Raw genomic sequence first — 141,431 nt, 5'->3', positions numbered from 1 at the left:
TCACAGACTTAGGAATAGAGGTGCAGGAGGATTCAGAATTCACCTTTTATCGGCTACACATCAGTTACCTGGACACCTGACAGCAAGAGGAAGAAGAGGAAATGGACACGCAGCCCACGGGGGTTTGGGATTAAATCAGGGGTTCTGCATAGATGCTTCCTTCGGCCAGCGGCAGCTGCCTGCTGGGGGGGAGGTGGGCTCGGGGTGAGGGGTCTAGCTGGACTGGTGCAGAGAAAGAGTGAGCTCGCTGCAGTGTGAGGGACACAGAAGAGGAAAGGGTGTCCGATTGTTCTGGGCGTTCACGGTGAGGTGCCGGATCCAGGGCTGCTGGTGGAAGCACAACAGGGAAGCAGGCGGCAGACGGATAGAATTGGAACAGGCGGAAATAGATTTTTAAACCCAATTTCCATTTTTCCATTTGTCTGGCTTTGTTAAGAGGAAGTTTTCTGAGTTGAGGCCCCCCTCCCACTGAGCGGGGAGCCTGACATGAGGCTCGATGCCACAACCCCAAGATCATGACCTGAGCCGAAATCAAGAGTCCAAGGCCCAACCGACTAAGCCACCCAGGCACCCGGAAGCCCTTTTAAAAAGTCATTTAGTCACTGTGAGCACTTGGTAAGTGTTAACAGCACCAAAACTATTCGTGATAATTATTGGCCATAATCATTGACAATTTATAGCAAGAGGCAGCAAATTATGGCCCACAACCCGCTTTTAGGCAGCCTGCGAGCTAAGAATATTTTTTACATTTTTAAATGTAAAATGGGGGGAGAAAAGGAGACCATTATTTAGTGACATGTGAAAGTTACATGAAATTCAAATTGTGTCTGCAACACATGTCCAAAATAAAGTTTTATTGGAACACAGCCATGCTCCCCCATTTACAGATGGCCTGTGGCTGCTTTCTTCTTCCCATGGCAGACTGAGGAGCTGGGACAGAGGCTTGCAAACCGCACACGTTTACCATCTGACCCTCCACGGAAGGTGTGCCAGCTTGTGACAGGACAAAGTATTCGTTTCTTCCTTAGGTCACTCCATGCCTGTTATCAAAATATCACGGATGGCCAGCTATGAAGACATGCATAAGTTTATCAAAGATATTTGGAAAAGAGAGAGAAATCAGAACCACACGAAATGGGTAGTTGTGAAATAAAAGTTAGGGGCACCTTCCCAAGATGGATTTGAATTTCACAGCCTGCAAAGACTCACGGTTCTTAGACGTGCTCTGGGATTTAGAGGGTGAGTTCATATGCACAGTGTGCGTGAACGAGCAACACTGCGCAGGAGAGGCAAAACCCCAATTAAAGTGGAAAGGTTTGGAAAATGCTACATGGACGCGACACCTGTACCCTCATGTTCACTGCGGCATTATTTACAGTAGTGAGAATATGGGAGCAACATTCATGCCCATCGTTAAAGGAATGGATAAAGGAGACGTGGTATATACATACATGGAATATTACTCAGCCATAAAAAAGGAAATCCTGCCATTTGCAACAACATGAATGGACCTGGAGAGCACGATGCCAAGTGAAATAAGTCAGTCTGAAAGAGACAAATACTGTATGATCTCATTTGTATGTGGAACTTGAAAAAAAAAGAAAGAAAGAAAAAACCCAATGTCATAGAAAAGGAGATCAGATTCGTGGTTCCCAGAAGCAGGGATGAAGGGGAAAGGGTCAAAAGGTACAAGCTTCCAGTGAGAAGACAGAACTAGGGTGTGAGGTACGCGTGGACCGTAGTCACCACGGCCGCGTGATGCACAGGGTTACGGGAAGCAGCTCTGAAGGGATGAGCTCTCCTGGGGATCTATTTCAGATGATGGATGCTCACTACATTGACAGTGGTGACCATTTCAAAACATCTGTAAGTCAAGTCATCGTACTGTATGTCCTTAATAAAACTGGAACCAAGTTTTTAGAATGGACAGGTTTCAGCTCACATCACAATAACGCTGCTGGGATTGTCCACTTGGCTGATCGCTAAGCAATGTTTTCTTGGGAGTGGGGTGAGGTCCAGAGTGACAACAGCTAGTGGCCGATGATGGACATTATAACGGGCATCCTCAAGATACAAGAAGCTAACGATCATGGCAGAGACGTGTGCCACGTGCGGGATGCAGCCCCCATGGGTGCCTGGTGCGCGCCGTCCCAGAGGGCTGAGTTGGAATTACTGACTCACGTTTCTGTTACGCTGCTGCTCATTTGTTTCTTGGATTTTTTTTTTTTTTTAGGGGTTGGTTTTTTGCTTTTTAGAATGTTTGCTATATCCAAGAAACCAAAGAATCAACGTGACGTAGTAAAACTTTGACTCCTTCGAGTTTAAGAGAACTTTGGCATCACTGGGCTGGGATTGTTTCTCTTTGGCACACGCTGCACCAAGGTGCAGAGAAACCCCCAGGTTCTCACCCACTGCCACCTTTCAGGTTCAAAAAATATAGTTTTAAAATATAGACCTGATTTCCATCCTTGACCACGAGTCAGGTTGCTTATATTCATAAGGCACAAAGAACCCAAGCAGCAAAATGATCATTAACGTGGAAATATATCGTTAGCCACAAGGGCCTGGATCAGAGCTATAAACCCTCAAGGACCTGTGAAACCATCTGAGATTTGAAAAAAGGAAGAAAAAAATGTGCATTTCAAAACTAATCTCTATTTAATTAACTGTTTACAAAATATAGCATTGGGTCAGCAACATAGAGTTGTTGGCTGGGCGTGTCATGGGGGCCACACCCTACTCTCGGTCCCTGCCTTTCCCCTCATTTTCACTTTAGGGAAAGAGAAAAAAATGACAAACATGAAGTTGGGTAAGACCAGAGCTATGAACAGAAATCCCACAGGGTAGGAGGACCCAGGGGTCAGGTGGAGGTGACCTCTGGCAGAGAACTGTGTGAGGAGGGGCCACCCCACATCCTGGGGAAGGGGGACAAATCACATTCGCAGTTCTAGATTTTCTAGTTACCACATTGTGAAACTAAAAGGAAGCAGGTGGGCTTAATTTTCATACCATAGTCTATTTAACTCATTATACCAAAATATTATTATTTGGACATGTAATTGACATCGACAATTTTAGTGAGATTTTTGCTGGGTGGACATGATTAAAGCTGATTGAAATAGACAACAGTGTAGCATTAATCTAGGTGAAGCGGGTTTATTGGCACTTTTGGCCAGTTAGGACTTCAGGAAGCCATTCATCTTTCTTTTGAGAATCTTTTCCTAATGTACAGGCCAGAAGGATTCCTGATTAGGATATTTGGGAATATCTCACATGAATTATTTTAGAACTGCTTTCTAAGGTAACTTGCAATTTCTAGGATGAACAAAGCCTGTTATAGCCCTCCCCGCAAAGAATTTGTGCTCATAAAATGTGTGCAAACTGGTAAGGAAGTCGGAAGCAGAAAATGGGATTCTGTAAAGCAACTAGGCCGTGCACCTCTAAGAACACACGCACGTCCCGTTCACTAGAGCAGGTTCGGAGGCAGTGCTGACAGACTTGCTCCTGGCTGCCACTAACTGCAGACCCAGAGGCCCCTGGTGAGCACTAAATGGCACGAAGTCGCACCCTTGCTGGAGGCCAGGTCGCCCGTCTCCCTGGGAATCCGCCCTGTGACAGAGGAACAATAGAAGGAGCTGTTTCCCAAATTTAGGAGAGGATTAAGAATGACCTGGATGCTTGCTGACAATACAGATTTGGAGCCCGAAGCAGGGAAATCTTGCTTGAGCAACCACTGTGGATCGAAGTGAAATTTCCAGTACCAAGGACGAAGAGCAGGAACCTGGGGTTCTAGGCCCTGCCCTCCCCGCCACATCCCTCTGCACCTCCAGCTACCAGCTGCCTCCCTGTCCATTTATAGCAAGGGGAACACGGGGACACCTGGGTCAGGGCAGATACTTCTGTTTCTTGGCTACAAGGGATCCTGAGCCTAGGTTTCAGAGTCCACCTGCTGCTGGCAAACAGAACTACTTTTCTCTTGGGGGGGGTGTCAGCGATTATGAAAGTGAGTGCCTGGGACGTTGTGAAATCCTTACACGGGAGAAGCCGCCCTGGCTTTTGGTCTCTGTGAGCTGATCACCCCCATAGCAGGCTCTCCGCCAGCCAGGACCTGCTGCACTTCTCTGCCTTGTGTTTTAAGATGTGGTGTGATTAGAATATGAGCAGACATGTCCTGAGGATGAAAACAAAACGGCAGAGAAGCCCCTGAGAAGATGCCTAACGCCATCAGCTGTGAGGAAAGTGCGAATCAAAACCATGCGGGATATCACTACAGACCTAACGGTGCGGCTGAAATAAAAAATATCGACAGCACCAAATGCTGGTGAAGATTCAGACACTGAATCACTCCTGCACCCTGGAGGGAGCGTACATTTGCGCAGTCACTCTGGAAAACAGTGCGGAAGGTTTTACAGAGCTAAACACACAGTCACTGTATGACCAAGCAAGGACACCTTGGACATCTATTCCGCGGAAACGGAGGCTTATGTTCACGCAAAAACCTATATGCGAGTGTTCAGAGAAGCTTTATTCGTAAATCTAGAAACACCCCAGATGCCCTTCTGTGGGTGACTGGTCACAGACTCTGGTATCTCCGTACCATGGAATTCTACTCAGCAAGCAAAACTGACCATGCAACAGATTACAAAGGAGTTCTACGGAGGGAAAAAGTCCAGTTCCAAAAGGTTACTGTTAAAAACCAGTTCACCTGAGTAAATTTTAAAGACTTTATTGGCTTTATTCAATGATTCGTGAACTGGGCAGCATCACATCTAGCAGACAGGACAGAGACCCATTTCACACATGGTACGAAACAGAAGACTTATACAGGCAGAAGGGGGCAGGACAAAGAAGTTACTAGCAACGAGTAGATTCTTTTAGGCAAGGCCACCTTCCTTTGGGGGAAGGCCAAGGGTCCATCAGGCAGATGACCTCACTAGTGCTGACCAGGTAATCCCAGACTGACTGGTTAAGATTACATCCTGGGAAAGGCTGAAACCATGATTAGGTTCGATGTGAAGTCTTGGTTTGGTGACATGAACTTATCCCAAGTGACTCCATTTTGGGCCTGTTCTCTCTTTCTCTCTTTTTTTAAAGTACTTATGGGGCTTGAACTCACAACCCTGAGATCAAGTTACCTGCTCTACTGACTGAGCCAGCCAGGCACCCCTATTTTCTCTTTTTAACCATACCATATGATTCCATTTTTATATCATTCTTGAAATGTCAAAATTATGGAGATGGGGAATAGACTAGTGAAGAGGAATGATTGCCCAGGTTAGGGATGGCGTGGGGAGGACAGGGGTCACCTGAGGGGGTCTTGTGGTGATGAAAATGCTGTGTCTTGACTGTGTTAGTGTCAATGTGCTGGTTGTGACATTGTCTTGTAGTTTTGGAAGATCTTACCCTCTGGGGAAATTGGGTGATGGGTGCTCAAGATGGGTCTGTATTATTTCCTACAACTACATGTCAATGTACAGTTTTCTTTAGATGAAAGTTTACTTTAATAAGATATGGTGTAACTGTAGATGTCTTATGCACCCCAGCCTGCCCACACACACAAGTATACTGTCCCCTTACTCTCATAGGCATTCGAATTTCTGAATTCTTCTAAACAGCAATTAAATGGCCCAAATTATTAATTCACCATTTGAAAGTTGTTATTAGCTGCTGTTTGTCAAAAGAGTCTATCATTTTTATCCATTTCATGTCACCGAATCATTCCCCCTTATCCATATCACTGAGGGCACACAGCCAAAAGTTCTGTATAATCTTTTTTAGTTCTATCTAAGCAACGTTTATGATTGGAAACAAGGATGCTGAGATGGTTTTGTTGAACCGCGTATGACAGAATGACTACGCAGGAGAAGTAGATGATGCCGGGGGCAATGAGACTCGGAAGACGGGAGACCATGGCCCACAAAGCATGACCATAAATGAGGTATTTCAAGTAGGCAAGTTTGCTTTCGTGACAGTGCCTACAATTTGCAAGCAAGTGCAACCAGGGAATCAAGGATTGAACAGTCAGAGGGCTCACACATGTGGGCGATGAAGAATAAGACCCCGGTCCACAAGCAAGGAGAACCACCACATAAATGTGATCTTCCACTTCATCTTTCCTAGAAACACAAAAAACCCAAGTCAAAAACGAATGCACAGCCAGCGCACTGAGCAAGCTGGCTCCACAGCTGAACAGGCCGTGGGTGCGCCCTGTGAGTAACAAATGAATAATGGAACGCTTGAAAGGCTAAGACATTTGTATAACCATGGAGCCTGCTGAGGAGGGAGCAGCTGTAATGAAAGCCACAGGGAAAACACAGAGCAGAGCATCCTGGGTAATCCTCTAATCACACTTTTTAACAAGAGAAAAGCCCTTTCAGGCCTGTACCTTTCATTCCCCTAGAAACTCATCACTGGATTTCCAAAGAACAAAATTAAATCCAATGAACAGTCTTTAGAATTTTTCTTTACTCATTTGGAAAGACAAATAAAGGGTAAATATTCCAGAAAAAAAAAAACATCAAGTTCTACAGTGTTCCATAAAGGACTCTTTTCTTTGTCCTGAGCTCAGAGCTTTCTGATCTAGAACCAAGTATGAATATCCTCTCCAAGGCAGACTGGGCCCAGTGGCCTCAGAACCCCACGGCTCTGGGATGGTCCCACCCATCGTTGCTCCATGGCCACCATTTCTACTCATCACTAGCTGGGTGGAGTCGCTCTGTTCACGGCTTTGGATAATGCTCTAATCACGTGCGATTTAGTACAAAACGCCGAACGAACTCCTGGTTTCTCGCATTCATTCCTGACATCCCACGGAAACAATTTTAATGGAAAGAGACAACACTGCAAACATACACCATCTTCTCTGTGAGTTACCCCAATACCTGTGCCATCTTTCTCCTTGTTCCAGTTATGGATTGCTACAAAGATCAGTATTATAAAACAACGTCCACTTTATTATGCCCTTTGGATTCTGCAGTCAGGAATTTTGGCAGCGGCTTCTTTCCTCACTCATCCGACACCTGGCCTGGGATGACCTGAAGGCTGGGCTCACCCAAGCCTGAGCTCTTGTACGCGTCTTCTCTGTGAGGCTTGAGCTTCCTCCCAGCATGGCTGCTTCAGGTCAGGTAGGCTTCTTACATGGGGGCCCTCCCATTCAGCGGTGTGGTCTATGTCCCCCACTTTCTATCTGGGCGGGCTTCTGTCTGCTTTGACCAACAGAATATAGTGGAGGGGACCCTTTGTGACATGAGGCCATCCTGCATCAGCCGGCTTCCACCTACCCTCTAACTGACCACAGATACAGGGACCAACCAGGCTGGCCCAGAGTGGACTGCCAGCCCAGATGACTCAGTAATCAGATGTGCAATAATCAGATGGTTGTGGTTTGAAGCCACCATTTGCTGGCAGAAGCTAGTGGGTATGCATGTATTTGGGTCAGTACTTTATGATGTCAATAGCCTCACCAGAGTTCTAGCTCCGTGAAGAAAGGCGCCAGGTGCACTCTGCTCACCATCTCGTCGCTGGGGTTTAAAACAGCACCTGACACAGGGAGACTCTCAGTAATGATTTATTGTTGAGTGAATTAAGTGAATAGTCATGAGTCTCCACTGGGCCTGTTCCCACTCTGTCATAATCATGTCTATATGCTGTGTATTGACCCAACTTTAGATGAAACCCAGAAAATTCATATATGGCCAGAGGACCAGACTCAATGACATTAACTTTGACAATATAAAATAAGTGCATGCTGGGTATTGGGAATGCCCTAAAACTGAACTGGGGAGCTCACACAGCTCTAGACTTATAAACATCGATGAGTTGTAGTCTGACAGTGGGGGACTGTTATGGTATGTAAACCATACCAACCATTAAAAATCGGGGAAAAATCTATCACTGAAAAAATAAATGCATATCTAGCTGGAAGAATGTAGGATGCATAACGTGAGGGAAAAGATAGAGGGAAGGGCAGGGTTTGGAGACCCACCCGTCTCAGCAATTACTCCCGTCTAAAGTTGACCCAACAAGAAATTCACGTTCAAGCATTCCATTTAAAGCTAAATCGTGAATCCACAGGAGAGCTGGCTACAGTAATGTATCCAGAGCAATCTGGAGGAAAGAGAGAGGACCACGACTTAGCCAAACCTTCATCTTTCCTAATGGAAAGTCATCATAAAACAAATCAAGGTTGAAAAATGGAGAAATTGGTTAAGTATATTACTTATTTATAATTTGGAATTTTGGAAATAGCCACCATGGAAACTCAAAATAGTAATAGTTAAATTCCTGCCTTTAGGAAATTTCCCACACGTGCCTGGATTAAATCACAGTTGGTATTTTTGCGGCAGAAAAGATGTTGAAAATGATGTATCGTATTCTTACTGCCCACGTGTGTCCATGTGTGTGTTTGATGTTTTAAGAGATTCATAACATCAAAAGGAAAACTAACCTCGATAAAAAAATTCCAAAGAATCCCCTCAAATATTTATAGTGATCAGTGACAGGAAATATTCTTTCTTTCATTTTTAAGAGAAATATTAAGATTTCATTACATGGGATGGTTTACGTTTAGCAAACTAGTTGATCCAGATTAAGTTACCCTGTTATATTTCAAGTATCTCTCTAAATTTCTGTGACTTTTATATTGCTGAATTTGCTGCTAAAGTTCTTGATCAAATTACATTTAAAGGGGGCACCTGGGGGGTTCAGTCGGTGAAGTGTCTGCCTTCCGCTCAGGTCATGATCCCAGTCTCCTGGGATCGAGTCCCACATCAGGCTTCTTGCTCAGCAGGGAGCCTGCTTCTCCCTCTGCCGCCACTCCCCCTGCTTGTGTGCTCGCTCGCTCTCGCGCTCTCTGACAAATAAATAAGTAAAATCTTAAGTACATTTAAAACTTTTAAATGTGACTTTAAAAATGGTCACTAATCAGGTCATACCTAAGTGTATCCAATAAAATGTAATATCCATGAGTGCTTTGATGATGAGCCAAAGGGCCTTCCTTTGGTGCACTGAATCATCTCATTTCTATTACCTTGAGTCCTTGGATATTTCTGAAATTAAGAAGAGAATGTCACTAAAATTGGCAAGAGTCTTCCAAGGTTTATTGGTCAGTGCATTATCGCTTTCGGCCAAAGCGACCGTCTCATGTGACATTGGCCAGGGTGTTGTTTGTTTCCGTGGGATCCGTCCTCAATTCCTGCCCTGGGGGAGCGGAGGCCGGCCTGCAGTTTCCAAATGGACTTTGAAGTCCCAGCAGAAGTAATTGTTTGGAAGAAAAAAAGACTTGAATCTCAAAACCATTCATCCTCAGCACCAAAATTTGAAACTTTGTCATAAACAATTTGTCACAAGCAAGTTTTCCCACTGGGAAGACAGTGGTTCTTTCCAGGAAGTAAGTTGTCGTAGAAAACACGGCACAGCTGCGGGCGCCCCAGCTTCAGCTGCCCCTACAGATGTGCTTACCCTTTCTCCGTGCAGGCAACAGTGAGAAGAAGGCCAGGAGTTAGGATACTGAATTTTCCATTTGTCTAGGAGCCTGAAAACGTATGGGCTGAATAGCAAATAGTTGGTCTCGGGGCAAATGAGAACCCGTGTTGCTGCACTCAGCCCGAATGTCTGTTGTCCTGGAAATATCACTGAGACCAGATGTGCTGGCAAAACGTCTGGCGAGACAGGATAGATTGTTTTGATTTAATTCTAAGTATGGGGAATCCCCAACGGTCCCTGTATGAAAGAACGCGGTCGTGTTATAAAATCTGAGGAAATGTGCAAAATGTGAATCGTGCCAAAGACCGCCGCCGTGCCCTGGAAGACCAGATACGCTGGAAATCTCTTTTGGGACAGAGACAGCCCTTCTGTAAGACAGTGGCCCCAGGTTGTGTAATTCGTTCCTCCCCTGGTCACACCTTAAACTCGAATTTCTGGGCCTTCTTTATCAATTTTATGTTAATTAGCTGGGAATTAATATTTCAAGTCCATTTGAGTGTATATAAATGCACTGTGATTGTATACACATGTGTGGGTGCAATAAATATGCCCCAATTAAAACAACAAACCTGCTGCTTCGTGCCCAGCATCTGAGAGAAGCAGAGCAGTGGAGCCCCAGACCCAGAAGCAAGCGCTCAGCTACCCCACAGCCGATCCATATTTTCCTCTTGGGTTCAAATCCCTCCTCTCCGTTGCTTGCCGCCTGGTGTTGGATGGGTTACATGGCCCCTCTGCCCTTCACAGTCCCCATGTGTAAAGAGGAATAACACCCCTCCTTGCAGGGGTGGAGAGGAGGAGCGAGCTACTGGTGCAGTACCGGGTTCACAGGACCCTCCCTGAGCAGAGCTGTGGTAATGGAAGCAGTGGCTCCGGGGGCCCAAAGCTCTCACCCCTGACACCAAATACCCTCCGTGCAGCACAAAGGAGTGAGGTCATCCAGAGTGTTTACCGATGTCCCGGAGAAGGTTCCAACACTGGGTTCTCATGGTGGGGTTCCACAGGCTCGCACCCCGTGTGGAACCTGGGCGCAAGCCTGCGGGTTTTCCTAGATGCTCCTTTTGAAAGATCCCCCTGTGTCTCTTGCTTCAATGGCCTTAATCATTTATTTTTTCATTATAAGGAGTGTGACGGTTAATTTTATGTGTCAACTCCACTGGGGTGTCTGGATATTTGGTTAAACATAATTCTGGGTGTTTTCTGCATGAGATTAACATCTAAATGGGTAGACTGAATGAGGCAGACGGCCTGCTCACTGTGGGTGGGCCTCATCCAGTCCATGGAGGCCTGAGTAGAGGACAAAGCCAAGGAAGGGAGGCTTCCCTGTCTGCCTGACCGTCTCTGAGCTGGGGCACAGCCTTCGGCTGCCTTCAGGGGCAGACTCAGATGGAACCCACACCCCAGCTCCCAGGTCTCCAGTGTGCCCACTGCAGGTCAGGGACTTCCCAGCCTCTAGTCACGTGAGCCAATTCCTTATAACAAACCTCTACTTGTATATTCTTTTTTTTTTTTTTTAAGATTTTATTTATTTATTTGACAGAGATAGAGACAGCCAGCGAGAGAGGGAACACAAGCAGGGGGAGTGGGAGAGGAAGAAGCAGGCTCATAGCGGAGGAGCCTGACGTGGGGCTCGATCCCAGAACGTTGGGATCACGCCCTGAGCCGAAGGCAGACGCTTAACCGCTGTGCCACCCAGGCGCCCCTACTTGTATATTCTATCAACCCTGTTTCTCTGGAGAACCCTGACTAATACAGAGCAGTAATCCATATTAATTTTAAATACTTAGGATACCAAAAAAGCTATGAAAAAAATCACCTATAATCTTGATTCTCAAAAATCACTAGGGACAATTGCGCAATGTCATGATATGCAGCTTCATAATCCACTTTCTTTCACATTGTGACATTTTTGAGAATATGCTTTTTAAAACATTATTGTTTTTCAAACAATAAATACTTCTTATTTTTTTTAAAAAGTGATACAGAAAAAAACCCAGGAATGTAAATATCATCCTGACTCTAATCAGCTCAAAGCAAAACAAGGTGGCACCCAGAGAATAACTTTCTACGCATGACTAAACATAGAAGAATAGGAAAAAAATTACAAACATGGGATTATAATATGTATGCAATTTTTAAGTAAAATTGTCAAATTTAATTTTCTGGAATTTAATAGAAGAAAATGGAGTAAGTCAATTTCAGGAGTTTCTGTACATCGAATAAATTTTCTTCGTAAGAGAAATTTATTTCCAAATGACACTCTGAAGACAGAAAACCGCGTATTGTTGCGGCTACAGGAAGCAGGAGTCAGGATTCTGTTTTGCGAATCTCAGGAAATAACTGGCTGCCCAAGTAGAAAGACATTTTTCAAAAGAGACCTGGTAGCTCATCAACTCTCAGTTTGTTCTCGGTTATTAAGAGTCTTTTACGGTTTGCTTCTTTCTCTTTTTTTAATCTTATTTTATTTATCCCTCTCTTGCCCTATGTTCATCTGTTTTGTTTCTTAAATTCCACATATGGGCGAGATCATAGGATAATTGTCTTTCTCTCACTGACTCATTTCACTTAGCGTAATACCCTGTACTTCCAACCATGTCATTGCAAATGGCAAGACTTCATTCTTTTTTATGGCTGAATTATATGTATGTATATATACAGACACTCACACACCACATCTTCTTTATCCATTCATCTGTAGATGGACTTCTGGGCTCTTTCCATAGTTTGGCTATGGTGGACATTGCTGCTATGAACACTGGGGTGCAGGTGCCCCTTTGAATCACTATGTTTGTATCCTTTGGATAAATACCTAGTAGTGCAATTGCTGGATCACAAGATAGCTCTATTTTGAACTTTTTGAGGAACCTCCCTACTGTTTTCCAGAGTGGCTGCACCAGTTTGCATTTCCACCAGCAGAGCAAGAGGGCTCCCCTTTCTCTACATCCTTGCCAACATCTGCTGTTTCTTGGGTTATTGATAATAGTCATTCTGACAGGTGTGAGGTGACATCTCATTGTGGTTTTGATTTGCTTTTCCCTGATGATGAGTGATGTTGAGCATCTTTTCATGGGTCTGTGGGCCATTTCTGTGTCTTCTTTGGAAAAGTGTCTCTCCGCGTCTTCTGCCCACTTCTTATCAGTTCCTTTATTTTGAGATATGAATACCACCTACATTGTGTGACTAGGAGAGCTACATGAGGTGATGTGGAGCCCCAACACATCGAGTGCCCGATGACCTTAAGGACTGGGTACGATGGGTTGAGTTTTGCCCCCCAAAGTCCTTATGTTGAAGCCCTGACTCTAGGACCTCAGAATGTGACCGTGCTTGGAGATGGAGTCTTTACCGAGGTGGTTGAGTTAAAATGAAGTGTCAGGCTGGGCCCTAATCTAGTGCGACTGGTGTCCTTATAAGCAGAGGAGATCAGAACATGGGCACACATAGAGGGGTGACCACGTGAGGACCCAGGGAAGACGACGTATCCATGCCCAGAACAGAGGTCAGGCATGTTAAATTAGCATCTGTCTCCTGGAGCCCTGGGTGCTGGACAGTGAGCATGGTTCCACAACAGGCCACAGAGAAATCGAAATAGAGAAGTTTATCACAGAACCTGGAGGAGGCGCTTGCCTAGGGAGGCCCTAGGGAGCTCAAGGCAGGTGCAGGCAGAGAGCAGAAGACCTGGGGCTCCTGCCTTTACCAGGGCTCTCCTGGTCTCCAGCTTGCCAAGTGCAGATCTTGGGATTGGTCAGCCTCCGTAGTTGGGTGAGTCAGCTCCTCTAATAAATCTCTTTCTATAAATAAACTCCATTGGTTCTGTTTCTCTGGACAACCCAGACTAACAAGCATTTTCTTTATACAACTGATCATTGTAAATTCTTTCTCAGCCCCTTTGAGATGTATGTAAATCTTTTTTAAAGCCTCTTGCCTGTGTTACAACACAGGAATGTCCTTCTCGAGGACCTGGGAGCCATCTCTCTGAAATGAAATGCCGCGGAAGGTAGCATGCAATCCCCCAGTCCCTGTGGGGGTGGGTGCCCCATCTCCTAGTTGGACAGCTACCGGCCGTCGCAAAGACAGGAGAAGTCCACGTTTCCTTTGGGCAAAGCCAATTAGCAAACACAGGCAGTCTTGGGTCCCTGTCAGCCAGCGCTTGAAGAATCCCGTCCTTTGTCTCAGAGGAGCTGCGTCCTCTCTCCGCTGTTGTGGTAGCTCTGCATTGAGTCGTCCCTACCTCTTTCACCTTCTCCAGAGCTGTTTTGGCTTTGGGAGTGCCCACACCTCTGCTCATACAGGCTACTCCGGCCTGTGGTCTGCTCCTCACCGGCCTGCACACGCTCAGACCCCGACTGCAGGGGAAGACCAAGAAGGCGGGCAGCGTGGGCCCCACACACGCAGTGGGTGTGCAGTGACACACCCAGGAGCCCCGTGCGTCAGGGCCCTGCCTCCTGGCTTCCCGCATCCCCCCAGGTCTGTCCTCAGACACAGAAACAGGTGCGGCCACATCCTGAGGCACATGGATTCAGTTGCTCCCCAAACCAAATTTCTATAGAAAGTAAGTCTCCGGGTGCCGGGGTGGCTCAGTCGTTAAGCGTCTGCCTTTGGCTCAGGGCGTGATCCCAGAGTTCTGGGATCGAGCCCCACATCGGGCTCCCTGCTCCGCTGGGAGGCTGCTTCTTCCTCTCCCACTCCCCCTGCTTGTGTTCCCTCTCTCGCTGGCTGTCTCTCTCTCTCTGTCAAATAAATAAATAAAATCTTAAAAAAAAAAAAAAAAGGAAAAAGAAAGTAAGTCTCTAAGGAAATGCAAGCATTTACTTGTTTCCATCAGGTCCACAATGAGATGACCTTATGGACAGGATGTGGGCCCACTTCTCGGACTTTTCCTGTTCGTGTATCTTTCTTCCTATGTCCTAAAACAGGAAAATTCTAACATGTACCTCAATTTCCCACTTACACAGCTAGCTTCTGCTAGAAAATGTCTGCTCGTAGAGGGAAAACAAAAACCCCAAACCTCTCCTGAATTTTAAGCACAGCCCTGAGCAGTGATCCTCAGCCTTTCGTGGTAACTGTGGAAGACGCAGGTGTGAGAAGCCTGATCTTGACCTGTAATGCTTCATCCTTCTCTCCCTTGTCATCCTTGGGAGGACTCAGGAGACAAGGGAAGGCCTCACCTGGGCTCCAGCCACAGCGAGGGGGGTGTGGGGGAGGGGCACAGGAATCCCACCAGAACTGCAGGGAAGCGACAGGCTGGTGTTCTCATTTTTGCTGTTTCGAAATTGCCTGTTGGGAGTTGGGCAGGCCTCTCTGGAAGCAGAGAAGAAGGCCGCTCTTGCCCTGTGTCTGGGCCTCTCAGTGCCCAGCAGGGGGCCTCGGCCCCTTGGCAACCCCCCAGGGAGAGGCCCAGCCCTGCAGTGAAGCTCCAGGAGCAGGCTCAAGGTCTGGAGCGTGCAGCTCTCATCCACTTGCTGAACTGTGTGCTTTTGTTCTTTCAAGTACTTCCTCTAATCGAGCTGCCTGGAGATGCGCTTGTCAAAGGAGCTAGAAATAGAAGCCTCTTAGAAACCCCGCTGGATTCCTGGTGAGAGAGGCCTGAGAGAGAGCAGACCACGTGCACACACCAGCAGGTGGGCCCGGTTCTCACGCTCTTCCCCCCCGTTGAGGCTTCTCTCTCAAGGACCCTGAAAGGACCACTTTAGAATCCTTGAGGGGATTCCCAGTAAACCTTTGGCTTTGGGCTCCCGTTGCTAAGCTGCGTGCCTTTTGTGGTAGCCAGACGTCAGCCATTTCTCGCTGTTCCAAGTGCTGAGTGGTGACCGCTTAGAAGTTGGGTCCAAAGAAAACATGGTAGAAGTTCCTGGAAAGATTTGCATCAATCATCATATGAAGGAGGGGCTGACCTCCCAGACACTAGAAGTGTGCTCCAGTTGTGTTCTGTACAAGAAGTGGCTTTCGTTAGGGTCTCCACGCTGTGGTACGGAACGATGCGACGCCCTCTAGGATGGAGGATCGGGCTGTTCGCGTAACACAAGCATGTGCAGAAGTGGTGGTTAGGGAGTCAGCGTGGCTAACACATCCTTCGGGGGTGAAGGGTAAGGAGCCTCGTCTGCGTTCGATAGCACTCTGTCCCTGGAGGCTGGGTTCGGGCCTTCACGATTCAGGAAGGTGAACACAGCGCACGGACCTGGAAGACCTCAGGAGTAGCCGTGGCGCTCCACACCGCCCACTCTTCCTCAGCAGCTTCCCACCCGTGGTCAGAACGACCTCACGCCCCGGCCTTGTTCCCCGGGTGCCTGCCTGATGTTCCCAGCCTCTCCAGCACTGCGGGGCACACAGCCCTCCACGGGCCTCCTCCCCTCCCAGCCCTCCTCCTCTGAATGTGCTACCACGGCTGGGCCACGCTTCATTATTCACTCTCCGTCAGGGCGCTGGTTAATTTCTTGTGTGGACTTGACTGGGCCGCAGTCCCCCATATTTGGTTGGACAGTATTCCAGATGTTTCTGTGAAGGTATTTGGTAAATGAGGTTAACGTTCAAATTAGCAGACTTTAAAGTAGAGGAACTTCTGTAATGTGGGTGGGACTCATCCAATCAGTTTCAGGTCTTAAGAAAAGACTAAAGCTCCCTGAGAAGAGGGAGATCTGCCTCCAGATGGCCTTCAGACTCAAGACTGCAACATTAAGGCTTCCCCGGGTCTCCAGCCCGCTAGCCCACCCTGCAGATTTTAGACCATTCTCCATAATCGTGTGAGCCAATTCCTCAAATAAATCTCTCCCACTTGCACTCTCCCTTCTTGCCTCCCTCCCTCTCTCTTGTTTTGTGTCGCACACTCACACACAGTGTTGGTTCTTTCTCTCTGGAGAAGCCTGTCTGATACGGCTTTCCATACTCACCTCATCTGAAGACAGCGGCCCACACAGAGGGCTTTGCCAATGTCCTTCGTGAGCATTTCTGCGGCCCGGGTCTCAGCATGTGTGGGCCCTGGACCGGCCTGAGGCCTGAACTCCAGGCAGGAGCAGGGAAGGCTCTATGTTGCCGGGGCCTGGGTGGGCGTTCCCAGCACAACCCCCAGTGCAGACACAGAGCACCTGTGGAGCGGAGGGGGCGTGAAGTATGTGCTGTTCCTTTTAACCGCATCCACACAGACGTAATGATTTTAAGGCATAATATTTGGAAGTTAATTCCCACATTACTATTTTGGGGAACTTGAGCAGGGGATCATGAGAACTGGAATTAGGGGCTAGCTCATGAATAATTGAAGTTCCTCTAATCAGTCATTAATACATTAATAATTATGACATGAATACCTCGTAAAAAACTGGAGTTACTCCCTGGTGTCAAGCCCTATCGGCGCCTTCCCTGCTTTCTGTCCTGTTTTGTCAACTTCACCCGCTGCCTGTTCTCCCACCTCCCGCAGCACCTGGACTTGGGCCTTCTTGGGCCGGCCCACTGACACAACATCTGTTACCACATCGGGGTTGTCCATGTGTTTGTCTAATGCTGAATCCCAGGGTGGAAATCAGCACACAGCAATTGTGTTGACCATGTAAGAAGGGGTCGTCAGAAACCCAAGTGAAGTCATTTCCCAGAGCACCACTGCGTGTCCATGTCATGATAGCGACATCTACCCCTGAAATCTCAGTGGCTCCCAGAATGATCTTTTATGAATACGATCCCAATCACCGTTTTGTTTTGTTAAGATTTTATTTATTTAAGAGAGAAAGAAAGTAAGAGTGGGGAGAAGAGGGAGAAGCAGGCTCCCCTCTGAGCAAGGAGCCTGATGTGGGGCTCCATCTCTGGACCCTGGGATCATGACCTGAGCTGAATGCAGATGCTTAACCGACTGAACCACCCAGGCACCCCAATCCCAATCAACGTTCAGGCCACACACGCAGCCACCAGCCTGAGTCGTCCAGACCACACGTCACTGTCCCAGTTCAAACCTGATAGAAACATGTGAACCGTCGTATCTTGACTGCAGCACGCCCTCTTCTTAAGCATGAAATTCACTTTTCTTGTTATACTGAGTCCTTGGCCGGATTCTGCTCAAGGAAAAGAAACGCAATGTTAAAAATCTTCCATCGACACTGAGCACCATGCTTTTCTGCCTGTAACTGGATGTGCCACCACCAAGAGCAGACATATTTGCCTCCATTTCTCTAACACGTTTGCCAAATATTATACGACCGTCACAGGCTCTCCGCTGACGAACACCCTGGATCACTAATTCAACAAGCCCTGGTTGGGAGTTACTCTCTGTCATAAACAATAGGGCACACCATCTGCTGTGCCCTTCGTATTAAAGGATTTGCCTTTAAACCATCAATAGCTCCATACAGCTCCGTGTCCAACCCAGAATCAAAGCAAGAGCTCGTTCCACAACAATTTTTGAGAATGGAGTTCTGTTTTCTTTTGCACTTAATGGCTACGACCTATTTGATGTGCACACGAGGAGGCATGAACCTGACGCACAAGGAGGACGAGCCTTTTGAGGGTCCTACGAATGCACTCATGAACTTGGGCGTGCTGTGTACTGGTCAGCGTGCACCCTCTAACCCCTTTCCAGTGAGCCACAAGCCATGAACAAATGCGTAGCAGGCTCATGCAATTTTTACTTGGGGGACATTTTAAAATAATCCCTGACAGAACTAAGAAGCCACAGATATAAAAAGTCAGAGGAAATGAGGGAAAGGACAAAGAGACAGGAAGGGAGGGGGGACAGGTACACAGGGTGCCAAATGGCACCCAGACTTGCCTTCAGCCGTCCGAATCACCTACCCATCTTGGAAACAAAGCTTTCGTGGTAACTGGGATGTCTCTGCCTTTCAGAACTCCACAAATACCCATTGCGGCCCTATTCCTGGCGGTCAGGACGGATCAGCGCAGCCCCGGGTGTCTGCCCGCACGCGTGGTCCAAGGTTCACATCGGCTCATCCGAGAGCTTCGTCCCTCTGATGACGAATGTCACTTCGACATAAAGGGGGTGAGTGTAGAATGCTTGGCAGCAGAATACGTTCCCATAGTCCATAAATGTGCAGTTTCATGGACTGTCTGATGCATTTTGACAAGAATGATCTGGGAGAGGGTTATGTGCCGGACGTTCTGCTCTTTTTGGAGAACCCTGGGGGCCTGGGGAAGGCTGCTCTTGTTCTGCCTCCGTGGGAGCAAACAGTGATGCTTTCAGGTAACAATGCAAATGTCAGAACAAATTTTAGTGCAGTCTGTAAGGGAGCATAAGGACAGAGAGGAGGAGCTGAGGGCAGTTCGGCTTGGCAGGATCACTGTCCTTCTCCCCAGTAATGTCTACATTTTGAATCCCTTGTGGTAGATACAAAATACGGCCGCATTCTGGGAGTCTGCGTGGCGTGGATAAGCTAGCATCCAAATTCATGAAAGGAAGCGTGTAGAACACAGAGTCACTGGTTATAAAAGGAGCAGAGAGAGACAAAAGTGAAGGGGAAATCTGATGAAAAAAGGTTGGGGTTCATCATGGAAAGAGCCAGAGCAGGGCTTCCGACCTAGACAAATCTCTACGCCAGTGGTTCCCAAGCTTTGACATGCACCAGGATCTTGTGGCCTGAGAGCTACCAGATAAAAGGCAGAACTCCAGTCAAATGTGCATTTCAGAGAAGCAGTGAATCATTTTTAGTATAAGTATGTCCCATGCAAAAAAAAAAAGGGGGGGGTATACTTATACTAAAATATGATTCACTATTTCTATAAATTCGAGTTACACTGTGTGTCCTGTATTGTATTTTCTCTATCTGGCAAGCTCACCTAGAGAGCCTGTTCAAACACTGGTTTCTGAGTTTGATGGATCTGGGTGGAGCCCAAGAATCTGCAATTCTAACCCATTTCCTGGTGGTGCTGAGGCTGCTAGTCCGGGGATGCACTTTGAGAATTGCTGCCCCCAAAGCCCTCCTGGTGTGATGACAGTTCTGCGTCTCTCTGGCGGCACGCCCGCAGGAGGGATGCTCTGGGGACGTCAGCTGTGCCTCCTCTGCCGCTTCATCTCCTGCCTCCGCCGGGAGCGCAGAGCCCTCCGTTGTCAGGCAGAAGCGCCATGTGCTCCTGTGAACTAAGGAGCAAGGCTCGTTTTCTCACGTGGGCCCGGCCCATCCATGCCCGCTCTGTCTGAAGTTCTCAGTTGGAAGCACAAGGCAGGCAGGGGGCTTGACGGAGCTGTAGCCCGTTAGACACGGTTCTGCATGCGGGGTGTGCGAGGGCATTCTCCCGCTGCCTACCAGCTGATCCCATACTCAGAAACACACTCTGCTTTTCTACAAAAGGCATTAGTGCCCCATCAACATAGGTGATGCAGTTCTTGCTGAGCATGTTAAATTTACCAGCATCTTGCTCGTGGGAAGAACGTCTACACCAGACTCCCATTACGCTCGTTAGCCAAGGCACCCCACACGTGTGCTTAGTGACTGGTGGACTCTGTCCCCTTCGGAGGCCGACACGCCTGGTATAGTTGCTGAGCCACAGACTCATTCCGGACAAAGGCTTCTCCAGCTTACTTGGGTCCGGAAGCCGTGTGTATTTGATGGCCGTGGCTGCCATAGCACTCTGCCCTCTGGCCCCCTAAATTCATAGGGTAGCGTTCTAACACCCAGGGCCTCAGAATGGGACTGTGTATGTACAGAGGGCCTTTACATTTGAAAGTAAAATGAGGTCATTAGGGTGACCCTCATCCAACGTGACTTGTGTCCTTATAAACAGAGATCAGGACACAGACACGCCCAGAGGGACGACCACGTGAGGACGAAGGGGGAGGACGGTGTTTACACGCCAGGAGAGAGGCCTCAGAAAGAACCAACCGTGCTGACATGCTGATCTCGGACTTCGGCTGTGAGTTCGCTGTGACCGCCGAGCTGACTGCCACGCCGTGGGAGCCCAGGTACTCCCTTACGAGGAAGAATGGGCAGCACATACACCCCAGATGTGACGATTAAACTGCGGGATTCCATTTAAAATTCACTTTGAATTAACCTGTGATTAAGGATCTCACGTTGCCCCTCCCAGCAGATTTTACCGTCTTATCCTTCAGTCCCTCTGTGCCCCCCAAACAAACAGAGACCACAGACACGCACACAGTGGAGCTGAGGGCCGGGCCTGGGGCGCTCCGTGTGTGCAGGCTAACTTACCCCCCGCTTCCTCAGGCTCTGACTGCGCCAAGAATCATCTTTAAAGATGATCTGCTTCCTTATTATTTTTCTTCTTCTTTGCAACATGCAAATCTTGGCCTTGATAAAAGGCAATATTCTTTGCTAATTTGAAGTACAATGAAACATATAAAAAAGAAAAAAGATTTCCGACAGACACTGTTAATCAAGTATTCAGAAATCTGCTTGTGCTGAAATAACCTGACATTTCTGCACGTCCTTTAGTCCCTCTAATACAGTTTGGGGCTTTCCCTCCACAAAGGTGCATTCTTGATAATTGCTTCCTCACATCCCTGGGAAAACTGCTAGAAATCATAGACCTAATTCATAGTGTAATTACATAGCTTGACCTGAAGATTTCAGCTCCTTGGACACAGAGCCACAGGGTTTGCACATAACCAGGTTGAGCACAAACTTTCTGAGCAGTTAGATCTTGCAGTCCCCCCACTTGATACATATCTTGTTCAATACACTGAGAAACACATCTATTAATAAAGTGAGGTCATTTTTTCTACAAAAAAATATTTTATTTATTCATGACTTCTGCTTTCCATCATCACACTGACTTGTACCACTCAAAATTACAATTTCACGACATTACTTTTCTCTAATATACACATAATTAGTTACATATTTGATTAGCTTCCCTTCACCCCCAATACTACTCACTTTCTCTGATTAACCATCCGAGTCATTCAAACCCTTACGGTTATCTTGCTGTCAGTGGGAAGCGCAGTTAAACAGGATTAGTTAACGTCACACCATGAGTTAGGTTGAAGGGTAGCAGGTGGTCGGGAAGTTAATTTCACAAATAAGTGGATCCTATTGACTCTGACAAACAAAATGTAAGAACAAAAACAGTCAAAGCAGAAGGAAGACCCTTTGTCCTTCTCAGCCCTATTTTGCATCTGCTGACTGCACTGGCGCAAAAACTCCTGTATGAAAAAGACTCGCGGTTCCTTCCTGCTTCATTCATTACCAGTCTGTGTCATTTAAAACGTTATTACTTTTGAGGTCTGAAATGCCACAGCTGAAGCTGGGTCACAACAATTTCAGGTAAAAGTCCTTCCACAAGGGGCGAGGAGATTCACAGGCTGTGGGGAGGGTCCCTAAGTGCCCAGGTGCCTATCACCCCCTCCCCCCACCAGGACACCAGCAGGGCGGGATGGCCTGTCCCTGGGGTGCTCCCGCTGCGCCACCTGGTGGGCCATGTCTGGAATAGGTGGGTGAGCACCCCCCCGGGGGTTGGGGGGCTTGTGAGAAACGCACAACCCCAGGCCCCAGGAGACCCCCTGGGTCAGACACTCGGGGGTGCAGCCCAGTGATCAGTTTAAACACAGCCCTCTGGGTGATTCTGATGACTCTTGATGTGCTAAACATGGGCCAAAATTGAACTCTAGGCACTATGAATACATATAAAGATAGTCACAAAATCCAAACTACCCATAAGGGAAAGTATGCTGGTCTTTTTAAAGGAAAAAAACATTTTGAACACAGGGCCGAAAGCAAATCTTGGGAGTGTGGGCCCTACACCGAGAAATGTAATGGGTGCCACACTGGTGTGGGCTGACATGAGGTCACAGGGGAACCCTAGTCCAGCGTGACTGGTGTCCTCATAAGAAGAGATGAGGCCACGGATGCACACAGAGAGACGCCGGGAGGAGGAGGCCATCTGTAAGCCCAGGAGAGAGGCCTCGGGAAACCAGCCCTGCCCACGCCCAGATCTCAGGCTTCCAGGCGCGGTCCTTTGTGTCTGTGGTCCTTTGCCATGGCAGCGGAGCAGACTAATACACACGCTCGTGAACAACCCTCAACAAATGAACTAGTGGCTTTAAATGCGAGTTCATTATTCCCTCCTCATATCTAGTGAGGCCGAAGTGTCTGTGCATAAACTGATGCATGCAGTTTGTTGGGGGCGGGGGCACCAGCTTCAAACAAGCGGTTTCTGCAAGTCTATCTGTCCATTCGCGCCTCTCAGTTCCAAAGGGATCTAGCAATAACTGGTGTCGGGTCCTTCAAGGGGAAGGAAGACAATTCACAGGAAGATGAAAGGAGTAAACGTTTGATAGACTCAGACAACATGGGACACGGAGGAACTTCAACAAGCAGACCTTGATGGGCGCCTCCCTGTCCAGCACGGCCAGTCCCCCTGCGGGGTCACCACCGGCCACAGCTCCCTCCCGGAGCAGGTTCTCTAGCCACATCCTCTACACACTTAGAGGGAGGCCAGGGTTCTTCCTGAGCCTTCTGTTTCTTAAAAATAAGCAGCCCAGAACACTCAATGCCGGAGAGACACATTTTGGAGTGGCAGTTTTGCTCCCCTGCATCTCCATCACATGACCGACAGGGGCCCCCTACTTGTCCCCAGGTGGCTGTCCCCCCACCCCTCACGTGGCTGTGTCTCTCCCCATATCACTACTGAAACTTTCTTTGAAGGTCAGGCACACAGAAGGCTCTTTCCAGGAAAGTGACCAGCAGAAGAGGAAAAATACTTAGACATGGGCGGTGCACATTCATCTGCACCCGGAGCAGAGGAGCCCACACACACCCGCCCCCACCCAAGCTTCCAGTCGGACGTTCACTGCCTCAGTCTTAAACTTGAACAAATGATCGAGGATCACCAAGTATTTGAAAGAAGGCTGTAACACGAAAGACAGAGACCAACATAAAGAGGGGGGAAAAGTGCAAAGAGGGGAGTCGTCGTGGGAAAGCTGTGTGGTCAGGCGTTGTCCGCTCCAGCTCTGGGAACTCTGTGCTTCGGGGTCACCAGACGGCACGCGGGGCCGGTCAGGGTTGGGTGCCTTCCTTGCATGTGTCCCGTGCATCCGAGAGCCTGTTCCCTGGAGTTTGGCAGCACTTTCCAGCGAGGCTGAAGATGATCCTTCTGGAGACTATCTTCCAACAGACGAAATCTCCAGGTTACAAGGGGTGATGCAGGTCACCGTCCCCCGGGAGCGCACCGTGGAAACATCGGTCGGCCAAACGGTGGTTATTTTTAATAGAAGCAGCGAGGCCTTGGGCCCAGCGAAGTGGATCCACCTCTATCGGCTGTGGGTCGGAGGAGGCAGGGGCCACGCGGGCCGGATGTCCTGGGACTATCTGGGAGCGTGAGAGTGCAGAAGTTCCAAAGACAGTGGATCCGAGATTCGGAAGGACCCACGGCAGTGCTTTCGGCCAAGGTGTGCAGAGGGTCTCGACAAGCGTTGCCAGTTGAGACTTCGTGATGCCGTCAGTGAGTGTGACTAACTCTGAGGACTGAGGACGGTGCGCACGGTGCCAAGTGTTGTAACACCCGCCACACAGCGCACATTTGTCGAAGCACCTGACCGGTATAATGGGTTCTCTGATCGCCGTGAAGTTTGAGAGGGGTCCTCAGGTAGGGGTTCTCTTTCTCACAGAATTTGAGCCACAGAAGAAGCAGTGGCCTGTCTGCAAGGGAAAGCTTCGGTCCAGTGACAAAACATACAGACCATGACTAAAATGTATTTCTATCCCTGAGATACGGAAGCGACATCAGATCCATTTGCCAAATGTGGAATGGCCCATCAGGCCGTCCGGGGTCTGGGAGCAGCGCAGTTCTCCCCGAACTATGCTTTGAACAGGCGGGACAAGCCAGATAGGCACTTTCTGTGGCCCTATTACCTCTCCCCCACCAATACTGGTTCCTGAATGCTATCGCTGTGTCAGGAAACTAATGGTTTAAAGCACGTACGGTGGTAAGTAGTGGGAATTTTGGAACTTCTGCTGGGCACCTTGTTATTTGGTCCAAACCAGAAGACTTCTTTCTTTTTATCAAACCAACAATTATTAGATTTCCAATACTGTTTTTCCTTTTCAGGGGCCAATTTTTGGGGCCTCCTGGTCAGTTTTTCCAAATGATCATTTGGGAGAACATCCCTTTGGACCATGATAGAGGTCTGGCTATTGGTTTCCTTGAGAATAGCTTTTTTTTGCCCCAGAAATATCAGTGAGGTGATTTCCTGTGGCCTCCAGAGAGTCACTTCCAGAATGCCCAGGAACTTTAATAATGGCCAGAGCAGCCAGCGAAAATATGGCGTGTAATAAATTTTGGATATAGCCATTTAAAATTTTATCTCCATTGGAGGTAAACCTCACTGTTTCCACAGTATTTCAAAGTCATGAGCTACTGGAAGGCATACCAGCTCTGGGTATGAATGCTTGTTGTTTTACCCTCAGCTAGGGTGTCAGGCTCAAGTCAGGGTGCTGATATCGATTCTAATGTCGAAAATATTGGTAGCAGGTAAAAATCCAAATTACCAGGAAAATATAACAATTTTAGAAGGCATGTGCCCAACAGTACATAAAAATCTCAAAAAGTATAAAGCAGAAACTCATAGAAATCCAAGGAGAAACTAAAAAATCTGTGATCATAGTAAGATGTTTCTCAGTGATTTACCAATTAAGTAACAAAAACTGGTAAATATTTGAACAACAAACCTGATCTCTATATAAACATATATAGAACGCTGCACCCTTAAATTAGAAAATGCACATTATTTCGCAAACATTTAAGGGAAAACATACAAACATGGGCCATATCCTGGACCATAAAGCTAGTTTCAACAAATTCCAAAGAATTCGTATCCATCTAGGCTACATTTTCTGACCATAACTCAATTAAAGTAGAAAACAGAAATAAAAAAAAGACAGCATTGGGGCGCCTGGGTGGCGCAGTCGTTGGGCGTCTGCCTTCGGCGTTCTGGAACCGAGCCCCACATCAGGCTCCTCCACTGGGAGCCTGCTTCTTCCTCTCCCACTCCCCCTGCTTGTGTTCCCTCTCTCGCTGGCTGTCTCTATCTCTGTCAAATAAATAAGTAAAATCTTTGAAAAAAAGAAAAAGACAGCGTTAAGAAAATAATGCCCACAGGCTTAGAAACTAATCAGTCAACGAGTCTAAGTAATTCGTGGATTAAAGAAGAAATCATACTAGAAGTTGGGAAGTACTAATGCTGACTCATCGTATGCTAGAGCGACAGGCTAAAAACTAAAAGCACCACATGAGTGTAAATATCCAACAAGAGAATGTATTTGCCCAAAAAGCAGAAAGCAGAAAATAATAAAAATAATAGTACAAATGGATTAAAAAGGAAACAAAATACACCTAAAGGAACCCAAAAAAAGTCTAAAATTGGTTATTTAAGGGAGAACCAGAGGATAAATACAACCAAGCAGCCGACCTCTGGCGGACCATGCAGCAGCGGAGGTAAGATACTGTGCTCTTACCACAGTTGGGGTCAAGGAGGAGGCGAAAGTGAAGTCACGGCAGACTCTTCACTCATCATACAGAGTGCTTACCGTGCAACGGGTACTGTTCTAGACGCTCTGCGAAGCCTGTACCACAGCAGCCCTATCATGACCCTCATATCTCAGACGAGGAAACTAAAGCACAGAAGGTCAGTGACTCACCGAAATTCAAACATCGTCCCAGCGTTACAGTTGTGATTGAACGCGGGACCCATCCGTCCATCCACACACATTCAGCCCCACGGTGTCAACATCATTGTAAGAAGAGCACGTGAGATCAGAGATACTGTGCTTGTCATCTTTAGGAAATCAAATGTGTCCTCAATAGGAAACCGGAAAACGGAAATCAACTTTGGAAGCTGGAAAAATCAAGAGTAATAAGTGATCGGGACGCCTGGGTGGCTCAGTCGGTTAAGCATCCGACTCTTGGTTTGAGCTCAGGTCATAATCTCCAGGCTCTCGCGATCAAGCCCCAGGTCATGCCCAGTAGAAGGGGCCTGCTGGGCACTACTTGCTGCCCTGAGGGAGCATAGATAAGGGAGACCCCCCCAGAAGTGAAATGCGTTCGGGGGACTGTGACATGTCTTCGGGGGGCCTGAACGGGGAAGGCTCCCTCGGTGTCGATGTTCCGCCCACGAACCCAAAGATGGTATTTCTTAGCAAACGTCTTTGCCCCTCTCTCTGGCCCAGACACTCGGAGCTCGGATGGACAGGTTGCACTCCTGGGTCTCTGCTCCTGCCTGACCACCCCCAATGTGGGCCAGGCCCGGACCAGGACCAGGAGCATTTCAGAAGTTTCAATGATTCATCTGAATGGTGCTGCTGGGCCTTCAAAGCATTTATAATTAGCTGGAGAGATTTAATAAAAAGGGCGAGGAAGGAGGTTGACCCTGGCTGATCATCTGCTCAGACTCTTTGCTGTAGGTAGAGGTTTAATTAGCTGAACGGTTCTCGCCCAGATGTTGGAAACAAGACTACGTGTCCTTAAACATTCACTTAGGACATTGTTTGAAATGGGTGCATAATAGTTCACGTTCTAGAAGATCCGTATAATTAGCCGTTCTACATTCCTTAAACTTGGCAAATTCCTCCCAAATTTTACTATTACAAACGAAGCTCTTATGCATATCCTTAAATATTACACTGTGTGATGAGTATTTTCATTTTCAAGCCAACATAATAGGTAAAAAAATGGCATGACTCTATTTTAAGTTGCCTTGCTCTTTAAATTTTAGAATGATGACTTTTAAAACATGTTTATTGCCATTTCATCGTACTTTCATTTTGGGAGGTGCTATTTTTTTTAAAGATTTTATTTATTTGCCAGAGCGCGAGCGAGCATGCTCGCAGGCGTGCACGTGCATGAAGAGGGGGAGGGGCAGAGGGAGAAGCAGACTCCCCGCTGAGCAGGGAACCTGATGCCAGCTGGATCCCAGGACCCTGGGATCAGGACCCGAGCCGAAGGCAGACGCTTAAACACCTGAGCCCCCCAGGTGTTCCTAGGGCGTGCTATTCATCATTATCTGAACTTACTAGTTTCTCTGCTATTATAAATGCTCATTTTGCCCCCAGTTTGTCATTTGCCTGGTGAGTTTTGTCTGCAGTAACTCTCTCTCCCCAGCTAATAGCAGAGCCACCTCTTTTCTCTTTTGTGTTTAGGTTTATGCTCGGAACCTTTGTCTTAGCCCCAGTGAGCTGCCCTGTAATTAAGGAAATTAGGTTGTAAGAGAAGAAATACTGTTCAGACCCTACACCTAGAAAGAGCTGCGGGCAGACCTGAATGCCAATCCCACCTCGGGCTCTTCCCCCTGCTGCTCAGACTTCCTCTGGCCAGCTGCCTGGTGGGTGGGCACGTGCAGCTGGGGACAGGGACCCAGGAATTGTAATCCAAGAAGACCTGGGGCCTCGGTGAGCCTGGCTCCCCGTTGTATATCCCAGAGCATTTTCTACCAAATACCAATGCTCTAAATCCTATGATGACAAATTTCTTGCTAATAGAACACAGAGAAATAGAACACAGGTCCTTTGGATTCTTTTGCAGCAACAGGAAGCTTGGAGATGCCAGAGTCTCACTTCAGAGAAAGAATATCGCTCACTGCGCATCTCAGCACAGGCGGGGCCTGGGCCCAGCATTACCCTGGGTGCTTAATAAATGGTTGGCACGTATCTTCTCTCTAGTCCCCACCATGACCTGGCACATAGTAAAGGCCACTAAGATTTGATCCATTCCAATGTGGACTCACACCTTGCAAGGTGTTTAAGATGCAAAGACGGGGAGTCAGAGAGAACCCCACCTTCAGGTCAGCAGTCAGCCAAGCCCCTCCCCTTGCTGCATCTGAACAGGACAGCCGCTAAGTCCCAGGTCACACAGCTCTGCTCCTGTCACTTCAGGCCCCAGCCCTGGGAAATCCAGAACAGACTTCATGACCAGATACATGGGGCAGGTCCCTAACAAGGACCGCGTCACACCAGGTAGCCTGGGGCTCTGCCTGCACACCCGTTCAGCGGGGACTGTCACCTGGGACAGGAGAATGGGAGGCAAGGAGCACTGGGCTTCGATCAAGACAGATGGCACCAACAGAGGGGAACAAGCAGGTGGACCAAGAGGGCACTGCACCATTATTCACAAAACTCCGGGCGGTTTGTGACCGTGTCCGCCTTCCTCTCGTTTCCCAGAACAGTAATGCAGCCGGGAAGTGAAGTGTGTGCTGGTGCTCGGCTCCTGGCATCCCGAGGACAACAGGGTGATGGGTCTTCGGCGTCCACTCTGACTTGCCCCTGGCCCTTGCTTGGAAGGTGAGTGAAGCTAATGTTTACTTCTCTGTAACCTCAAAGCTGTGATTCCGTGACCGAGAGGGGGTCTTCATGATTTCCCCAACTACAAAGGACCCCCACCAGTCCCCACCCACCCTCCCTCCCTCTCCCCCACTTCTTGGCACAGGTGGGTGTTGGGAGAGCCCAGGCTATGCTATGGTCTGGAGAGAAAGGTGTCATCTATCCTCCTGGCTTCTCCCCCTGCTCACACCCATCTCTTTCACGCCAAGGTTTACAGAAGCACACTTGGCTAGACATGGGGAGAGGCGGGGAGAACGGGGGAGGGACCCCGTGAAGGCCAGGCAGAAGGATGCAGCACTGAGCACACGGAGAAGAGGGACAGTCTGTTACACGTGCGTAGAAATAGCCAGAATCCGAGTCCTCATGCTTTATTGTCAGATCCACATTTACCAGGCAGCCCCCACCCTGACCCCAAGCCCCTTCTAAGAGTTTATAGGACATTGTTAAGTGCTCCACATTTACCGATTATTAGAAGGCCGGACAGATGGGTTCCTAAAAAAATCCCTTTTTCTCCCATCGAAGGAAACCCCCTTGGGTCCTCTGCCTGTTCCTCTGTCCTTCATGACAGACCCCACTCCCTGAGAGCTAGTCTGGGGCACCTCTCCACAGCAAAGGACACAAACCTTTGCACTCCTTTTTAATTGTGCGTAGTTTCAAGCGTACAGAGGAGCCGTAGCTGATTGACTCTATCTCTTATCCACTCAAGCTTGCTTAAGTCATTTCAACGTTTTGCCCTGGAAGAATCCTCATGGGCTGCCCCACAGCTGTGGGGGTGAGGGCTGGGGTGCTCCGGGGTCTCGGGGTCCCCAATCAGCATCCTGTCTCGGAGGGAGGTGGGGAAACTTCTCCCAATGCCCACAAGCTCATCCACGGGCGAGGGCTGCTGCCAGTGCTCCTGGGGTGGCGGGGACGGTGGGGGCTGCTCCCAGGCCCCCAGGTGCTGGGATTCCGCCTGTGGCTCCAGAGCCAGCGAAGGCTGCCAACCCCACCAGGGCTGCTGCTGAGAGGGAGGAGCCTGCTCCCACCCCTGCAGGGCACAGTCCCCGTAGGACAGCAGCTGTCCCAGGTCCCCCTGCTGAGCTCCACTGCAGCCAGCTTCCTGCTGGAAAAGGAGCTGTACGGGAGCCGGAAGTGGACACAGAGCTTCAGGGCTGAAGGTCAAGGGAGAGTAATAGAAATCTCCGGAAGGCTCACCCAGTGCACTGACTGGAGTCTCCAGGTCAGGCAAGGCAACAGTGTTCAGGACATCAGCATGCCCCAAAGGAAGGACTTGAGCAGAAGCACCCCCCGACTCCCCGGAGAAGTGGCCAGCATCGCTCAGGGCCCCCACGAAGTTTTGCTGACACGGGCAGTCTGGGGCACAGCTGCCATGCTGAACGGGCCCTAGAACCTGGGCATCTGCCTCCACGCTCGGCCTCCGCTGGCTGCTCTTCGGGATTCGGGCTCTCCGGTTCTGAAACCAGACCTGGAGGGGAAGGGATGGCACGAGAAGAGGAGAGAGAGAAGAGAGACTTTCGAATGAAGCCCAGTCCGATAATTATCATAATTATCACCAAGTAGCTGAGGTTAAGCTGTTATCAAATCAAACTTCTCCAGTTCAGAATGAAAGCAAATCCTTGGCTCGGATAATCCAAACCATTCGCTGCCTGGCCCAGCCTGCCTTCCAGGCAAATGTCCCCGAAACGCCCACCTGTGCCCACGTGTTTGTGGGTGTGCATACACACGCGGTCACACACGTGGGCGCCCCGGCACTGCGTGGAAGCGGCCACGGTGACACCACGCTCTCACCGCGCGTTGCATTAGTGTAGACAGTTGCGAGGCTTAACACCAGCAAGGGGAGAGTCAGGGCCCGTTAGCCGGTCAAAGTTAGGGACCTGTCCTGGCAGCTATAGGAAGCGAGAACTAGACCGGCCCCAGACAAAGGCCAGAGACCCCGTCCCAATAAGGGAGAAAAGGCACATGAAAACCTACTCGCCCCGAAATCCCCTCCCCAAAGTAATAAGGATTCCACTCCCTAGTTAACAACTGTCAAGGAAAGCTAGAGACCCAAACCGCGTGCGCGGCTCTGCTGGAGCTCCCCCCATGCTCGCTTTGATACCCTTTCCTTGCACCGCTCACCCTCTGCGTCTTGTGCGTCCTTGAATTCTTTCTTGGGACGAGACCGGAGCCTCCGGTGACGTCCAGGGACAGGCTGGGCAGAGGCCCCAGGGCCCGGAGGTCTCCCCACTGACGCTCTGGCTCCCACACCTTCTCTACTTGCCAGTGGCAACTGATTGTCTATTACCTGATCACCTTTCAGGTTAGGTCTCCCCACAGGTAGGGGACATGCAGGGAGCTGCGCAGAGGCACACGCCTCCAGGCTCAAGATCGCATGTTCTCAGGTACAGCATGGTGACTACAGCTAGTGATTGTGTCTCCTACGCTTGAGCATTGCCGAGAGAGTAGATCCTAAGTGTTCTCCCCCCAGAGATGGTAACCAGGACCTTCACACAGAATTGTTTAAAGCTCTGAGGACCTCTGCCTCTTTTTCACACATATGTTCATTATTTGTTAAACAAGTATTCAAAATAATGAAATGTTTTTTAAATGTACTGGAAAAGTGAGGGCCTGGACATGCAGACAGGGGCCCCGGAGCACGAACGGCCATGGAACCTGACCCACAGACTCTGCAGCTGTGACAGTCAGGACCCCCGTCACCTGCTCTCAGCTCAGACAGAAGTACCGCCTCCAGCCAACCGCCCCAGCCTCCGTCGGAGTGCGCCCGGACTTGCAGCCCCCTGCTCCCCGCCTGCCTTCGAGACTCCACTGAACCCAGTGCCTTATCTGGGTGGTCTCCTTTCCACCATACAAGGAATAAGACAGCCCTCTGAGTAAAGCCCTTTCTGCCCAGGTTCAACGTGGGTCCCTCTGCAGGCCACCTGGGCAGGTGAGTCCTTGGTGCGGGCCCAGGTTGGTTGAGGTTCCTTCTCTTCTGCCCAAACACAGGTGCGCCCTCTTCTTCTCTCCAAATTTCTGAGCAAGGCACAGAATCACCCCGTCCACACGCACTCCCCACCCCGTGTAGCTTGAGAGGCGGTTCCAGTGCCTGCGGGGGCACCCCCAACCCCCTGTGGCCTCCCAGTGGAGCTCAGCCAGGCCTCCCTTCTCTCTTCCAGAACACAACAGGGACCTCTGTACAGGCCCAGCCACCAGGCATGGCCTGAAGATCCCACAGGACAATGGGACACAAAGAGGCCAACAACTCCCAGCATTTTCTCTGCTTAGGGGGAAAAAAAAATCCTCCAAACTGCAAGATAAAGGTGGGCCATTCCCAGAACTCCAACCCTGCACCCTCCTCGAACACACCCTGGCCCCAGGCTAGGCCCAGGTGCTGGTGCTGCCTGTGCGAGCCAAGCTAGCCTTCCTCCCCCTGAGCCTCTGCAAATGCTCATCGCATCTTCAGCCCCCACACTCGGCCCCAAGGACTCACACTGGCAGCCCGAACCAACGTCAGGGTTTCTTCCTGGCTCCAGGAGCGTCTTGAGCTCGAACCAGAACCCACGCCCCCAAGTACTGAACTTCTGTGGCCCATTCCCCTGTCTGTGAAAGGTCATCAGGTCGCACCTGGCACGTAGGGTTGTTCGGGCTTCAAGGAGACCATGACCGGCAAACCCTTGGGAATGTGATCGAGTCCGGAAGGGCTGCCTGTCCTCCCTGAGTGAGGGTCCAGGCTGGCTTAATGCCACTACATCTAACCATTTAGAGTCCTCTAAATCAAATGTCACAGGCTTAGGCCTTTCACTAAGCTCTTTTGTGTCCCGGTTTTCTTTGTAGGGTCTTAACAGTTGGGGGGGGGGGCTTCTAGGACAGATCCGGGAATTAATTTAGAAAACTCTGGTTTAGGTTACGTTTCTAAAAATAGGAAGGCCCAAGGCCCTCACCCCCCGGGCTTATCTTTGAGCCTACCAGGATGTTTCTGGTAACCTCCCCTCTGGGCTGTGGTTTGTTTAATCATCCCGAACGTTTTCTTTACATTAGCAAACCCTCAAGGAGCGTTCATTCCCAGGCAGCAGCCTCTGTTCCAGGCCACTACCCTCACTGAGCACCTCGCAAGGGGCTAAGTAAGAAGTGGGGGGCCCTGGGAGCCCGCTGGGGTGACTCTGACTCCGCTGCCCCCGAGAAGCAGCTGGGGAGATGTCACAGCTCCCAGGACCAGCTGGAACCCAGACTCCGTGGACAGCAGGCTCTCCGGGGCTGACAGGCGGAGGGCAGGGTCGGCATGCTGGAGTCACCTGGTAGCTGAAAAGCTTCTGCACACCGGCGGCCACTCCCAGAGATCCCAAGTCAGTTTGAGATGAGACCCTGACGGTCTCAGATTGAAAAGCGCCAGTCCAGGGCAGACATTTCAATCCTGGCTACACAGCAGAATCACCTGGGAGGGGGGGGTCCAAACAATCTTCTGTGTCCGGGCTCCACTCTCAAACCCAGGCTGCACCCACGCTCATCACGGCAACCTTCCCGGAGGTGGAACCCAGTGCCCGCAACGCTGAGACCCAGAGGATCCAGTGGTGGACCCCCAGGATCCCTGTGACGTTCAAACCCCGACGTAATCTGCCTCTGCCACATTCACCCCCCACTTCCCAGAGGCCGCCAAGCCTGCAGCACAGAGGGCGGCCCCCCGCAGAGCGCGACCCACCCCCTGCTCTTCCTGCCTTCTCTCTCGTCTTCTCACAGAGTAGATTTTCTGGCTACAAGAATACATTTGCTTGTCTTGATAAACAGTTTCAGTTAACATGTAATGGGCTTGTTATGGTTATTTTTAAAAGAATTAGCGAATATTTGAAATTTTGTCCAAAACGTTAACATGGTAAATATTGGGCAGATACACCCCGGCCGGAGCTGTAACCGGTTACCAAACCCTATCTGTACTTGCCCAGCTCAGTGGATGGGGATAATTAACACCCATCTCACAGGGTACTGAGAGGATTAACTCGAAGAGGGTGGTTAAGTCCGAGTTAAAAACAGGCTCTCGCGCCACCTTGCCCTCCTATCAGGAGCACAGCTCCATAGTCACCTGGATTCTGGGCTCAGGAATCTGGGTGCGTCTGGCCAGTTCTTCTCTGGCGATAATATCAGGGTACGAGTCCCTCTCAAAGGCCTCGATGAGCACCTTGTACTGACTTTTGCTGAATTTGGTCCTTCTGCGTCTCCGACCTCCTTGGGGCGCTGGGACAGATACACAGGGAAAGAGGAGGCGTTAGTCTGACCCCACACATGTCCAAGTCAGCAAGCAGCCTGCAGCGTCCCAAGGACAAGGCATCTGCTTCCAGGCATAGGACTGAGGTCCTTCTGAAAAATTCTCCCAGCCTCTCCTGAGACACTGCCTCTGGCCCGGTGCCCTTGACAGAAGCCACTCGTGAGCCCCCTGGACTCCCACACCAGGGTCTCCTGCGGCTCATCCTGCCCCAGCCAGCTGCCCCAAACAGTTCCCAGGCAGCTGCTCTGTGAACTGTAGGGACATCTCACGTTCCCGTCAGATATCAGATGGGCACGCCCGGGTTCCCTATCTCGCTTGCACCCACCAATACACAAATAGGAAGAGATGCCAAAAACCAAACGAGAAGGAAATTTCATGTGAGAAATCTGAGCATCAGGGAATTTCTGTACATTAGCATTTTCCCCTGTGACCCCGGGGCAGCCCCCCAAGCCCTCAATTTTAACCTCTCCTCCCCTCACCCTGAGTCTGGCAGAGCTGGGCTCGCCACTAACGAGAGATTCAGGCCAAAAGAGAATTCACTTTGTGGAGAAAAGCGGGCAAAATACAGGCCCAGGCGAGGTCCTGCTCAGAGCCCCCACAGCGCCAAACATCCTGCCAAAACCGATTATCCACACTTCTGAATTGAAAGAGCACTGTACCACCTTCATCCTTCTACCACCTGAGCTCCTCCAGGAGGCCTTCCAGGGTTTGGTTTGGGGTGTTCGTCTCCCTCTTTCCGGGTCTCAGTACCAGATGTCACCGTGAACACAAACCCTGAAGCCACACGGCTGAGACCTGCCTGGACCCTGCTCTCCTGCCTCTCCCGCCAACCTTCCAGGGCCCCCCTGAAGGACTCACGGTCTGAAGACATGACCAAGCTGACGCTGGACGGGCCCAGGAGGGATCGGTGGGAACTGCCTCCCTCTCCCCCACCCGGATTCTTATAGAAAGGCAGAGGGACCCACCCAGTTAAGCCCCTTTTTAGCACTTCTCAAGACCCACCTCCCTTAATACCGTCTTCTCGGGAAAGTATGCTTCCTGGAGTCGTGCGGAGCCGTTCTCCCCTCTTGCCCTCGGTGAGGGTTCTTCTCGGGGGCTCTCAGGCCCTGCAGGGCAGCCCACCTGGTGAGCGGACCTACATCGCTTAGACTATGCCGACCACGTATGTCGCCCAGGAGTGCCGTTCTGCAGGCTCAGCCAGCAGTGAATTAAGTGAAAAGAGTGGACAGGAGGACCACCCCAAATGCACACCTCCTGCCCGTGTGTGCTGTGCAGCAGCCCGCGTGGGCTGGGAGTCTCACTCCTTCCTCAGTTACTATGGAACCCTCCACTGCTACTTGCTCGTCCGTACCCTCTGAATTCTAACAGGCAGATTTTGACCACAAAATGAGCTTTCCGTAAAGCAGCTCCACTACGCCCACCTGGCACACAGATGGTGGTGAGTCAAGGTCGATGCCAAATATCTATGCCCCCTTTTCTGGAATCTGGGTGGACTGACCAAGTCCCAGGGTCGTCAGTAGCGTGTAAACCCCTGTGAACAGGACCGCGGGTTGCAAAGAGCCCCAAGCTGCAGGTTCCAGGAGTGGCAGGGCCGAGCGGAGGCCCAAGGGCAAAGCTGCCCGTCTGCAGGCTTATCTCACCTGGCCGATTAGCAGGGCGGGGCAGTTAGTTAACCACATTTTAATGAGTATCAAGTGCGTCCTTTCAAACTAGGCAGAGTTTTGCTTTGTTTTGTTTCTGGCTGGATTGATTTGCAAGTGAAATGTTTTGGGACATCCTCATGAGGTTGACTCAGAAAAACAAAGAAAGAGAAAGAAATTGTTTTCACCGAGGACTGTGCTGGACGGAGTGATTTAAATATCCAAAGGAGGAGCCTTGAGAAGATAGAGGGGCTGAGAAGCGGAGTGGGACCGTCCTTGGGTGCTGCTGAGAACCTCGTGAAATGCCCCGTGAACTGTCCTGATACTCTCCCTGGACAGTCCCAGGAAACCAGGTTCCCGCTCTGCAGACCAGGAATCTGGAAGACGCAGGACCACTGCCCTCCTGGCCTGCTCTGCGAGCCCCTCTGCCAGCCTGTCCCCCTGCTGTAAGGAGGAAGCAGGCCATAAATCCAGAGTGCTTCCACTCCTAGAAATCACCAGTTCTGGTTAGAAATGGTCCCCAAAGCTGTATGTGTTTGAAGGACATGGACAGAGTCTCTGCTTGAGTATGTTCAGTATCAGAGAGCCTTCCTGGGACCAAAGGAACCACCTGATGGGGTCTAAAGTCCGTACTCCTCTCCTAGGGGACAGATACACCAGCTACAAGCTAGCTCAGCCACCCCCCCAGCTCCATGCTGCCCCATGCCTCCCCGAAATGACCATGCACCACCCTACAATGATCCTCCAGACCTAACAACCCTACAAGGACCGTACAAGGCCCCACAGCACCCCACGGCCCCCAACGGCTATGACCGACCCTTCCACCCTTGAAAGCTCTCCCTTTTATTCTTGCCTCCTGCAGTCCCACTGAAGAGCTCCGAGGTTTAAGGAGACCCACTGCCCATGCAGGGCCATGTGGAGAGAGAGAGGGGAAGGTATGCATGACCCAGGCAGGTCTGCATGGAACAAAAGCTCTGAGAGGGGTGGACATGGGTGCTGGGGGAGCTTGTTTCAGGAGGGCAGAAACTCCAGCATTGTTGTAGGAAAGAACGGACCAAAACAGAGACTGAGGGGGCCATCCCGAGGAGGGATGTGCCCAGAGCTCCAGGACCCTCGTGGACCTCTGCTTGGGGCCGAGCCCTGCCGGTGTGTTAAGTGGTCCTCACCTCCACCCTCATCTCTGTTCAGGCCCAGGTCCCTCAGCAGACACAGCCCTGGATCCCAGCGGTCTTGGACATGACCTTCGGCCTGTTTCCTCACCTGCCACAGGCCGTGAGGGCATTTCTATCCGACACAGAGTGTGAGCCACACCTGCTGCTGGGCGCCCGCACGTGGCAAGTCTGAGCTGGGCTTGCCGTGAGTGCCTACACACCCTGCCTTTTGAACATTCGACACAGACAGGCGTGAAGTAGCCCAGGGATGTTTATATTCATTACATGGTCGAAATGATCACATTCTTGGCATATTGGGTAAAATAAAATCTAGTATTAAAATCTGTCACCTGTTTGCTTTTGCTCCAGATGGGAGTCCCGAATGGTGGGCCCTGAGGCGGCCAGCAGACCTCACGGCTGGACAGCAGAGCTGGGGAGTCAGCTCAGGCCCCAGGACGGCGGCTTCCTACATCACCATGGTGACGCACGGAGGCATGCCATGCCTCCTACAATAATAGACCAACATGTACGTCCTCCTCTTTTCCCCCAGTCACCTTGGAAATGGTTGGCCTTGGCCCCCTCCCGACCTCTCCAGAAGAGACAGAGGACCCAGAACACCAGGTGCCCAGGTAGGTCCCAGAGGGAGATGCATTTTGGAGGTTGTGGACTGTTCCCTTAGTGGGGTGGGGGTCGGCTCTCCCCCAGTCTTTGTCCAGCCCACGGCCTTGCCTAAGGACAGAGTATGGCCTCGGTGAGACACTTCGCTTTTGGAGCCTCAGTGAAACACAGTGACTACAATAGATGGCCTCTAAAAGCCTTTGAAATGCAAACAGACTGGCCCAGGCCCCCTGGGAGCACCACCCAAGTGTTTCATGGCTCCAGGCAGGAGGGTTGCACTATTCCCAACTTTGCTGTGCCTTTTCTCCAAGTTTCTTTTCCCAAGAGGTTATAACCATGAGTCAGAAAATTACCATAACTTACCCTGGGGCTGGGGCTGGGGGTGAAAGCTGTGGGAGGGGAAGTCACTTCCCTAAGGGGACCACTCCCACCAGCGGCAGAGCCGACAGCAGGACCTGAACTTGAGGGCCTGGGTGCGTGACAGCAGGACCTGAACTTGAGGGCCTGGGTGCGTTCCTGCGGCCTGCACCGCCCTGGACACAGGGCCGCTGGTCGTGGTCTCCACGGATCGGCAGGCTCGGCCAGGCGGGGACCCCCCTTGGTAACCAGGGTCTGAGTAAGGACACAGACGGCCCACAGGGGCACAATCCCTTCCTCCACATCTAAACTTGGTGTCCTTAGTTCCGTTAGGAAAATACATCGGACAAACAAAGTCAAAACCAACAATAATCCCGCACAGTTTTTAAAATGGTATAAATTCGAGTAAAATATCTCCTTCCCTGTATCCACGGCCCCTAATGCCTGCCCCTCCAATGGCAACCCCAGGGGTAACTGCTTACAGTGTTTTGCCACATTTTCCTTGCATTTCTACATACAACATTTATTTTACAAAAACGTGTGGACCGACTTCAGTTGCGCAGAATCCCTCCGCGTCAGCCCATGCCGCCTCCTCGCACGGACGTGTACGTTCCTGTCCAATATCCTGGAGTCCAGTAGACGTCCTTCCAGGGACATATGAGTGCTGACAGTTCTCCGGCGGTGAGCGGTGAGGGAGCGGGGTGCTGCCTCAGCCCAGCAGGAGCACAGCACCCGGGGTGGCCTGCCCTCTGGGGAAGATGCCCGGGCACGGGCTGAGCACCCCGAGGACACAAGGGGTCTCACTGTCCCAGCAGCCACAGTCAGGAAGGAGCTGCGTGACCCTGTCAGAGAGGAAGGACTGCCCGCGTTGGAACTTCAGCTGATACAGAATGAGAACTTTCAGAGCAGAATGTGTTGCCCTGTTTTGGCCAAGCCCTAAACCGTCTTTACAAAGTCCCGGGTAAGGCTTGGAGAACACCTGGCTCTTGTGCTGCTCCCACTTCTCGCTTGGGCAAGAGATCCATCTGCCAACTCTCAGGTTGCCGTTTTTTTAGAGAGAGAGAGAGAGCGCTTGGGTGTGCGGGGGGGGGGGGGGGGGGGGAGGGGCGGGGTAGAGGGAGAGGGAGAGAGAAACTTGAGCAGACTCCCTGCTGAGTGCAGAGCCCACCCAGCGATAGACCTCAACGACCCCGAGATCGTGACCTGAGCCGAAGCGAAGATTCAGACGTTTAACCGACTGCGCCACCCAGGTGCCCCTCAATGTTGCCTTGTTACAGAACGTGAAATAGGGAGAGCTCTTACCCAGAACACGGATGTCGAGGTGGGTCGCCAGGCTGTCAGCGGCAGTGATTGCTTGAGGAGCGAATCCGTTAAAGGACGTATTTCTGAAGCCACCAAATGCACATTTAACTGAGGCCATCATGACGGAGCCTGAGACAGATAGGCTCCGCTGCCCTTTGCAGTCCTGTTCTCGCCGCTGCCCCCAGGTGCCTGGCTGGAGCCCTGAGAACAAATCCAGGACCTCGGGAAGATGGCGACAGTTGGGTATGTCAGTTATGTGCTGCATGACCTGATATCTTGAGGCCTCTTCTGGAGGTCGGCCTGGACTGTCCTGAGTTTTTACGCGTGAAGGGAAGGGCGCAGTGCGAGGAGCAGGCTCCGCCCCCTCCGTGCTCAGGAACCTGATGCCGTGGACTCCCCATCACCACCCGCCTAGTGAGTGGCATGTTGCTGCTGATTCAGACGTGGAGCGTGGTGCTGTCCGCATGCGGTTGCCGAGAGCAGCTGAGAATTGCTGTGTGGCTTTTCAATATTTGATTTTGGGCTAAGGTGTTAGCATCTCATTCCTGCCGGGCCAGTGGAGGTGACCAGTCCCAACAGGATGGGAATAAGGACGGTCCTTTTGGTAAGTGCACAGGTCCGCGGCAGTGGAGGTACGCCCAGGGGGCAAAGGGTGGCTGGAAGAGTAAAGGTCACAATGTTGCCGTAACAGGGACTGTCTCCTCGTCTGGCTTGTGGGTGGGCAAGTTCTGGTGGACTTGCTCCTGGCCTAGGAGTCAGTTCCACAATAGAGTCTGCATGAGAAGTGACCACTGGGGGCAGTGAGTAGCCAGGGGCTAGAGCTGGAGGCAGTGTGGGAACAAGGGCGCGGGTGGCGGTTGTGCCGTGTGCAAAGCAGAAGCTGTGTTCCAGGAGCTGCGAGGGCTCTACCCCTTGAGGTCCAGGCGGGTCAAGCTGGGGTGACCCAAGAAATGCCTCTGGTGGTTGGTGTGGTTCAGAATCCGTTGTTTGGCTTCCATAAAGGTGAAATGCTGCCTGGTGGTGCCAGGTAGTGGGCAGGAGACTTAGCCCAGTTTTGCAAGTGTTTAATAGGGGGAGGGTGTGCGAGGCAGTTACCTACTCCAGAAAAACAGTACTCTCTATGGTTGTGAGGGTCGGTCAGTGAGAGCCACGTGTGCAGCTCGGCCTCCACGGTCACTGTCCCCCGGGTGCAGAGGCCACCTGGGAGGGGAAGGTCCCAATGTACTGCACATTGTCCCCATCATTCTCTCGGGCTGGGGGGACGTTGTCCAAGGCACTGGTGTACTTGGGGTGGTGGGGGCCAGCCCGGTGAGTGGCCCACCCAGGAGGAGATGCATGAAGAGCTGGTGTGGCTGGCTGGTGTTAAATCCTGGGTCTCCCTGCTGGGGCCCACGGTCAGGGTGGCACCGTGCTGTGGGCTCTGTGGCTAGGTGAGTGGATCTCAGGGAATCCACCTGGGCGTTGGGAGTGTGTCTTGCAGAGCAGCACGAGGTGTCCATAACCGAGTTTTGTGGGGACTCTGTCCACGGTGCATACAGATTCTGGACACATTGATGGGCTAATTGCAGGGCATCTGTGGATGGCAGCTTCGCAATCCAAGGCTGCCCCATGAAACTATGGCGATCGTCAGAGCACACACCTGCCCGCCAGATGGGCTGACTTGGTCACACGGGAGGGACTTTCTGCCTGGTGTGTAATTGGAGGCAGGGCATAAGGACGAGTCTCCATGGCTCCATTATATGAGAGGGAGGTGAGCTCTGGGTCAGAACCCATGCCCGGCGGCACCGCGGCCGAAGCCTTTCTATCAGGGCCTGGGCACCTGGTGCTCAGCCACCCGTGGTGCCATTGTGTGCCTGGCTGATTCTGCCCCAGCACACCTTCCAGGACAGGCTAGGCCCCAGTGGCCCACTGGCAGCCCTTCCATCCAGGCTGTGCAGATAAGAGAGTCTCCACAACAAGGACAGCATTTACGCCTGACCAGCTGGCAGGGCCTCTTAGGGACCAGCCGTCTGGATACTGACCAGAAGCACCGAGTGACTGCTTTGGAGCCTGAGTTCATTCCCCGCTCCATCTGTGGTGGCCTGGGGGCTGGGGGCTGGGGGCTGGGGGCTGGGCACATGTCTGCCGACAGCAACCACTAAATTGCAGGGCTCCTTCATGGATTCCGTTTCCCAGTGGGACTGGCATCTGCTTGGCAGAAGGCCTCTTTTCCTCTCTCTCAGATCCACGCGGTCCCACTAGTGGATCCTGGAGCTATAATTTCAATCTCCTGCAAAAGTTTTGATGAATTTGTTTTAAATTGACCAGCTATTATAACACAAATGTGAGGCAATACCATTGGGCTTAGCTTTGCAACTGACCTGGGCATCACCACCTGGACCAATTAAATCTATATAATCATGACCTTTAAGCAATTTCGTGGGGTTGTCCCCTTGGCTTTCTATTATAAGAGGGTCATATTAAGCAATCTGCCCTCAACCAGATCACCAGTTCAAAAAATCAAAACCAAAACCAAAACAATAAAAATTGCAGTGGTAAGGGGAGTGTCCTCTGGTGATGTCATCTGGTGACAGATGTGAATGATGTCGTCCCTGGTGTTGGGGGTGAGGTTCCCCACGGCACTCAGAGGAAGTCCTCGGGGGAAACCGGTAGTTGGCACGGCAGTTTTGGAGTCCTGAGAGCTGGGACATGAGCAAGACTAGAGCTTAGGGCAGAGTTTCTGTCCATTTGGGGGACCCCTGTGTGTTTAATAGCTTGAGGAGCACGTCTTTGAGTAGACCATCGTGCCTCTCCGTAAGCCAGGCCTCCTGGGACTAGTGAGTGGGGTGGAAACGCTGCAAGATGCCATGTTCTAGAGCCACGACTGAACAGCCTGGGAGGTGAGGTACACGCTTTGCTCTCCGTCTGTGACGTCTGGTGTGCCAGAGGGAGTGAGCACAGACCCGGTGAAGAAGGGGGTTGCGCATCGGCAGCAGTGTCTGTGAGGAGTGGCCAGCAGGAGTCCAATGGAGGTGCCCAGCTTGTGGCTGTGTGCCCGCGATCTCCAGCAGAGGGCCGCTCGCAGATAGGGTCACCCTGGGGCACATGTCCTCTCGTGGGAGCCAGTCATGTACCAGTAAGAGACAGTTAGGTAGCACTACCTTGCCTAGGGCCAGGGTGAGGGGCTGCCGTGCCTGTGTGCCCGGTCAGTGAGTGCTTCATGCCCTATGACCCGATGTAACGGGCCCACTCTGCGCAGGGGTGCGCCATCTCGGAGGAAGAGTTGTATTGAGGCTGTGTCTGGTACACGGGGAGGTGGCTCGTGTGGGACCTTGGAACAGGCATGTAATTTGGATAAGGAGTCTGCAACATTACTATTAGGTGCTTCTGGTGTGTGTTGGTGTGTTTGTGCAAAGACACGCATGACCGTCATCAGCGTGTGTGAATTGGCTGTCGTTTTCCAGATGGAGATGCGCCCGGGAGGCCACTGTCCAGAGGCTGCTAATGTGGCGTACCACGCAGGAGTCAACAGTGTACGCTCCTGGGAGTCTCGTTTTTGTGGCCTGTTGTAGAGCCAGCACGCCGCCACCAGTCTTCCAGGACAGCCGTCCTCACCCAGGGATATGCGCTCCTTGAGTGACGTGCCCTGGCCTTCACGGCTGCATTCCACGCAGTGGGGGCGCTGCCATCGGTGAAGAGCCCTGGGTCCCTTTCCGTGTCATACGGTGGATTCCAAGGGCCCCCCAGACTGCTGGAGGGGCTGGCGGTGGGGGTGCCACCAGCTGCACCCTCCGCGTCAGTGCTCCGGGAGCTGAGCGTGGGGGAAGGCATATCTTCTTGTAATCTGAAAAAAAAAATTCGGTTTCAACAGTAAGGCCTCAGTGGCTATGCCGAGCCAAGGCAGGATGGGAACCTGTGTGCCAGGAAGTATGGGCTGTGAACCTATTAATGCCTCTGTCTCTAAAAGAGCCCCGTACGCCTCCAAAATTTGGCACCTGAGGGGCATGGACCAGGCTGTTGTCTGGGCAGGTTTGGTCCAGAACCCCACGGGCAGCCAGCTGGAGCCGCGCTTAGTCCGGAGACTCCCTGAGGCGTAGTCGGCTGTGGCCAGTGATTGAACGTGGAAGTCTGAGCCCAGAGGGACGAAGGGCAGCGGCAGCTGGAAGGCAGTTTGCTGAGGTTCCCCCAAGGAAGGAAGCGTACGTAGGGCGAAGTCTCCAGAAGGCGGAGAGACCTCACGTGGGCTCCCCTGCTGTAGTGTAGTGGGAGGCCGGCTGTGAAGACTGGAGGTTTACAGCGGCAGGAGTCTCGTGGCCCTCAGCCGGCCACAGTGTGCCAAGAGACCGGACAGAGCGGCAGGTCCTTGGATCTTACCCGGAGCAGTGGCTCGTCCTGTCTGCTGCAGATGTTGTTCTGTTGGGGGTAAGTCTTCCCGGACAGCGTCTCAGGACCCCGTAGCAGAACGTCCTCTGTGCGTCCTAACAGCCGCGGCGGGTCAGTTTGGGGGCATTTAGGTCTCGTCTGCATCGGTTATATGAGACCCAGGGCGGCGTGGGTAACCTGTCGCAGAGGAGTAAAGGTGCCCCGGGTGTCTGAAAGGGAGAGCAAATCCACGTTGTGAGTCTTTACTGATGGAAATAGAGGAAAACACATTGGTTTGATGTCCAACTGTAACGTAAGGGCCCTGAGCGTTTTTGATGTCATCTGTCATCTCTGTCTGACAAAACGGGAGCCTGCATGGCAGGAGCCCGTGCGTCCACGTCTCCAGAGTCCGCTGGTGGTCTCCGTTCCTTAGGGGTCAGTTTAACACTGGTGACAGGGTGAGCTGGTGGGCTACTGACCCAGGGGAAGCCTCTCTGTGGTGATGGGCCAGAGGCCCCACGTACCCCGCTTCAGCCAGTGTTGCCGTGCGTTTCCTACACGCGCTGGACAAGCGGCCGCGCAGCTTCCCCTTCATGGGCTGTGCCGTGAAGATCCCCAGGAATGGAGGTTTGTTCCAGTAGGTGTGGGTTGAATCACCGCCTCTTGGAGCTTCCCTGTGAGATCTGAAACCGGCCTTGTGTTCAGAGGGCAGAGAGTCAGAGAGGGTAGGAGGAGGCAGGCCGCTCCAGGTTGGTAGGTGGCGTTTGAATAAGCAAAGGGAACTTACTTGAGCAGCAGCAAGATGAAGGGATCCCCAACTGTCCGCCAAATCTTAAAAGTTTATAAAGAGGCTCCCACTGGGTTCAGCCACGTGTGTGGTGCGGGTGTTCTCCACACCAGGTCGCCGTCGCAGGGCTACACCTTTGGAGCAGCCTCCGGGAGCGGGAAAGCCACGCGGAACCCATGCTCCAGGAGCGGGAGGGGACGAGGAGCCGCCGAGTGCCCGGGTCCAGCTCACAGCTCAACCGGCAGGCACATCCTCTCGATGACATTCCCCAGCAATGTGGGGTACCTGTAACAGGAAGAGGGAGCTCGGGGGCCTCCAGCACTAGTAGCTGTTTGGGAAATACGGGGCCGCAGACACATCCAGCTTGACTTGTACTCCGTCTGGTAGGGTCTCGGAAGCTCCCCTGGGGAGCTTAGAGGGTTACCTGGAATTACCATGACTCAGGCTCCTGTGCCTGACAGAGCCGGGAGTATGCTTATTACCTTTGTCCCGGTGGACCCCCAGAGTCACAAATGGGTGGTTGTTCCCGGGAAGTAGGACAAGCTCTCCTAGCTGCTGAGTCCTTAGGGTAAGGCTCTGGGGGCTCCCAAGCTCCCAGGTTGGAGAAGATTTTGGGAGGAAGAGTAGACTTCAGGACCCTCTGAAGGCCTCTCAGCCATGGAGATTGAGCTCTGTTGTGAGGTGATCGCTTGTCAAGAGAGAGGAGCCTGCACCAGGGTGCACAGCTATGAGCTCACTTGGGACCCACAATCAGCAGAGCTGTGGCATAAAGCCCCTTGAGTTTAGAACCGTTCTGGGCATTGCCTCCAGTGCGGGTGGTATGTAGCTCAGAACGTGGAGGTGGGAAGGGTGCTCTGGGAGGTGGGATGGGGGACCTGCACCTGAGCGCTGGCCTTCGGGTGGCAGGCCACTAGAGTACTGCAGAGTCTGAGTCTCAGCGAGAGTCTCCCTCATGGTGGGCCCTGTGTCTATTTCCCTAGGGCCTCTTTAACAGTATGGGAGGTACCCGAAAAGTGCAGGAGTGCTGCCCTGTAATTTAGGGAGGGGGCTACGCCCTGTAAGAATTCTCTGGAGGAGGGGTTGACGGGGGCCTGTTCAGGATTGGAGATGAAATCCAGGTCGTCTGGAATGCTATATGTTCAAAGAAGTGATAGAAGGCTGGGAAGATCGTGGAGTAGGAGGACCTCAAGCTCGCTTCCTCCCATGGGTACACTAGATAACACTACACCGGTGTAAGTAGCTGGTAGTGTGGGGAAGGGTGAAAAACAGACTTTGACACAGGGAAGCCCACAAATGGGGAGGATGAATCCCCACATACGGATTTGAGTTCTTACAACCAGCAGGATTTAAAGTCTGGAATTTTAAAAATCAGTGAGCTCAGCTCTGGGAGAGCCCAGAGGGCGTTAGGAAGTGGAGTACCCACCCTTAAAGAGACAGCACAAGAAGCAGCCCAGAGCAGGCAGTTTGAAAAGCACTGGGGGAGATGGGAGGGAGAGAGATTTACTCATCTCCCAACTGTAGCCCAGAGAGACAGGGACCACAGGGAGACCTTCCCCTAGGTAGAAGGGAGCTGGCAGGCAAGGTGTGTCGTGAGAGAGGGGCCACAGGCCATAGCCACACTTGCCTTTGTAAGGAGCCATGCCTTCCCCAGCGAGGATGGGCTTGGAGTCCTGGTACTACTCATAAGCACAGTAGTCACAGAAGGGGAGCCTCCTGGTCCTAAGGGCATGCCTGCCACCCTCGTCTGGTAGTACACGCTTGGGCAGTTTGACACTTGACCATGAACAAATGCAATGGACCTTGAAGCCTTGCAAAAGTCTTAGCCAGTTCACCTCACAGCCAGCAGCTGGGTCCCATCTTAGAAGTCTAACACCATGGGAGGACTTAACTCCTGTGGGCTGTTCATGGGTGGAAGGCGTCCATGGCACCTCCATCAGCTCCACCAAGCAGCATTCCAAGAGTCCAAGGGGCTCTGCCTGCCTTCCTCTGAGCTTGCGATTTTGGTAGAGAAGGGTGGGAGCACACTGCACAGGCAGCACTCTGCACAGTAAGTACTCTGCACAGGCAGTAAGGACTCAGCACAGTAAGGACTCAGCACAGTAAGGACTCAGCATAGTAAGTACTCTGCATGGGCAGTAAGTACTCAGCACAGTAAGTACTCAGCATGGGCAGTAAGTACTCAGCACAGTAAGTACTCACCACAGTAAGTACTCTGCATGGGCAGTAAGGACTCAGCACAGTAAGTACTCAGCACAGTAAGTACTCTGCACTGGCAGTAAGGACTCAGCACAGTAAGGACTCAGCACAGTAAGGACTCAGCATAGTAAGTACTCTGCATGGGCAGTAAGTACTCAGCACAGTAAGTACTCAGCATGGGCAGTAAGTACTCAGCACAGTAAGTACTCACCACAGTAAGTACTCTGCATGGGCAGTAAGGACTCAGCACAGTAAGTACTCAGCACAGTAAGTACTCTGCACTGGCAGTAAGGACTCAGCACAGTAAGAACTCAGCATAGTAAGTACTCTGCATGGGCAGTAAGGACTCAGCACAGTAAGTACTCAGCATGGGCAGTAAGTACTCTGCATGGGCAGTAAGGACTCAGCATAGTAAGTACTCAGCACAGTAAGGACTCTGCATGGGCAGTAAGGACTCAGCACAGTAAGGACTCTGCATGGGCAGTAAGGACTCAGCACAGTAAGTACTCTGCACTGGCAGTAAGGACTCAGCACAGTAAGTACTCAGCACAGTAAGTACTCTGCACTGGCAGTAAGGACTCAGCACAGTAAGAACTCAGCATAGTAAGTACTCTGCATGGGCAGTAAGGACTCAGCACAGTAAGTACTCAGCATGGGCAGTAAGTACTCTGCATGGGCAGTAAGGACTCAGCATAGTAAGTACTCAGCACAGTAAGGACTCTGCATGGGCAGTAAGGACTCAGCACAGTAAGGACTCTGCATGGGCAGTAAGGACTCAGCACAGTAAGTACTCTGCACTGGCAGTAAGGACTCAGCACAGTAAGTACTCAGCACAGTAAGTACTCTGCACTGGCAGTAAGGACTCAGCACAGTAAGAACTCAGCATAGTAAGTACTCTGCATGGGCAGTAAGGACTCAGCACAGTAAGTACTCAGCATGGGCAGTAAGTACTCTGCATGGGCAGTAAGGACTCAGCATAGTAAGTACTCAGCACAGTAAGGACTCTGCATGGGCAGTAAGGACTCAGCACAGTAAGGACTCTGCATGGGCAGTAAGGACTCAGCACAGTAAGTACTCTGCACTGGCAGTAAGGACTCAGCACAGGCGATATTCTACAGCCCACAGCAGGAACTGAATGCCAGCAGACAGTGGACCTCTCGCAGATAGATCATCGCCTGAGAGAACCATTTGCAGCTGAAGGCTGTTCCCTGAGGTCAGTTGCAAGCAACTCAGTCCATCCTGTTTAGGAAGGTAATTGTGACTTTGTTAAATGAGCAGTTGTTAAGTGGAGCCCAGGGTGCCCTGTGGTGAGTCTGGTTTACAACAACAACAAGTTCCACAAGGTAATTGAAGTACAGAAGTTTATTATTCACAGGTCCTGGGGGAAAGTACACTTCTCCAGGGGTCACACGGGGAGGTCAAGGCAGGTGCAGGCGGGAAGGCAGGACCTGGGGCTCATGCCTTTATTAAGGTCCTTGGGTGCAGTGCTTTGGGCTCCCCCGCTAAGGCCAGACTGGTCACTTCAAAAATAATAGGATTTTGGTAACCTCTCGGGGTCTTATCTAAGGGATGCACACAGGGAGGGCCCCGAGGGTGGGGGGATGCTTGCTCAAAGGGCTACTGGGGAGTCATATCCAGAGCCTATGTCTGCTTGTGACCCTGAGGGCCACCTAGGGCGTGTGCTCCAGGGAAGGGTCAGTGTCGGTTCAAGGCCTCCAGGCTGCCTGGCCACACAGAATGGGTGTGGAGGCAGCAACACCACGGAGCATCTGAGCTAAACTCTTGACATTCATAGTGTCATGGTGAGCATGTCATCAGGGTCCACCCGTGTTGTACCCTGAGTCATAATTTCCTTGTTTTTAAGGCTGAATAGTATTCCATTGGATTTACATACTACTACATATCCCAATATATATTTTGTTTATCTGTTCATCTTCCATGGACACTGGGCTGCTTCCACCTCCTGGCTCTTATGAATAAGGCTACTATGAACATGGGTGTGCACACCTCTGTTCAAGTGCCTGCTTTCAGTTCTTTTTGGGTATATACCAAGAAATGGGATTATTACTGAATCACATAGTAATTCTGTTTAATTTTTTGAGAAACCACCACCCCATGTTTTCCTGGCCCCGTGGGGTTTTGTTCAGGTTCTAAGCTATTCTCAGCCCTGCAGCAGGGGTTCCCCAGACCCTGCCGGGTACCTTGGATGGCTGTGGCCCAGTGTCTTGCACACTGGATGGGGCAGGCCTCTCGGGAACACCACTGCTTCTCACCAGCATGGCCTTCTGTTCTCTTCAGTGGGAGTCTGGGAACCGGGTCTGCTCACTTATCTCCAGTCCCGTCCCCCATATTTTGTAAAGTAAGGCAGCTACTTTAAGACCCACTTCCAGGGTTATTACTGATTTGACAGGCGGTTTTGAGAAGGAAAATAAAAAATAAAGTAACAATCCTATTAAGGCTGAAGGAAACTAGAATATGTCACCCCACAATATGCCTTTGTGAACATAGATAAAAGAAACCTCATTTAGAATGGGCTCAGGAGACCCTGAAGGGGGTGCTCTCACACAGGCACCTCTCCCTGCACCTGCACCATTGGCAGGAAAAAGATAATTATCTTGACAAGGGGGAACTTTTTTCACATAAGAATTTAATGTACTGCTTTATTTTTATTTATTTTTAATTCCAGTATAATTAACATGCAGTGTTATATTAGTTTCAAGTGTACAATATAGGGACTCAACAACTTTATACATTTCTCGGTGCACATCAGGATAAGTGTGCTCTTGGGATGCCTGGGGGCTCAGTTGGTTAAGCAGCTGCTGTCGGCTCACGTCATGATCTCAGGGTCCTGGGATCAGGCCCCACGTCAGGCTCCCTGCTCAGCGGGGAGTCTGCTTCTCCCTCTGCCCCTTCTCCCGATCCCACTCATGCTCTCTTTCTGTCTCTCTCTCTCTCAAATAAATAAATAAAATCTTAAAAAAAAATGGTAATGGACTCTTACTCCGCATCACGTAGTTCACCATCCCCCGCAGAGCTGCCCTCTGGTAACAATCAGTTTGTTCTCTGTAGTTAGGAGTCTGCTTTTTGTTTGTCCTTTTTTCTCTTAATTTGTTTTGTTTCTTAAATTCCACATATGAGTGAGATTATATGGTGTTTGTCTTTCTCTGACTATTGCACTTGTGGTTATACCCTCTAGATCCGTCTATGCTGTTGCAGTTGGCAAGATTCCATTCTTTTTATGGGTGAGTAATATTCTATTGTATATGCTGCTGCTTCTTTATTCACTCAGCTATTGATTGATTTGCAAACATTGAACCGCCTTTGCATCCCAGGAATAAAGCCCTCTTGATCTTGGTGAATGATTTTTTAATATCTTGTTGAATTCTGTTTGCTAATATTTTGTTGAGGATTTTTGCATCTATGTTCATCAGAGATATTGGCCTGTATTCTGGGGGTTTTTTAGTGCTGTCTTTATCCGGTTTCAGTATCAGGGTAATGCTGGCATCATAGAATGAATTTGGAAGCCTTCCTTCCTCTCATATTTTTGGGAATAATTTGAGAAGAATGGGGATTAACTCTTATTTAAATATTTGGTAGAATCCACCTGTGAAGCCTTCTGGTCCTGGACTTTTGTCTGTTGGAAGTTTTTAAATTACTGATTCAATTTCATTGCTGGTAATCAGTCTGTTCAAACTTTCTATTTCTTCCTTCTTCAGTTTTCGTAGGTTATATCTTGGTAGGAACTTATCTATTTCTTCTAGGTTGTGCAGTTTGTTGGCATATAGTTTTTCATAATATTCTCTTACAATTGTTTGTATTACTGTAGTGTTGGTTATTATTTCTTCTTTTTCATTTCTGACTTTGAGTTCTCTCTTACTCTTTTTTTTATGACCCTGGCTAAAGGTTTATCAGTTTTGTTCATTTTTTCAGTGAACCAACTCCTGTTTTTTTTATTTTATTATTATTTTTAAAAGATTATATTTATTTATTTGACAGAGAGAGACAGCCAGAGAGAGAGGGAACACAAGCAGGGGGAGTGGGAGAGGAAGAAGCAGGCTCCCAGCGGAGGAGCCTGATGTGGGGCTCGATCCCAGAACGCTGGGATCACGCCCTGAGCCAAAGGCAGCGCCACCCAGGCACCCCTGGTTTTATATATATATTTAGTTTCTATGTCTTTCTGTCTACTCTAATCTTTATTATTTCCTTCCTTCTGATGGTTTGTGGTTTTGTTCGTTGTTCTTTTTCTAGCTCCTTTAGGTGTAAAGTAAGTTGTTTGAGATTTTTCTTGCTTCTTGGGGTAGGCCTGTATTGCTATAAACTTCCCTCTTAGAACACGTTTTGCTGCATCCCAAAGATTTTGGACCATTGTGTTTTCATTTTCATTTCTTGGGGGGGAGGGGAGGAGTATTATATACCAACAAATTAGATAACCCAGACGAAATGGATAAATTCACGGGAAGACATGGACTCTTAAAACTGACTCAGTAAGAAACAAATTTTGAACAGACCTAGAGCAAGTAATTAATAATCATAAAGTTTCCCACAAAGAAAACCCAGGAACAGATAGTTTCACTGGTTCATTCTAATAAATGTTTAAAGAAGTAGTAACATGAATCCTTCACAAACTCTTTCAAAAGAGAGAAGAGGGGGGACCACTTTCCAGTGTGTTCTATGAGGCCAGTATTCCCCTGATACCAAAACTAAACAAAGATATCATAAGAAAACTACAAACCAGAATCCTTTATGAATATGGATTTTTTTTAATTATAAAAAAAAAAATACTAGCATAATGAAGCTAGTACCAGAAGAATGAGAAGACAGGCCACATACTAGGAGAAAATATTTGCAAAAGACATATCTGATAAAGGACTGTTACCCAAAATGGGCAAAGAAGAAACAATTCAACAAATACGATATACAAATGGTAAGCAAACATATGAAAAGATGCTTCACATCATGTGTCATTAAGAACTGCAAATTAGGGGCGCCTGGGTAGCGCAGTCGTTAAAGCGTCTGCCTTCGGCTCAGGGCGTGATCCCGGCGTTCCGGGATCGAGTCCCATGTCAGGCTCCTCCGCTGGGAGCCTGCTTCTTCCTCTCTCACTCGCCTGCTGTGTTCCCTCTCTCGCTGGCTGTTTCTCTGTCACATAAATAAATAAAAAATCTTAAAAAAAAAAACTGCAAATTAAAGCGACAATGAGATACCATGACACATCTGTCAGTGTGTGAAAATCAAAAACACCGACAACATCAAATGCTGGTGAGGATGTGGAGCAATTGTATTGCTTACGAGAAGGCAAAAATGGTGGAGCCACTTTGGAAGAAAGTTTGGAAGTTTCCTACAAAACTAAATATACTCTTACCATTCAGTTCAGCCACTGTGCTCCTGTTCTGGTTTCTCCCCAAACGAGTGGAAAGCTTTTGTCTAAACAACACCTGCAGATAGATGTTTATAGCAGCTTTACTCCATAATTGCCAGGACTCTTGGAAGCAACCAAGAAATCCTTCAGCAGGTGATTGGATAAATACACTTCAGCACATCCAGACAGTGGGATATTACTAAGTGCTGAAAAGAAATGAGCTAATCCACTTTTGTGCTACATGTCCTGGGCATCCGAGGTGCTGGTGGGCAGACATCATGGATTAGGCCAGGCAGTTCACTGAGCCAAGTCAGCAGTTCGTGAAGGACTCAGTTTGGCTGGTTGAAAGATGCACTAAACCTGATAGAAAAGAATTCCAGAAGATTGCCATGGCAACAGCAGTAGGATTTGCTAGATGGGATTCATTGGCCTTTTTTGTGAAATTGATCCATATCGCTATTAATAACATCATTGTTGGTGACTGAATACCTTTTAATTTTTTTAAGACTTATTTATTCATTTTAGAGGGAGAGACAGAGCAAGCGCAGGGAGGGGCAGAGGGAGAGAGACAGAAACTCAAGCTGACTTCTCACTGAACTCAGAGCCCAGTGCAGGGCTCGACCTCAAGATCCTGAGATCAGGGCCTGAGCCGAAACCAGGAGTCATTCGCTCAACCAACTGCACCACCCGGGGATACCTCTTCAGAAAAGTTTTTGATCTTGGGGGTTGGTGAACAAGTGAGGATTTGAGAAGCTCATGGAGTAAAAATTTGCCTGTATGTTTTGTGTTTTTCTTCTTTTTTTTTTTGCTCCAAGATGTTTTATATATTAAAACAATTTCAAAATAAAAATAAATGAGCTATCAAACCATGAAAAGACATAAAGGAACCTTAAATGCATAATATTAAGTGAAAGAAACTAACCTGAAAAGGCTACGTACTGTGTGATTCCAACTCCATGACATTCTGGAAAAGCCCAAACTGTGGAGACAGTAAAAAGTTTGGTGGTTGCCAGGGATTAAGGAAAAGGTATGAATGTGATGAGGACAGGGGACTTCCAGGGCAATGAAACTATTCTATATGATACGGTAATGGTGGGTACATGCTATTATGCATTTGTCCAAATCCATAGAACGTACAACACCAAAAGTAGTTCTTAATAGACTATAGACTTTGAATAATAATGAAGTGTTAGTGTTAGTTCGTTGATTCTAACGAATGTACCACTCTGAGCAGGATGGTGGTGGTGGAGGAAGCTGTGTATTTGTGAGGACAGGGAATATATGGGAACTCTATATTTTCTCCTCAGTTTCATCGTGAATATAAAACTGCCCAGAAAAGGATGCTTTTCTAAAAAAGGGTTATACATAATGACTAAGTGAGATTTATCCAAGGAATGCAAAGTGGGTTCAAAATAAGAAAATCAAACAATGTAATATACCATATTAATAAAGGACAAATTCCACATGCTAACCTCAATAGACACAGGGGAAAAAATGCATTTGACAAATCCAAAACCCTTAACGGATATAAATAGCCAACAAAATGAGAATAGAAAGGAACTTCTCCAACCTAATAAAGGCATCTGTGGAAATCCCACATTTATTATCATGCTTAATGGTGGAAGACTGAAGTTTTCTCCCTGATATCAGGAACAAAGATAACCATGTCTGGTTTCTCCACTTTTACTTAGCATTTTACTGGAGGTAAAATTAGACAAGAAGAAATAAAAGGCATCTAGATTAAAAGACATGTAAAACTATCTCCACTTATGGAGGATATGATTTTGTATACAAAAAACACCAAGGAATCCACATGAAAATGGTAAAAGCTAATAAAGGAGTTCAGCAGTGTTGCCCTGAAAACTGCAAAACATCAATGAAGGAAATTAAAGAAGATCTAAATAAGTAGAAAGGCATCCTATCTTCCTGGATTAGATGACTTAAAATGGCAAAACTCCCCAAATTATATACTGATTCACTACAATCCCTACAAAATCTAGTTCACTTTTTTTGTAGGAATTAACAAGCTGATCCTAAAATTCATATGAAAATGCAAGGGACCCAGAATAGCCAAAACAGTCCCGAAAAACAGGGACAAAATTTAAAGATTCACATTTTCTGATTTCAAAATTTACTGCAAAGCTACAGTAATCAAGACTGGGTGATACTGGCATGATAGACAAACTAGTGGGATAGAATTGATAGTCCAGAAAAAAACCCATATACTATGGTCAGCTGATTTTTGACAAGCGTTCCAAGACAATGCAAAAAAAAAGAAATCATCCTTTCAACAGATACTGCTAAGACAACTGTATGTCCACATTCAAAATAATGAAGTTAGACCTCTGTCTCAAACCACATCAAAAGATGAACTCGAAATCGGTCAAAGACCTAAATATAAGAGCTAACCCTATGAAACTCTTAGAAAATAGAAGTCTTTGTGGTCTTGGATTAGTCAGTGGTTTCTTAGATATGATGCCTATAGCAAAAGCATCATATCTTTTTTTTCATTTATGTTTGAAATTTGAAATGAAATTCGTGCTTCAAAAAACACTATCAAGAAAGTGAAAAAGATGAAATTTGTGCTTCAAAGAATGCTGTCAAGGAAGTGAAACGGATAACTCCCAGAACAGGAGAAAATATTTGCGAATCATATATTTGGTAAGAATGTAGCATCCAGAACACATAAAGAACCCTTTCAAGTCAACAATATAAAAACAAATATCCCAGTAGATAATGGGGGAAAGGACTTGAACAGACATTTCCCAGAGAAGATGTACAAATGGCCTACAAGCACATAAAAATATGCTCAACAGTATTGGTTATTAGGGAAATACAAATCAAACCACCTTATGCTTACTAGGGTGACCGAAATAAAAAAGATGGTCAATGTGTTGGCAAGGATGTGGGGAAATAGGAACTCTCATACACCTCTGGTGGGAACGTAAACAGGTGCAGCCACTTCGGACAAGGTGTGGCAGCGACTCAAAGAGTTAAACGTGGTTACCATAGGGCCAGGCAGTTCCACCCCTACATGTATACCCAAGAGAACCGAAAACATAATTGCACACAAAAACTTGTACACAAATGTTCCTAGCAGCACTATAACAGAGCCAAAAAGTGGAACCAACCTAAATGTCCATCACCTAAGAAATGAATAAACAAAATGAGGTATTCCCATATGATGGATATGATTTATTCATAAAAAAGGAATGAGATACTGATACATGTTACAACATGGCTGAACCTTGAAAAATGCTAAGTGAAGAAAGTCAGACACAAAATGTCACATGTTGTATGATTTTATTTATATAAAATGTCCAGACTAGGCAAATTCATAGAGATAGCAAGTGGATTAGTGGTTGTCCAGGGTTGGGAGAAGAGAGGAGAGGGGAATGACCGCTAATGGGGCGGGGGTCTTTTTGGAGGGTGATGAAAATATACCCTGGGTATTGGATAGTAGTGATGGTTGCAATCTTGTGAATATTTAAAAATTTTGTGAATATACCAGACATCACCTAAGAGTACACTTTAAAGGGGGGGAATATTATGGTATGTGAATTGTATTTCAGTTTAGAAAACAAAACAAAAAATTGGCCATACTTTTTTAGGCCTATCCCTGGACTCTATTCTGTTCCATTGATTTATGTATCTGTTTGCCTGCTATTACCACACTGTGGTGGTTACTGTAGCGATATACACTCCCTGCAATTGAGAAGGGTGTTTCCTCCCTTGAACTTTATTCTTCCTTTTCAGCACTTTTGAAAATAGCTATTCTAGGGGCACCTGCTGGCTCAGAGGGCGTGTGACTCTTGATCTCGGGGTTGTGAGGTCAAGCCCCACACTGGGTGTAGACATTACTTAAAAACAAACAAACAAATAAATAAAAACTAGCTATTATAGTTTCTTTGCCTTCCCATCTATACCTTATAATGAGCTTGTGTACCTCTGCACACTCTTGGGGGTACTTGGTTGATAGTTTTGCTCAGTTCTTCTATGTCTTTGCTGATTTTCTGTCTGGTGGTTCTGTCAATTACTGTGATAGAAAACTGTAACTGAAGATATATCTATTTCTCTTTTCAGTTCTGTCAATTTTATTGCTTGGTGCATACACATTTTAGATTAAGTCTTCTTAATGAATTGACCCTTTTTAATAATTATAATGTTTCTCTTTGACACTGGTAGCTTTCTTTGTTCTGAAGTCTACTTTGCCTTATTTTGATAGAACCCCTCTGGCTGTCTTGGATTCGTGTTTATATATATATACATTTTAAAGGAAACTTTAAAATTTTAGAATAATTTTAGATTTACAGAAAAACTGCAAAGATAATAGAGTTTGCATATGCCTAATGCCCAGTTTCTCCTATTAACATTTTATATTAATATGGTACATCTATCACAATTAATAAACAATATCGATACATTGTTATTAGCTAAAGTCCATATTTTATTCAGATTTCCTTAGTTTTTGATTTTTGTTTTTTTTAAGATTTTATTTATTTATTTGACAGAGAGAGACACAGCCAGCGAGAGAGGGAACACAAGCAGGGGGAGTGAGAGAGGAAGAAGCAGGCTCCCAGCGGAGCAGGGAGCCTGATGCGGGGCTCAATGTGGGGCTTGATCCCAGAGCCTTGGGATCACGCCCTGGGCCAAAGGCAGATGCTTAACGACTGAGCCACCCAGGCGCGCCATCAGATTTCCTTAGTTTTATTTATTTATTTATTTATTAAATTTTTTAAATTATATTATGTTAGTCACCATACAGTACATCCCCGGTTTTAACCTAATGTGTTTTTTCTCTTCCAGGTTTCCATCCAAGATACCGAGTTTTAGTTGTTAATCTCTTTAGGCTCTTCTCAGCTCTGACAGTTTCTCAGACTTTTCTTATTTTGATGATCTTGACAGTTTTGAGGAGTGTTAGTCAAGTATTTTTGTGGATTGCCCCCAAGTTCGGCTTTTCCTGGTGTTTTTCTCATGGTTAGATGGAGGTCATGGGATTGCGGGGGTTGGCGGGTGGAGACCACAGAGGAAAGTTCTAGTCTTTCCACGTATCTGTGATACGTACTGTCCGCACAACTTATCACGAGTGATGATGACCTTGATCTCCTGGCTGAGATGGTCTCCTGTCAGGTGTCTCCCCTGCATAGTCCTTGTACTCCCTTTCCGTACTGTCCTCTGCCAGGAAGACACAATGTACCACCCGCACTAGGGGAGTCATGCGTACCTCCTGAGATCAGAGCATCTACATAAATTATTTTCTCCTGCATAAGATACTTTCCATTATCCCCCATCTGTTTATTTACTCAATCATTTATTTATATTGCTGTGAACCCATGGACATTTACTTTATACCTGGGGCTATAATCCAATACTACATTATTTATTTCGTTGGTTGAACAGTTTCAGCGTTGGCTGTGGGGAGCTCTTTTCGGTTGGCTCCTGTGCACTTTTTTCTGAAGCAGATTTTTACTTTCCATTTTCAGTATTGTCTGTGACTACTTTAAGAACCACTTCAAACAATGCTATAAGTTTTTCTTTCCAATAGCAAACAATTTGGGTGACTCAGATGGTTAAGTGTCTGCCTTTGGCTCAGGTCGTGATTTCCAGGTCCTGGAATCGAGCCCCACATCGGGCTCCAGCTCAGTGGGGGGTCTGCTTCTCCCTCTCCCTCTGCCTCTCCCCTTGCTTGTGGTCTCTTTGTCTTTCTCTCAAATGAATAAACAAAGTCTTTTAAAAAAAACAAATATCAAACAATTTTTAAAACCCAAGTAAAGAATAACCTATCATATTCACCAAATATTAACCTGTTCTACTCCTCTTTTCACTCCCAGCATTCCCTGCTTTCTTCTGTTATCATCTCCCTTCTGTCTCAAGGACTTCCTTTAGCAATTCCTCTAGGTGAGGTCTGCTAACAACAAAATCTCTGTTTTCCTTCCTTTGAGAACGTCTTCATTTCCCTTTCATTTCTGATGGATTTTCTCCCTGGATATGGAATTCTTCTCTTAGCACCTGAAAAACGCCGTGCCACTTCTCTGGCCTCCATGACTTCTGGTGAGAAATCACAGCCACTGGAGACTTTGTGTTCTGTGGGCAATGTATCATCTCCCTATGGATGCTTTCAAGTGTTCTTCTTTTCCCTTTAGTGTCCAGAAATTTGATTTTGATGTTTCTGGGCATGGATCTCTTTGAGTTAATTCTGTTTGGGGTTCACTCAGCTTCTAAAATCTTTCCCCCAATATTTGTGAAGTTTTCTGTCATTATTTATTCTAATATTTTTTTCATCCCTGTGCTCTTTCTCCTCTCCTAAATGTTAGAAGCACTATTATTGTCCTACAGGTCCCTCATATTCCATTCCTTTCTCCTTTCTTTCTTTCTTTCTTTCTTTCTTTCTTTCTTTCTTATTTTCAAGATTTTATTTATTCATTTGAGAGAGAGAGAGCATGAGGGGGGAGGCAGAGGGAGAGACAGGAGCAGACTCCGTGATGAGCAGGGAGCCAAATGTGGGGCTCGATCCCAGGACCTTGGACCATGACCTCAGCCATTACTATGTCCACAGTAATATAAATAAATGATTGAATAAATAAACAGATTGGGGATAATGGAAAGGTAGGTGTGTAACCAACTGAGACAACCACGTGCCCACTCCCTTCATTTCATTTTAGATTTTTAATTTAAAAAAATTTCATTGTGGGGGCGCCTGGGTGGCTCAGTCGGTTAAGCGTCTGCCTTCGGCTCAGGTCATGATCCCAGGGTCCTGGGCTCGAACCCCACATCCGGCTCCCTGCTCAGCGGGGAGTCTGCTTCTCCCTCTGCCTGCCTCTTCCCCACTTGTTCTCTCCCCTCTCTCACTCTCAAATAAATAAGTAAAATCTTTTTTAAAAATTGCATTGTGGGGAAAACAAATTACAGTTTACCATCTGAATCATTTATTTTGTTTTTTGAACCATTTTTAAGTGCACAGTTCAGTAGTGTTAAGTATATTTATATTGTTGGTCAGCCAGTATCCAGAACTTTTCATTTGGTAAAATTGAAATGCTGTACCCATTAAACAATAGCTCCCTATTTCCTTCACCCCATTCCCTTTAGCCCCTAGCACTGACCAGTCCACTTTCTATTTCTATGAATTTGACTATTCTACATACCACATGTAAGTGGAATCCTACAGTGTTTGTCTTTTCATGACTGGCTTATTTCACTTAGCATAATGTACTCAAGGTCCATGCATGCTGTAACATGTGTCAGAATTTCCTCCCTTTTTAAGGATAAATAATATTCTATTGTACATATATACCACATTCTAAAATCTATTCATCTGTTGATGGACACCTGGGTTGCTTTCTCCTTTTGGCCATTGTAAATAATGCTAATATAAAAATAGGTGTACAAATATCTCTTCAGGATCCCACTTTCAGTTCTTTTGGATATATATACCCAAAAGTAGATTTTCTAGATCATATGGCAATTCTGTTTTTAATTTTTGAGGAACCACCGTGCTGTTTTCCACAGTGGGTCCACCATTTCACATGCTTTTGTGTCTGGCTTCTTAGGCTCAACGTGGTGTTTATGATTCATCCATGTTGTTGCCAGTGGTGATGCTTCGTTCATTCTCATCACTCTGTAGAACTCCACTGGGTAAATATTCACAGTTTATTTATCCATTCTACTGTGGACATTTGGGTTGTTCCCAGGTTGGGCTATTAAAGAGTGCTGCTATGAACCTGGACATCCTTTGGGAACATACCTACATGCACTTCTGCCAAGTTTAATTCCTAGGGGTGGAATTACTAGATTACATATGTGTATGTACGTATGTATCTATCCATCTATAAATATGTAAAAATCTCCACTTGAGTTTGAAAAGATAGTATGAAACTGTTTAAAGTGGCTGTATGGACTTGCTCTCACATCAGCAGTGTATGAGAGTTCTGGCTGCTCGACGTCTTCACCAGCATTTGGTATTGTCTGTCTTTCTCATTTAAGTGATTCTGGGTGGTTACAGTAAAATTCGGAGTTTTTAGATTTTATGTATTTATTTTATTTTTTAATTTTTTAAAAGATTTTATTTATTTGACAGAGAGACAGCCAGCAAGAGAGGGAACACAAGCAGGGGGAGTGGGAGAGGAAGAAGCAGGCTCCCAGTAGAGCAGGGAGCCCGATGTGGGGCTCGATCCCAGGACCGTGGATCATGCCCTGAGCCGAAGGCAGATGCTTAACAACTGAGCCACCCAGGTGCCCCTATTTATTTATTTTAGAGAGAGAGCACGAGTGAGGGGAGGGAGAGGGACAAGCAGACTCCCTGCTGAGCACGGAGCCTGATGCAGGGCTCAGTCCCACAACCCTGAGATCATGACCTGAGCTGAAATTAAGAGTCGGATGTTCAACCGACTGAGCCACCTGGCATCCCAGTAAAATTGTTTTAATTTGAAATTTCCTGGTGACTAGTGAAGTTAGCACAGACCTTGTCAAGTATTTATTGGCTATTTGGCTATTGCCTTTTGTGAAGTGCCTACTCCAGGTTTTGCCCATTTTTCTGGTAAGTTTGTCTGCTTCTTACTTATTTTTTATGAATTCTTTGTAAGTTCTAGATAGGAGCCTTGGTCATATATATGTATTTCGGTATCTTCTCCCTTTCCGTGGCTTTCCTTTTCACTCTTTAGTGGTATCTTTTGAAGGACAGATGCTCTTACTATTGATAAAGTCCAATTTCTCATGTTAGGGCTTTCAATTTCCCTTTTAGTGCTTTCCATAACTTCTTTAAGAAAAATCTTACCTAACCCAAAGTCATTAAGACATTCTGTTTTCTTCCAAAACTTCATTGTTTACCTTCAGTATTTAGTTCTGCAGTCCATCTGGGATCAGTTTTTGTGTATGGTGTGAGGTTTGGGTCAATATACATTTTTTCCTCATATGACCTTTCAAATGACCCAGTACTAGTTTTTGAAGACCATCCTTTTCCCATGCCACATCCATTTCCTCACCATTTTTAATAGCTACAAAATAGTCCATTCTAAAGCACTCCCATAACTTATCTACCCATTCTTCCATGGGATATTTGGGTTATTTTCTGGCCTCTGCTATCATCAAACAGGGTGAATATCTTTGTTTGGACATCAAGGCATTCTTCTGCAATTTTTAAAACAAAGGTGGAACTTCTGAGCCAGAAAATACTTACCTTTTTGAAAAATTAATAAACGATACAGTTCAAAACTCCAAGAATACAAAGAGTGAAAAGTTTACCTCCTACCCTCTCCCCAGTCCTTGCAGTCCCTCCACCAGGTCACTGCAATTATGAAATCTTGAGTATCTTTACAGATACCTTGTAATGGATGAACAGGTATTAGTTAGGTTTTTTTCTTTTCCTTACACAGCTAGGGGCACACTGTATGCTCTGTTCTGCATCTTGCCTTTTTAACTAAACAATGTATCTTAGAAGGCTTCTTATGACTGCACGTAAAAAAGCACCAGGCCACGTACTCCACTGGATGAGTGTGCCACCATTTAGGCGGTCTCCTACTGATGGACATCCGTGGTGTTTCCAGTTTTTTGCTGTTCACTCGGTGCTGCGATGAGTAACTTTGCACACGTCACGTGTTCTCACATGTGTGCAGTATATCTGCTGGGGAATTTCTAGAAGTGGCCTTGCTGAGTCCAAGGATATGTATCTGTAACTTACCAACATTGCCAAGTTACACTCCCACCAGCAATGTATAAGAGCTCCTGATTTCCCACAGCCTGGCTAATGGATTAGATCTGGGATCATTAGTCATTTGATGGGTGGAAAACTGTAGATTAGTTTGCATTTATCTTGTGTGTGAGACTGAGCATCTTCTCAGGGGTTTAAGAGCAACTTGTGTTTTTTGTCCACATCCTGTGATGGTATGGGCTTCTTCAGAATCACTCATGCAGATCCCTTCAAATGTTACCTCATGAGAAGCCTTAGACGTGGACTTTCTGGTCAGAGTTCGAACTTTTTAAAAGATGTCTCTACGCGTTGCCAGCTGACCTTCCAGAAGGGAGGCCCCACCCACGTTCCTTCCACAACTTGGCCCTAGGCCAGGCTCCCATCATCACTGGCCCCAGAGTGTCCTTGAAGCTGGCATGACCAGCTACAGGTGAGGATCCTGGCCTGGTGGGACGGAGCTGGCCCCGCCTCTCCAGGAGGCCCCGCCCTGTCGCCAGGAGCCCCCGCCCCAGACGCGTAGCCCCGCCCCCACCTGCGATGCCTTCCTATCGCGACCGCGCGGCCCCGTCCCGCCCCCCTGGCCGCGAAGCCCCACCCTCAGGCGCGGCGGCTCCGCCCCCCGCTGCGTGCCCCGGCGTCGCTGGTCACGTGATGTCTGGAGTGCGGGGAGGGGCTACTGGGAGCCATTGCGCCCTCCGCGCGCTATGGCTTCCCCCGAATATAGTGGGCTGCGGCCTGGCCGCGGGGAACAGGCGAAGGCATAGACGAGGCCCGGACGCCGTCCGCAGCTGCCGGCGCCGGGAGGCAGCTCGTTGCTAGGCAGCCGCGTGGGGCCAGCGGGGAGGGGCGGGGCCCGCGGGGGCGCAGGCATGGACCAGTACTGCATCCTGGGCCGCATCGGAGAGGGCGCGCACGGCATCGTCTTCAAGGCCAAGCACGTGGAGGTGAGCCGGGCGCGGTGCGGCGCGCAGGCCTGCCCGCTCAGCTTCCAGCAGTTCCTGGCCGAGACACACACCCCCCCCGTTTTCCCGCCCCACGTCTGCACCGCTGCGCCAGCCGCCCCGCTACGTGGTGTGCGCCCACCACTTCGGCCCCCTTCAGGGGGTGCCGTCCAGGTTGCGGTCAGCTGCCCAGCCACCCGCGATGCCACCGCAGTCGTCCCGCGAGTGCCCCGAGGAGCGTGGCGTCAAAGTCTGGGCGCTGTTCGCGCAGCGCCGCAGCAGCTGGGTCCCAGACTAGATCTGATTTCCCTCCAGAACGGGGTGGGGGCGCTTCCCACTCCCCCAAGGGCCTTGGGCCTCTGCGACCCCCCACATGACACCTGTCCCGAGGCGCACGCCCTTCCCCACCCCGGGATGGGTGGCAGTGTCAGCGTTGTGTCCCGCAGACTGGAGAGATCGTGGCGCTCAAGAAGGTGGCCCTGCGGCGCCTGGAGGATGGCATCCCCAACCAGGCCCTGCGGGAGATCAAGGCCCTGCAGGAGATCGAGGACAATCAGCACGTGAGTTGGTCTGGGCTCCCTGTGCTCCACCTGCACCCCTCCCTTACTCCTGTCTTAACCACCTTGGCCCCCACTTAAGTCATTCTGCACCCATTCCCTCTTACCCCCTTATTTCTTCCTGTACTCATAATTCATTCATTTATTCACTGACTTCTTTTCATCAAACATTTGGTGATTTGTAATGATGATGATAACTGCCTCTGTTGAGTTCTGATTTGTTCCACAGGCTGGGTTAACTGTGTTAGGTTCGTTGTCATTCTGAGTTGCTGCTCTGCAAGGCCAGTTTCAGGATCTCCCGTTCTTCTCGGGCCAGGGGAGGAGGCTCGTCCACCAGCTGTGGGCACGCAGCTGGTCCGTGGAGGCTTTGGCTGGGGTCTGATTGAGGAGTCCAGATGTTCTAACCTGGGGTCCACCCGTAGGCCCTACCCTGTGCTGGGCATGGGCCCCGAACCAGCTTCTGATAACTTAAGTGCAGTAGGGGAGATGCACAGAGAAGGCAGGGCCCACATGGCCTGGTTCGTCTGTGATGGGACTGGAGGTGCTATGGGCACACGGGGAGAGAGACATACACCCCCAGCCTCATTGCTCTTCACCATGCTTTCTCTCATCCCTGGGGAGTGACATTTGTGTCGTGCTCCTGCTTGTCTGTTATCCTCTGGAGTTTTCTATGATACATTGGATATATGACAAAAGCATGTTGTAAAACTGTTTATAAAACACATCTAAAAACTTGTCATCCTAGTTTTGTACGAAAACGTGTGTGTATATATATATGAGAATATGTGTTAGTACACGCCATAACTGTTGTAAAGTCTGACAGAATGTACTGTAAGGTTGATTGTAGGTGATAGGCTGTTTCTTCTGTTGTTTGTTTTGTAATTCTGTGTATTATCTGAATGTGTGTGATCTGTGCAATGATCGTGTGCTACCTTCAAAGTCTGAAAACCAGCAATAAGTCTGTTTGCATTTTTTTGAGGGCAGTCCAGGGACGTGCAGACAGCCCACGTGCGGGAGAGGTGGAGGGCCCGTAAGAAGGCGGGTGACAGGGCCCCTCAGCTCGAGTCGGCAGCCCAGAGTGTTCAACCGTAAAACCCTCCGGAGTTGAGCCCTCGCCACCTTCCAATCTTACCGGAGCCAGTGCAGCCGCTTCCTCACTGTGCTCCTCTCCCCACTGTCAACAAGTGTGGATGGAATCCACTTCCTCGCTTGAAAAACCCACTGGCTTTTCTTCACACAGAGAACTCCAGCCCCTCTCTTCATTCATTTCACATAACTTCTGAAGTGTCTCCTGTGACACCGTCCAGGCCACAGAACCGAGCAAATGTCCTTCCCCTAGAGGATCCTACATGCTCTCGACCCCCCAGCCTCCTACCTGTTCCCACGTTGGGTCTTTGTGCTTGTGGTCCCTCGGCCCTCAGCTCCTTCCCACATCCCTGCGTTACTGACCCCACCCGTTTTATTCTCTGTCCTCAGAACCTGGACACACCCTGGCGGTTTGCTTTCTCATGTGTTAGGTGTGTGTGTCCCTGTGCTGTGAGCTCCTTAAAGTCATTAGGACCTGCCAGGCCTTGCTCCTGCTCACTGCTGTGCTGCCTAGTCCCTGTGACCCGTGGGCCCTCAGGAAGTATATGTGATGTGTCTCCTGATGCTGGGGTTTCATGGCCCTAGAGGAAACCAGAGGAGACCTGTGCTGTGTGTGTGAGAGAGAGAGGGTTGCCCCCCAGGTGATTTCCCAGTTCCTGCCGTAGGTGACCTTCCTTAGACCTCCTTTTCCCTGAGTGTGAGTGCGGTGTTAGATGGGGACCTGCCTTCTCTCCAGAGAGGGGAGCCAATAGAGAGCTCAGAACTCCTTTCTGAGCTCAGATCTCGCATCACCTCTGCCTGCCTTGTCCTCTGTCAGCGCAAGGGCTGGGGGTCCCAGAGACGGTCTGAGCAATGTGGGTCCAGGGGTGACGGGATGCCTGCCCCGCAGGTGGTGCAGCTGAAGGCCGTGTTCCCGCACGGCGCAGGCTTTGTGCTGGCCTTCGAGTTCATGCTGTCAGATCTGGCTGAGGTGGTGCGCCACGCCCAGAGGCCACTGGTCCAGGCACAGGTCAAGAGCTACCTGCAGATGCTGCTCAAGGGTGTCGCATTCTGCCATGCCAACAACATCGTGCATCGGGTCAGTCTCTGCATGGGCTGTGGCGGGACCTACGGGGCCAGCCCTTGAAGAAGGCGTGGTCAGAGGGGGTCAGAGAGAATAGGACCTGTGGTGTGGCCACACCACAGAGTAAGTGGCCCTGGAGAGGGTGGGGGCCTGGGCTGACCCATGTGCTTAGCCTTCCAAGCTCACGTCCCAAGGTCCTCTGGGGGATCTGGAGGAACTGATGCTTCCTTTGGTGCTCTCAGGACCTGAAACCGGCCAATCTGCTCATCAGTGCCTCAGGCCAGCTCAAGATAGCGGACTTTGGCCTGGCCCGGGTGTTTTCCCCAGATGGCAGCCGCCTCTACACACACCAGGTGGCCACCAGGTAGGGAAGGCCAGTTCCCAGGCAGGGCTTGGCAATGGACGGGCCCCATCCTTCTCACTGGGGATGAGGTGCTTCTGAACCTTCAATTCAGACATTGGTTGTGGGTCTGATGTGGGGCTGGGGTGACCTATTCAGGCAGCCTTCTGGCAGACCAGCCACCTGGTTGTGACTTCCCGCCCTCCTCCTCACAGGTGGTACCGAGCCCCTGAGCTCCTGTACGGCGCTCGCCAGTATGACCAGGGCGTTGACCTGTGGTGAGGCTCCTGTGGGCTGGGCGTGGGGGAAGGTGGGTTATGGAGTCACCTTTTTCTCCTGGGCTTTGGGGTTGCTAAGCTATTTGGGGGTGTCTTCTGTGAACTATAGGTTGCCTTGGGGTGTCTTCCCTGGTTGGGCTGTCTGAGGAGTTTGGTGTCAGTTTTCCTCTCTACGACATTTTTGAGCTGGGTGGGGATTAGGTGTGATCAGAGTGGGAAGCTTCCGGGCTGGAGTGGGGGAGGTGGTGTGAGGCTCAAGGCGTATGGATCATCTACATGAGTGTATAGGGGTTGCATATATCCCAGGAGGTGAGCTATCCAGAGGCCTGGGTCCCTGAGTGTGAAGGCTCGAAGCCTTTATTTGGGGTAGGATGATTTGCACAAGCTCAAGAGCTTGAGATGTAGGGGCTGTTTTGGAGGTCTGCCCCGGAAGGCGAGGAGTGTAAGGTGGTGGCTGTGTGTCCCAGAAATTGAGGCTCTGAGAAGTCTCAGAACTAGTGAGGGTGTCACTGTGTTTTCTAGGGTTGAGGCCAGTGAGCTGTTTAGTAGGGGGATATGTTCTGTGTTCTAGGCTTGTGGTCTTTGTTTACGAGTCTGTATTCCTAGATATGAAGCATCTGTGCTGTTTGTGGTTCCTTGGCCCCAGTATGAGGTGTGGGTGCTATGTGGGAAGATCTGTGTCCTTAGCGTGAGGTGATGGAGCTGGTGGCAGGAGATCTTTGTCTATAGTGTGAGGTGATAGAACTGGGGTTAGGGAGATCTGGGTCCCAGTGTGAGGTGACAGAGATGATGGGGGGAGACCTGTGTCCTGGTGTGAAGTGGCAGAGCTGGTGGTAGGAGATGTGTGTCTGGTGTGAGGCAACGGAGCTGGTGTGGGGAGATCTATGTCCTCGTGTGAGGTGACAGAGCTGACGTGGCAGATCTGTGTCCTGGTGTGAGGTAGCAGAGCTGGTGGTGGGAGATCCTGTGTCCTTGTGTGAGGTGATAGGTGACAGAGCTGACGTGGCAGATCTGTGTCCTGGTGTGAGATGACAGAGCTGGTGGGGGGGAGATCTATGTCCTTGTGTGAAGTGACAGAGCTGACGTGGGCAGATCTGTGTCCTGGTGTGAGGTGGCAGAGCTGGTGGTGGGAGATCTGTGTCCTTGTGTGAGGTGACAGGCGACAGAGCTGGCGTCAGGAGATCTGTGTCCTGGTGTGAGATGACAGAGCTGGTGGGGGGAGATGTGTGTCCTGGTGTGAGATCTCTGAGCTCTTTGGGTCTGTATCCACAGGGCTGTGGGCTGCATCCTGGGGGAATTGCTGAACGGATCCCCTCTCTTTCCTGGGGAGAACGATATTGAACAGCTTTGCTGTGTGCTTCGAATCTTGGGCACCCCCAGCCCTCAAGTCTGGCCGGTTTGCAAGGGTTCCCAGTGGGGAGGGGTGGGGGCAGGTGTCCTCCCTTCCCCTCAGTAGCCAGGACCACCCTTTCCTGCACCTTTTCCTCATGGCCCCATGCCTCCTTGACCACCCATACCACTGTCCTGGCCTCCCTCGGGGGCTTCTCCCTTTCTGTCCTGCTGGATGCCTGAGGCTAGGTCCTGTCCCTTCTCTCCCAGCACACTTGCACTTCTCACCAAGCTGGGTATGGCACAGGTACCTGAGTCAGGGAGGGGATGTGGGATTTCAGGAGTGACAGCAGGAGTGGGAGCCGCGGGCGAGAGTGAGCAGGTGGGCCATAGCGAGCAAGAACTAATGACAGTGGTTCTAGGAGATCACAGAGCTGCCCGACTACAACAAGATCTCCTTCAAGGAGCAGGCGCCCGTGCCCCTGGAGGAGGTGCTGCCCGACGCGTCTCCTCAAGCCTTGGACCTGCTGGGGCAGTTCCTCCTCTACCCTCCGCGCCAGCGCATCTCAGCCTCCCAGGTACGGTGACCCACTTTCCCTGATACCCCTCACTCAGGACCCGCAATCCCGAGGTTGAAGCCCCTCAGGACTGTGATGGGTTGGAACAGAGCCCAGGGGTCACAGGCAGGTCAGGGGGCCCATGCCTACCTTGCAGAAGAGTGCATCTGTGTTATCCCTCATCCCTTCAACAGATACTCACTCTGCATGATAAACTCCCGCTATCATCCTGGGCCCTGAGGGTGGGGTGTTGGGACTGACTTTGGGGGAGTGCAGGTTTAAGCATGAGAGAAATGATGAGCAGAGGTCTGGCAAGGGGGACCCAGAAGGGTGGGTTGTGTGGCAGGGAAGGAGGGGGAGGACCATGGGCTGATGGCCAGTAGTGCCAGGGCCTCTGCCTTGGGTATACCTGTGTCCCCAGCCTCATGGCTGCCGTTCCCTTCCCACCCTCAGCACTGGCATGGCCCCTGGTGAGTTCTCACGTCATCGGCTCCTCTAAAGTGGGCCAAGGCCATCCGACCGCTTCCTGCAGTCTGGTAGCCCCTGCACACTACCCCACCCCGCCATTGCCTGCTTCTGCCCATTCAGTGTGTCCTCCACCTGGCAAGCCGCCTAAAACCCCCTGCAGGGCTCTCCTGTGACCCCCTCTCAGAGCAGAAGCCCAGGTCCTAGGGGCCAACGGGTGTCACACACTTGGGGCCATCACCTCCTTGGCCCTGCCAGCTCCTGCCCCTTTGCTCATTCCCCCTTGGGCTCCAGGCGCACTCCATGTCCTTGGGCCTCACCCGTGCATCTCTCTGCTCGAGCATCGCTTTGCAGGCCTGCAGCCTCTCCAGCATCCCTCACCCCCTTGCTGTCTCTTCCACAGCCCTAGTCATGTGATGCACCCTGTATCTTCCTTTATCTTGTTGGTCACCTGCACCCCTGACTCGTGGAAGACGTCACGAGGGCAGGTTCTTTGTTCTGCCAGCCTCCGGAACAGTGTTCAGATGGTGAACACTCAGAGATGCTGTGGGAGCGAGCCTCAGGAGGGCAGTGCTCAGGTCCTCCCTCACAGGGAAGAGAGCTGAGGCGGGGACGGGGAGGTGACTGATTTCCTTCTGCTTTCCCTTGCTTGCTGCCCCCAGGCCCTCCTGCACCAGTACTTCTTCACGGCTCCCCTGCCTGCCCACCCCTCGGAGCTGCCGATTCCCCAGCGCCCAGGGGGACCTGCCCCCAAGGCCCACCCAGGGCCCCCCCATGTCCATGACTTCCACGTGGACCGGCCTCTCGAAGAGTCACTGTTGAACCCGGAGCTGATTCGGCCCTTCATTCCAGAGGGCTGAGACGCTGGGCCAGCCCTGTTGTCCTGCTCCCCAAGTCCCCAGGCTTCTTGTTCTTCTGCATAGCCTGACTCGACCTCCCATGGCCTCTACCCAGCCACACTCAGTCCACTCCATGCCTGGTCCTGCTCCCAGCCAGGTGATGAGGATGTCCAGCTCCAGCAGAGGAGACCTGCAGCTTGCACTGTCGGCTTCCGTTCTGCGTGCTGCTGACCTACCCATCAGAGGGAGACAGTGGGCTCCGGGGCTGTGCCTGCCATGGTGCTGGTTCTCCAGGCTCTGCCTTCCCAGTCAGGGACGGTCCTGGGAGAGCCGTCTAGGGGAGTGCAGAGGGTAAGATGTCCTCACACTGAAACACAGGTGGGAGGGCAGGTTTGTTTTGGTTTTGTTTTCAGAGGCATTAAAAGCTAGTTCAGTTTCAAGATTTATTATGAAAAGCCCAGGTAGTTCTGCCTGATGTCTGCCCCTCTTCCCTTCCTATTCAGGGAAGTGGCCGGGGTGGCATCAGTTCATGGCCCCTTCTTCTCCTGCTTCCCTATTCAGGGAAGTGGCCCCATTCATGGCTACTCTGGTCCTGAGGGTTTCATACAGTGCTCTCATTTGGAGGTGAGGTGGCAGGAGTTAAGCCCAGGGATGGCTCAGGTTGGGCACCTATCAGGTTTAAGCTGGTTTACCAACATCTCTACCTTCAGGATAAGGTTGAGCCAGGACCAGACGTATCCCCTCCTTAGATAAAGAGCAAGTAAGGAGATAGGCATTCCTGGAACTCATGTCTTAATTTAGTAAATCCAAATACAAGCCCAATCAGCCCTTGTTTGTTGTCTAGTAAGATTTGATAAGCTGTTTCTACAGTTTGTATCAAAATAAAAGGGTTTAGGCAGAAGAGGAGAAAAAGGAGGGAAGGACTCACTCTGTTAGACCTAAGACTTAGCATAGGGCTCAACAATTGGGACAGTGCAGCCTTAGTTCAGGAAGAATTAAAAACAGAGCAGAGAAACTTAGCAAGAGAAACTTGAGGGATGTGTGCCTGTTTCTCCAGCCGCATCTCCTGTCAACTCTAAGCTGCAGTCTGGCTACCTTCTGGGAGTTCTGAGCTCCGTATAAATTCCAGCCTGTACCCGCAGCTCGACCACTGACCCTGACTTTGAATGTCAAGGTCAGAGTGAAGCTGGGTGTCACGGCCAGGGTGAGGTTCACTGTGAGGGTTACGGTGCCAGGGTCAGGTGAAGGTAGGCGTTTCGGTAGGATAGATGGCAGATGATAGCAGGGTTGAGGGTTAGAAGCAGGGCGAGGTTGGAGGGGAGGGTCAGGGTCAAGGTAAGGGTGAGTGTCACGACCAGGGGCGGCTGGACCCTGGTAAAGGAGAGGACCTTGTCAAAGGCCAGGTTGAGAGAGTGTAAGCGGTGGGGCCGAAATGCAGGACAGGGCAGTCACTGGCAAGGGTGGGGGCCGGGGCTGGGGAGGTGCTCGCCTCAAGGTCCCTGGCGTGAGGGTCAGTGCAGGAGTAGAGGTCAGGGCGAGGGCCAAGGGGGTGGTCAGAGGCAAGCGGAAGGTTGGGGAGAAGCGGGGCGGACTGGCTACTGCATATGCTGGATGGCTGGAAGAGGATTGACTCAGAAGATCCGGAGCAGTGCAGGCTGGGTGGGCGTAGTCTGCACGGCGGAAGCGCGGTAGTCGGGGCGGGGCTTGGTCTGAGGGGCGGAAGCGCGGTGGGCAGGGCGGGGTCGGCCTGCGGGGCGGAAGCGCGGTGGGTTGGCCGCGGTTTGGTTGAGTGGAGCGGAAGCGTGGCAGGGTGGGCGGGGTTTGGCCTGTGGGGCGGAATTGCCATGGGATGGGCGGGGCTTGGCTGAGTGCGGCGGAAGCACGGTGGGATGGGCGGGGTTTGGCCTGCGGGGCGGAAGTGCGGTGGGATGGGCGAGACCTGGCCAAGTGAAGCGGAAGGGCGGTGGGATGGGCGGAGTTTGGTCAGCTTGACGCAAGCGTGAGGGAAGCGCGGCGGGATAGGCGGGGTTTGGCCTGCAGGGCGGAAGCGCGGTGAGGTGGGCGGGGCTTGGCCGAGTGGCGCAGAAGCGTGTAGGAGGCGTGGCGGGAGGGAGGGGCCGGGGTGGCGGAGCGAGATGGAACCTCGGCTTGGGCCGCACGAGCTGCTCCACGTTTTCTCCTTCCTGGAGGCCCGAGACCTGCTCTGCGCCGCACAGGTGGACAAGGTAGCGCGCTTGGTCGGGGCGGAGGCAGGGCTGGCTCCACGGTCCCCGAGTGCTCACGGCTGGCCCCGCTCTGGGCTTGGTTCCCCATTTGGGAGGCGGTGTCAGGCGGCCCTGATGCCGTGGTCGGCAGAGGGCGCTCGCGGCCCCGGGGGTGGTGATCTGGGCGGCTTTTGGGGGAGCAATGCTGCAAGCCGCCGGCCTCTGGCAACGCTCAGACGCTGCTCGGTTCTCCTGCAGCGGGCGCCCTGCCATCAGGCTTCACTGCTAAGATGGGCTTGAGCACCGGTTTCCTTGCTCCTCCCATCTCTTCTGGATAATTCTGGAATTTCTCTCCTGGGGCCTGCTTGGGAAGCCAAGATTTTCCTGAGTGGCACGCCCGCTGCGCCCAGGACGCTCGCACACCTGCAGCCTGGCTGTCCGTGCCCTGGGCTTGTTGAGTGCATCGGTCTGCACCTGGGCCCCGTGTGCAGCTGCGCTGAGCTCTTCTTAGAGCTCCACGCAATTTAACTGAGTGTATAGCATATTTATTTAACGTCTGCTTTTCCCCTTACCGAGATTCATTATCCAGATCAAGGTTGTCTGTGTTTTGCGTCATGTGTCTCTAGCAGCCAGTGAATTTCTTGGCGTTTAGTGTACCCTCTGTAAATACTTGCTGAGTAAATGAGCTTTGTTAAGTAACCTAAAATGCATTTGTTGGCCCTAAAAATGAAACCGCCAGTTATTTTGCCACCAAAAATGTGTTTATTTGGGAATAGCAGAGAATTGCAGTTTGGGACAAGCAGCTTACAGTAAAACCATAGTCCAGAAAACAAAGGCCAGGAGGCTTCTTATATAGAAGTGTTGTGAAGGCTGTTGTAAGCTAAAGGTCCCCTGGAGGAGCTGGGAGCTGGAAGTGTAGTGGCCTCTCTTAGGCTGGGCTGTTGCTGGGGCAGGAAATCTTACTCCCTCTGGGATGGTAAAGTAGTAGTCAAACTAGTATCAATTTGCAATGTGCATCTTTTCCTATGGGGTCTGCACTTGACAAGTGCTGTGGTCTGAAGAGTCCCCCACTGCTGGTCTCCTGAGGTTTTCCTTATTAATTTTCACACATTATCGTATCATTTTACAGAAGGATCAATAGCAGATTTTTTTCGCAGACTTCTATTTGAATTTTATAACTCATTTAAAATGTGTCACGTAAAACCCCGCGTTTTTATCCCCTTTTTTTTACCAGTAAGGAAACTGAGGATCACCCAGGTAGTCCCATACAGGGCTGGAATTGGATCCCTGGCTGTTTTCCCGGCAGCAGACTAGGGATACTACAGGGGCAGAGTTTGAAAGGAGGGTGACTTATACCATTGGATAGCACCAGCTTTTCTGGGACATAGTTTCCCCCTTAGGTAAGATGAGGTCAATGATCTTTGCCTCACGGTGCCCCTATAAAGGGCAGGATCTAACAGAGGGATCCTCAAAGGTGGGTAGTATTTTTCAGGTTATATTACACATTATACTTTGTATTTGGGAAATAAGTTCTCAGTTGGGTTTTGAACTGGGAGTTATAGAAAAGGAAAATGTATAAATCTTCTTACCTGACTTGATTTTGGCAAAATACAAATATTACGTTCCTTCCAAAAATACCGAGGAACTTTGATCTAGCAGATGACCAAAGGCTGTGGAAGTGGGGGCCTGGGCTCAGAGGAAGGTGGTTCCTTCTGCCATGGATCAGAAAGCCAGTTTCTGGAATGGGGCCTTCAGTGGAGCTGGACCGCAGACAGCTCTACAGTGGTTCCCACCGAAGCTGTGTGGGCTTCAGAATCAGGCTGGCCTAGGCTGGAGAGGCCAGGGAGGCCTAGAATGCAGCTGTGGGAATGAGGGAGGGCAGGCATGGCACTCTGGTCCCCTCCTGGGACTGACGCTGAGCCTCTCCCAGATGCTTCTACAGGGCAGGTTATGGAGCAGGGCTGACGATGTGTCCCCCCCCCCCCACGCCCCCAGGCGGCTGTTCAGTTCCACCATCTTGGCATCTCTGGGACACCCTCTAGGCCAGTGCAGCAGCCATTCTGGGGCCTGTTGCTCTACCCTCCTTTCCAGTTCTGACGGCAGCCGATGATCCTCCTGAAACAGTGTAACCCTGCCGCTCCTCCAGCCGCAGTTCCCGAGGGCTTCTCACAGTTCTTGCCAATAGGCCTTTGGGATTTAGGACTTAGCAGATCTCCAGCTCCTTTCCCCAGAACCGTATACTCCAATTATGGCAGAATACTCACTCTTTTTTTCACACTTGAGACAATGCTCGGGTAGTCCTGTCTCTCCCTGGAGTACTTCAGCCACTGGGGACTTGATCAGTAGTCACTTATGAGCCCCTTGGCTCTGATTTAGCTCTCTGCCCCTTCTGCAGTGCCCAGCAAGCTGGGTGCCAACTGCACATTGACCGACCAGACATTCTCTTCTCTGTGCTCTTGTTCTAGGTCTGGAATGAAGTTTCAATGACCAAGGAACTGTGGAGGTGAGTGAAGGAAAGGCCAGACATGGTCAGGGGAGTGTCCCACAAAGGTGAGGAGTGCACTGGAGAAGAGGTTTGAGCACTGTTTCTGGCGTTGATGAGTACACGAGAAGGGACAGTCCACAGCACTTAGCAGGACCCCCCCCCCCCCCGGTTAGGTGTGTAATACTCTTTCTTTTTAGTGGTATGTTGAAATGTAAGAGTTTTATTAATTGAATGGGAGATTGATATACGGCAGGAGTACCAAACTCAGGGGCAGAAATGTACAGGAAATGCATACAGCCGGCTGACAAGACAAATCAAACTACTTTTCATTTGAGCTCATCTGTGGTGTAACAACATAGCTGTATAAGCACATACGATTTTAGAATTTAAAAAAAAAGAAAATCAGGGGCGCCTGGGTGGCCTAGTCAGTTAAGTGTCTGCCTTCAGCCCACGTCATGATCCCGGAGTCCTGGAAGGGGCTTCGGCTCCCTGCTCAGTGGGAAGTCTGCTTCTCCTGCTTCTCCCTCTCCCTCTCCCTCTGTAACATCCCCCCCCCCCCCCCCGGCTCCTGCTCGCTCTTGTGCATGTGCTCACTCACTCTCAAAATCTTAAAAAAAAAAATCAATGGAACTTTACATCAAAAACTAGGGATGTACTGTATGGTGACTAACATAATAGAAAATTATTATTAAAAAATTAAAATTAAATTTGAAAATGAAAAATATTTTAGTCATTATTATGTTTTTCTTTCTTACTCATTTTCCCTTTGGAACCTGACTTTTGTCCCAAGAAAGGAGGCAGATCGTCGGTCTCTTGCTGAATATAAGACAGACTATAGCCTTGACTGTCAGCTGGGAGCCGTATTTAGTTTTAGCCCCTACAGCTGTTCACACAGGAAGGGCTGCCAAACATGGAGGGAATCTTTGCTGGATGGGTTTTGTTTTCAGGACAACTATGCATTGAGATCCTTGAGAATTCCGGAATGCAGGTCTTGCCGTATTCAGTGTTCAGTGTCTTACAGTACCTGATGCTTTTCGTTCACTTATCACTAGTGATATTGGAAAAATGATACTAATCCCCTTCATTAGTTTTGAAGAGAACTTTTGTTTTATTTCCATCTTTACATTTTGGGGAATGAACTCTAGATAGAACATTCATTTCTGGAAATTGATTTCTCTGTAGGGAATGGACAAGATTATGTCCTGCCAAATGTGATTCTCGGTGACTTTGTGTCATAGGAAATAAATGAATTGACTTATGGGTTGCTGTGAGTATTTGTGGAAGACCTAGCAGAGCAGTATTCACGTTTGAAATCAGTAGGATGCCAGCCCCAACCCTGGTCTTCGTCCTCATCTTTGGTGATAAGCTGGGAGAGGAATTTCTGTTTGAGTGACAGGGGTAAGTTCCTTTCAGCAGTTCAAAAAATATCTTCAGTGGCTTATCACCTACCCACCACACGTATGTCATATGTTGACACGTCGTTCCTCCAGTTCCTCAGGTCGATGGTTTGGCTTCTGTAAGCCAGGTCACGAATGGGTTTCAGTTCATTACTATTTCATACTGTTTGGTGCTAAACTTTCTTAGCATAAAGTCATTCTTTAGCATTGTATCTTTGAACTGTGTTCTTATAAAAACGGGGTTTGTTTCTGGAGCTGGGACAACAGCATTTCAGGAGCATTGTCATCTGTGGTCACATGCATGTATCTTTTCTGATGCTGTGTCTGTCATGGGTACCAGGTCCGAAAGTTCTCCAGGACCATTAGAAATTCTTACGGACACAGCAAATGAATGTAGTTAACTGGTCATTTATTTTTAATGTCTAGTATATAACTTTAATTGAGAATGCTGCAAGTTCCTTTTTTTAATGTCTCATGACCTTTTAAATTCTGCTGTCTTCACATTAAACATTAGCTTTTGGTTAGAAGTAAAATTGCAAATATTTGCTTTTGCTTAAGGTACATAATTTCTGTTGTGTATAACAGATCATCTGTTATTAATTGCTATCTGAAAAGTTTTGGTATCACAGTATTTTTTCACTTGATACATTGAAATTCAGAGGAATAGCACATATTTTATTAATATTCATACTTCAACCTTTTTGATGGTCTGCCTTTGTTTCGTTTGTTTTTAAAGTAGTTTCTATGCCCGGCGTGGAGCCCAGTGTGGGGCTTGAAGTCATGACCCTGAGGTCAAGACCTGCGCTGAGCTAAGAGTCAGCTGCTTGACCAGCTGAGCCACCCAGGCACCCCAGTCTCCCTGTGTTTTTGTCAAATCATTTGTTTTTTCATTTCTTCTAAATATTGGTCATGAGTCCTACTTAAGGTTTGATGTGTAATGGCCTTAAATACGTAGAAATAGACTTTACTTCCACAAGGAACTGTGCCTTCTCTTTTTCTTAAGCCACATTATCTTGGTCTAGCTTTCGTTTTCACACTCTTCAGATTGAGATATGGGTACAGGAAATTTCCTTTTCTTACTTCAGCTCAAAGCCCACAGCATAAGGAGTGGTGATGCGAGGTAACTGGCGCTCAGTCCTGACATCCAGAAGGTACAAGAGTTGGTGAGGCCCAGAGCTCGTTCTTTTCTACAGGGTACAGGTTTGTGCAGCTCCGGACAGATTTGCCAGCTGGGGATTTGGGTTCAGTACAGCCACACCACTTGCCTTTTCCTGACTTTTATGTGAAATCTAAGGATTTTTAAGTGTGGCAGCTGGTTCGTGTGGGCTGATCCTGTGCGAGCCAAACAAAATAATCCAGGTGTCCGTTCGGTCCACAGGCTGCAGGTATACTACTATCACTTTTTTATTTTTTTAAGTTGAATCTTTTTTTTTTTTTTTTAGGATTTTATTTATTTATTATTTGAGAGAGTGAGATTGAGAGAATGAGTGGGAGGAGGGGCAGAGGGAGAAGCAGACTCCCTGTGGAGCAGGGAGCCGGACATGGGACTCGATCCCAGGACTTCGGGATCGTGACCTAAGCCACCTAGGCATCCCAGTGTACTAGTTCTGGCAGAAGGACCAGAGTTCCAGCAAGCACAGTAAAACCTTCATCCAACATGGGCACTGGATCCTTCTCCGTGTGTTAGAAGGTCCCTGGTGCCTAGCACAGGGCCTGACATGGAGGTGCTCAGTGAGTGGAGCAGCTGTGATGACTGTGTGTTGTACTTTGGGGCCACGGGCTGTGAGCCCTGTATTTCCTACCTAACCTCATCTGTGTTCTCTGTGAGGTAGGCGTGCTAGGCTGGAGCCACACGATGCCGCATCAGCTCCGCGGACTGTGAAATGCTGGAAGCCTCTGCCCATGAAGCATCCCTAGCCTTCCCCCAGCCAGAAGTCCTCTCACTTTGTGCTCAGGTCCCGTATCACATGTTGCCCCTTCTGAAATGTCATCTTTCTCCCATAAACTTTTATTTTGCTTATCCTCCTAGCCACTGGCTGAGAGTGTCCCACGGCAAGAGCCATGACTCTTTCACTCTGGTGCCCACAGACAAGATGGAGAGTCTAGTTCTCTACAGTGTGGATGAGCTAACATTTTTATTCTCAAAAACCTGATGAGAGAGGCTCTATCATAGAATTGACAGCAGTCAAATGGAAGCCCAGAATGCAGGGTCTTGGAAAATGGTGGGTTTGAAAATTTTCTGCTCTATTAAAGCAATGAGAAAACTGACACAAATTGTCAAAATTAACTTTTTCAGAACTCTGGAAATTAACAAGAGACTTGTAGTAGTCTAGGAAGTGTTCATTTAAGAAAAAAATATTTGAATCTTGGAATAGCAAGTTTTCTAGCCCTGTTCCCATAAACCCCCTCCAGTTCTGTGTTAGCCTCGAACATCAACAGCTCACAATCATAGTGAAACCAGGAGGCTGGCAGCCACTGGAGGGGGCAGAATGGGATTGGATTCTCATTACCAGAGAATTGTCATTATTTGACCTGTCTGGTATTTCTTGGAAGACCCCATGGGCAGACTGTTTTTATTTGGTCTGACTTGGAGTTCACTCAGTGTGAAAGCCTTTCCTTTGGGACCTTTGTCAAAACAATAATAGTTGACTAAATTTGTGGCTGTCAGAACTGATGGACAGCAGTTGAGCAAATAGTAGGCTAACCAAAAAGCTTAAAAGGAAAAGCTGAGAATGTGATGTCTTTAGGGGCTTGGGCTTTGAAAAGCTCTGACACTTTCCTAGGAACCTAAAAGCCCAGGCACTTGTAACGGGGGTGCACAAATTCAGGGAAGACCTCAGAAGGCTCTAAAGTCACTTGTTTGGCTAACCCTGGGGTTCTGTGCAAGTAGGAAGTGAAGGCTAGGGTACAGTTGTCAGCTGCCTTACTGAGTGTGGGATGCATGCCCCAGCGTGCACCGGAGCCCGTGCTGATGCCCACAAGACTTTGTAGTTCCAGGCATTTGGGAAATCCCTGGCCAATCATTAGTAAGCTCTAATTTAAGCAGACTTCAGTGGCCAGATGTAACAAAGAATGCAGGCTTTTCAGAATTCGTTCATAAACTTTACTAAATGAACAATAATAGTAAACAGCTGAAACAAACCTGGGGGGGCTTCAGATTTCCAGAATTCCACAGTATTTAAAATGTTCGCTTTTCGGGGCGCCTGGGTAGCGCAGTCGTTAAGCGTCTGCCTTCGGCTCAGGGTGTGATCCCGGCGTTCTGGGATCGAGTCCGACATCGGGCTCCTCCGCTGGGAGCCTGCTTCTTCCTCTCCCACTCCCCTGCTGTGTTCCCTCTCTCGCTGGCTGTCTCTCTGTCACATAAATAAATAAAATCTTAAAAAAAAAAAAAAGTTTGCTTTTCAACAGAAGTTACGCGTCATGCAGAGAAATAAGAAAACTATGGCTCATACACAGGAAATAAAGCAAACAACAGAACCTGTCTTTGAGAAATTCAGGCATTGGATGTACTAGATGAAGACTTTAAATTGGCTCTTTTCATTATGTTCAAAGAACTAAAGCGAAGTAGGATAGTGTCTCATCCAATAGAGAATAGCAGTAAAGAGTAATTATAAAAATAACTAAATAGAAATGATAGAGTAGAAAATTATCCTATCAAATTAAAAACTCAGGATTTGAGCATAGAAGATAGAAGCAGTGAATTTGAAGATAAGCCAATGGAGATTATCCAGTCTGAAAAATAGAATGAATATAAAGGAAGAAAAATCAACAGTGCCTAAGAGACCTGTGGGACACCATCAAGCATGCCAGCATTGCATAACAGGAGCCCCAGAATGAGAGGGAAAAAGGAGAAGGAATAAAATATTTAAAGAAATAAGGGCTGGAAACCCCGAATTTGTTGAAAGATGTTAATTTACACTTGAAAAAACTCAGTGAACTGCAAGTAGGATAAACTGAAGAGTTCCACATCACCAGTGTCGTCTCTGTGCAGTAGGAAGCACGTTAGTCTCACAGAGTTCCACATCAGGACACATTGTACGGTCACCTGGCTGGCTCAGTTGGTAGAGCATGCAACTCTTGATCTTGGGGTCATGAGTTCAAGCCCCACACTGGATGTAGAGATAACTTACAAAAATAAAATATTTAAAAAGACACGTTGTAATCAAACTTGAAAGCTGAAGACGTAGAATCTTGAAAGCAGCAAGAGAGAAGCAGCTCGTACAAGAAACCCCGATGAGACTAACAGTTGATTTCTCATTAAAAAACATGGAATCCAAAAGGTAATGGGATGACATTGAAAGTGTTGAAAGAAAAGATTGTTACTTAGAATTGAATATCTAGAAAAATAAAGGAGAAAATGAAGACTTTTTAAGATTAGCAAAAGCTAAGAGGGTTTGTTGCTGTACACTTGCCATACAAGAAATCCTGAAGGAAGTCTTTCAGATTGAAGTGAAAGGACATTACGCGGTAAGTTGAATCCATGTGAACATAGTTACTAGTGAAGTAACTCTATAGGCATATGTATAAGGCAGTATAAACGTATTTCTTATTTGTAGGTCTCGCAGGTCTCTTTTTCTCTTCTATGATTTAAAAGACAGTTGCGTAAAACAGTAACTGTAGATCTCTGTTGATGCAGTAGGATGTGTAACGTGTAATTTGTAGATGGAACAGCACAGCTGGAGAGGGGCAGGAAATGGCACTACATAGGAGCAAAGTTTTTGAATATTGTTGAAATTAAGTTGATATCAATCAAAACTAGATTAATCCCCAATGCAACCATTAAGAACTTAAAAAATACAGTCAAAGAAATGACAAGGGAATTAAAGTAGTACATTAGAAAATATTCAACACAAAAGAAGGCAGTAACAGGAATAGAGGGGAAAGTGCATAAAACATAGAAATAAGTAGCAAGATGACGTGTAAATCATGCCTTATTACATGAAATTATTAAGTGTACACTCCAATAAAAAGGCAAAGTTTGTCAGAAGGGATAAACAATTATCCAACTTTATGCTCTCTGTAAGAGACATACTTTAGATTCAAAGACTTAGATAAGTTGAAATTAAAAGAATGGGAACAGATAAGACTGTGCAGACAGTAACCAAAGGAAAGTTGGAGTAGCCACGCTAATATCAGATAAAGTAGACTGTTAGACAGAAAGCATTACTAGAGACAGAGAAGGCTATTTTATGATGATAAGTCAGTCTATGAAGAAGTTCTAAAAATTACAAATGCATACGCACCTAATAACAGCAGCAAAAGACACGAAGGGCTGACAGAATTTGGGGGAGAAATTGACAATTCAGCAATAATGGAGACTTCAAGAAATACTCTTCTATTTTTTAAGATTTATTTGTTAGACCACGAGCAGGGGGAGTGGCAGGCAGGGGGAGTGGCAGGCAGGGGGAGAGGGAGAAGCAGGCTCCCCACTGAGCAGGGAGCCTGATGGGGGGCTCGATCCCAGGATCCTGGAATCATGACCTGAGCCAGAGGCAGACGCTTCACCAACTGAGCCATCCAGGCGTCCCAAGAAATACTCTTGAATTACAGTTACATGACCAAAGCTGCACGTTCTTGGCCTTGGGTCAGTTAAAGCCCCTGTCACGTACGGGGGGCGGGGAGGGTTGGGACCTACTTCATGGAGGTGTCGGGAAAACTGGTGGAATACCCAAGAAGCGCTGATGCCTTCTGGTGAGCCCTTGTTCAGTGTCATCTCATCACTGTCCCCATGTAGCAATGGAGGTAGTTGAGGCCTTGGTAGGCAGAGTGAGTTGTCCAAGCTACGAGACAGTAAAGCCAGGAATCAAAGCCAGACCTGTCGACATCATAGTACCTTTTTCTAACACCTGCCCTGTCCTGCCTGGGATCGTGGGTGTTTTCCAGGCAGCTGTGTCTGAGACGCTGGTCATCATGTAAAGGCTCCCAGATGACCTTGGGCGCACAAACATGGAAACAGTACTATCTCTGCCGATCTGAGCTGGAGTTCCGAATGGAATCTGGGCGGCCAGAGAAGGACTTCATCTGCAAAGCCATTGCTGGGCATGAAGGTACAGTGGGGAGTACAGTCCTGTGTGCTTTCCTGCTGCTCACCTGCCCTGGTCGAGTGCCCTGGGATTTGGTGTTCAGCCAGTGAGGCAAGGGGCTGCCTGATGAGTACTTGCCCTGCTGGGTTCTGTATTTGGCTATGTCACTTGGTGCTCGAAGTAACCCGGTGAAGAAGGGATCGTTGTATTTATTTCAGAGTAGAGGGAAACAGAAAGCAAGAGTAGGGAGTTGTTGTGGCTATGTGGCTGGTGGGAGGGGGCAGTCCTGGGTGTGAAGCCCTGTGGCCACTGCTGTCCCCTAAGGAGCAGCTGTGCACTCCCGAAAGAGAGGAATGAGTGTCCTGCCTGCCCCCCAGTCCTCATGTCCACGTCCCGGACAAACGTGTGTGCGTTCAAGGCCAGTGTCTGTTCTCTTCTAGGCGGCATAGACGAGCTGGCCTACATCTCAACCAACGAGTGCCGGTTTGACGGGCAGGAGAAGTCGGTGGTGTGCACCGTGTCCTCAGACAGCACTGTGCGTGCCTGGGATGTGCAGGAGGTGAGCCGGGTGGAGGGGCCAGGGTGCGACTCACAGGTTCTTAGGGAGGTCCTTCCTCTTCACTAGCGCGTTCATCCCCCGCGGGCAGCTTCGAGGTGGTGGAATCCCCGTGGTATAGACAAGAACGCTGAACTGCAGGAGGCCAGGTCGTGCCTGGAACTCAGGTCTGATCGCAGGTGGAGCCTGATCTGCCCCTCACTCCGCGCGGCCGGGCTCGGGGAGCTGGGCATCTGGGGCAGTGGCGGGGTGGCAGCACCTGCTCCCCGTCCCGCGTTGTCCACGTTGGGGCTGGTGCCCGATCCGGGGCGTTCTGCTCAAACAGTTGCCTCTTTTAGTTACCCCCGTGTACCAGCTAAGTACACGAAGTTGAGACTTCAATAACTCAATTTGTATTTCACACTTGGTTGTCACTATAGTTAAAAAACTTTGAGCCCATTTTCTCGTTGATTCTCACAGCGGCTGAGCAAAGCATGGGTTATCGTCATCCTGATTTTATAGACGGTCAGTCTGAGACAGAGGGAGATGTCTGAGTCTTGAGCCATCTGGTTCCCTGTAAATCCAGGGGTTCCGCACACGTAGAACCCAGCCTCCTGTGCAGAACGTTTTCCTGGAAAGCCACAGATCACCTCTTGGTTTTGAACACCCTGGACAAGCAAAGGCACCTCTAGGTCCTTGCTGCGTCAGGTGGGGAGCCTGCTCACGTCGCTGTCAGAGGTCTGCTGGAGGTGCCCCAGCTCACGCACAGAGAGCAGAGCGGGCTCCCCGGGTTTCCCTACCCCTTCGAACAGGGTACCCTGGCTTGCAGCACACTGACTGACACCTGGGCCTTCCTTGTGAGTGTGCGAGGAAGCAGGCTGCTGGGAGCTGCGTCCTTGCACCCCTGTGCCCACCGTGGGGCCGCTGCTCTGCCCAGACGTCATGTTAGAGTCTGGGAGAGAACGGGTGTGCGCTGTGCTTGGTCACACGGGGACACTTGAGAGGCCGCCTGAGGCCACAGGTGGTGATGGAGTCTTCAGAGTCCCAGCTGGGCTGCAGCCTAGGTCGTGAGGGGCCCAGGAGCCAGGGCAGGGGCTCAGAATGGGAGGAAGGGGTGCCGGGGGGGGCATTTGAGGGATGCGCTATGGTTAGTTACAATTTGTTTTGCTTTTGAATCATTAAAGTAAAATACTGTTGAGGGTTTTGGAAAAGTAGGACTAGGAGATATTTCATGAGCAAAAGAATTGTCCCCCTGCCTGCTCTCCTCAGCAGTTCTTCCCAGAGGCGACCACTGTTGACGTCCTGTCTGATTTTGTTTTCCTGGTAGCTGTCGATTCAGCCGTCTTTACGTTAGTAGACTTTGTTCCTCAATCTGCATACTTCAGAGACTATGTGTTGTCTGCCTGCTTTGCAGAAACTTCTTTCATTACCAGGAGCCTGTTCTTATCCCCATGCTCTTTTTTTTGTTTAAAGGGTACAAAGTTGTTTGTGTCCTTTCTCTCTACTCCGTGGCCAAGCTTTCGGTTCTTGATGATTTCCTGTTCTCGTGCTTGGTTTTCCTCCTACAAGGCAGTGTTGGAGGGTCATTTCACGGGAAGGCCTGTGGCTGCTGAGGGTGGGAGGCTGCTTGCATTCCTGTGGCCTCTCTGAAGGACCTGCCTCGGCTGAGGAAGGACACCTGGCCACATGGGCTCATAGTGGGGGGGGGGGGCGGCCCTGGACTTGCCCAGATGATCGGGTCTCAACTTGAGCGGGAAGAGCACTTGGGTACGGGCTCGGTGGACGTTGTCCGTCAGGGGTCCTGTGGCCCTGCTCTAACCCCTAGTTCTGCGGGTGCGATGCAGGAGCAGAAAGCAAACGGGAGTGGCCTGTTCTGACAGAGCTAGTGACCCACGGTGACGTGTGAGGCACACGCATTTTCATGTGTTGTGAAATTGTCTGCTGGTTTTGTTTTTAACTAAAATACAGATACGAGCAGTGGGCTGGGTGTGGCTGAAGGCCGTAGCTGGCTGAGCTCTGCTTCCCTGTGCTCTGTTTTGCCAGCGTGAGCCTCTTTCAGAGTCCAGAGCCATCTGCACACGTCGTGCCTGGTTGCACAGCCTCAGTACCTCCTCGAGCAGACCTCCTGTAGAGACGACCCCCCTTGCCTCCTCCCACCTCCACACACAGCAGTTTCCCTGTTCCCGAATATGGTCTGTGTAGTTAGCAGCACTGTTACCGCATAAGTGCTTTTCACGCCGAGCTGTGAGGCAAACTAACATTTGGCTTTTCCTGAAGTTTATAAATACTTCTTTTTAAAAAAAGATTTATTTATTCATTTTAGAGAGCAGGAGAGCAGAGGGTGAGGGAATCTGAGGCAGACTCCCCGCTGAGCGTGGAGCCTGTCGTGGGTCCCAATCCCAAGACCCTTGAGGTCATGACTGGAGCCGAAATCAGGAGTCAGACACTCAACTGACTGCACCACTCAGGTGCCCCAATAAATGCTCCTTTTCAAAAATGATCTTAGTTCCCACGTACTCACAGTATTTAAGATCATGCTTTGGGGGCGCCTGGGTAGCGCAGTCGTTAAGCGTCTGCCTTCGGCTCAGGGCGTGATCCCGGCGTTCTGGGATCGAGCCCCACATCAGCCTCCTCCGCTAGGAGCCTGCTTCTTCCTCTCCCACCCCCCCCCCCCGCTTGTGTTCTCTCTCTCGCTGTCTCTCTCTCTTGTCAAATAAATAAAATCTTTAAAAAAAAATAAAATAAAGACCATGCTTTTGACTGATCATATTGGTTTCTGGTCTGTCTAGCTTTCCATGCCACGTCTCATCCACTGTCGCTGGAGAATTCTAGGGTTTGAGTTCGTCTGTTTCTGGCGTCAGAGGCCTGGTGCCGCCAACAGCGCCCTCCCTTCCTGCGGCAGGTGCGCGTGTCCGTGCTCAGACCCCTGACCTCCACTTCCACCCGAGACCAGGAGGGAGTCTCACGCCTCCCTCACTAACCCTGGTGAATGTTCAGTGTTCCCTGAGGCTCCTTGCCGCCTCCCCCCCCCCCCCCCCCGTGTCACTTGGCTGCTTAAGCAACAGAAATCAACTGAGAAAGGAACTCACAGAGGAAACCTGAGTGTCTTGGCTGGAAAAAGAGATACAGAGTGTGGTAAAATGAACACACGATAGAGAAAGGGTCATGATGACCAGGGTGGGAACGGAACATCGCGGATGGTTCTGTGGTGTGCCGCCTTCAGGTGTCCCGGGCCCGCCGGCACCGCCCTTTCCCAGCTGTTCCGTTCTTACAGTCCTGGGAGAGACCGTGGAATCTCCAGCTCGGGTGTTGGCCGGGGCACCTTACAGGAAAGTGGCTGTTTGAAGCGGGATGACACAGACCTGCCGTGTGAACTGTTCTCCGCACACGCCTGAGGCAGCAGATCTGTAAAACGGGCCTGCCGAGGGCCAAGGGAGGCGCTTCGCGTGTAGGTTCTCCAGCAGCCGTGTGGCCCAGGCCCCAGCCCGCTACCCAGCCGGTCTTGGTGGAGCTGGGGGCAACCGCCGTGCATGTCTGCCCCCCACCCCAGTCCTGGTGGCGCCACTCAGCCCTTGGGCATTTCCCTACGCCCCCAGTGCAGCCACTGCTCTGCCCCGGAACCCCGTGTCCGAGTCGTGCTCGGCACCACGCTGTGGCTCCCAAGGGTGGGGACGGTGCCTCTTCCACCTGCGCGTCCCCCGTGTGCGCTAGGTGACTGTGATGTTGATGAAGTGAATGGCCCCCGTATAAGTTGTTCTTTTCCTTCTACCATTGCCCAGGGCACAGAGATCTGGTCGAGCCCCCAGCAGCCTGCTGCTGTGGTGAATTTGGTGACCTACCCCCGTCTGCAGCTGGTCGTCACCGCGGACAAGCAGGGCCTGATCAAGGTGTGGAAAGCGGAGAATGGGAGGGAGCGGGCCTCCTTCTCCCTGCCTACATTCTCGTCTGCGTTGCAGGCCTGTGACCATCCGGAGGGCCCCTTCCTGTTGGTGAGTGATGGGCTCTTGGGAGCCTCTGCAGGTCCTAGCTGTCTCCTAGGGTCATGGATACTGGTGCTGTGACCAGTGTGATGGGTGGCGCCTGAAGCCGGCACTCAGTATGGCAGAACAAGCCGTCGTGCGGCTGCTTGGTCCTCCAGCTCAGCTGCCCACAGCAGCCTGTCTCCGTAGCCCCGTCTCTGCCTCGGTAGCCATCAGCGAGACCCAGCCATGCGCGGCCTGCGGGTTCTGTTCATGTGCCCCTGTTCTCCTGTCCCCTGACCTTGCAGGCAGTCTCTCTTCTCCCTGCAGTTCCTTCTCTCATCTGCATTCTCACCCTTCCTTCCCTGTTTCAAGTCCCAGCTAAGGCCCAACTCGGGAGAAACTGAGGCATGTTTGACAAAATGTGGTATTTGCCCAGGACGCTAAAAGCCTCTCACCAGAATGTCCATTTAAAAGTGACTCCTGGGCATTGGAAGGGTTTGGCCGGGAGAAACAAGGAAAGTGGGTTTAAGATGGCAGGTGCAGGAAGTGGCTCTCAGGTGGTGGCAGTGTCCCCACCTCTGGGGAAGGAGGCCTCGGAAGGGCTGGGCAGGCTGGCGTCCCGGGTTTCAAGAGGAGCGGACATTTGGGAGCAGCTTCATATGCACACAGAACTGACTGGAAAGGAACTAGGCTTAGCAAACAAAGTAAGTAACAGCTGATGAAACAGATTTCACGTAAACCATCTGCAGCTGTTGCAGACGACTTCGGAATAAGCGTAATTGGGGTCCCCAGATCAATTTGAGAGTCTGTTGGGTAGATGAAGGGGCCACTGTGGTTCTCTCGGGGGCTGGTAGACCACCTGATTCCCGGTTATTTGTCTGCAGAGCACAGTTAGTGAAGGTAGAAGGCGTGCATCTACTGGGTAATGTCCGAGAGGAGAAAGGACAGAAACGTCTAGACCAAGGTTCAGGAGATTTAGCAGAAGTCAAAGTGGAGCCCGACACTGTGGCTACTTTGCCCCGGAGACACTTCCCCCAAGGCACTGAGAGGCCGTAGACCTTTGACGGCCCAGGGGACGAGTTGGGAGTACGGGGTCACTGAGGGCAGAGCCCTGAGCCTCTCCTTACACTGGGCAGGATGTCAGGTGTTGCAGCCCAGTGGAGGGTCTGCAGATTGGCCGTGCTCCCCGTGGCTGCAGCCCAGCACCCCGGCCCCCGGGAGGAGTAAATGAGAATCCTTCCTGGGGAAGGATAACGTCACCCGAAGCCGCATGTTATTTCTGTTTTGAAATGCAATGTTCAGCACACACTTAGAGCCAACTAGGCACGTGAGAGAGAGAGCACGAGCTCAAGCGGCGGGGTGAACCGCAGAACGGCAGTCCTTGCACTGAAATGCCTGTGGTTGCTGTGTGTAGGGAGGTGGATTTCAGCACAGAGCTCAAAGCTATGAAAAATGACGTAACAGGTTTAGAAAAGAACCAAATAATTCCAGAATAGAAACACCGAGTACAAAGGTTAAGTGGGTGGGTGGGTTTCATAGCAGGATGGACAGTGGAATCACACTGAGATGGGGGTGGGCAGGGAGCCTGTGGGTCTGTGGCAATATCCCATTTCTTAACTTGGGTGGCAGTGTGAATATTTGCTTTGCGATGATGCATTGAGCGCTGTTTGTGTTTCGTGCACTTTTCTGTGTGGTGTTTTCTGCATCAGTGAAAAAGTTAAGAGGTTACCTGGAATGAAATGTAGATATTGAGTGAGGTACATGGAAAGAGAGGGCAGGAGGTGTAGACCAGTCCTTCTCAGGCTTTAATGGCATGTGAACCACTGGGGATGTTGTTTAAATGTAGATTGCAATTCGGCGGGTCCCTGGGGATGCCTCGATTCTAGTGTGTGTGTGTGTGTGTGTGTGTGTGTGTGTGTGTGTGTGTGTGAGAGAGAGAGAGAGAGAGAGAGAGAGAGAGAGAAAGAGAATATGCAAACAGGGAGGGGGAGAGAAAGAGCCTGAAGCAGACTCCCCACTGAGCGTGGAGCCTCTCATGGGGCTCGATATCACGACCCTGAGATCATGACCTGAGCTGAAATCAAGAGTCGGACACTTAGGCACCTGAGCCCCCCAGGCGCCCCTGGATTCTGACGTTTTAAAACCTTGGTAGTATCAGTACTGCCGGTCTGCAGACAACACTTTGAGGAGCGAGGCCATAAAGGATCCGTGGAAAAATTGTAATATTTGGTATCAGGAGCAGGTGAGGGAGTGAATGGGTCAAAAGCAACATTTGGAGAGATAGTGGCAGGTATTTCTCCAAAACAGACTGAGGACATTGATCCATGGAATCAAGAAGGTCTACAAGCCCCAAGTGGGATAAACAAAAGTAAATCTGCACGTGGGCCATCAGAGTGACCCGAGATAACCCGAGGACCGAGAGAGCCTCGCTGGTAGAGCCAGAGCACGCAGACCCCTTCAGTGTCGGACGTACTGCGGGCAACAGTGGACCTCAAGGACCATCGAATAGGATCTTGAAAGAAATAACTGCCAGCCAGGAACCGCATAACAGAAAGTGTTCCCCAGGAATGGAGGGGAATAAAGGCATCTCCGATAAAACGCAGCATTAGCCACAGCTGCAGCGCCGCCGAGAAGAACACGGGGGGACTCGAAGCAGAAGGCAGGTGAGCGGCGCTGCAGTCCCAGGGCGGCGGGAGAGGCTGCCGAGCAGCTAGGTGGGGACCAGGAGGCCTGAGAGTATCGGCTGTGAAACAGCAGGAACCGCGTCTCGTGGGTTTTAAACTCCGTGCAGAAAAGAAACAAGGGGCGTTAGCATTTGTGTTCGGAGAAGGTTATGAGAAACTAAACAGCCCAGGATCCTTGAACCGTTTGGTACCATTCCTGTTATGATGGGCGGTGACGTCTATAAGGCCAGGCCGCATGTAGGACCTCTCTCCCAGCTCCTGGAAGAGAAATGAAGGAGCGTATAGCCTCGAAGTCCTAAGGGCAGAGGGGGCAGGGTCAACCCTGACCCCAAGTTCAGCTTGATTATCAAGAGTGATGAAACCACATGAGCACCGAGAGGGTCTGAAGAGGTAATTTGTCACATGATCAGGCTTTTGGGGACAGAGGCTGCCAGGAGCTGGGTCTGAATGGCTGGAGGCCGCAAGGGGGAGTGACTGGCCTGCTCTTCCTGTGGTTGGGGTAGTGTGGAGGGAGGGCTGCGGCTTGGGCCGGGCTTCTGTGGTTTGAATTCTCCACGGGTGGCCTTTATCCACTTGCCTGGATGTGGAACAGAGGGTGGGATGGGCAGGCTGAAAAGCGGTCTGCCATCAAACATCAAAGACAGTCAGATTCCAATAAGTTTCCCTTCTGGGGACTTTACTGTAATTCTGTCTTCAGGCCGATGGCTGAAATGTGCACTTTTTGTTTGTTTTTAAAGATTTTATTTATTCATGAGAGAGGCAGAGGGAGAAGCAGGCTCCCTGCTGAGCAAGGAGCCTGATGCAGGAATCAATCCCAGGACTCTGGGATCATGGCCTGAGCCGAAGGCAGCCATGTAACCGACTGAGCCACCCAGGTGGCCTGAAATGTGTACGTTTTATGTCCTTGAACCTGGACTTGTGTAAGCCAGCCATACACGTGGCGCTCTGGGGGGCCGCATGCTAAGGCTGGCACCTGAGGGGAGGTTCTCTTGTGTGGCTCTTTCGGAAGCTCAGGGTTGTGTAGTCGAGAAGTGAAGTGAGTGCCTGGTCACTGTTGGTATGTCTGCGTCTCCAAAGGGGATGGGGGTGTCTGATACGTGCAGAGATATGTATGATTGCCGTCTAGGTCTTGGGGTGTCTGGGAGGCAAGAGTTCCTGAGGTCTTCACCAGGAGGGAGAATTTTGGATGAGAAGCTTTGTTTCTGGCCACAAGGCTGCAGCACTGGCAATGGCCTAAGAGCATAAGTGTGTGTCTGCAGCTGGAAGCTGGGGCTTCCAAGGCTAAGGTGACTGCCCGAACTTTGGCCGTTGGTGCTCACCGTGGGGTCCACCCTTTATCGGGGATATTCCAGTTGGTGGAGGAGCCGCAGCAGTGGGCTCCGTGTGTGATGGTGGCTTTGCCACCTGTATAGCATGGGAACCCCCTTTCCTGTTCATTCAGAGGGTGGCCTTCTCCAGTGTCCCTGCACGTGGCAAGGGTCTGAGGACAACAGGAAGCCACTTCCTCCCACAGAGGGAAAGCCCATCGTGGCCCAAGCCTGCCTGGATTCTGAAGATGCCATTTTTATCTCAGCAGGGAGGCTTGGGTGGCCCGTCAGAGGCTGCGAGGTGCTCCCCCACGTCCCAAGGCGTGACGCCGACATGGGAAGGCGGGGGCCCAGGACCTCTGAGCACCAGCCTCGGCACAAGGGCCCGGATGCGGCCGGCCGCCTTCATGCTAGTGCAGTGTTATGTGACCCCAGGAAAGCAGGCTTTGGGCAGAAGCACTCATTTTCTTGGGGTTGCCCTCTAGGGGGATGGAGCAGGATCAGCCCCCTGCCAAGATTAGGCTCAGATTTGGAGATTGCTAACTCTGTACGTGCACCAGTAGGGTATGGACTAGGGTATCCGCTGCCCCCCCCCCAATTCATATCTACTCGGAGCCTCAGAATGTGACCCTGTTTGGAAATGGTATCCGGTTAGAGATTTCAGGAAAAACCCTCCTGGATTTAGCCTGGGCCCTCCGTCCAATGAGTAGTGTCCTCATAAGAGGAGGAGAGGACACAGGTACACAGAGAAGGCCATTTGCATACAGGGGCAGACAAGTCAAGGAAAGCTCTGGAGCCTTCAGAAGGAGAGGGCCCTGCTGGCACCTGATTTTGGGCTTCAGCCTCTAAAATTGTGAGAGAATAAATTTTTTGTTTTTTAAGCCACCTAATTTGTTACTTCAGCCCTAAGAAATTAATGTAGGACCCTAAAACAGAACACTCAGGGCACCCGGCTGGCTCAGTCAGTAGTGTGGGCAAACCGCTGGCGGGCTCAGTGGGTTGAGTGCGCAACTCTTGATCTCAGGGTTGTAGGTTCGAGCCCCGCATCGGGTGTAGAGATTACTTAAAAATATAATCTTTAAAAAAACAAAAGGAAAAGCCTGTAACACTTAAGGAAGTTTGGAATGAAAAGGAGGGAAAATGACTCACTGGAGATGCTAACCAGAAGCAAGCTGAGGTTAGATCAGAAGACTTCAAGATAAAAGTCATCCCTAGATGTTCAGGGGCACTTTATAATAATTAGATTAGCCTCCCAGGAAGATAGAGCAAGGCTAAAGGTGGCCTAAACATATATGATATAGAACAAAATTGGTGGAATTTCAAGGAGAAATGGTCAAATCTAAAGACATCCTGAGAAGTTTGTTACACAGCTGAAGGGCAGTGATCTGGGTGTGCCCACTGCGAAAGCTCTGAAGGCAGTGAGTTTGCTCTGGCTGGTGCCGAAGTCGGAGACTGGAGACTAGAGGGCACTCACGTGAACCCCACTGGCTGCCGTGTTGGGGGCCTGGGAACGCCCCACCGCCCACCACGGGAAGCCTCAGTTTTGCTTGCGGCCACAACAGACTGAGCTGCCAGCAGCCCCACTGGGACCCCAGGTGCAAACCTGGCCCTCGGCTCGGCCTCATGTGACTTCTCTGACCCGTGGATTATTTGGAGACGCTACATGTAGGTCATTTAAAGTTAAATTACATGTGTGTGCAAGGTCAGCATTGAGGTTTTTTTATTTACAAATGGGTTTCCAGAATTTGTAGGAAAGGCCATCCTTTCTTCACTGAATTATAGCAGCACCGTTGTCAGAATACCAGCATCATGTGTGAGTCGATTTCCACTGTAAGGATAGACATGGGCTCTCGTTGGCTGTACACTTAGAAGTCATGACCTCCAGCATTTTCTTATTTCAAAAATAGATGGATTTCTTTAAAAACTTTCAAGTCAGCTTGTCAATTAAAAAAATTTTCTTTATTATGTTCAGTTAGCCAACATATGTACATCATTGGTTTTTGATGTAGTGTTCAGCGATTCATTAGTCGTGTATAACACCCAGCGCTCATCACAACACGCTTGTCAACTTCTTTAAAACTACCTACTGGGCTTTTGATGACATTGAATCTATAGATTGATCTGGGGACACCTGACACCTAAATACGTAGTCTTCTAAGTCACAAACACGGCATCTATGTCTCCATTTAGATGGGCCTTCACTTATGTCTCTCAACAAAGTTTTGTAGTTTTAAGTGAACAGGGCTTGCATATATTTTGTTAAAATTATTCATTGGTATATTACACTATTTTAAATGTTAATGTTTTAAAGTTTAATTTCTGATTTTTCATTGCTAGTATGTAGCATATATAGAAATGTATAAATACAGACTATGGACTCTGGGAGACAACCTGAGGGCTTCGGAGGGGCCGGGGGTGGGGGACTGGGATGGGCTGGTGATGGGTAGTAAGGAGGGCACGTATTGCATGGTGCACTGGGTGTTATACACAACTAATGAATCATGGAACTTTACATCAGAAACCAGGGATGTACTGTATGGTGACTAACATAACATAATAAAAAATATTATTATTAAAAAAAGTATAAATAATATATAAATGTGTAGTTCTGTATTTAAGGAAATTGCTATACATACTATACGTAGCACATAGAAGTTACCTCTGTATAAATATGTGTAAGAATACATTTGAATTTTGTATATTTACCTCCTATCTAGCAACCTTGCTAAACTCACTTATTAATTTTAGTAGTTTTTATTTTTTGGTAGACTAGAAAATTTTCATTGGTAAAGATTTTCTCAGGACACAAAAAGCACTAACGTTACAAGAAAGAAACAGATCTATCGGATGCCATTGAATTCAGAAATTTTGCACTTAGAAGGCATTGTTCAGTAAAAGAAAAGGCAAAGCTTAGACCGGAAGAAAACATTTGTAATAATGCAACTTCGTTTTAGGACTTTGTCCAAAATATATAAAGATCTATTATCACTCAGTAGGTAAGTGACAGCCCAACTTTGAAGTTAGGCAGAGGATTCGAACACTTACAGAAGGATATAAACAGGTAGCCATTAGCGCACAGAGAAGGTCCACAGCACCTGTCCTCGGTGGAATGCAGTTTAGAGCCGTGGTGAGATACGGCACCGTGTTGATCTGAAGAACTGACGTTAAACGCCTGCTTACAAAGATGTGACACAAAACTTCAGAGAATTGTTTGACAGTTATTTTAATATTAAAAAACACTTCCCACATTACCCATCAGTCCCTTTTTCAGCTATTTACCAATGAGATAAAGTCTTTACACAAAAGACTTTACACAGATGTTTGTAGGAGCCTGGTAACAATAGCCAAATTGGATACAACCCGAGTGCTTAACAATAGGTGGATTTCCAAAAATGGTATCTGTGTGCGGTGGAATACTACTCAGCACAGAAAAGGAACGGGGCTGCGGATCTGTGCGGCAGCGTGGATGAACCTGAGAAACGTGCCGAGCAAGAGAAGCCAGACGCAGCCGCGTGTGTATATGCTGTGGTTCTGTTGCTGGGAAGTTCTAGTCCCGACAGAACAAGTCTTCACTGTCAGCAGACCGGCGGTTCCTAGGGATGGAGGGGACTGTGAAGAGACACAAGAACTGTGGGGATGATGGAGACTGTTCTAGAACTGGGTTAGGGATCTAAGTCTGACTTCCCTTACTCTTATTTTTTCAAGGTTTCCTTAGCTACTTTCATGTTTATTTTTCCATATGAACTTTAGAACCAGAATTTCTGTCTCCTGGAAAGAAAATGATATCGTCGTTGATATCGTTCGGTTTAAATACTAACATGGAGAAAATGGGCACCTTTATGCTGCCGAGTCAGTCTGTCCAAGAATAAATGATGTATTTCCATTGGTTCAGGTTTGCTTTTTATTTTCTTCAGAAGTGATTTCCTTTTTTCCTCACATAAATTTTGCACATTTCTTTTTGTTAACTTTATTCCAAAGTATTTTATCACTCGTTGCTATTCCACTGATACGGGACAGTATTTTCTGTTCCATTGTTTTCTAACTGGATGTTGTTTGTTTAAATGAAAGCTGTTGTACTTTATATTGTGTCATCTTACTGAATTCTCCTGTTTGCATTTATTTTATGATTGATTCTCTTAATTGTTTTAGGTAAACACTTAATCATCCATAGGTAGAGATACTTATTTTTTTCAAGCCTTGGGCATCTAGTTGCTTTCTTTTCTCTGGCTGCTCCGGCCAGTACTTCCAGTACAATATTAATTAATTAGTGGTGCCGTTGGTGGCCATTTCCCCTTGTAGCTGACTGTGGTGGGATGACCTGGAGCTTCACTGTGGTGGGTGGGGTGCTGGCTTCAGGAACAATGTTAATGAAAGATCCAACAGTGACCATTTTACTGTTTTCAGAAATCATGCTTAGGTGTAGAATTTTGTGAGAGGCCTTTTCGTTTTGCAGATATAATTACAGGATGTTTCTCCGTAGGTTTGTTATGGTGATTTATTGGATTTTTAAGATATAAACCATCGTATATTTCTGTTTAGTGTCATGATGCATTCTAAATGTTGGCGTTCTACCAGGATTTGGGTCTGTCTGTGGGGGATTGGTCTGTAGTTTTTTTTGGTCGTCTTTATCAGGTTTACATATAAATGCTGTACTTCATTCAAGGAAAGTGAACATTTTCCTTCTTTTTTAATGCCTTGGAACAATTTAAGTTGCGTTGGGATTATCTGGTTTTTCAGTTTGATAGAATTTATTTTTGATGTTATTGGGTGCTGGGTCCTTTTTTTGTGGGGAAGTTTTAAAACCATTTTCTCTGGAAATTGGTCTGCTCAAGCTTTTCTTTGTCTGCTAGGATCAATTTTAATATACTGTGTTTTCCTAGGAAACTACCCACCGTATCTAGGCTTTCAACTTTTTATGTATACAGTTGTCTAGAATACTCCTGAGATTTTTTTCCTTCAAACTTCCTCTATTTGAACATTTGTTTCTGCCCTGTCATTTTTTAAATTTTTTATTTAAATTCAATTTATTTAATATATACTGTATTATTAGTTTCAGGGGTAGAATTTAGTGATTCATCAGTTGCATAGAACACTCAGTGCTCATTACATCAAGTACCCTCCTTAATGCCCATCACCCCAATTACCCCATCCCTCAACCCACCTCCCCTCCAGCAACCCTCAGTTTGTTTCCTAAAGAGTCTCTTACGGTTTGCCTCCGTCTCTGTTTTTTTTTTTTTTTTTAAAGATTTTTTATTTATTTATTCGACAGATATAGAGACAGCCAGCGAGAGAGGGAACACAAGCAGGGGGAGTGGGAGAGGAAGAAGCAGGCTCATAGCGGAGGAGCCTGATGTGGGGCTCGATCCCATAACGCCGGGATCACGCCCTGAGCCGAAGGCAGACGCTTAACCGCTGTGCCACCCAGGCGTCCCTCCGTCTCTGTTTTTATCTTATTTTGGTTTTCCTTCCCTTCCCCAATGTTCATCTGTTTTGTTTCTTAAATTCCACATAAAAGTGAAATCGTATGGTGTTTGTCTTTCTGTGGCTGATTTACTTTACAATAATACCCTCCATTTCCATCCACATTGTTGCAAATGGCAAAATTTCATTCCATTGTGTATAAATACCACATCTTCTTTATTGCCCTGTCATTTCTTTTTGTGTGTATGTGCTTTCTCCATTTTTTGTGATTATATTAGCTAGTGCCTTGTCTGTTTTATTTAATATTTCTGTTGATTTCCAGTTTCATTTCATTTTATTCCATTGTGATCAGAGTTTGTATTACTTTACCGTATAGGATTTACTGAGGTTTCTTTGTGACTGTATATTCAGTTTTTGTGAATGTTTGCGTGTGCTTGCAAGGAAGGTGTATTCTCCATTATTGGGATGCAAAGATCCAAAAATAGTCATTATTAAGTTTATTGTTAGGTCTTTTTATTAGAACACGAAGGGGGGAGGAGCTGAGAGAGGGAGGGGGAAAGAATCTCAAGCAGAGTCCGCATTGAGCGTGGATCCTGACGTGGGGCTCTATCTCACAACCCCAAGATCATGACCTGAGCTGAAACCAAGATTCCAGCTCTCAGCGGACTGAGTCACTCGGGTGCCCCAGTTATATTGTTAGGTCTTATATTTATTTACTTTTTGTCTACCTGGCCTTAGACTGAGAGCATTATTATTGTTTATTTTTACATAATAATGTTTAATTCATAAATATTATTGTGTTTCACTGTTTCTGTGTTTGCTTTGTGAAGGTGATTGGGGTGTTTCTTTGATTGATAGCTATCAGAGGTTTTATTTCTTCGTTGTGAATTACAGCCTTTAGTGTTGTTAACCTTGAAAAAAAAAAGCTGCCAGTTATTTTGCTAGCAAAAATGGGTTTATGTGGGAATAGTGGACAGTTCAGTTCAAGACAAGCTAGCTGCGGCAAAACCATGGAGAAGTCCCAAAAAACAAGAGAAAGCTGCTTTTATAGAGGAAGGGGGTGGGGCTGTTGCAAAGTAAATGTCCGTTGGCATCAACTCAGAGCTGGAAGTATAGTGGCTTCTCATTGGCTGAGCTGTGCCGGTCTCTCATTGGTGGGGCTGTTGCTGGGATGGAAGAAACCTGCCTCCTCCTGCTGGGATATTAAATAGCATCCTCCAGGAGGTCCCAATCTCCGTTTGGTCTGCGTTGACAGCCAGTGCTTGGTGTGAGAGCTCCCCCTGCCAGCCTCTGAACTCCATTCTAGGCAAGGTTTCCTTTTACTGATTTTCACATGGGTAGGAAGTGTCTGTTGTTGGATTTCCTGCTTTGAGCCTGAGTCCTCCCTTTTCTGCTGTCAGGACCACTTCAGCTGCTTTCCAAGGATTTGTGTGTGCCTGACACACCTTTACCATTTCATCATGGTTAACTTCTGTTTTGATTGAGCTGCTTGAATACAGTCATGTTTTCTTCTGTTCATCAATGTGGTCATCTTTATGCTGATAAAGTGAGTTAAGCCATTTACATTGAACAACGTATGTTCCTGATCTCAACTTTTGTTTCATATCACGTTTATGGTGTGATGTGGCACATACTGGGCTCCATTCTCCAAGTGTGTTTTCCCTTTTTATGTGTGTGTTTTTGGGTAAAGGTGATCTTTTGTTATTTAGGAAGGTTTGTATTTTTGTTGGGGTGGTTACCTTTGTCTTTTTTTTTAAGATTTTATTTATTTATTTATTTGACAGAGATAGAGACAGCCAGCGAGAGAGGGAACACAAGCAGGGGGAGTGGGAGAGGAAGAAGCAGGCTCCCAGCGGAGGAGCCTGATGTGGGGCTCGATCCCAGAACGCGGGGATCACGCCCTGAGCCGAAGGCAGATGCTTAACCGCTGTGCCACCCAGGCGCCCCTACCTTTGTCTTAATACTTTGTCTCCATTTTCCCTGTCCAGGCCTATGTACTATTTTATTTGTGGGCTTTACGTGATACTCCTTTCCTCCATGGCGATCAGTGAACTTACTCTACTTTGATCATTGTCCCTTCTCTTCCTGCTTTTGAAGATCCGCTATTTCCACCTTTCTGAGAACATGCAACATTTACACACTGTTCTTCCTTGTCTCTTTCTCTCTCTCTCTTTTACCTCTTTGATCTACAGTGTCCTGTACTTAGTAGTCACACCAGTTCTGGTGACATTTTCCTTGTATCTTGTGGTCTGATGGGGCCCCATCTCTAGTAGATCCCCAGGGAAGTCTCTCAGATGCATCCTTGCAGGTCTGGTGCTGCTTTCTGTGGCCTGGATGCTTGAAGCATGGCCTGGCTGGGCCGTAAATCCCTGGCTCATATTTGTCTTAAATTTTGTGAAAATATTATTTCACTGTGTATGTTTCTGTTGAAAAGTCTACTCCCACCTTGACTTCCTTTCCTTGTTAGACACTTGGACTTGTAAATCAGAAGCTTGAAGGATTTTTGAAATACCTTAAGTCTAGGAGTTTTGTTGTGAGGTGTCTTGGTGACCATCCTGGATTGACTTTTCCAGGAACATGTGTACCCTTTTGATACATGGATTCAGGTTTTCTTTTTCAGAAAGTTTCACTGTATGTGAGTTTTAAGTATTAGTCTGTTTGCTTTTCCTCTGCAGGAGCTCCACTTGTATGTTGACTCAGATCTTCTTTGCCCGTTCTCTTGGACTCCTGCTCTCGGATTCATCTTAGCCCTTTATCCCATCTTTGTTCTCTTGCCTGTTTCCCTTCTTCTCTTTAGTGTCCTTATTGGTCTAGTAGAATATATTCTATCTTAGGTATATTGCTAGTCTTTCTTACGATAACTTTTTCTTCAGTATCTTTCCCGAATTAAGTTAACTCTGATTTCACATCTTGGCTTTTTGTCCATTTCCGGTTGAGTGTTGACTTTCTAATTCAGGGTGTTCTTCATGTCTGCATGTGCTTATTTCGTGATATTTGATTCAGTTGGGGTGTGGCTCCCGGTCTCTGATTGTTGGTTGTTCTTTGGGGAATGGTTCTGTCAGCTAAAATGTTTTGCTTCTTTCTTACTTTCACTTTCTTCTAATGACTTTGTTTGAATGTTGCCTGCCATTTGCTGAGCATTTTGAAGTTTCTGGGTTTTCTTGGCCAGTAAGAACAGGTGTCTTTATGTAAGTCGAACAGAATAGAAAGTCCAGAGAGGGTTTCATATGTAAGTGCCTGTGTAAACATGTCCATTTTATTTACTTATTTATTTATTTATTTATTTATTTATGCTGAAACCCGGGAGCAAACCATAAAGTTGTCCTTTTATTTATTTATTATTTTAAAGATTTTATTTATTTATTCGACAGAGATAGAGACAGCCAGCGAGAGAGGGAACACAAGCAGGGGGAGTGGGAGAGGAAGAAGCAGGCTCATAGCGGAGGAGCCTGATGTGGGGCTCGATCCCAGAACGCTGGGACCATGCCCTGAGCCGAAGGCAGACGCTTAACCGCTGTGCCACCCAGGCGCCCCTAAAGTTGTCCTTTTAAAATAGTAGGTGAAGGATAAGCTATTGGAGAAATGGAACGTACGGACAGGAAGGGAAAACAAGTTACTCCCATGTCACTCTATAGAAATATGTTTAGAATAATTAAAAACTAATGCAAAAGGCAATAGTATAGAATTATCTCAGGAATATATAAACAGTTTTTGAATCAAGAAAAATTATGTAGGTTTGATTTACCTAAAAATCCAAAACATCTGAATCAGAGAATATTGTAACATTAAAATACATGACAAATACGAGAGAACACTGAATCTTCTTTAACAAAGCATTGATATCAGATTATATGAAGTATAGAATCTAGATGAAAAAAGATATGCATAGTCAGTTTCATAGAAAACAGCGCAAATGGCCAATAATACCTGGTTACTAACCCGTAATCGAGGAAGTGGCACTAAGATGAGGCTCTTCACCTCTTAGATGAGTAAGCATTCTCAGAGACCGGCATTACAGTGAGTCAGGTGAGGCTAAATAGGTATTTTTTACACATGGCAAACACGATTTGCGCTTTTTGAAAAGGTGGTGGTTTTTCTGTTAAGTCTTCAGGATGACACTCTTCGACCTGATACGGCCAGCTCTGGGGACCGCCGAGAGGTGGTACTGGAACTGGTGTGTGGGGCTTCTGTGCAGGAGTGCTCAGTGCTGCAGTGACCAGATTTGTGAACAACTTAAATTTCCAGCAGGGTGAGAGGAGGTGAAAAGTCGTGGGAAATGTCTGGCAAGAAATATTTCCAAGGAGTGTTAGAAGCCGAAAACAAAAAGGCAGTTTGTGGATACCACTTCAGCATAACAGATAGAAGGAGCCCCGGAGGTCGCACCCCGGCTGCCGTGAGGAGGGAGTAGAGGGTTTGCTGCGAAGGCTTATGTGGATCGGAACGTGTTTGTTTCTGGCGCACGGAAGTGGCACTGCCCCAGCAAGGAGGCAGTCGAGCAGTCGCCCTCTGGCCTGAGAGGCCGTGTGCTGACCACGGCCTTTGCTGTGCAGGTGGCCTCTGCTGAGGGCGTCCTGTATGCGCTGACCGTGCCCCAGCTGGAGCTGCTCTCCAGGACCAGGGTGTTTCCGAGCAGCCCCACCAGTCTCCTCTGCTCTCCTGACTGCCAGTGGGTGTTTGCTTCGACCCAGGACTCAGACCTGGGCCCAAAGGTCAGTGGTGAGCTGTGTCCTCCGCTCCAGGGTCCTGGCTTTGTGCACACAAGGTGGTGGGTTCTGTGCCCAGGCTTGTGGATGGGTCTGGGAGGGTGGCTTCCAGCGCAGGACCAAGCCTGCCAGTAGCACCTGCAGACAGGACAGTCCAGGGACAGGGGAGTCGTCTGGAGCAGACTTCCAAGTGGGTAGGCCAGGAGTACAGAGCAAGACGTTGGAGGTAAGAGCACACCAGTGGTGTACACTGCTCAGAACCACAGGAGCCCGGAGAAAAACACGAGAGCCGTTGATTTGGTTGTCCTGTCACACCGACTGACCCGGGACTTGTGTGCGAGATGTTCCCAGCGGGGCCTGACTGGCTGTTCTGAGCAGTCTGGAGAGGAGGGTGCACAAGGGGCACAGGCAACCCTGTAAGACACAGAGAGGTCACTGGGTGTGGGTCTGCGGCCCTCCTGGGTGCTTCTCAGCGTCGTGGACCACGTGGCGGTGTTTCCCCAGGTGTTCTACACTCGCTCCCTGCTGTGTCTGCTGGAAGATGACCCTCCCGTCTCCACCACTCTGCCCGTCAGGCTGACTTCCAGAGCCTGCTGGGCCCCGGACGAGACCGCCAGGCTGATGGTGATGCACAGAAACAGTAACAGCACGCGGCTGGCCGTCACCACCTGTGAGCTGGGGGCCAGGCAGCCCCGGGAAGGAGTGGATGTTGTGGGTAAGCGACCCCACGCCAGACCGTCACCATTGCACCGCGGTGCTTCGAGCACAGATTCCCCGGGTTCCTTTGGGGCACTTTTCTTCCTTCTCAGTGAATACAGTGGCCCAGCAAATGTCTTCTTGTTTGCGATTGTCTGTACTGGCCGAGTGGCTGAGCGCTTGCCACATTCTGGGCCCTCTGTGTGGCCCTGGGATCCAGACACTAACCACTGGCCATATACAGTCTCGTTTCTCCTCACTGTCTTGTCACAGCTGTGGCAAAGACACTCTTTTTGGTGCTGAGTGTGCACAGAGATGAGTAAAAGCCACAACCATGTCTTCCCCAAGGAGCTCCCAGGCCAGCAGGAAAATAAGACCTAGAGCCATCTCGTTTTCTGCCGCCTCTGTCTCCCAAACTGCACGTCACTGTGACTGGCCTGCCCTGTGGCCCTTAGCATTTTTTTCTTTTGTATTCATTTGTTTTCATGTCGTCATTTGACCATAAACTTTACTCTGAGCTTCCTGGCAGCCGAGGAGAAAAGGGAAACAGATTGTGTACTCTAATCTGTTGTTTGGTATGAGCATGAATTCTTCAAAAGATGTAATTGTTTTTTCCTGGTGGCAAACCATAAGGAAATGATCCAATTAATTAAAAAAAAAAAACGAGGAATGCTATACAGTATAAAAGACAGTATCATCAGTAATAGTTTTTGGTAGATGTTATAAATGTCACAGTTCCCATGGTGCCGCTTCTTACGTCACCGTGCCGTAGCTGGGGGCGGGCGGGGGGCCCATCTCCTGGAGGGTACGTGTGCCAGATGTTGTCGCTTCCACATGCATTTTGCCTCAAATCTTTGCAATCCCCTTAAGTAGGGCACCATCATCCGTATTGGAGAGTGGATGAACTGGAGGCTTCAGGGAGTAATTGCAGGTGTGACCACAACGGTGTTGCTCTGGTCAGCGTACCGTGTCCTCTTAGATGAGGCACGTGTCCTCCACACCCCCAGCTGCTATTGAGAGATGACAGTCTGTGTGTTTTTATTTCAAAAAGTGCAGCAGATTGCAAGTTTCCTCCTGCCAGACACCATGATGCCTCCTCACCTCATGAAGGGCCACGGCTCCCAGGTGATCCTGCTGGTGTCGGGGTCGGAGCTGGTGCTCTTCACCATCCAGGGCCTGCAGCTGGCAGCCTTCCAGGACCACCAGAAGCCCATCACATCCCTGTGGGTGGTGAGTGCGGGCCCGCCTGCCTGCATGGTGGCCCCGGCTCCAGAGCCCGGGGCTCTGCCTCACTTGGCTTCTCATTTCAAGGACCAGAGCCGAGTCCTCACGGCTTCCTTCGACCTCTCCCTGCGAGTGTATGTGTGGAATAAGGAAAATAAGATTCCCGTCCTCAAGAGCTGCTATCACCTGCTCGGGGGCTCCCACAGATGGGCCAGGTAACTGCGTCCAGTTTCCTTCACTTGACCTGCGAAGTGGCCTCACCTGGCCTTTCCAGCAGTATGACTGGGACTTGGGTCTCAGCCCGGCCTATTTTCACTATCCGGGGAACCTGAGATAAGTCGCTGCTCAAATGCCATTTCCTCCTCTGCTTAAAAAATTTATCTCCTTTAATGTACAAAGCTGCCACCTGCCGCCCAGTCTCCCAGATGAAACAGGGTCTGAGATGTGGCTGTTTTGTCCACAGCCCCACAGGGGCACATAGTGACACCTGGGTGGGCCCAGCATGGACCTGGAGCCCCACCCTCACCTCCTGCCGTAGGCCACACGATTCCAAAACCATTTACCAAATGCAGGTGGGGGTGGAGTCCGTGGGGGTGGGATGGGAAAAACCCCAAAGAATGCAGTTTTTCTTTGGGTTCTTCAGTTAGTATTTTGGAGTCACTTGTTTCTTCTTCCAGACTGAGTTCTGCAAACGGACGGGGTGGACAGGTCCGCCTCAGGCTGCACAGAGAGATGGCGACCGCCATCACACTCGGCGTGCGGTCTGGGGTAATTTCAGCCTCCTGTGGCAGATGTTTTGCTGTTGTAAATGAAAATGAAAAAATACCAAGCCCCAAACCAAATATTTAAAAAACTACAGATTTCTGTAACAGACCTACCTCATTTCTGAGTTTTCAATCAGTTGTCATTTGAAGATAATTATTAAAGCAAACTCCTAATTAATACAGAAAAACTTTGTTTTAGTATACCAAGCTCAACTTTCTGATGAGACAGAAGTAGAGATTTCACTCAAGTCTTACAGTAACGGGTAGGTTTAAACGCTGTCTCTTCACTTGCTAAACAAAGCATCGAGGACGGCCTGTGCTCTCGTTCCGAGGAGGACGCGTACCAGTTCCTTCCCCGCTCGGGTTCCTCCGCAGAGTCCTTTGAAGTTGGAGGCCCTGTTGGCATCTGCATTGCTGTGTCTTTGCTAACGCCCTCGTGCAGTTGTTCACGCCCCTGCCCTTCGGGGGCGCGGGCATCGTGGCTTCACCACGCTGAGTGTGCGTGTGCCCAGAGGCCGGCGTGGGTGACCAGCCTGTCAGGCGGGCGCGGTCCCGCTTAGACGCTGCGACCGCTCGGCCGTGGTGATGGCTTCCTCCTGCGGCGGCAGGAAGCCTCTCTGCTGAGGGACGCGCAGCGCAGACACTTGTGCTCATGGTCGCTGGAAAGCGGCCCGGTGCGGAGGTTGCCCTTGAGGGATTGTGCTCCCGTGTTGGCCTCAAAATACGCTTTTCCTGCTCTTCTGTGTGTGTGTCTTTAAAGAATTCTCTACCTCATTACTGAGTGGGTAGAGCATCCTTTCCCTGAAATAACACTGTTCTCAACTTAGCAACCAAGTGGCACTTCTAGAAACTTCTTTTTTACATGTCTTTTAAAAACACTGTACCACATGCACGAGACGGCGCGACCATCGTGCTGAGCAGGTGGCACTGTGAGGATCTTCACGTGTGTGTTCACACACTGACTCACATGGATATAGGATGGAAGACATTCTTCACTGAACTGACGCCATTCTCAATGTCATAAAAAGTAGCACACGTAGAAATATCTTTTCCAGAGTGTGCTTTAATCAGGACCCCAGAATGGATCATGATTTTGAATTACGCCCCTTTCCTAATTCAGAACAGATTCCTCCAGAAATCCTCAGTTGAGTGGTAATTTCCTTTGGGAGCTCCATCTGGCAACAGTAAACCCAGCAGTCTTGCTTCGTGCTATTGCCCATAACTTTTTCCAGCACCTTTCTGAATGCTGTAACATAACCGGTACTTTGAGAGCTTTTCAGTTTCCTAAAATGTTATCATCTGTGAATACATAAATAATTCTCTAAAGAAAACAGGGAAAATTGGTGTGTTAAATATAAATTTACCACAACCTAGCCACATACCCCCAGGTATCTGCCCAAGAGAAATGTTCTGTCCAAACAAGGACTTGCACATGAATGTTCTTAGCAGCTTTATCTTGTTTTATTTTTAGCATGGAATTAATTCTGAGCTAAACAGTAGTTCATGAAAGCCAAAGTGGCAATATTTTAGAAGCAATCTATGGCCAAAACCAGCTTCTACAGGAAACTCAAATCCCTTGTGTGCTTGTCTGGTATGGTTCTCTCCACACCTGCTCACTGTCTGTCATGCCTCAGAGCAGCGTTGTCTGTCTAGGCAAAGATAGCATCGTGGAAAATGATGGCTCCATTAGCTCCTGTGTTGATGTCTTTCACTGAGACTGGTTGGGAGTTGATTGCCTGGTTCTCAGTTCTGGGGAAATGACTCTACCCTGTCGAGATTGGATTAGGTACCTGTTCTCTATTGGAAGTTTCTAGATTTGCTGAAATCATGATTCAGGCAGCTACCATCAGGAGGGCCCAAAGCGGATACTCCCACTCCAGAATGTGAGCCTACCTGCTAGTTGTTAGGAATGAACGCAGGTCTCAACCCCGATGGGGTGTGCTAGGGTGGAGAAGGTCCAGAGGTTGTGTTCCATCTTCGTGTAAAGGCTTAACTACTTAAACATGTGTCTTCTCTAAGTTAACATGCAGCCTGTCCCTTCCCTTCACAGTGGATTCACCCACGTGGAAAGCGACTGTATGAGTATTGTAGGTGTGGAAGCCAGAAGCATCGGGACTAGTATCCTGAGGTCATATTGCTTCAACATGCAGCATGGCTCAGATGATTGTGTCAATTGAAAATAATCTCACTTTGGTGAAAAGCTTGTCTACATACAAACTAAATGATTATTTTATCAACATTGGAAAAGGAATGAGCAATTCTCAAATGCCTCTTATGGACCAGGCACTGTGCTATGCGACTTTTTTTTTTAAATCCTCACAGCAAGCCAATGAAGGACATATGATGTCTCTCTTTTTCAGACAAGGAGCATGACCAGTAACAGAGTCACTCATTGTTGGCCTGTTGTCTGGCTGCCATGCCCCCTGCCCAAGCTTATTCAGATGGTAAGTGGGAGAGAGGAGGGGATGCAAGAAGGCCCGTGTTCAAGGTGCTGGGCTTGTATCCTGATTGTTTTTGTCATTCAGATACGTAATGAAGGAAGGAAATGTCTTTTTTCTCTATTCTGTTACATGCTGTAGACGCATTAATAAATAGTTGTGTGGCACCACACTGCCGAACTGTAGGGATACCATTTTGTATTCTGTGCAAGTGGCATCCTTGGAGTTGGTCCCCAGGGCAGCCCTGGCTCCTTGGGTCGCACATCATTAGAGTTCTCAACTGCAAGCCACAGGACAGAAGGCTCGCTAACACCAAGAGAGGAATTTACTGGAAGGAAATAGAACAGTGCACTAGGTCAGCGGGAAGGCTGGAGAAACAGACGTGGAACCACAGGAGACCGGGCAGCAGGCAGCAACCAGAGCCTGTTCCAGCAAGGTCTTGCCTGCTGTCGTTTCCCACACGCTCCTACCGCTGCCATTGCACGCATGGCGCTGATGCTGTCTGAGAACTTCCCGGCTGCTCCGACGCTCGGAACACCAGGACGCGTGTGTGATTTTCTGGCTTCATGACATGCCCACACCCCCCGGGCCAGGATGGGAGAGAGCGACCCCTTCAGCTTCAGTTGAGCAGCTCCCAGTTGACTCGCACTGTGAAAAATTCTTCAAAAATAGGAAAAATTCTTGAGAAACAGTGAGGATGAAAAGCTCTCTGCTATAGCCTGCTGCTTCAGGGGTCCAGTACCACAGCCCTTCTTCCTGATTCTTGTACTGTATACCCAGCATAGCGCCTGTGCCCCGGACAAGCCCAGTTACAGTCATTTCCTCAAGAGGAAAAAATCTATAGCCCCCCCCTCCCACCCCCCTGCTTTGAAATCTGTGATAAGGTTTATTTTGGGATAATTGTAGGTTTACAGAAAAGTTGCAAAGACAGTGCTGTGGATTCCATATACCTTTTGCCCAGCCTCCCCTGGTGTGAGTATCTCCCAAGGTCTTTGTCGTCTGGAAGTCAGAAATCTCTGTTAATCCTGTTACAGTACTGGTTGGTACTCGGCGGTCCTAGTGCATCCTGCATACAGCCATAGGGGAAAGGGAGAGCAGACAAGAAATTAGATAAATAAACACACACGTGACACAGCAAGAAAGGAAATAGCTCTTTCCTTCAGAAGACGAAGGGAAAGTTCAGGTAAGTTGCGATACAGTTTCTGGTGAAGACACATGGAAAGAGGTTGGAGTGTTCGCAGAAGGGGGGGGGGTCAGATAAGGGAATGGTGAGTGTATGGGCCACCTAAGAGGTGTGGACATGGGGCAGTGCGGTCAGTTCTTAGGGGAGCCAGCCAGAGCCTGGTGTGTGCTGGCTGCAGCAGTAGAGTGGTGTCATGTCCGGCTATGGTGGCCCTGCCCAAGGACAGCTCTGTGGACCCCTGCTTTGGGTGTGATGTGGGAAGCTTGGGGAGGGAGTCATAATGGGGGCACTGGAAGCTCTTAGGGAAGGTGTGTGTTGAGTCTGGCAGACAGGCTCCTCACAGGAAAGCAAGGTCTCTGAGGTGTGATACCACAGCTTGGGGGAAACACAAAAGTGTCATGCTCTCACGTCCTCTAAATCCAGGTTCTGAGCCTTTTTCCCCCTCCTGTGGCAAGGACTGCTGCTGCTGGGGGAGCACGAGGGCCTCAGGAGCACCTCTGACTCCTGCCAGCAGGCAGATCTCAGCCTGCCTCTGAGTCTGTTACTCCAGGTGCAGCCCAAGATACTCCAAGATACTCCAGTAGAAATAGATACAAGGGGCGCCTGGGTGGCACAGCGGTTAAGCGTCTGCCTTCGGCTCAGGGCGTGATCCCGGCGTTATGGGATCGAGCCCCACATCAGGCTCCTCCGCTAGGAGCCTGTTTCTTCCTCTCCCACTCCCCCTGCTTGTGTTCCCTCTCTCGCTGGCTGTCTCTGTCGAATAAATAAATAAATAAAATCTAAAAAAAAAAAAAGAAAAAAGAAAAAAAGAAATAGATACAAAACACTGGCCACAAGTGAAGTCTTAACAAATTCCAAAATATTGTTAACTATAAAAAGTCCTTTGTGAAAAGACAGTCACACCAAATACACACACACACACACCATTAAAATTCACTTTTAAATAATTGATGGGTTAAATAGAAAATCTAAGCAGAAATTATGAAATATCAAAATTAAGGATAGATAATTTTCTTAACTGGATAAAGGGAGTGGGGAAAGATTGCAAACGTGTAATGATAGGTAATCAGAAACGTTTCTGCTGATGTTAGAAACAAGGTAAGCATGACATTGGTCACATACTGATAAATGTAATACTTTTTTAAATTCTAAAAAAAAATTAGAAATGGGTATGTGTGCTATAATTTCTAAATAGTACTGTCTCCTTTAGAAACCTAAGAAAATCATCAGAATTAGCAAATCAGCATGACTGGTGAATAGGGTATCTACATATTGAAATCAGTGTACAAAAATTAGAAAATATGGTATCATTCACAATAACACCAAAAACTATAATATCTTGGGATCTTAAAAAAAAAAACTTAATGAAGAAAAAACACAGCTTTTCTAAAGGAATAAAGAATAGAGATAACCCATGTTCAAGGATAGAAGAATCCCTACTTGAAAGAGGCCATATATTGAAAGTAATACCAATAAAATTGCTACCATTTTTAAAATAGAATGTAAAAAGTTGATTATTGGATGTATATGGAGCTATAAGAGGACAAGAGTAGCCAAGACAGTCTTGCAGAAACGAGGGCAAAGGAAGGGGTAGACCTGCTCTGTGAATCATGAAGACAGAATTGAACTTTATCATTGAGACAAATGGCATCTGTGTGGATAGACAATAGATCAAGAAACAGACCCAGGTATGTTTGGAAATTGGGTGTACAATAGGAGTGACACTGCAAGTCAGAATGGAGGGGTGATGCTTTAGTAAGTGATCTTGGACTGCTCTCCAAATGGAGTAAAAGCAGATTTCCTTCCTCATTCCATGCACAAAAATACGTTTTTATGTGTAAAGGATCTAAATAGAATTGTTTTTAATTATGGGGAAATTTTAAAGCAGGATTAATACAAAAGCAAAAACCATAGTGAAATAGTATCAAAATTTAAATCTTTTGTTCAAGTGGCACCATAACCAAAATTAAGACATGCCGTTGACAGCAACCCCCAAATTGAATTAAGAGGAAATGTAATTTACAGAAGAAATCAAACCCTAAAGAACAGGAGAAAATGCCCAAAATCATTAGTAATCACAGCCGAATAAAACAATAATGACCTATCACTTTGCACTATTAGGCTGGCCAAAAAAAAAAAAAAAAAAAAAAAAAGTAAAAAGCTGATGATGCTGAGTGTTTGCAGACACATGGACACAGGACCGGTGCTGGAGGCTGCCTCCGTCCTGTTCGCATCTGGACGTCTGGCCGATCCGAGGTGCGTGCTCCAGTAGTGCGGGTTCAGGCCAGCGCTGTCTCAGCCCCCCACCCGTCCCCCGTTCTGGTCAGCACCGGGCTGCCTTCTCTTAGTCCCTGTATCCTCTGCTGTGAGGGTGTAGCTCTTGGAGGTCCTGGCTCAGTGTGGGGCTCACTCCTGTGCACCTCTAGTGTGCACCATCCAGCACCTAGGTGGGTGACAGCTCAAATGCCCTGCAGCGTGTGCCTCAACTCCGAGCGTGGGGCAGCCTGGTGCGGATGGGCTGCCAACTGCAGGAGAGCGGGACCTGGTTGAGGGAATTGGAGGTGTGTAAGCTCCAAGTCCCAGCTCAGTCCACCGTTTGCACCACTCCCTCCCGATGTGTACAGCTCTTAGACTGCATTGTGGGACCTACCATCCCTGAGCCGCCTCCTGCTGAGAACAAAGGCATCTTTACTGTGCCAAGTGTGACCAGAGTCCCAGAGCGGATGATGACCTGTCTGGATGCCTGTGGCAAGAGCACTAGTGAAATGAGCAAGAGCCCCTTTGCTGGATTCCCTTTAAGCAGCACTTTGGGCTATCTGGGTTGCTTGTTTGGTGGGGTGACCCAGACCTTCGTCCCCAAGGTGATGGTTGTGGTGGTTTCCCTTGCTCACTCAAGGTCATTGCTGCTAAGTCATTGATAAGAGATACCCAGTTACTTACCTAGGTTGTAGACACACTCCACGCGATTATCTACCAGCAGCATTAGTCCCTGATGTTTGTCACTTACGATTCCAATCATCAGAGCCAGTCCATCCTTTGCCTGTTGGGCCACTGGCCAAGAACAAAAAAGAGGTAGTAGTCACAGCTTCCATTTAAAAGGAATGCTTACTGTGACCCTGAAAGAATTGTCTCCACTCCTATCTCCAGCAGCTAGGACCTATCCATAACCTGCGAGAGCCCCGGGTTGCATGAATGGGAAATGAAATATGCGGGTTTGCTGACTGTCATAATAGATGGGGCCACTCCTACACCTGTTGGTTCTCAGACTCCTATATTCTAGCAGTAGTGGCACTATTCGTCATTGGTTCAGAATGTATGCCACATCATGGATTGGAAGATGGTATCCAGGCCACATTAGGTGTTGTCCTCTGGCCAGCACCGTGGTGCAACCGTCAGTAGGCCATGTCATCATCACATCAGGCCAGTTAATCCTGGATGATGGGATGGGACAAGACCAGTGCATTCCATAGTGATGAGCTCATGGTCACACCTCCTTTGGTGTAAAATAAGTCCTTCATTCTGAGGCAGTACTGTGGGATATCACAGGTAAGGCATTCCATAAGACTTTGGGTGCTGGTGCTGGCAGAACCATAGGCAGGGGTCATAAGGACAAAATACTGCCCCGTGATTAATGGTGCCAAGTGGATAGCATCATGGACAGGCCTTCAGCTGTGGTGGTAATGTGAGTCTTGATACAGGAAGTCCTTGTCATTGGGCCTGTGCTTAGCTGTTTGTTACCCCTGACACTGTTCATGGGTCTTTGCACAGGGACCGGATTGGTGAGAAGAGTCTGCCTGGCAGCCAGAGGATGGTCATCCTGTTGCCGTATTATTGAGAGCCTTCCCTGTAGTACATGGTCTCTGGTGGGCTTTCAGGTAAGACACAGGCCTCATGCTGTTTGCCCAACTCCACCTTCCTCGGACCTCCAGTTTGACCCTTCTAGGCCCCTGACCAGGCAATCCATCTGCCACTGTCAAAAGTCCATGTATCTCTGTACCCACAGTCATTTTCTTTCTTATGAATGAATAACTGAGCCGCTCTCAGCTTGGTTCATTTGAAGGACTTCCTTTCACAGTGTCTTTCAGGGATATCCCCAGTGGTGCTGTAGTGAGGCATAGTGCAGCAGCAGGCCATTTCTGCCAACACCCACATGACCAGCCTGCCTGGGTGTGATTCACTCAGTCCTTTCCTCATGCTGGTTGGTTGTAGGAACCCCCCATGAAGCATGGGTGCAGTTGAGGGGAGAGGCAGCACAGGTAGGAGTCTGGGTCACCTGCTCCTATGATTCTGTTGGGTCTTATGGCCACGCTTAGGTGCAGTCCCAAACGGGCCATAAGCATTGCATGATAGATCACTGCTGTGCACGCTGAATTCTGTAATGGGTGGATCACATCACGTCTAGCTTATGATGGGAAACTCCGATCAGTTCTCACATTGTGTCCTGCTGTTGGGTGATCTGTCGCTACCAGGTCACAGGAGCTACTCTTCACATGACTGGTTCTCAACCCTAGAAGGCACAGATTTACTCCAGAACCCTACCTCTCTGTTCTGTTGTCCCTGTTGGAGCTTTCCAGATTCCAGACAACATCCTTACCGATCACAGATCTTGCTAGCACCTTCTGACCTGCTGAATTCTAGGATCAAGGAGGTCTTCTTGTGCCACAGCTAGGGTCTGCTGTAGAGCCTGCTCTGGCTCCAGACCCAAGACTCTGGCACCCTCTGGAGTTACTCAATAAATGAGTCAGAGGAGTATTCCCAACTTTGGTACTTGTTGCCTCCAAATTCAAATTCCAGAGAAACAAACTGAGGGCTTCAGAGGAGAGGTGGGTGGGAGAATGGAATGGGCTGGTGATGGGTAGTAAGGAGGGCATGTATTGCATGGTGCACTGGGTGTTATACGCAACTAATGAATCATCGAACTTTACATCAGAAACCAGGGATGTACTGTATGGTGACTAACATAAAATAACACTAAAAAAAAAAAAAATTCCAGAGAGACCCACAGAATGTTATTTTCATTGTTTTTGAGTGGAGAGATACTTGAAGGGCAGCAGGTCCACGAGCGCGGACACCAGACCCGCAGGACACCGGACCCCACACCCAGAGCCGCCAAAGGACGCCACCACCGACTCATAGGACCCGCATCACCCCCACAGGGTCCCCCGAACCGCCAACGGACGGCGCCTCGCGCCATAGCCTACCCGGTTTAGTGTTCAGGAGCATGGGCTACAAAACGAGCTGTGTTCCTATGGTTATCTGATCCACAAGAAGGATTTCAATTTCTTTGGAATTGAAAGTTGCAAAGAACATCAAGAAATAATAGTTTGAGTGGATGACACATTCACGGAACCAGGGAAGTAACCACCATCCACAGGGTGTACCAAGGAGATGCTCAGCCTAGGGTCAGTGTGGCTGTGGCTTGATCAGGAGAGAGGCAGCTGCTGGGAGACCTCTTGTACATAATATTGACCAAGGCAACCTTGGCCAGCGACACCAGCAAAAGGCCATCACCACGAAGACAGTGACCACCTGTCTTCATTACCCCCAACCGGGAATCAAAGCACTGGTTGAAGAAACAGACTTGACAGTCAGTGAGACTCTGGGTCCCCCTGGGCTGAGTTCTCCACACAGTATGTCCTGTTTCTCCAAGAACAGGGCAAGGAGCCACCATTTTCCAAATCACAGACTGAATATCCTAACAGAACAAACTTTACGAATGTGCTGCTTGAGTGGCTTTGTTTGAAGGGGATTGTTAAGTGGTGGGCTGGGAGCAATGTGTTCCAGGGAAGACTGGAGCCCTCTGGCCTGCAGGTGACCCTCTCGTCAGGCAGGAGCAATTCTGTAGTAACTCATCGGGAAGCTGGGTACTGTCCCCAGCATGGCGTCATTCCTCGGAAGGCAGGGACACAAAGGGACATAGGCAGAGGTCAGCCTTGCTGAGAACGCAGACCTGGCACCTGCTGTCCCTTCACGTCCACCGCCCATGTAGCCAGTGAGGGTGCCAGCTTCCTGCCTTCACAGAAGCTTCTGACAGCACACAACATCTGAGGTGATCTCCAGCATGGACTTCTCACATTTGGAGAAATCCAGAGTGGTCCATGGAAGTCACTAAAAGTCTTGTTTTAGGGCAAACCTGCTTATTTTGCAAGATGTGCTTCCTAGTCAATTGGGGTTAGGATGTCCTTTCTTTATGAAACGATGTTGTTGATGTTTGAAAAATAAGAGATGGGCAACCTCATGAGAAATTGTGCCCTTATCTGGGTGGGGGGAGTCAGGGGTCATGATGAACATGTTGACTGTCGAAGTGGCAAGAGGGCAAGGCCAACTTGTCTCAGACGGCTTCCCGCTGGACTGGCCTCCCTGAGCTTTCATGGACACTGCCCACAGCCAGGGCCCACAGCTGTCAAAGCTGGTAAGCACCACCTGGTGGCTCAGCCATGGGCCTACTGAGCATTAGAGCTGCAACCACAAGCTCAAAATCAGATGCTGACCAACAAGGAAACAACTGGTGCTCCTCTCACCCTGAGTGCTCACAGGATGCTCACTAGATGATGGTGCTAGTTCTAGTTCCTGCCAGCACAGGGCCTGGGATTCTCTGATCATACACTAGATCGCATCAGAGCTTGACGGCTGGGCCTCTCTCCTGGATCCTGGATCCTGGATCCCTTCAGGATCCCTGTGTGCTGGTCCAGAAAGCAAGTATAATGGGAACCCACAAACTCCCACTTGTCCCCTGATAAACATGTCTGGCAGCCTAGGATTTATATTTTCAGGGCATTCCCTTATGGTTACTCTAACAAGTACAAAAGACTGATCTGAACTACTATGTAAAATTAATGTTTGAAAAGTTTATTCCAATGATATTTGAAGAATGCATTTAAAGTAACTAAAGTAAATATAATTGCATCTTACTCTAGTATGTCCAAAGTATAAGCTTTAAATAATATAAAAATGACAATAATAATAAGAAAGCCTCCAAATATTTGAAAATTAAGATGCAAACTTCCAAATAATTCATGGTAAAAACAAGTATCTTGAAGAAATTTTTAAAAATACACAGAACAAAATGAAAATGAAAATACAACATATAAAATGTGGTAGGACCCAGATAAAACATTGCTAAGAGGGGGGGCGCCTGGGTGGCTCAGTCATTAAGTGTCTGCCTTTGGCTCAGGGCATGATCCCAGAGTCCTGGGATTGAGCCCCGCATCGGGCTCCCTGCCCGCTGGGAGCCTGCTTCCTCTCCCACTTCCCCTGCTTGTGTTCCCTCTCTCGCTGGCTGTCTCTCTCTCTGTCAAATAAATAAATAAAATCTTAAAAAAAAAAAAAAAGAAACATTGCTAAGAGGGAAAAATGGCACTAAATACCTATATTAGAAAAGAAGGAAGTTCTCAAATTAATAATCTAAGCTTCTACCAAAGGAAACTAGAAAAAAATAGCAAACTAAAGCCAACACATGAAAAAAGAAGGAAAAAATAATACACCATTATTTTTAAATAGATTTTATTTATTCATTTGAGAGAGAGTGTGTGAATGAGAGAATGCAAGCAGGGGGAGCAGCAGAGGGAGAGGGAGAAGCAGACTTCCCACTGAGCAGGGAGCCCAATATGGGGCTCAATCCCAGGACCCTGAGATCATGACCTGAGCCCAAGGCAGACGTTTAACCAACTGAGCCACCCAGGCATCCCAATACACTATAATTAAATGGAGTTTATTCTAGGAATGCAAGCCTGGTTCAATATTCAAAAATCATCAATGTAATCCACCATATCAATAGTCTATAGAAAAAGACACTTGTGGCATAGCAGTTAATGCAGAAAAAGCATTTGACAAAACAACACACATTCATGTTAGACACTCATAAAACTGGGAATGGAAGGGCACTACCTCAACTTAGCAAGGAATATCTACAAAAAAACCTGATGACATCATATGTAATGGTGAAAGAATGGACATTTTTCTCTTTTTTTTTTTTTTTAAAGATTTTATTTATTTATTTGACAGAGGTAGAGACAGCCAGCGAGAGAGGGAACACAAGCAGGGGGAGTGGGAGAGGAAGAAGCAGGTTCACAGCAGAGGAGCCTGATGTGGGGCTCGATCCCAGAACTCCGGGATCACGCCCTGAGCCGAAGGCAGACGCTTAACCGCTGTGCCACCCAGGCGCCCCTGGACATTTTTCTCTTAAATTCAAAAACAAGACCAGAATGTTCTCTCATCTCTCCTTTTCAACTTAGTACTGTAGATACTGGCCAGTGCAGTATGGCAAGAAAAGGAAAAAAGACAGATTAGAAGGAAGGAAGGATTACTGTCCATATTCATGGATGACATGACTGTTCACATAGAAAACCCAAAGAAATCAACAAGAAAATGCCTAACAAATGATAATCAGTCTATCAAAGTCTCAGGATACAAGATCAGCACAGAAACATGAATTGTATTTCCTAATACTAACAATGAACGACTGGAAACCAAAATTAAAAACACAATGACATGTACAACAATTCCAGAAAGTGAAATGTTTGGTTGTAAAACTTTTTTAAAAGAAAGGATCTGGGGTTGCCGGGTGGTGGGTATTAAGGAGGGCATGTGCTGTGATGAGCACTGGGTGTTATATGCAACTAATGAATCGTTGAACTCTACATCAAAAATTAATGATGTACTGTATGGTGGCTAACTAAACATAAACAGAGAGGATCTGTATGATAAAACCAATAAAACCTTGATGAAAAGAACTAAACAAGACCTAAATAAAGAGATATGTCACATTCACGGATTGGAAGACAATATAGTAAAATGTCACTTCCCACAGAATTCTTTTGTCCACCTAGACAAGCTTATCCCAAATGTATGGAGGAAAAGGTAAAGGGACCAGAAGAGCTACAACTGTTTGGAGAAAGCAGAATACAACGGGAGGGTGTTAAGACTTGACATAAAGCTACAGTGTAAGGCAGCGTGGTGGGATAGGTATGTGGCTCCATGGACGGGACAGAGAATACAGAAATAGTCACACAGAGATACAGCAAACTTGTGTTTTAGAAAAGTGCAAAAGCAATATGATAGAGGATAGTGTTTTTGGCAAATGTTAAAAATAACTCAGAACAGATAATAGATTCAAATGTAAGATATAAACTTTGAACCTTTTATAAGCTAAGCTAGGAGAACATCTTTGGGTGCTAGGGCTTGTTGAAGAGCTCTTAGACCCGACAGCAAAAGCACCAGATAAAAGAAAATGAAAAAATTGGATTTCATCAAAATTAAAACTTTTCCCGGATGAAAGGCCTGGCCAGGCATGAAAAGAAGCTACAGGTCTGGAGAATCTATGTGCCCTACCAGAAGCAGGAAGGAGTTTTCTCTGACCTACACTTGAGACTGTAACAAGGCTACTGGAGGAAACGCTTGTGCAAGTGTGGGCCCCCTGGGGCTGGACCCCAGAGCCTTGGACTCCCCAGCTGGCCCACACAGGTCTCTAGCCGCCAGCTACCACGTGAGCTCTCCTGCAGCTCTCCGGCAGCTGGCCACACTTGCGCAAGCTGGGATTCCTCATCTGCTGGTCTCTCTGATTTTCTGGGCCACGGCTTGCCCTATGACCTCAATTCTCTGCTGGGTCTAAGAAGAGTTATTGATTTTTAGTTTGTTCAATGTTTTTCATGTTTTGAGGATGGGAGTAATGACTTTCAAGCTTCTTACACTCCAGAGTGGAAACAGGAAGCCTCTAACTGGTTCCTGTTAGCTTGCTCTCACTTCTGTAGCTTATCTGGGGTTGACTCGGCAACGAGAGCTGGCAGCCAGTGCCAGTGCCCCATCCAGGAGGGCAGGGAATCCCCAGTGGCAGACCTTCCACGTCCCTCTCCCCACGGATGCCTCCAGTACCCCTCCAGGCCCCGTTCCCAGGCTCACTGCCTCCTCCACTCGGCCCCTTCCCTCCACCCCACCCTAGACTGTCTACTCAGGAGTGGTTATCTGGGACCCACTCTGGAGACAGATCTGAGGAAGCCTTTCCCTGGTGTCTGAGGGGAGGGCAGGCAGGGTAACAGCACCCGAGCCCAGCCTGCTGGAGTTTGGAATAGCAAGGAGCTCCAGCTCCCTGAGAGAGAGGTGTAGGTCTGAGTCCCTGTTCTACGACTTGTGCCATCTCTGAAACCCTACGGAACCCCGCAAGACTTCATTTGATCTTTACAGGAAGCCGAGGCAGGACGAAACTACTGAGCACGAAGTGGGGAGTGGCTGGGCTGTTCCTGAAAGTTGGATGCTCCGTCGTGCAGGTGAGGTATGCGCGGGATGCCTCTGGGAGAGGTCTGAGAACCCAGGAGGGGCAGAAAGCACCCAGCTCCAGAGCACAGCCAGCTGCGGCTGCCACAGTTGGCAGGCGCAACGGTGAGAACCCGCGGGGATGCTAATGGTCCAGCTGAAGTGCCTGAGCTGCCCTAACTTGTGAGAGTGTGAGAACCGCGTGCCGTCTCAGTACTCACTGACACCCAGGGGCCTGAGCACGCCTGCCTGGGGCCCCAGCAGTGAACTTCCCACAGAGGGAGAGAATGCTCTCCTTTCCACTTCCACAGACAGCTGAGCCAGTGGCAGGCACACAGCCAGGCATAGGGTACCTCACTGGCGGGGCTCCGGCTAGGGGGACGGCTAGGGCAGGGTCTGCCAGCAATGCCACACAGGTGTAGGCCCTGGGAAGACACATTCCCGAGGCTCCCAAGATCATCCTGGAAGGCAGCGCCTGCACCAGTGAGATCCCAGTGTTAACAAGCATGTGAATCCATTTTTGCCCATCTGTCAGCAAGGATCCAGGATATTTAAACAATGCCAGAATTGGAAAGAATTTGCATGGAGCCCTCTGAATGGCATTTGATCTGTACTGGACGTGCATTAAATGGGCTCTTTCCCACCTTATTGTGGGTGTGAGGCCTGGGGTGGGTACATTGTGAGTAGGGGGCTATGCTGGCTGTACAAGGGCCTTTGTCAGGCAGACGGCCAGGAAGGACACCCTAGAGCATTGCTTCAAGGCTCATCGCCTGGCCACCAGGTCCTGGGTCACCTAAGCAGGAAAGGTGACTTCAGCATCCAGCTGTTGAAGGTATGGGGACACGTCAGACAGGGTGTCTTGCAGCCTTGGGAAGCAGGGAGCCGTTTCACGAGGAGTTGGGCCCCTTCTGACTGCAAAGAGTGGGGCCACGGGGGCAGGTTTTGGAAGGTGCTGGGAGCCCGCTGTAGAACACAGGTCTGAGGACCACCGGCCTGAACCTCAGTTCTCAGCCCGGCATCCGGCCTCCTCTGTTCCTGGCTCACTCTCCCAGACCCTCCGTGTCTGAGAGCCGTCCCTACTGAGGGCCAGAACCCCCCTCCTCATGGCCTGGTTGTGCACCCCAGTCCAACTCAATCACCCTACAGTCTGGAGCTTCCCTCCACCTCTACTGGGAGTCGGTCCTCCCCCCTCCAAATCCCTGGATTGACGTTTCTCTACTTTGGGGACACTGTTGCTCCCCCGCACTGTAGACATCTGGTGAAATGTCTTACTTCTGCTTGTGGGCTGAACTGTGTTCTCCAAAATTCTTGTATTGGAGTCCTAACTCCCAGCGCCTCAGAATGTGGCTGTATTTGGAGATAAGGTCTTTGCAGAGCTGATTAAGGGTAAATGAGGTCACTAGGGTGGCCCTAATCCCATATGACTGGTGTCCTTATAAGGAGATAAGGACCCAAACACACACAGAGGGACGACCATGTGGGGACAACGGGGGAGACGGGAAAGACGGAGAAGCCCGGGTCTACCGGCCCGCAGAGAGGCCTCGGGTGAAACCGGCTCGCCCACGCCTGGACCTCCGACTTCCCACCTCCAGGGCTGGGAGGTGATAAATTCCTTCTGTTCAAGTGGGTCTCTGGTGTTTGTTAAGCAGCCGGAGCTGCCTGACACACTTCCTCTGAAGGCCCACGTGCTCGCCAGTGCTCCCTGAGGCAGGGGTGGAGTCTGCTCTCCTCCCAGCTGGCAGCCCTGGCTCCCTCCCAGGACAGTCTCCCTGACAGGCCCCCTTTCCTTGCACCGGGAGCCAGATGCTTGGCCTCGAGGGAGCGGTGAACGCTGAGGAACAGGAGGGGGAATGGGGTCCCCAGACAGGAGCGGAATGAGTCCTTTATTTGTTTCTGTTTGTTTTTTCAGGCTTGGCTTGGGGGGGTGGCAGCTGATGGACAGGGAAGTCCCGGAGGAACCCTGAGAGCCAGTGGGGCTGGGGGAGGGGAGGTGTGGAAGGTTCCAGCAAGCAGACTGGGTCTGAGGCAGAGAGCTGGACAGGGGGGCTCGGTGGGTCACCGCAGGGCCTGCCGTGGGTCCCTGAGCGCAAACAGTAGCAGGAGCCAGGTCTGGGGAGGTATGAGGGCTGTGCCACGCCCCGCGGAGCTGGCGGCCTGCAGAGGCTGCTCTGGAGACTGAGGAGCAGATGTGGGATCAGGGGGGGGTGTGAGCCTCTGGGTCTTGTGGATCCAGTCGGTGAAGTAGTCGACCCTGGTGAAGACGCTGGGGTAGAGAGGGTGCCGGCAGTCCAAGCCCCAGCTGGCCAGCCCCACCAGAACCCAGGCTGCGGGGAGGTCGCAGACGAGGGGGCCCCCGGAATCACCCTAGGACAGAGAGGGGCGTTAGTGTGGGTGACTGAGCAGAGCCTGACAATAGCAGGGGGCAGGTGGCACTTGTGAGTCTGGGGAAGTCTGGCGGCTGGGACAAGGCACCGCCCAACGCCTAGAGGGGACAGCTGCAGGGACAGGGCCCACAGGGCTGGCTGTGAGTGGATCCTGGCCGGCCAAAGCCTCTGCAGCTGCCGGCCCCCCACCACCACTGGAGCTGCAGCATGCATCCCCCCTGGGGCCCCCTTCTTTTCACCCATTTAGGGCTTTGGTTTTCTCTGAGCTTCTTGGTCAAGCATGTCCAGAAAATGCCCAAGCCCAGGCCTGGTGGAGGCAGCCTACATTGTTGGGGGGCTGGGGGGAGCAGGAAGGGGTTCCCTGACAGGTGCTGAGAGTTACTGGAGTCCTGAAATGCTGGCAAGGCATGTTGGTGGCACGGTGGGGACGCACCAGGGTGGAGACTCAGGACCGCTGGGGGGAGCCTTTCCGGAGAGGAGGGTACTCCTGCCGCAGGTCTCCGTGGGAGCCAGAGCTGTGGGAGGACCTCCAGGGCCCCAGGATGGTTCAGCAGTGCACGGTGGGTGTGTGGGCGGGAAGGCGGCTGGGATCCTAGCGAGACCGCTTGGGTGTTGTCAGATCTCCAGCTGAGACCCAGGGCTGGGAAAGAGGTCGCTTGAAGGAGAGAGAAGGGCACAGGTGCGGCGGGGCAAAATGTGACCCTGAGAGACACACAGCCTTGCCCCTGGAAACTGCGACCTTACGAGGGGCTCTGCAGTCCTGGTGGAGTTGAGGGTCTCGGAACAGGAAGACTGCCCTGGGTTATCTGGGTGGGTCAGCACGAGGCAGAGGGAGGCAGGAGGTCAGAGTCACAGAAGGAGTGTGCCCCCGAAGCCGAGGCTGGAGCCACGCCCTCTGAGGACGGAGGAGGCCTCGGGCCAAGGAGTGCAGGTGGCCCCAGGAGCCGAGGAAGGCAAGGAAAGTCTTCCCTCGAGCCTCCCGCAGGAGTCAGCGGCGCCCACACCTGCATTTTAGACTTTGGACCCCCAGAAATGTCAGATGATGACTGTCGCTGTGGCCACCCAGTTTGAGGTGGCTCATCAGTGTGCCCCCAGACTCACACACAGGGGCTCCTGGGAGAATGATGACCCCTCGCCCCCCCAAGAGCCCCCACCTGGAGTGCCTCTGGTTCTCCCAGCGGTGTGCCCCCCATAGCTGGCCCCCGTCTCGTGCCGTGGCCTCTGTCCACTGCAGGCCTCAGTGGTCTGCGCAGGTGAGCTGCAGATGCTACGAGGGACCCGGGGCCAGCCTGGAGGAGGCAGGATGGGGGCCAGCCTGGAGGAGGCAGGATGGGCTCCAGCGGCCTCCCAGCCCCTGCGGAGCTCTCAGCAGGCAGAGGAAAGCCCATCACTAACACAGCCCACGAGAAGTGCACCTTGGCTTGCACCAGCCTAGAGACAGCGCAAGCCGCGTGCGTGCGTGTGTTGGGCAGGGCCCAGGCAGCGACGCCCACGTTGATGAGGGTGAGTCTGAGGCAGGCCCAGAAGGACACGCAGAACTCAGATCGGGGAGGCAGACCAGGCCGACACGTGCTCCTTGTTCCTATGGACCAGGTGCCGCGCTAAACTCTCTACAGGAACCCCATTTCATGGGGGAGGAAACTTGGCTGGACTCTCAGCACTGATAAATGACAGACTGAGGCTGGAGGCGGGTCCGTCCACCCTGCAATCTGAATGCTGAGTCCCCGGCAGCACCCACCTCCCAGAGCTGCTTCCAGCGCCCTGCACAGGGGAGGGGCACTTCAGGGGAGAGAAGAGAGCCCGGGGTGGGGGCCAGAGCAGGTGGCCTGGAACACGGGGCCAGATGGAATCTCATGGACAGGCTCTGGTGACCGGAAGGCTAAGGGAAAAGGGGGGGACTCCCGGGTGTCCAGCTCAGCAGTGTCCTCAGCCTGGGGTTGAGGACACTACGATGTCCAGACCTCAGGCCCACAAAGGGCACCGGCTCTAAGCTCCACAGGCATGGCCTCTGCAGAAGAATGCAGGTGGAGGGCAGGGTCAGAAGGGAGGTCCAGGGTGACAGCCGGGTGGGGACTCAGGGGCTGAGCCCTTTGCATCACCCTGGGTGCAGCTGGCCCTGTGAGGAGGCTGGACCAGAGAGTCCACACCACTGGCTGTGGCCTGGGAAGCAAGAAAATGGGTCTACGTCCTCCCAGGAGGGCAGGCGGCCCAGCAGCTCCCGGGGCCGTAGTGAGAGCGGCTGTCAGTGGGGCCTGCCCCCGGCAAGCCCCTCTCACACCTCCTGTCTGTGTTTCCTGGGGCCACCATCACCCATGACCTACAAACCACAAACGGGGGCTTAGAAAACAACAGAAACTTGCCTCTCGCGGTTCCAGAGCCAGAGTCTGAGCTCAAATGTGTTGGCACCTCCCCTCCATCTTTTAACCACACCAGTCACGGCATTTAGGGTCGCTCTGCATCCAGAACGGCCTCACCTCGAGACTCTAATCACAGCTGTGAAGACCCTACAGAGTTCCCAGTACAGTCACATTCTCAAGTTCCCAGTGGACGTGAATTTGGGGAACAGTGTTCAGCCCACTGCACCATCCTTTCAACAACCCCACAAAGGAGGCCTCAGAACCCCGCGCAGGCACAGAAGGTGCCACCTGAGCCCCCCCCCCCCAGCAGGCGGGGACACGAGGCCGAGCAGGGTGTCTGGTCCAGAGCCCCCCTCCCCTCCCCTTCTGGAGCCCTCCGGGCAGTACCACGGCTGGGCCCTGGGGGCATGCTCAGAGGCCGGGTGGGCTTGGAGTGGGGGGGGGCCTTACATCAGGCTGGCCACATTCCCTTGCTGGGCCTGCTGGCCCACCTGCAGGATGGGGCCTCGCACAGAACGGAAAGAGACCCTCACGGTCCACATGCCCAGCAGCGGACACGTATCCACAATATACGAAAATGCAAAGAGCTCCAGAAAGGACAGCACAACAGAAAAGTGGGAGGGGGAAACCCTAGAAGGGAAACTTGACAGAAGACACACGGGAACAAACAGGAGAATTTATGTGACTTAGTCATCAGGAAAACACAAATTACACCCCAGTGAGACGTCGCGACGCACACACCCAAAATGAGCAAAGATGGAGAGTGCCCGGCGTTGGCGAGGATACAGACGCACCGCGGCTCGAGGCGGCGCGAGGTCTGCGAACCCCGCCACGGCTGAGCCTCCACGGCCTTTCCCTCCGACCGCTCGCTCGGGAGCATGAAGCAGAGGAGTCACCTGAAGTGACTGGCAGGGAGACTCGGAAGCTGCCAGCCCTCCTCAGCAGAAGCCGCGGCGGACTGAACGCACACGGCCAAGCGGGGCAGAGCCGCGGCCACGCAGGACCAGCCGCAGGGCTGAGCAAGCACAGACCGAGCACAGAGACGACGCTCTGCGCGGGGAAAGCTCGGAGTCTGACCGGAGGTGTTGAGGGCGACGGTGGGTGGGGCGGACGAGCTCAGCCCGCACACACACCTGGACAGCAGACGTTGTGGGGGTTCCTGCGGGCGCCCTCGTGGGGTTAGGGAGGGGCAGGGGACGGGCGACACGCAGGCCTGGGGGGCAGGGGTGCTCCGCAAGCTGGACCCTGAAGACCGGGGGGGTGGTAGGGGAGAAGAGAAACGGCCCCACTCACTTGGCAGATGGCCTTTCCTGTCGAGAAGTCCCCAGCACACACCATCTCCTCTTGCACAGAGTGGGTCTTGCTGTTGCTAAGTCTTCGTCCGTATAAGACATTACAGAACTCGTTGTCAAGGAGCCTCACCTTACCCTCCTGCAGATGGAAGGGCGAGGGCAGATGCTCTGTGTGGACAAGAAGGAGACCAGGGCATGCGCTGTGGGGAAGCCCAGCCACGCCGCACCCCTGCTGCCCCTGAAACACGGGGCCTGCTCAGCACAGATGAGCCTTGAACGCGGCGGCAGCCTTCGTCCGTCCCTCACAGGCTCCTCTCCTATTTCCCAGACTTTCCACTCTCCTCCACTCCGTGCACCTTGCTCATACCCGTCCTAGTCCACAAAGACAGAGGGCAAATCCCACCCACACACGCCGTTTGTGGACCCTTAGCAACCACTGACCGACACAGGCCATTCACGTGCACTTGTCTGTCACTGACCTTCCTCCCATCCATCCATCCTCCTACCTCACACCCCACCAGGCTCCCTCCCTCCACCCACCTGTCCACACACCCACCTGTCCACGCACGGCTCCATCCCTCCAGCATCCGCCCACCAGCCACTCATCTCCGAGCCGCGCCTCCCCATCCAGCCACGAGCACTCACCTGTCCATCCGTCTGTCCTCATGCTGGGCATCTTGTGGACACCCCTGACACAGGGGGCATTGTTGTTGGGGACACAGGGTGAGGAGGTAAGTGGACGGGGCTGTTACAGATCTAATAAGTGGTGTGAAGGAGACAGAACAGGAGGAAGTGCCTCTTGAGCTCCTGGAGCAAGTCGAGCTCCAGAGGAGGGGCCGAGTTGTAGACGTAAGGACAGAGCGACTCCCGCATGCAAACGCTGGAGGGCGGAGAGGCCGCCGAGGCCACGAGGCCACGGGCTGGGGTGAGGACAGCCTGGCGCGCTCAAGCAGGAAGGAGGCTGGTGGCCGGGGCGCTGTGTGCAGGGGGCAAGGGGGTGTGCAGGGAGGGTGGGGCCAACATCACACAGGCCTGCCGGCCAAGGCAGGGAGTTGGACTTGTTCTAAGCACGGATGGGAAGGCATGCAGGGAGCTAAGCAGGGAAGTGGCGGACTCATGTTTTAAAGAGGACAGACGGCCATGTGGATGCTAGCGCAGGGCACACGGGGTGGAGCTGGGAGACCAGTCTGGAGCGATGGTCCGTCGGACTGGGGAGGCAGCGGTGGAGTGTCTAGGCCTTGGGGCCAGCTTGGGATATTAAAACAAGTGAGACATGGTCCCTGCCCTCGAGGAAGAAGAACCGGCCTCTGCCTCTGTGTGTGTGCGTGTGTGTGTGTGTGTGCACTCACACACGTGCAAGGAGGAGAGAGAGAATGCTGGAGGCTGGACAGTCCCTCAGACTTAGGGAATGCAGAATCACACACTACTCGGAACTAGAACTAAAATGGCCCAGTCGTCTAGAAATGAGGCCCAGAGGCCCCAGGTCCCGTGGCCACTTGCCTGGGGCCCCTCAGGCCCAGCCACGCCTCCCTTCTCCCCTGCAGCCCTCACCCGCCCGCGTCTCCCACACCCCCTCACTGTCCTCGCTGAGCATGCCCCAGCCGGTGATCCAGCAGGACAGGCTGCTGGACAGCTGCAGGCCCGGGCTTGGGAGGCAGGCGGGGGCGATGTAGGCGGTGAGGTTCACGGGCAGGTGCAGCTGTAGCATGACGATGTCACTCCCGAAGGGGTGATGCTTCTCGAAGTCTGGGTGCACGACAATCCGGCGCAGGGACAGCTCCCGCGTGTGCGGGGTGTGCTGGTACAGCCGCGTGCTCCCCAGCAGAACCCGGTAGTCTGCTGGCGCGTGGGACTTGCTGGCGGAGAGGAGCTCGTGGTCATTCTCACCTCTGAGCGTGGGCCAGCTCTGTCTCCCTGCCCTCTCATCTAACCACCCCTCCCTCTGGAGCCTGTGCCTGACGGAGGACAGGCAGCGTCTGTCTCCTCTTCCCAACCCTCTTGAGGCCGACCGATCTCTTGTTCCCAGCCTCAGAACATGTCTCCCCACTACACCTCGCACTGGAGGAGCGGGATTCCTCGTGCTCAAGGCTCCTTGCTGGGGCCTCACATCGAGCTCTTTCATTTTACACAGAGGCGCTCTGGCCCCAACCTCCCTCTAGCCCGACCCTTCCCAAAGCTCCCCACTACCCGACTGTGGCCCCACAACTTTCCTGCCCCTTCTTCCTATAAACGCCTTCCTGCCCCACAGCTGCTTGTCCATTTGGTCCGTACACGTTCACAAAACATTTGTTAAATGAGCAAATGAGCACAGGAAATCGAAACTTGCCTTGTCCCCTGAACACGAGTGACGGAACAGCCCACCCTGCGAGCTGCATGGCCCGCCACCTGGAAAGACTTCCCCCACTCCCATGCCCAAACCCTTTCTTCCGGCACCATGCCAGCTGGGCCACTGTTCCTCTCCTGACCTCCCTCCCTGTCCGCGGGGCCCTCCCCTCTCACCCATGTTGGCTTTCTCTCCTGCCAGCATGGAGACGCCCCCTCGCCACAGAGGGGCCCATGTTTGGCACAGGGTCGGTCCCGATGGGGCTCCAGGCCCTTAAAGCCAGTCAGTGCCTGAACTCTAGTTCCCTGACGTGGGCTGTGATGCCCCCACTCCCTTGAGACCCCTCCTCGTCTGTTCAGAAGCTGGGCACTGAGCCAGGCCCAGGAGGCCAGAGGAGCCAGCCTGCTAAATAGCCACGTCAAGCTCAGGGAGCCCACCTCCCACCCAGGCAGCCTGGCAGGTGGGTGCTGGCAGCCACGACTCCTCCCGGGCACGCAGTTCTGCAGAAGTAATATGAAAAACCGGCCAGCTGTTGCTGTGTGAGCAGTCCCAGGTCCCTGCCTACGGTCTGACGCCCAGGAGTCTTGGAACACTGAGGAGAAGCCCTGGCCGAGGAGGCCAAGAGCCTGTCCACACTGCACGACGGCAGGACAGACCCTGCTAGTTCCCTGGGGCACGTCTGTGCTGGGGAGCAGGCACAGGGGCTGAGGTCGGAGGATGAGGTGAGCGGGCAGCACACTCAGGTGGAGGGGACATGGGTCAAAGGTCAAATACGCTGCTCCAGAGCAAAGCCCAGAGGAGCTGGCATCAGACACCCATCATCCCTTTACTCCTCTTCCCCTTGCACCCCCCTGCCCTACCGGCCTGTCTGCGGGCACCCGGGAAGGACTCACTTGAGGAAGCAGTGGGCAGTGGAAACCAGCCAGAGGGGGTCAATGAGGACAGCTCCGCAGACGTGCGTGCGCTGGTACCGGAGGCTGGCCTGCCATGGCCACTGGCCAGCCAACACATCCCGGCCACCGTAGATCCTCCCCATCGTCTTGGGCTTCCCGCACACTGTGGAGACACCCCCCACCCTGTCCATGATAGAGACACTGGTGACCCCAGTGATGCAATCCCAGAGGCCCTCCCCCTCTTCACAGATGTAAAAACCAAGGCCAAGCGTTAAGGGGCCTGGCCAAAATGCCAGGGCTGCCGGACCCTGACTTTGTGACCGCTGCCGAGGACTGCAGGGCAGAGCACAGGCCAGCAAGCCCTGGGGGGACGGGGGCCCGGGGGTCTGCCGGGGCGGGGCAGGGGACGAGGGGACCAGAGCAGAGTCTGCAGGGAGACACACGTCTCTGAACGCACCTGCCCGGTCGGAGCACATCCCAGACACTCCCTTCAACCAGCACACCTCCCCCTCCTGACCTGCTCCGCAGGGCTCACGGGTGACCAGATGTGCCCCAGATCGCACGTCCCGGGGGGCTCCTGTGGCCCCTCCACCTCACCCCAGCATCTCAAGGAGGAAGGTTCACAGGCAGGAGTCTGGTGCTGGGGGACTGGGGGAAAGCCCCTCCCCTGACTCAGGATGCTCCCTTTCTCAACGAAGAGGAAGTGGGCTAATGCAGACAGCCCTGGTCCTGGGATTCTCACCTGGGGGCCGGGAGGGCAGGGATGTGCCCAGGACCCCTGGAAGGGGCCTCCTGGGTCCCTCATTCAGCAGCAGTCCTTCCCCGCCCAGCCCCCATCCCAGGGCCAGGCCTGGCCACCTGCTCGGTTCCAGGGGGTCCGCAGCGGGGCCTGTGACCCGCCTGTGTTGCGGTTGGGGGATTTCCCAGGGCAGCCTGGTCAGAGGGGGCGGAGAGAAGAGGGGGCTGCGCCCCGCCCCAACCCCTCTCAGAGCCCCTCCGCCCACACGCCTCAGCCCAACGCACCTGCTCCAGGGGCCAACGGCTCTGTTCCACGCCCCCGCAGCACCGGCTCCTCGGCCTGGGCCTCGGTCTCGTCTGGAGCGAGGGCCGGGGCTCGGGAGGCTACCGGCCAGGACCCTCGCATGCCTGCCGGCAGCACCAAAACCCAGAGCAGGGCCGCCAGCCAGCCTCGGCAGCGGGAGGTCGGCGCCTCTGTAGCCATCAATAAGGCTTCTGACCCCAGCCTGACCCGACCCGACCTGACCTCCACCCTGACCCCGTCTGGATCCCAGGCCCTGCTCCTGCCCCCACCCTGATCCCCCTCACACGCCCCAGCACCACCTCCTCCTAACCCTGGGCCCAGAGCCTGCCCAGACCCTAGCCCAGCCCTGACCCAGGCCTGGACTCCTCCCCACACCTGGTCCTGACCCCCAGGGCCTGACTTCTGGCCCAGCTGGTCCCAGCACGATCCAAACAGTGCAATCAAGTGCTCCTGTGAATTCAAGAGAAAAGACAATCGACTCCACAGAGACAGATGGGAACTATACGAGAAGGTCATTCATGGGAGTGGGGATGGGAAGGGTCCACAGGTGGGAAAGCATGCTTGGTCTAACTGGTAATCTAGAAAATGGGAGAGAAACATTACAGTGTGTCATTTTGAACCATCAAATTGCAAACATTTTCTGAGATGGATAAAGACCCCTAAACATTTGTGAATCAGTGATTTCTCTGTAGCTAAAGGGGAACATCCAAAAGTCAGACCTGCTCCCTACCGTGTGCTCCGATGTAATATCCCGCATTTGTTCATATTCGGAATGAGATCCTATCATTTCACACTTGTTTCCTCGGGTGTACAGGGACAGTATTTTATTCACCACCAAGTCTAGGGGCGAGAGAGTAAGGGAATTAGAGCTGCACACAGTATACACTGAAATATCAATTTTTGTTGTTTAGAGAGAGAGAGAGAGAGACGGTGTGTGAGCAGGGGAGGGGGGAGGGGCAGAGGGAGAGAGAATCTTAAACAGGCTGCATGCCCAGTGCAGAGCTGGACGTGGGGCTCGATCTCACCACCCTGGGATCATGACCAGAGCTGAAACCAAGAGTCGGCCGCTTCACTGACTGAGCCACCCAGGTGCTCCTGAAATTCCAATTTAAAAGCTACTATTGTAGGTCACCATATAGTATATCACTAGATTTTGATGAAGGGGTGACTAACATACATAAAAAAAAAGAATCCATAAAAAAATAGCTACTATTGTTATTTAATGGAAACAGAAGCCGAGGGACACCCAGCTTTACTAACTAGTTAAGAACTTATACTTCACTAAATTTAAAAAATTCACGCTTAGGTTTTGGGGAAACTATACTCGTGTTGGGAAACATTTCTATTTCATTATGGAGGCTGGAAGAATAGTTCGTGAACTTGGTCAAAGGGAACCCAGGGTTCATGGTGAAGGTGAGGTGGGCCCTGGGGAGCACAGTAAATGAGCCGAAGTTGACGTTCCCGTGGAGTGTGTAGTTGCATTTGTCCAGCAGGCATTTGGAAGCAGCAATTTAGAATTTAGAATTTGGGGAAGTGCCTTGGCGTGGAGATAAGAGTACTTTAAGGTTCAAAGTGACAGTCGAGGCCATGGGAGTGGATAAAATCATTGAAAGAAACACGTAGAACAAAATTAGAGCCCAAAACACAGAAAGGAGACAAGGAGCCAGTAAGACACTGAGGATTGCGCAGGGTGAACGGAAACCATAGAAACACCAAGTCACACAGCTACAAGATTTCTTGTCCACCTTCTAAACAGCTTTGTGGAGATATACTCTATATACCGTAAAATACACTCCTTACAAGGGACAACTGAATGATTTTCAGTCGACTTCGAGAACTGCACAACAATCATCAGATTTGCAGCTGATCTCTGCTCCCACCGATGGCTCTAGACAGCCACCGATCTGCTCTACGTCCCTCTGCAGTTGTGTTTTCTGGACATTTCACATACATGGAATCACATAAATGTAGTCTTTCAAGTCTGGCTTGTTTCACTTAGTGTGACAGCACTCCCGCGGCCTCCGCGGTGGGGTGCCTTCACGCTAACCGCCCCGTCTTGCTGCCCTGTGTCCGGGTCTGCAGCAAACTAACCCGCGGCCTTGGATTTGCAGACCACTGGCCTTGAGAGGGAAGGACCAGACTCTCCCAGGAGATAACGCCCGACCACATTCGAAAACACCTGCCACGGATGCCAGCAAGTCTGTCAGGGTCCCGTGGACATAGAGCTGACCACGTGGGCACCGTGTCTCCTGCTCACGGCCCCCTCCCCATTCCCTGCACCGTCCCCTTCTAAGACCTTCCTGCTGGCCTGGACGAGGATGGTGGCCTTCCAGACTTTTTCCTGGTTGCCGGCTTTCTGAATATAGCGACCTCTTCTTGCCCACCCTCACTTGTCTCTCGAGTGTTGATTTTCAAGAGGTGAGCAGCGAACCTGAGTTCAAACTGTTTCTGCCCGGCAACATTAGCGGGTGTTTTGGACGGCGATGCGTGCAGGCACGTACTGGTACTCTGTCCTGGTACGGTTGTGCCACAGTTTGATGATCCACCTGCTGCCTGATGGACATTTGGATTATTTGCAGTTTTTGTTGTTTTTTTTTTTAAGAGAGAGAGAGGGCACGCACCTGCAGGTGTGTGCAAGCACAGGGAGAGAGAGACCATCTCAAGCAGACTCCCCACCCAGCACAGAGCTCCACACCCAGCTGGATCTCACGACCTGAGATCATGACCTGAGCCAAAATCAAGAGTCGGAGGCTTAACTGACTGAGCCACCCAGGCGCCCCTGTATGCGGTTTTGGAATATTACAAATAATGCTGCTACGGAAATTCATGTGCTGGTCTTCATGTGGACATCTGTTTTCATTTTTCTTGGGTAGATTCCTAGGAAAGGAATGAAAGTCCTGGGTCGTATATAAGTTTATCTTGAAGGTTGTATCAGCTGACAAACTGCTTTCCAAAGACTCTGCACCATTTCACATTCCTGCTCCCCTGTAGGAAACTTCCAGTTTATTCCATGGGCTTGCCAACACTTGTCTTTGTATTATAGTCATCTTAAGGGTGTGAGGCGATGTCTTCCTGTAGTTTTAATTGCCTTTCCCCTAACGGCCAACAAGGTTGAACGTGTTTGCATTGCTTCATTGCCACTTGTATATTTTCTTTAGTAAAAATGTCCATTCAAATCTTTTGCTTATTTCAGAAAATGTCTTGTCTTTTCACCTAGTTGTTATCTATGATCTTTACAGGTACGTGATGTGTGAGTATTTTCTCCGAGTCTCTGGCTTGTCTTCTCACATTTTCCACAGTGGCTTTTGGAGAGCAAAAGTTTTTAATTTTTGACGTCTAATAGGTTTGGTTTCCCTATGGATCATGCTTTTTGTGTCATAGCTAAGAGGTCATGAAGGCTTTCTACTATTTTCATTGAGAAATTACATTTGGGTAGATTTTTAGTTCATTGTTGTCTAGTGTGATGTAAGTTTTTTCTGTTGGTTGGGTTTTTAGATTTTCTTGTGACTCATCCTAACACCATTGTCCCAGAACCATTGTTCAGTTAAAAAAAAAATATTAGTCTTTCCCCCACTGATTCGTTTTAGGGCCTTTGTTGAAAATCAATTCATAATAAAAGATAAGCTTTTATTTCTAGACCGTCAGTTCTGTGCCATTGTCCTAGATGGGAGCTCTTGTGCCAGATTTCCACTGTCCAGACTAACATGCATTGTAGCAAACTTTGAACCAGGCAGTGCCAGTTTTCCAGATTTGTTATTTTTCCAAATTATTTGGGCTATTTAAGGCCTTTAACATTCTCATATGTATTATAGGATCAGCTGGTCAATTTGTACCCCCCCAAAAATCTGCTGAGATTTCCACAGGGACTGCATCACATTCATAGGTGAATTTGAGAATTGCCTTCTTGATAATACGAAATTTCCCGTTCCATGAACAAGAAATGTTTCTCTATTTATTTAGATCCTTAACTTCTCTTAGCAATATTTTGTAGTTCTCAGGGTACAGGTGATCTTGTACGTCTTCATTAAATGTATATCTAAGTATTTTCCATACTACTGTGAATGAGATTTTTTTGTTAATTTTTTTCATATTTCCATAGCTAGTGTACAGAAATACCATTGGCTTTTGTAAGAAATATTGCTTCTTAAGGTCTTCAACCTTTATTAATTCTAGTCTCTTTTGATTTGTTTTGGTGGGTTCATTGGAATTTTCTGCATAGACGATCGTGTCTTCTACAAATAAAAGTTCTACTTCTTCCATTCAAAGTTGGGTTACTCTAATTTCTTATTTCTTTCCTTCTACCTCTTAGACACCATATTTATAAGGGCCTTGCTTTTTTAATATGTCCATCGGGATGCCTGGGTGCCTCAGTCGATTAGGCGTCTGCCTTCAGCTTAGGTCATGATCCCAGGGTCCTGGGATCAAGCCCTACATCGGGCTCCCTGCTCAGAGGGGAGTCTGCTTCTTCCTCTGCCTCTGCTGCTCCCCCTGCTCGTGCTCTCTGTCAAATAAATAAAAAAATATTTTGAAAAATTAATATGGTCCATCAATCTCTATGTTTAAATTGGAGTGTTTGACTATTCACACTTAGGGATTATTGATGTAGCTGGAACTACATTTTCCAATTTGCTACTTGCTTTCTGCATGTCTCTTATCTTTTCCCCACTTTTACTTGTTTACTTCTTTCTTCTTCACATTTTTTATTGTGCTGTCTACTTCCTCTGTTAATCCTCTAACTGTAGCTTTAGTGACTTTCATAGTGACTGCTGTATTTGTTGGGGTTCTCCAGAGAAGCAGAGCTAATGGGAATCAGGAGAGAGAGAAAGAGACGGAGAGAGACAGATTGATCAATTATGAGGATTGGCTCACATGGTTATGGAGGCTGAGAAGTCCCACGGTCTACTGCCAGCACACTGGACCCCGGAAAGCCAGCGGCGTGACCCCAGTCTGAGTTCAGAGCAGGAGAAGGGTTTCGTGTTGCTGGCATGAATATGGTGGGCTGCATGGCAAGGGATGTGGTGGTCCCGTACAGCTGAGAGTGGCCCTCGCCGACGCGGGGAGGAAACCAGGACCTCAGACCTGTAGCTGCATGGAACCGAATTGTGCCATGAACAAGGACAAGCTTGGGCGTGGATTTTCTACCCAGAGCCTCCCAATGAGAATGCGGTCCTGAGGACAGCTCCACTTCAGCCTCGCCAGACCCTGGGTGGTGAATCTCCTGTATCCACAGCTGTTCACACAGGGATCCCTCAAGGGAGGAAAGGGAGGGCACTAAGTGTGGGGTGTCCTTGAAGACCCAGGGACCCTGGCCAGTCCCCCTTGCTCTGAGTCCACAGCAAGACGGGCCCCTCGCATGGTTGGAGGAGACAGACTTGTCCAGAAATCCCACCAAGGGACTTGGTGTCTGCCCCACAACCGTGGTTCCTGTGTGCACCCCGTGGCCAGTGCCCCCACGTCTGCCCCGATCCTTTCCCCGTGTCCGTCCTTACTGGCGCTAGGACGATCCCCCACTGTCCCTCCTATTTCAATGATCCCACTGGGACTAGAAGACGCCCCTCCTACCATGAGGCCAGGGCGCAGAGCCCGTCCCCTCAGACCCCCACACAGGGAGCCCTGGAGGAGCTGAGGATCGCCAGCCCTGCCAGCCCCGGGGCTGGACGCTTCAGGGAGACGGAGGGGAGCTCCCGAAGCCAAGCCTGTCTGCAGACTCCATTCTCGCAAATGGTCGTGGTGCAGAGGGCTCCCCCTCCCTGACGTTCAGGGATCCAGATGGCAATGGGAAGCCCCACGAGGCCCCTCTCAGCCCCTTCCTTCCTGTGGGGGCCCCTCTCCGTGCAGCAGCCCAGATGCCAGCAGGAAGACAGTGGCCCGGAGCATTTCCCAGCAAAACCATCTTTATTCCCAATTCACTCACAGTGCCCCAGTGGGCTGCCGCCACCCCGCCCCCACAGTCATGCCCTCCCTCCCTGACCCCCGCAGCCCGCATCAGCACTGCGATGAGGAGGAGCCCCCGGGCTCCTGGGGGGGGGCCCGCCCCTCTACTGGCTGCAGTGGCGCTTCCTCCTCCTCCCTGTGACAAAGGAGTCACACCTTCTCTTTGCAGGCTGTGAGGGGTGAACCAGCCCCATGGCCAAGGCTGGCCTCCTGGAGCCCCTGAGGGGGGCCCCAGGGAGGGGCGCCTTCCCAGCAGGGGCTGAGCCCCCACACAGAGCCCGCTTCCTGGACTTGGTAGCTGGGGGGGTGGCTGGGCTGAGGCCTATTCTCTGAGGAGAGGGGGCCCGGGGAGCTCCCCGGGGCCCCCGACCTCCAGGGCTGGGGAGGCCCGAGGCAGGGGTGGGACTCTGGGGGAGCCCCCAGGGCAGCAGGCTGTGCTGAGAGGCCAGGAGGAAGGCCAGGCTGGGGAGCTCCTCCTCGTCCTCGCTGGACCCGTCCACTGGCCCTCGAGTGTCCCTAGCAGGACGGGCCTCTCTGAGAATGGGGGCGTCCCTGGGGCCCAGTAGAGGGGAGGTGCACCTCTGACCCTGGGGAGCGGAGGGGGGCCGTCCGGCCCGGGGTGCAGGGGACGCCTGTCGTCCGGGAGAGAGAGCAAAGGCTCTGGGCCTGGACAGGTGTGTGTGTGCTCGGCCGTGCCTCTGAAGGTCCTGGCCGTCAGTCTCTGGTGGGCAGGCTTTGTCGCCGACCCCCAGCCCCAGCCCGGGACCAGCCTCACACTCGGAACCGGGGCCCGACTGGGCTGTGCCGTGACGTGGGGGTGCCTGCACACCCTCCTCCACCTTCGAGGCCACCAGTCTTTTCTCCACCAGCTGAGAGGAAGGAAGGGACAGTGACTGGCCAGCACAGGGCTGAGACGGGGGGAGGCTGGCACTGGGGGAGGTGGATAGGGGTGACCCACGAGGCTGTGGCTCTCCTGACATCTTCCTGAGTCCCTCCCTCCCTTTCCAGGCTCCCCATCCTCCACTTCCCATTCTCTGCTCTGGACCCACCCAGAGCTGGCCTCCCCAGTGCCCTGACTGGCAAGAAGGGAAGAGGGACAGAGTCATGTGGGCCTTTGGTCTGGGGTCCCCCTCCCCTGGCTCACCAGGGTCCCCTCCCTCCCCTGGCTCACCTGGGACCCCTTCCCTCCCCTGGCTCACCTCTGCAAGGGTGAGTCCTTCCTCCTGCTCCAATTTCTCAGCTAGGGCCAGGAGGTCCAGCTGTGGTTCTGAGGAAAGCAATTCTGCCAGGAATCGGGGGTGGATGACTGCCTCCACCTGGGACAGAAGAAAGAGGCTGTGGGTAAGCTTGGCAGGGAGCCACCTGTGAGCCAGGAGGACCCGCAGGAAACGGGGAAAAGTGAAGACCCACCCAATCCTTCCCCAAAAGGTAGGATCCTTGAACACCACGGTCACTGGCTACACAAACACACACACACACTCACACACTAACACACACGTGTGCAGACACACACACATTCACACATATATGTACACAGAGAGACAAAACCTGGACACACATACATACGCACACACAAAACCCCCGTACAACCACACGCGCACGCACACATCCCCCAAACACGCATGTGCACAAAGACACAAACACACATGAACGTACACACAGGACCACATGTAGACACACACAAAGACATCCACACAAGACATAGTGCAAACACACATGCGTGCACACGTGTGCCTGTAGCAACACACATATGCACATGCACACACAGAGCCACACACATGCACACATGATCATGTGCACACACGCACACGCATGCAGCACAGAAGTACACACAAGCATGCCAGGATGCACACGTGCCTGCATGCTCCAGGCATACACACTGTCTGCACACACCACAAACACATATGTGCACACATAGACACAGAGGCACATGTACAAACACACACGTACATAGGTCTATGCACATGCATGTACATACAACCACAACGACGTATGTACGCAAACCTGCACCAACACAGGCATGCACACGTGTAGGCGCACACACATCACACACGTGTGCACACAGATACAGCAGACACACACACACATGTACACACACACATACACTTTCACAAGGGCCCACAGAGAGCCACACAAAAGATACACACACAGGCACACACACAGCTCAGGAACAAGGAACGGAGCTTAATGTCAACGGCCTGGGCGCAGCCCTGATCTGGGTGTTGCAGTGCCAGTCCCAGAATGTTCTAGAGCCCAGGCCGCGGGCCAGCCACCTTGGTGATGAAGCCTTCCTGGGAACACAACTTGTCAATGTAGCTCAGGAGACCCAGGTCCGGGTAGGTCGCAGCCTCATCGTGCTGTGGCTCCTTTCCATCCTCTCCCCATGCACCTGCTGGCCCCCCTGGGGCTGAATGGCCAGGCCCCAGCAGCCCCTCCATGATGTCCACGTACTCTCTCACGGCCTCAGGGGGGATCTCCTTGGGTGCCTTGTTCTCCAGGGGCCGCGCGGGTCTGTGTGGCTGCAGGCGGGATGGCTGGGCCCTGGGACCCGCCTTCCTGGGAACGCACACTGAGGCAGAGCAGGGAGGAGGGAGGGGGTGTGAGGGGCTCCAGCAGCGCATCGGGAGGGCAGTGTTTGGGAGACACTGATGTCAGTGGGGGCTGGGTCACAGGCACCTGAAGCCACAGGCACCGTGGGACAGGTGGAGGGAGAGGAGGAGTGTCTCAGAGGAAAACGTGTGAGCAGGGGTGGGCCCACCGAACCTCCAAGGGTCTCCCCAAGCCCTCTTCCCAGGCAGACTTCATGTTGGGTCCCCTGACAGGAGGGGGGAGAGCAGTCCAGAAATTCACCAGGTCACTACCCGTCCCGACAAAGGACAACTGAGACCCCAGGCTCTCGGTGGCTGCTCTGGTCGAAAGACCAATGTCCACTTGAAGGAGAAGACACACAAGGGGACAGTGGCCTTCCCTCGGCCCCCACTGCCGTGGGCCACCCGCTGCCATGGGAATGTGGGGGCCGTACCTGGCTGTGGACCCACATCTGGGGCTGGGGGCCCCCGCGGTTCAGGCTTCGGTGGGGCTGCAGGAGGCAGGCCCTGGGCCAGCTTCACCCACTGCAGCTTCTGAATTTGCATCTCCTCCTCTGCCTCAAACTCCATGAACCTGGGGGTGAGGAGGCCCAGCCGCACTGACGAGGGGCGCGGCCCTGGAGCCTACAAGCCAGCAGCCGGTTGACGGACCGGGAGAGGCAGTGCCTTGCCGGGGCGGCCTGGCCCTGGCCACCAAGGAGGCAGCAGGCTGGCTGTCCAGCACATCGCCTCCACAGCCCCCTGGGCGGGAGTCTGACCGCAGAGGAGGGGGCCTCAGGATCACCCAACCCGTCCTGAGACCTTCCCTGGGAGGCAGGGGTGGGTCCAGATCAGGGGAGCGTGGTACTCCGGGGGAGGTGTGTGAGGGGCGCCCTCTGTGACCAGCATCAGCACAGCCAGACCCTGCCCTCGGCCCGGGCCAGAGACCGTGACTCACTTTCCTGCCATCTCGTAGTAGATCACGCGGTCGAAGTTGCTTCTGCGCCGCCACTCCTGCACGGCCCGCCACACTCCCTCCTCCAGCGTCATAGTGGGCTTCAGGCGCGCCAGGGACCGCAGCACCGGGCTGTAAGCGCTCGGGCTCAGGGGCCGGCTGCCGTCGGTCACCCCAACCCTCCCCCCGGTCCTCTGAAGCCCGCGTCCCCCACCCAGCATGACCGCGTGCTAGCAGGTGACAGGCGGTGTCTGGCTGTGCAAATGAGCCTTCTTGGCCACCGTGGTCACTGCTCACACTGCATCAGCCCCCGGCCCTGGGCTCTGGGCTGACCGTCCACTGGCACCCAGAGCAGGGACTCCGTGGCCTTGGGCACTCGGTCCTTCTAGACTCTGCCTCTCAGAATACTACTCGCGGACATTAACGTGCCGGGCAATGAGTCCAGGCCTCTGCAGGAAGCGCCATCACCCCGTGTTCAGGAGGGACCCCAGTTGCCATGGATGGGCCTGCGGGGTCCCAGCTCCACAGGAAGGATCCCACGCCCTCACCCCTACACCAGCTCTGCCCCCTCCCCTTCTGCCGGGAATCCTCCTCTGGGACAAGGAGGGTGGGGCTGCACACAGCGTCCGCTGGGCTTGCAGGACCTGAGCCTCCTCTGGTGTGCAGGCCCCCCAGCCTTGAGACACCCCAGGCCTGTGTTCCAGGAGCCAGGATGACAGACGGCCCGGCACCCAATGCATGGCTCCTCCCCCGACACCGGGACCCTCTCTGCCTATGAGTCCCCCGTGAATGTCACTGTGATGCATCCGGAAGGTAAGGGTAGGCCGGACTCCCCAAACGTTGGGGGTCTGCTGAGATAGGTGATGGAAAGTGTGTCCTGGACCAGAATGTGCCTTCCCAGAGCAGGGACCTGGCCTCACACCTTCCTCCCAGCGCCCCTGGATCACCGCCCTGTGTGTGCCCCCCAAGGTCGTCCTGCGTGAGAGCTGCAGGAGAGCGGAGGACACTCACATGAGAAAGCAGGAGAGAGCTTCTGCATCGGGGCTCTGCGGGAGGTGCCTCCGGGCCAGCGACTTGAAGCGCTGCCAGCGCCTGAAGTTCTCGTAAACGCTCTTGGGGCTACAGGAGTCCTTGGGGCTACAGGAGTCCTCGGGTGAGGCCTTGATCGGGCTCCTGGCCAGGCTGCCCTCCCTGGAAGCTCCGTGAGGCTGTGGCCCGGCGTTCGCCGGGGGCACGATAGGGGTCAGCTGGGCAGCGGGGGCCGGGGCTGGAGGTGGGAGGCCTGGGGCCAAGTGTCCTTTGACAGCCTGGGAGCCTCCAAAGGCCGAGGCAGGCATGCTGGTCTCCACCGCAGAGGCTGCCAAGAAGAGGGGTGCGGGACACACAGCACCCCCGCAGAGGGCCCCTGGAGCACTCCAGTTGAGGGGGGCCTGAGTAAGGACGATGGTCTGAGCCTGCGGGGTCTCTGAGGACCCCAGCTCTGACCTGACCTGGACAAGGACGTTGCAGGTCCCGGTCCCACTGGGACCAAGGCCAGCCTCTCCTGCCACCGACGGTGTCCTGGGGAAAGCTGGCAGCACCAGGGGGCCACCAGGAGGGAATGGCGGGGTCATGAGGGGCGGCGGGTGCTGCCCCCAGAGTGGCCGGTGCAAGGGGCCAGGTGTGGGGGTGTGGAAGGGCTGTGCCGTGAAAGAAGGTATGGAGGCTCCCGGGTCCGTGGCCACATGGGGTCCCAGCACTGGAGATGCTGTGGACAGAAAAAAAAGGGCCTCCGGGAGTCAGAGAATCCACAGCCAGGAGGGAGGACCCTGGGACCCCTTAGTCACTGGGGAGCAGAGCAGTGAACTCCATCGCCTGAGGGACATCACAGGAAAAGGTGCAGTTTGCAAGTGTCCTCGAGTCTCTCTAGCAGAGAATCACCATCCCTGCCCCTCCCACCAAGAGAGCCTGTCTGCCCAGAAGAGGCAGCTGGGCCAGCAGTGACTCGGAGAACCTTGCACAGACCCCCAGACACGACCCTTCAGCCTCAGGGGCTGGCTCTCAAGACGTGGGCCTGGCTGGACGCCTGCCCTGTGGGAAATGACTTCAGCAGGCTCCCTGGCAGCTGGGGACCTCCTCCAAGGTACGTCCCAGGCACCCAAAAGGCCTCTGTGAAAGGACAGCATTGAAACCATTTGGGCCCCTCTCCTGCTAGCCTTCCTGTTCCTGACGCTCCCTGTGAATCCTCCCTTTTCTTCCTGGCCCAACACAACAACGCAAGAACATTTGACCTATATGCCATGAAAGCTCCCTCCACACCCAAGGTAAGCCCATCTCAGAGCCATCCACACACACAGGACACAGGGCCAGGGTCTGCCTGCACGCAGCAGCTCTGTTCCCGGGAGAAGGGTCTGGGACGCAGGCGTGTGTGCCCTGACTTTGTCACTCACAGCCAGCGATGGATGTAGGACTTTAGCAAAGGGCCACCGGGTGGGGAGCAGTGGGGCTGTCTGGGGCGTTACCCAGAGACTGGGGTGCTGCTGTCCGCTGGGCTTGTTGGTGGGGTGCAGACTGCCTGTGGTCCTCCCCCTGCTGCTCCCACCTCATCACGTGAAGCCGACTAGGAACCGAGCAGGAGCCCGGTGCCGGCAGGACAAGGTGTCTGAAGACAGGTGTCTGCTCATGAGGAACCCATGCTGCTCCTAGTCCAGGAGGACAAGCTACACACCTGTGCACCTAACGGATCAAGACGGGTGTCCTCGGACGCCTGGTAGAAACACAGAAGATCATGGTCCCCTTCTGGGCTCCTCCCCCACCCCTCTTTAAAGAGGACTCGGGCTTCCTGGGTGCACCACGAGATAACCGACCACATGGCACTTCTGTTCCCTGTCCAGGACGCAGGGACGTGGATTCAAGCAGACTCGTCATCTCAGAGGTGAAACCCAGGGCCGAGGTTACACCAGGAACCAGGACAGGAGGAAGCAGGCGTGAACTGCGTTTCCTCATGAGGGAGAGCCACCCAGAAGAGCTGAGGAACCCACGCCTTACCTTGAGGCCACCTGGTGCCCTGTCCCTGCTGAATCCAACACGAGGGCCACCTGGCCTGGGGGCATGTCAGCTCTAGGCTGGAAGGACTGGAAGGCCTGGGCTGGGGTGTCGGAGTGACCTCCAGCCCAGGTCTCGGGGAGGACATGTCATTGCACCCTTGGCCACATGGCTCCACACAACGAGGTTCTGGCTAAGACCCCCCGTCCCCCTGCCCCTGCCGGTGCCACAGCGTGACACGCTCCCACTCCCTGCAAACTGTCCAAGTGGTTGTGTGCCTCCAGAGAGAATCAGTGCGCCTGCCGCCATCCTTTCTCCACACGCAGGGCATTTCCTCTGCCAGGTCTTGACCCACAGAGGCCTCCTCCCCAGGGTCCTTGCAGGTTTCTGCGGATTCCCAGCCTCCCAGCCCCCAGGCGAGCTGTCCTTGGGTGTCCGGTGCGCTCCCCTTCCTCTACCTAGCCCCACCTAAGGGCGCCTAGCCAGTGTCACCTTTGAGTCCCAAGGATTTCGGGGACTCTGACACATCCCACCCAACCTACAGGCTTACCTCCTTCTGAAGCCATCCCCACAGGCAGGGGATGCAGCTGCCCGGCAGCCCCCACGGTGAGAATAGTCACATCCAGGACCCAGACAGTGAGCCGCTCCAGGAGACGCTCAGGGGCCAAGTCAAGGAGGGAAAAGTTTGAATCCCAACAGGGGTAGAATGCAGGACTCATGACATTCTGCGGCGGGGGAGGGGCGGAGGGCCGCTGACCTGGGTGGGGGTGGGGAGGCATTCCGTGAGTCAGGCTCCGGCAGGTAGGCAAGAACTCCATGTTCCTTTCAAATGATACAGGGGCAACACGATTGGGGCGTGTCATTCCAGGCAATTTATACACTGCTTTCCAGATTCATGGCTCCAGGGTGTGACTCGGTGCCCCTTTGATTCACTTCTCCATCCAGCAACCTATGTTTGTGTCCCTCGGCCCACTCTGCTTCCTACCTGGCTCCTGACTTACTTCAACAGGGGCTGGACTTTCTGAACAACACTCAGAACAGATATTCTGATGAACACATGGGTCCTGAAGGCCACGTGGAGCTGAGGGTTTCAAATCAGCATTGTGTCAGCAGATCCCGCGGGTTTGGCTGCACATCGTTCCTCAGCCCTGGGTGCTTCTGTGCCCCCGCGCTGCAGTGCTGGAAGCTGTGCGGACTCCAGCAGGACCGGCCTCACTAGGATCCCCTCTGCGGGAAAGCCCCAGTCCCTCAGAGAGAGGACGTGCGGCCTACCATGCAAGACCAGAGGTGACCATGTTTGGTTCCCTGGCGTATTGTGCTGATGTTTGATATTGACGTTCATCCCCTTTCATTATTTGAGTGGAAACTTTCCAACAAGCAATACCTTTGCTTGGTTCAAAGTCAAACAGTTTACGGTGGACTATGCAGGGACGCCGCTTCTTCCCACCCCTACTCCTGGCGGTCCAGACCCGTTCTCGCAGGAAACCAGTGTTACCTGTGTAGTTTAGATCTTTAGAGACTTGTATGGTGCTGCAAAAAGTAAATGTAAGCTAATGTTTTTTTTTTGAAAAATGAAAGCATATTTCTCTCCGGTTAAGAGTTGATACAGGTTCCAAAATATATGTTCCATATATGGATATGCACAGTGATTGTCTTTGTTCTGGTAACGTGGCTCCTCTCCTTCTTTCTGCAGGCTAGATTCCTAGAAGTGCGACAGTCCTTTACAATTCAAGGGACCCTGTCCAATGGGGTGGCCAGATTAAGCAAATACTACTAATGGACACTGTATTGAATCAGAATTTCAGAGAAACAGGGAATCAGCTTTTACAATAATTGTGTCTCATTCAACACTTGAGATATACTTTTAATGCAGATCTGTTCCCCCTTTACCTAAGTTCACATTTAGCTAAGACTCTGCATTTTATCTGGCATCTCTACCAAAAAACTGTAACGTGTTCAGTTATTAATCACTTACCCTGTGAGAAGGAGAACTTGAACACAGAGACTCAAGGGTGCTATCTTGGCTTCAGCACAAACTCATTTGTGTACACACACACACACACACACACACAGAGTGTCTGCAGGCTCTTTGAATGATTTGGAATTTGGAGGAGCCGTCATATATCACTGAGTGTCTAGGCTTTGTGGGGGTATGGACAGAACTAAGGGACAGGAAATCTTCCCCTTTCTCACATTAAAGGAGCATAGAAAGACCCCACAGCCTTCGTTTTCCTAGGTGTTAAAATCAGTGCTTATGAAATGGATGTGCCCCTTGAGACAAAGCCAGGAATGTCTCCACCGCTACCCATTCCCCACTCCCACAACCAGCTTCCTCTAAGTGCTAGCTGGCCAGTCTGAGCCTGGAAACCCTGCTCTTGGGCCTGTGAATGACAGACCCTCGTTCTTTGGAATCCGGGTTCACACTGCATGTGGTCCCATGTGCATGGGAATCACGGTTGCACCCCTTTAAAAATCTCATTGATTCTTATTTTCACGTTGTGCAACAATGTCAGTTTGTCGGGAACA

The 141,431-nt window shown here is 50.6% G+C and overlaps 3 protein-coding genes, 1 long non-coding RNA gene and 1 pseudogene across 16 annotated transcripts; 3 read left to right on the top strand and 2 right to left on the bottom strand.

Moving 5' to 3' along the window:
* Positions 1–52,001: 52,001 nt before the first annotated feature.
* LOC113270116 (protein transport protein Sec61 subunit gamma-like) lies at positions 52,002–56,556 on the top strand (annotated as a pseudogene).
* A 5,519-nt stretch (positions 56,557–62,075) lies between these two features.
* CDK20 (cyclin dependent kinase 20) lies at positions 62,076–105,845 on the top strand. 13 transcript variants are annotated; one of them, XM_057305662.1, is made up of 17 exons: positions 62,076–62,349; positions 62,793–62,906; positions 64,879–65,067; positions 65,295–65,416; positions 65,608–65,670; positions 66,943–67,066; positions 67,422–67,577; positions 73,530–73,567; positions 80,830–80,993; positions 81,410–81,528; positions 85,284–85,391; positions 85,461–85,493; positions 99,429–99,587; positions 100,086–100,296; positions 101,329–101,507; positions 101,589–101,716; positions 102,179–102,453. In XM_057305662.1, the coding sequence occupies exons 1-17, from the start codon at positions 62,275–62,277 to the stop codon at positions 102,348–102,350; spliced, it is 2,154 nt and encodes a 717-aa protein (XP_057161645.1). In that variant the 5' UTR covers positions 62,076–62,274; the 3' UTR covers positions 102,351–102,453. The 13 variants fall into 13 exon arrangements, 11 of the variants coding, with proteins under 11 accessions (XP_057161645.1, XP_026374953.1, XP_057161647.1 ...); XM_026519168.4 differs by lacking the exon at positions 102,179–102,453 and adding an exon at positions 104,316–105,845 and having other exon boundaries at positions 85,284–85,493; XM_057305664.1 differs by lacking the exon at positions 99,429–99,587.
* A 2,178-nt stretch (positions 105,846–108,023) lies between these two features.
* On the top strand, positions 108,024–112,953 carry LOC130542375 (uncharacterized). The gene is made up of 3 exons (XR_008956915.1): positions 108,024–108,142; positions 109,655–109,761; positions 110,916–112,953. It is a non-coding gene; the product is annotated as an uncharacterized LOC130542375 (long non-coding RNA).
* A 5,236-nt stretch (positions 112,954–118,189) lies between these two features.
* Positions 118,190–126,605, bottom strand: LOC113270231 (putative serine protease 47). The gene is made up of 5 exons (XM_057305550.1): positions 126,407–126,605; positions 125,384–125,624; positions 123,719–124,023; positions 122,169–122,335; positions 118,190–118,498 (listed from the first exon to the last, which is right to left on the bottom strand). The coding sequence occupies exons 1-5, from the start codon at positions 126,603–126,605 to the stop codon at positions 118,190–118,192; spliced, it is 1,221 nt and encodes a 406-aa protein (XP_057161533.1).
* A 5,858-nt stretch (positions 126,606–132,463) lies between these two features.
* Positions 132,464–139,471, bottom strand: NUTM2F (NUT family member 2F). The gene is made up of 7 exons (XM_026519386.1): positions 139,456–139,471; positions 136,893–137,628; positions 135,885–136,013; positions 135,382–135,521; positions 134,633–134,928; positions 133,559–133,675; positions 132,464–133,228 (listed from the first exon to the last, which is right to left on the bottom strand). The coding sequence occupies exons 1-7, from the start codon at positions 139,469–139,471 to the stop codon at positions 132,464–132,466; spliced, it is 2,199 nt and encodes a 732-aa protein (XP_026375171.1).
* Positions 139,472–141,431: the final 1,960 nt, after the last annotated feature.

This window comes from Ursus arctos, unplaced genomic scaffold (genome assembly GCF_023065955.2).
Source record: "Ursus arctos isolate Adak ecotype North America unplaced genomic scaffold, UrsArc2.0 scaffold_33, whole genome shotgun sequence".
NCBI classification, from domain to species: domain Eukaryota; kingdom Metazoa; phylum Chordata; class Mammalia; order Carnivora; family Ursidae; genus Ursus; species Ursus arctos.
Note: the sequence above shows the minus strand (reverse complement) of the source record. Positions and strands in the feature narration are given on the sequence as shown.

Bases quoted from the DNA above. Each gene is read 5' to 3' on its own strand.
- LOC113270231 (XM_057305550.1), bottom strand. From the start codon at position 126,605: ATGGCTACAGAGGCGCCGACCTCCCGCTGCCGAGGCTGGCTGGCGGCC. The intron at 125,625-126,406 runs GTGCGTTGGGCT...ACATCTGTGAAG, and splicing joins GCCGTTGGCCCCTGGAGCAG to AGGGGGAGGGCCTCTGGGAT. The intron at 124,024-125,383 runs GTGAGTCCTTCC...CCTCTCCGCCAG, and splicing joins ACTGCCCACTGCTTCCTCAA to CAAGTCCCACGCGCCAGCAG.
- CDK20 (XM_057305661.1), top strand. From the start codon at position 62,275: ATGGACCAGTACTGCATCCTGGGCCGCATCGGAGAGGGCGCGCACGGC. The intron at 80,994-81,409 runs GTACAGTGGGGA...GTTCTCTTCTAG, and splicing joins AGCCATTGCTGGGCATGAAG to GCGGCATAGACGAGCTGGCC. The intron at 101,717-102,178 runs GTAACTGCGTCC...TTCTTCTTCCAG, and splicing joins GGCTCCCACAGATGGGCCAG to ACTGAGTTCTGCAAACGGAC.
- NUTM2F (XM_026519386.1), bottom strand. The intron at 135,522-135,884 runs GTGAGTCACGGT...CCTCACCCCCAG, and splicing joins TACTACGAGATGGCAGGAAA to GTTCATGGAGTTTGAGGCAG. The intron at 133,229-133,558 runs GTGAGCCAGGGG...CCTTCCTCTCAG, and splicing joins AAGGACTCACCCTTGCAGAG to CTGGTGGAGAAAAGACTGGT.